We start from the raw sequence: 144179 nt of genomic DNA, 5'->3' as shown, positions 1-144179 counted from the left end.
AGTCTACTGAAAAGCTGAATACTCCAAATACATTATGGTAGACAGAACTCCATGTGGGAGATACTTCTACACCTGAGGAACAAATTCAAGGAGTCTTAAAAGTCGTGAAGGAACATCATCAAGCCTTCAGTAAACATCCTTCAGATTATAGAGAGGTCAGTGTAATCAAGCACACCATCCCTACCGGTTAACACCCTCCAACGATGTACCAATCTGTGGAAAAGATGATCCAGGAGATGAAAGATTCAAAAATCATCAAAGACAGCCATAGTCCATGGGCTGCACCTATAGTCCTTGTCCGAAAGAAAGATGGTAACATTCGGTTTTGTGTGGACTACAGGAAGATTAACAGCATAACCCACAAGGATGCCTATCCTTTACCAAGAATCGAGGAGTCCTTGACAGCATTAGGATCCTCGGCTTACTTTTCTACTCTGGATTTTAACCAGTGGGTACTGGCAGGTACCCATGGCTCGTGAAGATCGTGAAAAAACAGCATTTACTACCCCTATGGGCCTATTTGAATTTAACTATATGCCGTTTGGACTTTACAATGCATCTGGAACTTTCCAAAGACTAATGGAACGCTGTTTAGGCCACAAGAACTTTGAAACTGTTTTGTTATACCTAGATGATGTCATCATCTACTCTAAATCCTATGAAGACCACTTAAAACATCTTGCAGAAGTTTTTCAAGTCCTCATCAAACACGGACTTAAGATCAAACCCTCTCAGTGCTACCTATTGAAACCAGAAGTCAAGTACATGGTACATGTCAGTTCTGAAGGTGTCAAGCTGGATCCAGAGAAGATAGCCCCAGTCTGGAATGGCCTAATCCTACCACAGTTAAAGAGGTGAGAAGTTTTTTTTCGTTTTGCAGGATACTACAGTCGTGGCCAAAAGTTTTGAGAATGACACAAATATTAGTTTTCACAAAGTTTGCTGCTAAACTGCTTTTAGATCTTTGTTTCAGTTGTTTCTGTGATGTAGTGAAATATAATTACACGCACTTCATACGTTTCAAAGGCTTTTATCGACAATTACATGACATTTATGCAAAGAGTCAGTATTTGCAGTGTTGGCCCTTCTTTTTCAGGACCTCTGCAATCCGACTGGACATGCTCTCAATCAACTTCTGGGCCAATTCCTGACTGATAGCAACCCATTCTTTCATCATCACTTCTTGGAGTTTGTCAGAATTAGTGGGTTTTTGTTTGTCCACAAGTTCTCAATGGGATTAAGATCTGGGGAGTTTCCAGGCCATGGACCCAAAATGTCAACGTTTTGGTCCGAGCCACTTAGTTATCACTTTTGCCTTATGGCACGGTGCTCCATCGTGCTGGAAAATGCATTGTTCTTCACCAAACTGTTGTTGGATTGTTGGAAGAAGTTGCTGTTGGAGGGTGTTTTGGTACCATTCTTTATTCATGGCTCTGTTTTTGGGCAAAATTGTGAGTGAGCCCACTCCCTTGGATGAGCAGCAACCCCACACATGAATGGTCTCAGGATGCTTTACGGTTGGCATGACACAGGACTGATGGTAGCGCTCACCTTTTCTTCTCCGGACAAGCCTTTTTCCAGATGCCCCAAACAATCGGAAAGAGGCTTCATCGGAGAATATGACTTTGCCCCAGTCCTCAGCAGTCCATTCACCATACTTCTGCAGAAGATCAATCTGTCCCTGATGTTTTTTTTGGAGAGAAGTGGCTTCTTTGCTGCCCTTCTTGACACTAGGCCATCTTCCAAAAGTCTTCGCCTCACTGTGCGTGCAGATGCGCTCACACCTGCCTGCTGCCATTCCTGAGCAAGCAACTCCTAAAGATGGCCATCCTTTAAAACTTAGCCTTTATTAATATTTAAAATAAAAAAAGCACATAAGATACCCCTAATAGACCAATAAACACAAAAAAAGAAACAAAAGAAAATTACTCTTGTGAAAGAGACAATCCTCACAATGGTGGGCGAAGAAGAAGTTGACCGAACCACCTGTCTTAGGATACCCAGACTACCAACAGCCATTCCATCTCTACACTGATGCCAGTAAGAAAGGCCTGGGAGCTGTCCTGTCTCAACTGCAAGAAGGTAAGGAGAGAGTAATTTCTTATGCCAGCAGATTTCTTAGAGGTGCCGAGAGAAATGACCAGAACTACAGTTTCTTTAAACTAGAATTCCTCGCGCTTGTGTGGGCTGTCACTGAAATATTTAAAGATTACCTTGCAGCAACCCCATTTGTGGCCTATACTGATAACAACCCACTGGCGCACCTCAACACAGCCAAGTTAGGAGCCTTAGAACAAAGAGGGGCCTCACTTCTTGCCAATTACAACTTTGTGGTCAAGTACAGAACAGGCAAGTCAAATGAAAATGTAGATGTCTTATTCCGTCTGTCTATCAGAGAAGACCCTTCTGAACAGAAAGACATATGGGAAGAAGTAGAGATGCCGGCTTTCTATAAACATTTTGCTCAACAAGATGTTATCACCATCAAAGGCCAAGGTACAGAAGTCCTCAACGTCCAACAGCAGAGAAATCCAGAACCCGAAGTTGAGAAAATAAGGTGGATCAAGTTGCAAGCAGAGAGCAGAGTATTAGGTGAGCTACAATATTTCTTCACTAGTGGTGTACAAAAAACAGAAGCTACCATCCACCGAAGATTTTATTGGGTTGGAATGAGAGAAGATATTGAAAATTGGTGTCGAGAATGTTCTACTTGTGCCATTGGAAGAAGTGAGAGACATGATCAATGATCAAAGAGCACCATTACATCACATTGTAAGCCAAACACCTCTATAAATAATGGCTATTGATCACGTAAAGCTAGAACCAAGTCGCTCAGGATATACCTACGCCATGACAATAATTGATCACTGCACCAAATTTGTAGTAGCTGTACCTGTTAAAGACTTGACAGCCAAAACCACCGCAAACGTTTTCTGGAAGAATTTCCTGTTGCCCTATGGATGCCCTAAAAGATTCTCACAGATCAAGGATCTGCTTTTGAATCCCAACTCTTCTATGAACTGTGTTCACTTCACAATTGTCAGAAGATGAAAACAACAGCGTACCATCCTCAAGGTAACGGACTTTGCGAGAAAATGAACCACCTGCTAAAAGAACTGATTGGCTAATTCTACTACCTCAATTGATGTATATTTACAACAAAACAATCCATTGTTCTACTGCAGTGGTGCCCAACCATTTTTCGTCTGAGGGCCAAGCTAGACTTGGTATAAATTTTGCGGGCCGGAACCAGGTAGCTTTGCCAGAAAGAAATGCGAACGCTGTGAAAGGGCACGTGTGAGCATTACTACTGTGAAGAGGGCACATATCTGGCATAACTACTGTGAGGGGGCACATATCTGGGCAAAACTACTGTGAGGAGGGCACATATCAGGGTATAACTACTGTGAGGAGGGTACATATCAGGGCATAACTACTGTGAGGGGGCACATATCTGGCATAACTACTGTGAAGAGGGCACATATCTGGCAAAACTACTGTGAGGGGGCACATATCTGGGCAAAACTACTGTGAGGAGGGCACATATCAGGGCATAACTACTGTGAGGGGGCACGAGTGAGCATTACTACTGTGAAGAGGGCACATATCTGGCATAACTACTGTGAGGGGGCACATATCAGGGCATAACTACTGTGAGGAGGGCACATATCAGGGCATAACTACTGTGAGGAGGGCACATATCTGGGCATAACTACTGTGAGGAGGGCACATATCTGGGCATAACTACTGTGAGGAGGGCACATATCAGGGCATAACTACTGTGAAGAGGTCACATATCTGGGCATAACTACTGTGAGGGGGCATGTGTAAGCATTACATCTGTGAAGAGGGCACATATCTTGGCATTATTACTGTGAGGGGGCACATGTTACAAACTGCCATTTGCCACTGGGCATTGTAGAGGACTTATGGCTAGCCTCCTGCCCTACGACTATGGCCCCGGGACATGTTGCCCTTCAGGAACAGTGACAGAACTGTGCCGCATGTCTGGACTGTTGGTGGGACTGAACGCGATCAGCGGTGTATGCTGGGGATTCTGCGGAGCTGGAATCGGATGCGCGAATACACGAACGCCGCTGACCCTTACCTTCTGCCATACTGAACTTTCAGCTCCAGAGACTAAGTCCCGTTCGAAGTCGGTTTTCCTTTGTCCTGGGAGATAATTGAATTGCTCTTTGGGTGTCCCAGGGCAGAGAGGAGGAAGCCATGATGCATTGTGGGGACCTGCATAAATACGGGCGGGTAACCCTCAATAAAGAGTTCAGTTCATGTTTTGCTAACCCTTCAAAACGCAGCCTCGTCTCGTTATTGGAGGGAATTGCTGAATCACGCTGGGGATTGCTATGCTCTGCATATTCCCTGGAGGAGAGATCTTTCCCACACGGTCCTGAATGCTGGAGGTTCATTCAGGGTGGAAGGAAGACGGCGCGGCTCCAGTTAAGCTACGGCGGTTGTGGAGTCTGCGGTGCTTGTGGTGTCCAGTGCGGTGCTTGTGGTCCTCGGCGCAAGCTAGGAAGCGTCCATTAACGGAAGCGGATCCGTTACATTGGTGGCAAGCGGTGGGATGGCTTCCCTAGTGCGAGGAGCAGCATCCTGGGAACACCAAGCAGAGCTGGAGTATTAGTATAGTCACGTACGGTTTGACGCTATGCTGAAGAGGCGGTTGGCTATCTACGGGCCCCTCCTAACAGAGGAACCTGTACTGGAAGTGAGGAGAGAACTGGCGGAGTATCTGCAGCAGGAAGCAGAATATCGGGCAGAGATGGCAAAGTATTCCGTCCCTGCGCCCCAGCAAAAACGTGAGTTACAGGGGGCCGAAGGTGTCGTCCTTCCCCCCCAGTGGCAGTGTGTACCCCAGGGGGCCGAAGGTGTCGTCCTTCCCCCCCAGCGGCAGTGTGTACCCCAGGGGGCCGAAGGTGTCATCCTTCCCCCCCAGCGGCAGTGTGTACCCCAGGAGGCCGAAGGTGTCGTCCTTCCCCCCCAGCGGCAGTGTGTACCCCAGGGGGCCGAAGGTGTCGTCCTTCCCCCCCAGCGGCAGTGTGAACCCCAGGGAGCTGAAGGTGCCCTCCTTCCTCCCCAGCGGCAGTGTGAACTCCAGGGAGCTGAAGGTGCCCTCCTTCCTCCCCAGCGGCAGTGTATACCCCAGGGGGCCGAAGGTGTCGTCCTTTCCCCCAGCGGCAGTGTGAACCCCAGGGAGCTGAAGGTGTCCTCCTTCCCCCCCAGCGGCAGTGTGTACAACAGGGAGCTGAAGGTGTCGTCCTTCCTCCCCAGCGGCAGAGTGTACCCCAGGGGGCCAAAAGTGTCGTCCTTCCCCCCTAGCGGCAGTGTGAACCCCAGGGGGCCGAAGGTGTCGTCCTTCCCCCCCAGCGGCAGTGTGTACCCCAGGGGGCCGAAGGTGTCGTCCTTCCCCCCCAGCGGCAGTGTGAACCCCAGGGAGCTGAAGGTGTCATCCTTCCTCCCCAGCAGCAGTGTGTACCCCAGGGGGCCGAAGGTGTCGTCCTTCCCCCCCAGCGGCAGTGTGAACCCCAGGGAGCTGAAGGTGCCCTCCTTCCTCCCCAGCGGCAGTGTGTGTTACAGGGAGCTGAAGGTGCCCTCCTTCCTCCCCAGCGGCAGTGTATACCCCAGGGGGCCGAAGGTGTCGTCCTTCCCCCCAGCGGCAGTGTGAACCCCAGGGAGCTGAAGGTGTCCTCCTTCCCACCCAGCGGCAATGTGTACAACAGGGAGCTGAAGGTGTCGTCCTTCCTCCCCAGCGGCAGAGTGTACCCCAGGGGGCCGAAGGTGTTGTCCTTCCCCCCTAGCGGCAGTGTGAACCCCAGGGGGCCGAAGGTGTCGTCCTTCCCCCCCAGCGGCAGTGTGAACCCCAGGGAGCTGAAGGTGTCATCCTTCCTCCCCAGCAGCAGTGTGTACCCCAGGGGGCCGAAGGTGTCCTCCTTCCCCCCCAGCGGCAGTGTGTACCCCAGGGAGCTGAAGGTGTCGTCCTTCCTCCCCAGCGGCAGTGTGTACCCCAGGGGGCCGAAGGTGTCGTCCTTTTCCCCAGCGGCAGTGTGAACCCCAGGGAGCTGAAGGTGTCCTCCTTCCCCCCCAGCGGCAGTGTGTACCCCAGGGAGCTGAAGGTGTCGTCCTTCCTCCCCAGCGGCAGCCTGTGTTTCAGGGAGAGGAGCGAAGCACCCTCTCTCCCCAGCGGCAGCTTACCATAACAAGGGGAGATACCAATCGCCCAGACGGCGCAGATGGGACCGTGGTCTCTGCGCCTGACCTACCGGGATGCTGGACAGCCTGTCCAGATCCCCCACTACCCTCACCAGGACAACAGGAGGAGGGGGTAAGTACAAATTCCCCTCCCCAGTTAACTCCTAACGTGGCCTCAGGGTTAACAGAGGCGATGTTAACCCCTGCTGACTCCCATGTTCCTCTGGCTACTGTGCCGGACTATGGTCTCAGCACCCCAGCAGAAGAGCTGGCAGCTGGGCAGAGTGCAGTCGGCCTCTGCCCTCCCTCAAGTCCCCACAGCATGTTGCCTCATCACCACAGCAAAATACCCAGGTGCAGTAACTGTTTCTTGTGGGTGGGTCACCCTTGTACCTGTTTGTTGTGGGTGGGCTACTCGGGCATCTGGTTACTGTGGGTTGGTGGATCGACTAACGGAGGCACTGACCGACAGAAGGTCAGGTGCCTGGTTAGTCTTCCCCCCAAAGGGGAGATGTGTGACAAACTGCCATTTGCCACTGGGCATTGTAGAGGACTTATGGCTAGCCTCCTGCCCTACGACTATGGCCCCGGGACATGTTGCCCTTCAGGAACAGTGACAGAACTGTGCCGCATGTCTGGACTGTTGGTGGGACCGAACGCGGTCAGCGGTGTATGCTGGGGATTCTGTGGAGCTGGAATCGGATGCGCGGATACACGAACGCCGCTGACCCTTACCTTCTGCCATACTGAACTTTCAGCTCCAGAGACTAAGTCCCGTTCGAAGATGGGACTTAGTCATTTTTCTGCATGAAATTGACCGACCGCACAGCCCAAATCTATGGAAGTGTTTTGGGCAGGAAATTGTGCTTGCGGTCGGTCATAAAGGACTTCCACTAAACTTTTGATCCGCTGGAGGGATTTGTGTGATTTTTGGAAGTGTTTATGTTTGATGTATGCTGAGTTTAAATATGTAATTTTTATGGAGATGGGATGTATGGTTTTAAAGTTACAGTGTACGTTTAAAAACTGTTTTTTTACTGTCTGTGATAGTTATGTTAACCCATAATTATATCCCAGACAGAAGGGAGGATTTTGTGTATTTGGGTGGTAATTCCTGCCCTATTGTTCCCACATGTGTATTCGTGGTTTCCCTTTGTCCTGCGAGATAATTGAATTGCTCTTCGGGTGTCTCCAGGGCAGAGAGGAGGAAACCATGATGCATTGTGGGGACCTGCATAAATACGGGCGGGTAGCCCTCAATAAAGAGTTCAGTTCATGTTTTGCTAACCCTTCAAAACGCAGCCTCGTCTCGTTATTGGAGGGAATTGCTGCATCACGCTGGGGATTGCTATGCTCTGCATATTCCCTGTAGGAGAGATCTTTCCCACACGGTCCTGAATGCTGGAGGTTCATTCAGGGTGGAAGGAAGACGGCGCGGCTCCAGTTAAGCTACGGCGGTTGTGGAGTCTGCGGTGCTTGTGGTGTCCAGTGCGGTGCTTGTGGTCCTCGGCGCAAGCTAGGAAGCGTCCATTAACGGAAGCGGATCCGTTACAGTACATATCTGGGCATAACTACTGTGAGGGGGCACATATCTGGGCATAACTACTGTGAGGGGGCATGTGTGAGCATTACGTCTGTGAAGAGGGCACATATCTTGGCATTATTACTGTGGGGGGGCATGTGATGTATACATGTGTGTAATGTATCTGATGATCACACACTGCACTACATACATTACACACATGTATACATCACATACTGCGCTGTCACCTTCTTCTGCAGGTCTACCTTGATGTCTGGTCTTTAGGCTTCAGTCAGATCCTCCACCGATATGCTTGCGCCGTGTGCCCGACACCACCAGGAGCTGGCCCCTCCTCCTTTCATCTCCCGCCGGCTTCTCCTACAGCAGGGCGCTCTATCGCTCCAGTGCCCACCCAATCTTAACAATCAGGGGCGTAGCTAGAAATGACTGAGCCCCATAGCAAAAAAAGATTATGGGCCCCCCCTCCTGGATCTCCCACCCCCACATACCTATGGGACCTCCCACCCCTTCCAGAGCTCCCACCCACACACCCCTCCAGGATCTCCCACCCCAACATCCCCCAAAGTGTCGTCCACAGATGCCCCCCTTCAGTGTCCTCCACAGATCCCCCCTTCAGTGTCCTCCACAGATCCCCCCCTTCAGTGTCCTCCACAGATCCCCCACTTCAGCGTCCTCCACAGATCCTCCCCTTCAGCGTCCTCCAAAGATCCCCCCCTTCAGCGTCCTCCACAGATCCCCCCTTCAGTGTCCTCCACAGATCCCCCCTTCAGTGTCCTCCACAGATCCCCCCCTTCAGTATCCTCCACAGATCCCCCCCTTCAGTATCCTCCACAGATCCCCCCCTTCAGTATCCTCCACAGATCCCCCCTTCAGTGTCCTCCACAGATCCCCCCCTTCAGTGTCCTCCACAGATCCTCCCCTTCAGTGTCCTCCACAGATCCCCCCCCCCCCCTTCAGTGTCTGTAACGGATCGCCTGGCACCCCGACTGGGTACCTCCGTTGAAGGTTGCTCCTAGCGCTTCCCGAGGACTCCAAGCACTCTAGCCGACACCACAACCTCCGCAGGCTGCGGCTATCTCCCTTCAGAGTGGAGCAGGAACAAGCTCTTACAAGAGCTTATTAGTGATTACAGCACGGGAATATGCAGAGCATAGCAATCCCTTCCCCCAATAAGAGACGACACTTCAAATTGAGGGTGAAGAAGAACTGCCTGTCCTGGGACATACAGCCTCGTTTTATTTTGGTCTTACACATACAGGACCTCCCACAGGGTGTTATAAAACAACCAATAAACATTGTACAACACAGCTGACACTCCCATTCATTACATCAGAAATCCTCCCCTCTGCCTGTGATACAAGTATGGTACACAATGGTTAACATAATTATCCCAGGCAGGACCATACACAATGTCCTCCGTCCTGGAGACAACCAAGGTGTAATTCCATTATCTCTCAGGACAGAGGGAAATCGCCAATACACACGGGGAGACAATAGGACAGACATCACTTACTCAATATACAATGTCCAACCCTTTACAATACACATAGACATTTAACACATCCCAAAATGGCACGAATTAGACCAGGAGTTCAAAAGTTAGTACAAGTCTTTGTCCTGGCTATACTCATGGCTTTTCTGTCCAAAACCGGTTCTACACAGTCTTTTGTCCTGGAGAAAATTGAGAAGTGATCCACTTATCTCCCAAGGACAGAGGCAAGACTCCATTAGGCACATGGTAGCAAAAGTGTAATGACCGACGTCACGCACAGGGAGGAAAACAGGGAAAGCCCTGCCCAAGGGATATGGAAAGGTGGTGACCCCTAACTCACCTTGCGGCTGGCACCTGACTGCCCTGACGTCCCTAGACGGGTTCCTCACCCGTGCGGCGATCACGTGCCTAAACCCTGGCTTTCCCTAATATGAGCCCTGGATAGTGAACAGGCCGGTGGGATCGCTAGTCCACACCACTATCACTAAGAGGGAAACACCAGGGAGAGGACAGACAAAACATACAAACACATACACCCAGGTGGGCGACCACAATAAACCAAAAAGGTCCAACAGGGATCCGGAGGGTAGCGTTCTGGACCAACTACCAGCGAACGCAGCAACACAGCTCCAGAAGGTCAGAATAGATGTCCAGGCAGGAAGCTCTATCTCTGGCAACCAGAGAAGTGTGAGAGAGGAATATAAGGAGGTCTGGGAGTGCTGGACAAGGAACAGCTGAGGAGAAGGAGCTACGGATCCCTGAGTGAGCCAAAAGGGTTTGCTAAGCAAACCCAGAAAGCTACCATAAGGAAAACAGCCCTATCTTAAATAGAGCATGCAGCCAACCGCTGCGACTTCCTGACCCCGGGTATAACGGAGTCAGGCGTGGTCCTCGACACCCTCGTGACAGTACCCCCCTCTCTACGAGGGGCCTCCGGACACTCAGGACCAGGTCTCTCAGGATGAGAGGCATGAAAAACCCGAACTAACCTGTCGGCGTTTACCTCAGACGCAGGAACCCACATTCTTTCCTCGGGACCGTAACCTCTCCAATGCACCAGATATTGAAGAGAGCGGCGGACCCGACGAGAATTAACAATTTTGGATATCTGAAATTCTAGGTTACCATCCACGACAACAGGAGGGGGTGGCAGCGGTGATGGTTCTAGAGGTGGAACATATTTTTTGAGTAACGACTTATGAAAAACATTATGAATTTTAAAAGTCTGAGGTAACTCCAGGCGAAAAGCCACAGGGTTAATGACGGCTACAATTTTGTAAGGGCCAATAAACCTAGGACCCAGTTTCCAAGAGGGAACCTTCAATTTAATATTCCTAGTAGACAACCACACATAGTCATTCACTCCTAGGTCCGGACCTGGCGACCGTCTCTTATCAGCCATGCATTTGTATTTACCTCCCATATTTTTCAAGTTAGCTTGCACCTTCTGCCATACCGATGAAAGAGATGACGAAAACCGTTCCTCTTCGGGAACCCCAGAAGACCCCCCCTCTTTGAAAGTACAGAATTGGGGATGAAAACCATATGCACCAAGAAATGGTGACTTGCCAGTGGATTCCTGACGACGATTATTTATGGCAAACTCAGCTAACGGTAAATATGATGACCACAACTCTTGGTTTTCAGACACAAAACATCTTAGATATGTCTCAAGGTTTTGGTTGGTACGCTCAGTCTGTCCATTTGAGTGAGGATGGAAAGCTGAGGAAAAGGACAAGTGTACCCCCAAACGGGAACAAAAAGCTTTCCAAAATTTAGAAATAAACTGGGTACCCCGATCCGAAACAACATCGGAGGGGACCCCGTGAAGCTTCACAATTTCACTGACGAATACCTGAGCAAGAGTCTTAGCATTAGGAAGTGCGGGTAACGCAATGAAGTGTACCATTTTGCTAAACCTGTCCACTACTACCAAAATAACTGTTTTACCCGCAGACAAAGGTAAGTCAGTGATAAAATCCATTGACAGATGTGTCCACGGTCTATTGGGAATGACGAGTGGTAATAGAGACCCTGCAGGACGTGTATGTGAAACTTTTGCGCGCGCACAGGTAGAACAAGAAGACACAAAATCCAATACATCCTGACGCAACCTTGGCCACCAAAAACGACGAGACAATAGTTCCAAGGTTGCTTTACTACCCGGGTGCCCAGCAAGTGCCGAATTATGATGTTCCTTTAATAATTCGAAACGTAAGTTCAACGGTACAAACAATTTCTCTGAGGGGCAAGTGACCGGGGCGTCCCCCTGGGCCTCTAACACCTTCCCCTCCAGAGCAGAGTGTACCGCAGAAACAACCACTCCTCTTTGAAGAATGGGTACCGGATCACTCACATTACCCCCTCCAGGGAAACAACGAGATAGTGCATCAGCCTTGGTGTTCTTTGCCCCAGGACGATAGGTAATCACAAAGTTAAACCTGGTAAAAAATAGCGACCACCTAGCCTGTCTAGGGGTGAGACGCTTAGCTGATTCGAGGTACAGAAGATTTTTGTGGTCCGTAATCACAGTGACGGGGTGGACTGCCCCCTCTAAGAAATCACGCCACTCCTCAAACGCAAGTTTAATAGCTAATAGTTCCCTATTGCCAATATCGTAGTTCTTTTCTGCTGCAGATAGTTTTTTAGAAAAGAAAGCACAAGGACGCCATTTGCCAGGAGACGGACCCTGAGACAGCACCGCCCCCACTCCCACCTCTGACGCATCGACTTCAACAATAAAAGGCTGAGAGACATCAGGTTGGACCAGTACAGGTGCCGAGGTAAACCTCTCTTTTAGAGAGGAAAAAGCAACTTTAGCGGCGTCAGACCATTTAGAAAAATCAGTCCCCTTCCTAGTCATGTCAGTAAGCGGTTTTACAATAAGTGAATAATTTTTAATGAATTTCCTATAGAAATTCGCGAAGCCCAAGAACCGTTGTAGTGCTTTGAGGTTCTCAGGAAGATCCCAATCTAAAATTGCCTGGACCTTCCCAGGATCCATACGGAAACCTGACGCAGATAAAAAATAACCCAGGAATTGTATCTCGTGAACGGCGAAGACACATTTTTCAATTTTGGCATATAATTCATTCGTCCGTAGGACCTGCAGTACTTGTCTGACATGCACCTCATGTGTTTTCAGATCAGACGAATAAATTAAAATATCATCTAGGTATATTACCACAAACCTGCCGATTAGATGACTAAAAATGTCATTAACGAAATGTTGGAAGACAGCAGGGGCATTGGTCAGACCGAAAGGCATAACTAGATTTTCATAATGCCCCTCAGGGGTGTTAAACGCTGTCTTCCACTCATCCCCTTCCCTGATACGAATCAGATTGTAGGCCCCCCTAAGATCAAGTTTGGAGAACCACCTAGCACCCGCAATCTGATTAAACAGGTTAGGAATGAGAGGAAGAGGGTATGGGTCTCGGATGGTTATCCGGTTTAATTCGCGAAAATCTAAGCAAGGACGCAGGCCCCCATCTTTCTTTTTAACGAAGAAAAACCCTGCAGCCACGGGTGAAGAAGAGGGTCTGATGTGTCCCTTAGCCAAGCTCTCGGAGATATAATCTTTCATGGCTTGTCTCTCTGGACCCGAAAGATTATATAACCTGGTCTTGGGTAATTTTGCGCCGGGAATAAGGTTAACCGGGCAATCATAAGGACGGTGAGGTGGTAACTTCTGACAACCCTTTTCAGAAAAAACGTCCTCAAAGTCCGAAAAAAATGTAGGTAGGGTAGTTATGGAGGCGACTAAGCAATTGCTATTTAAGCAATTTTCTCTGCACTGCTCACTCCACTCCAATATCTCCCTGGCCTGCCAATCCACCACTGGATTGTGCGCTACCAACCAGGGAAGACCCAACACCACCGGAGTGGGAAGCCCCTCCAGAACATAACCTGAAAGCATCTCGTTATGGTGGTCCCCTACCCGAAGGTGTAAATTATGGACAATGTGGGTGAGGTTTCTCTGAGACAGAGGAGCAGAATCAATTGCGAATATGGGAATAGGTCTCTGTAAAGTACAGAGAGACAAACCCAAAGTGCGGGCAAAATGGGCATCTATCAAATTTACCCCTGCTCCACTGTCTAGAAAGAAAGAAATAGTCTCCGTCTTATCACCAAAAATAATAACCGCTGGCAACACAAATTGCGATGTACGTATGGAGGAAACGTATACCCCCCGGCTGACATCCTCCGCACAGCCTGGGGTTAGTAGTTTTTCCGACGGTCTTTTGTTTCTGAGGAAAGAAGGACAGACATTAATGAAATGACCCCTCTCCCCACAAAAAAAACAAACCCCACGCCTACGGCGAGCCTCAGGAGGACGGACCTGACGAGTAGTTCCTCCTAGCTGCATAGGCTCGTCTAAGTCCGTACAGACTAACTGCTGTTTGGGAGGGGTTACCAATTGCTCCGGTTTTTTCAACCTGTCCCTAAGGCGTCTATATATTCGGATAGAAAGGGACATAACCGCATCAAGGGAAAAGGGGGTCTCATATAATGCAAGCGCATCCTTAACCCTTTCGGATAACCCAGAGCAGAACTGACTCCTGAGAGCCGGGTCGTTCCATTGGGTATCCGTAGCCCACCTACGGAATTCAGAGCAATATTCCTCTACCGGCCGCTCTCCTTGTAAGAGTCTCCGTAATCTTGATTCAGCCAGTGCGACTCGGTCAGGGTCATCATATATGAGACCCAAGGCCCCAAAAAACTCATCCACTGACCGAAGAGCCTGGGAATCAGTAGGTAAAGAGAACGCCCAGGACTGCGGGTCCCCCTGCAGCAGGGAAATAACAACCCCCACCCGCTGATCTTCATTACCAGAGGAGTAAGGGCGCAGTTTAAAATATAACTTACAGGCCTCACGGAATGTCAAAAACTTGACCCTTCCCCCAGAAAATCTGTCAGGGAGAGGGACCTTGGGTTCCGCAACAACCTGGTTACCAGTAGCAACCGCTGGGCTTGCAGTCAGTTGTAATTGCTGCTGTTGCTGGAGGACCGACGCCTTCAATCCTACCACCTCCAAAGACAGGCCATGAAATTGTTTGGACAGAGCAGCAATTTGATCCATACTGGATTCTAAGTAGGTAAAAAAAATTTTTTTTTTTTACCTACACAAAATAAGGGCCAGAGATAATGTAATGACCGACGACAGGCACAGGGAGGAAAACAGGGAAAGCCCTGCCCAAGGGAGAGGGAAAGGTGGTGACCCCTAACTCACCTTGCGGCTGGCACCTGACTGCCCTGACGTCCCTAGACAGGTTCCTCACCCGTGCGGCGATCACGTGCCTAAACCCTGGCTTTCCCTAATATGAGCCCTGGATAGTGAACAGGCCGGTGGGATCGCTAGTCCACACCACTGACACTAAGAGGGAAACACCAGGGAGAGGACAGACAAAACATACAAACACATACACCCAGGTGGGCGATCACAATAAACCACAAAGGTCCAACAGGGATCCGGAGGGTAGCGTACTGGACCAACTACCAGCGAACGCAGCAACACAGCTCCAGAAGGTCAGAATAGATGTCCAGGCAGGAAGCTCTATCTCTGGCAACCAGAGAAGTGTGAGAGAGGAATATAAGGAGGTCTGGGAGTGCTGGACAAGGAACAGCTGAGGAGAAGGAGCTACGGATCCCTGAGTGAGCCAAAAGGGTTTGCTAAGCAAACCCAGAAAGCTACCATAAGGAAAACAGCCCTATCTTAAATAAAGCGTGCAGCCAACCGCTGCGACTTCCTGACCCCGGGTATAACGGAGTCAGGCGTGGTCCTCGACACCCTCGTGACAAAAAGACAGCAAAATACATGAACTTATATAACTATGCAGCTATTGCATAAAACCGGTGCATTCAACATGGGACCGTAATCACAGGGTAAGAGGCTGGCAAGTAGTCCTCTCCAAGCACTCGTGGCAACCTCAAAAGAGGGGAGTTTGTCACATATAGTATATACAGCAGTGTACTGATATATGAGGTATAATAGATGCAGTGTACAGATATATAGTATATACAGCAGTGTACTGATATGTGAGGTACGAGGTATAATAGATGCAGTGTGTACAGATATATAGAATATACAGCAGTGTACTGATATGTGAGGTATAATAGATGCAGTGTACAGATATATAGTATATACAGCAGTGTACTGATATATGAGGTATAATAGATGCAGTGTGTACAGATATATAGTATATACAGCAGTGTACTGATATGTGAGGTACGAGGTATAATAGATGCAGTGTGTACAGATATATAGTATATACAGCAGTGTACTGATATGTGAGGTATAATAGATGCAGTGTGTACAGATATATAGTATATACAGCAGTGTACTGATATGTGAGGTACGAGGTATAATAGATGCAGTGTGTACAGATATATAGTACATACAGCAGTGTACTGATATGTGAGGTATGAGGTATAATAGATGCAGTGTACAGATATATAGTATATACAGCAGTGTACTGATATGTGAGGTATGAGGTATAATAGATGCAGTGTGTACAGATATATAGTATATACAGCAGTGTACTGATATGTGAGGTATGAGGTATAATAGATGCAGTGTGTACAGATATATAGTATATACAGCAGTGTACTGATATGTGAGGTATGAGGTATAATAGATGCAGTGTGTACAGGTATATAGTATATACAGCAGTGTACTGATATGTGAGGTACGAGGTATAATAGATGCAGTGTGTACAGATATATAGTATATACAGCAGTGTACTGATATGTGAGGTATGAGGTATAATAGATGCAGTGTGTACAGATATATAGTATATACAGCAGTGTACTGATATGTGAGGTACGAGGTATAATAGATGCAGTGTGTACAGATATATAGTATATACAGCAGTGTACTGATATGTGAGGTATGAGGTATAATAGATGTAGTGTATACAGATACATAGTATATACAGCAGTGTACTGATATGTGAGGTACGAGGTATAATAGATGCAGTGTGTACAGATATATAGTGTATACAGCAGTGTACTGATATGTGAGGTATGAAACATAGAAACATAGAATGTGTCGGCAGATAAGAACCATGTGGCCCATCTAGTCTGCCCAATATATCTGAATCCTATGAATAGTCCCTGGCCCTATCTTATATGAAGGATAGCCTTATGCCTATCCCATGCATGCTTAAACCCCTTCACTGTATTTGCAGCTACCACTTCTGCAGGAAGGCTATTCCATGCATCCACTACTCTCTCAGTAAAGTAATACTTCCTTATATTACTTTTAAACCTTTGCCCCTCTAATTTAAAACTGTGTCCTCCTGTGGTAGTTTTTCTTCTTTTAAATCTTCTCTCTTCCTTTACCGAGTTGATTCCCTTTATGTATTTAAAAGTTTCTATCATATCCCCTCTGTCTCTTCTTTCTTCCAAGCTCTACATGTTAAGGTCCTTTAACCTTTCCTGGTAAGTTTTATCCTGCAATCCATGTACTAGTTTAGTAGCTCTTCTCTGAACTCTCTCTAGAGTATCTATATCCTTCTGGAGATATGGCCTCCAGTACTGCGCACAATACTCCAAGTGAGGTCTCACCAGTGTTCTGTACAGCGGCATAAGCACTTCACTCTTTCTACTGCTTATACCTCTCCCTATACATCCAAGCATTCTGCTGGCATTTCGTGCTGCTCTATTACATTGTCTTCCCACCTTTAAGTCTTCTGAAATAATTACTCCTAAATCCCTTTCCTCAGATACTGAGGTCAGGACTGTGTCAAATATTCTATATTCTGCCCTTGGGTTTTTACGCCCCAGGTGCATTATCTTGCACTTATCCACATTAAATTTCAGTTTCCAGAGTTCTGACCATTCTTCTAGTTTTCCTAAGTCCTTTTCCATTTGGCGTTTCCCTCCAGGAACATCAACCCTGTTACATATCTTTGTGTCATCAGCAAAAAGACAAACCTTACCATCGAGGCCTTTTGCAATATCACTTATGAAGATATTAAACAAAATCGGTCCCAGTACAGATCCCTGTGGAACCCCACTGGTAACATTACCTTGTTTTGAATGTTCTCCATTGACTACAACCCTCTGTTGTCTGTCACTCAGCCACTGCCTAATCCACTCAACAATATGGGAGTCCATGCTCAATGACTGCAGTTTATTGATAAGTCTTCTATGTGGGACAGTGTCAAAAGCCTTACTAAAATCTAGATATGCGATGTCTACTGCACCTCCACCGTCTATTATTTTAGTCACCCAGTCAAAAAAACTATAAGATTTGTTTGACATGATCTCCCTGAAGTAAACCCATGTTGTTTTTCATCTTGCAATCCATGGGATTTTAGATGTTCCACAATCCTATCCTTTAATAGGGTTTCCATTAATTTGCCTACTATTGATGTCAGACTCACTGGTCTATAGTTGCTCGATTCCTCCCTACTACCTTTCTTGTGAATGGGCACGACATTAGCCAATTTCCAATCTTCCGGGACGACTCCTGTTACTAATGATTGGTTAAATAAATCTGTTAACGGTTTTGCCAGCTCACCACTAAGCTCTTTAAATAATTTTGGGTGTATCTCATCAGGCCCCTGTGACTTATCTGTCTTCACCTTAGACAGCAAACTTAGAACATCTTCCTCTGTAAAGATACATGCATCAAACGATTTATTAGTCATCCTTTCTAGTGGAGGTCCTTCTCCTTTTTCTTTTGTAAAAACTGAACAGAAGTATTCATTAAGGCAGTCGGCTAGCCCTTTATTCTCTTCTACATACCTTCCGTCCTTTGTTTTTAATTTAGTTATTCCTTGTTTTAATTTCCTTTTTTCATTTATATATCTGAAGAATGTCTTATACCCTTTTTTCATAGACTGAGCTAGTTTTTCTTCTGCCTGCGCTTTAGAAGTTCTTATAACTTGTTTGGCCTCTCTCTGCCTAATCTTGTAGATATGAGGTATAATAGATGCAGTGTGTACAGATATATAGTATATACAGCAGTGTACTGATATGTGAGGTATGAGGTATAATAGATGCAGTGTGTACAGATATATAGTATATACAGCAGTGTACTGATATGTGAGGTATGAGGTATAATAGAGGAGGTGTGTACAGGTATATAGTATATACAGCAGTATACTGATATGTGAGGTATGAGGTATAATAGATGCAGTGTGTACAGATATATAGTATATACAGCAGTATACTGATATGTGAGGTATGAGGTATAATAGATGCAGTGTGTACAGATATATAGTATATACAGCAGTGTACTGATATGAGAGGTATGAGGTATAATAGATGCAGTGTGTACAGATATATAGTATATACAGCAGTGTACTGATATGTGAGGTACGAGGTATAATAGATGCAGTGTGTACAGGTATATAGTATATACAGCAGTATACTGATATGTGAGGTACGAGGTATAATAGATGCAGTGTGTACAGATATATAGTATATACAGCAGTGTACTGATATGTGAGGTATGAGGTATAATAGATGTGTACAGATATATAGTATATACAGCAGTGTACTGATATGTGAGGTATGAGGTATAATAGATGCAGTGTGTACAGATATATAGTATATACAGCAGTGTACTGATATGTGAGGTATGAGGTATAATAGATGAGGTGTGTACAGATATATAGTATATACAGCAGTGTACTGATATGTGAGGTACGAGGTATAATAGATGCAGTGTGTACAGATATATAGTATATACAGCAGTGTACTGATATGTGAGGTATAATAGATGCAGTATACAGATATATAGTATATACAGCAGTGTACTGATATGTGAGGTATGAGGTATAATAGATGCAGCGTGTACAGATATATAGTATATACAGCAGTGTACTGATATGTGAGGTACGAGGTATAATAGATGCAGTATGTACAGATATATAGTATATACAGCAGTGTACTGATATGTGAGGTATGAGGTATAATAGATGCAGTGTACAGATATATAGTATATACAGCAGTGTACTGATATGTGAGGTACGAGGTATAATAGATGCAGTATGTACAGATATATAGTATATACAGCAGTGTACTGATATGTGAGGTACGAGGTATAATAGACGCAGTGTGTACAGATATATAGTATATACAGCAGTGTACTGATATGTGAGGTACGGGGTATAATAGATGAGGTGTGTACAGATATATAGTATATACAGCAGTGTATGGGTATGTGAGGTATGAGGTATAATAGATGCTGTGTGTACAGGTATACAGTATATACAGCAGTGTACTGATATGTGAGGTACGAGGTATAATAGATGCAGTATGTACAGATATATAGTATATACAGCAGTGTACTGATATGTGAGGTAAGAGGTATAATAGATGCAGTGTGTACAGATATATAGTATATACAGCAGTGTACTGATATGTGAGGTACGAGGTATAATAGAGGAGGTGTGTACAGATATATAGTATATACAGCAGTGTACTGATATGGGAGGTACGAGGTATAATAGACGCACCGTGTACAGATATATAGTATATACAGCAGTGTACTGATATGTGAGGTATGAGGTATAATAGATGCAGTGTGTACAGGTATATAGTATATACAGCAGTGTACTGATAGGTGAGGTAATAGGTATAATATATGCAGTGTGTACAGGTATATAGTATATACAGCAGTGTACTGATATGTGAGGTACGAGGTATAATAGATGCAGTGTGTACAGATATATAGTATATACAGCAGTGTACTGATATGTGAGGTATGAGGTATAATAGATGTGTACAGGTATATAGTATATACAGCAGTGTACTGATATGTGAGGTACGAGGTATAATAGATGCAGTGTGTACAGATATATAGTATATACAGCAGTGTACTGATATGTGAGGTACAGGGTATAATAGATGCAGTGTACAGATATATAGTATATACAGCAGTGTACTGATATGGGAGGTATGAGGTATAATAGATGCAGTGTGTACAGATATATAGTATATACAGCAGTGTACTGATATGTGAGGTACGAGGTATAATAGATGCAGTGTGTACAGATATATAGTATATACAGCAGTGTACTGATATGTGAGGTACGAGGTATAATAGATGCAGTGTGTACAGATATATAGTATATACAGCAGTGTACTGATATGTGAGGTATGAGGTATAATAGATGCAGTGTGTACAGATATATAGTGTATACAGCAGTGTACTGATATGTGAGGTACGAGGTGTAATAGATGCAGTGTGTACAGATATATAGTATATACAGCAGTGTACTGATATGTGAGGTATGAGGTATAATAGATGCAGTGTGTACAGATACAGTGGGGGAAATAATTATTTGACCCCTCACTGATTTTGTAAGTTTGTCCAATGACAAAGAAATGAAAAGTCTCAGAACAGTATCATTTCAATGGTAGGTTTATTGTAACAGTGGCAGATAGCACATCAAAAGGAAAATCGAAAAAAGAACTTTAAATAAAAGATAGCAACTGATTTGCATTTCATTGAGTGAAATAAGTATTTGAACCCCTACCAACCATTAAGAGTTCTGGCTCCCACAGAGTGGTTAGACACTTCTACTCAATTAGTCACCCTCATTAAGGACACCTGTCTTAACTAGTCACCTGTATAAAAGACACCTGTCCACAGAATCAATCAATCAAGCAGACTCCAAACTCTCCAACATGGGAAAGACCAAAGAGCTGTCCAAGGATGTCAGAGACAAAATTGTAGACCTGCACAAGGCTGGAATGGGCTACAAAACCATTAGCAAGAAGCTGGGAGAGAAGGTGACAACTGTTGGTGCGATTGTTCGAAAATGGAAGGAGCACAAAATGACCATCAATCGACCTCGCTCTGGGGCTCCACGCAAGATCTCACCTCGTGGGGTGTCAATGGTTCTGAGAAAGGTGAAAAAGCATCCTAGAACTACACGGGAGGAGTTAGTTAATGACCTCAAATTAGCAGGGACCACAGTCACCAAGAAAACCATTGGAAACACATTACACCGCAATGGATTAAAATCCTGCAGGGCTCGCAAGGTCCCCCTGCTCAGGAAGGCACATGTGCAGGCCCGTCTGAAGTTTGCCAATGAACACCTGAATGATTCAGAGAGTGACTGGGAGAAGGTGCTGTGGTCTGATGAGACCAAAATAGAGCTCTTTGGCATTAACTCAACTCGCTGTGTTTGGAGGAAGAAAAATGCTGCCTATGACCCCCAAAACACCGTCCCCACCGTCAAGCATGGGGGTGGAAACATTTTGCTTTGGGGGTGTTTTTCTGCTAAGGGCACAGGACAACTTATTCGCATAAACGGGAAAATGGACGGAGCCATGTATCGTGAAATCCTGAGCGACAACCTCCTTCCCTCTGCCAGGAAACTGAAAATGGGTCGTGGATGGGTGTTCCAGCACGACAATGACCCAAAACATACAGCAAAGGCAACAAAGGAGTGGCTCAAGAAGAAGCACATTAAGGTCATGGAGTGGCCTAGTCAGTCTCCGGACCTTAATCCAATCGAAAACCTATGGAGGGAGCTCAAGCTCAGAGTTGCACAGAGACAGCCTCGAAACCTTAGGGATTTAGAGATGATCTGCAAAGAGGAGTGGACCAACATTCCTCCTAAAATGTGCGCAAACTTGGTCATCAATTACAAGAAACGTTTGACCTCTGTGCTTGCAAACAAGGGTTTTTCCACCAAGTATTAAGTCTTTTTTTGTTAGAGGGTTCAAATACTTATTTCACTCAATGAAATGCAAATCAGTTGCCATCTTTTATTTAAAGTTATTTTTTCGATTTTCCTTTTGATGTGCTATCTGCCACTGTTACAATAAACCTACCATTGAAATGATACTGTTCTGAGACTTTTCATTTCTTTGTCATTGGACAAACTTACAAAATCAGTGAGGGGTCAAATAATTATTTCCCCCACTGTATATAGTGTATACAGCAGTGTACCGATATGTGAGGTATGAGGTATAATAGATGCAGTGTGTACAGATATATAGTATATACAGCAGTGTACTGATATGTGAGGTATGAGGTATAATAGATGCAGTGTACAGATATATAGTATATACAGCAGTGTACTGATATGTGAGGTATGAGGTATAATAGATGCAGTGTGTACAGGTATATAGTATATACAGCAGTGTACTGATATGTGAGGTATGAGGTATAATAGATGCAGTGTACAGATATATAGTATATACAGCAGTGTACTGATATGTGAGGTATGAGGTATAATAGATGCAGTGTGCACAGATATATAGTATATACAGCAGTGTACTGATATGTGAGGTATGAGGTATAATAGATGCAGTGTGTACAGATATATAGTATATACAGCAGTGTACTGATATGTGAGGTATGAGGTATAATAGATGCAGTGTGTACAGATATATAGTATATACAGCAGTGTACTGATATGTGAGGTATGAGGTATAATAGATGCAGTGTGTACAGATATATAGTATATACAGCAGTGTACTGATATGTGAGGTATGAGGTATAATAGATGCAGTGTACAGATATATAGTATATACAGCAGTGTACTGATATGAGAGGTATGAGGTATAATAGATGCAGTGTGTACAGATATATAGTATATACAGCAGTGTACTGATATGTGAGGTACGAGGTATAATAGATGCAGTGTGTACAGATATAGTATATACAGCAGTGTACTGATATGTGAGGTATGAGGTATAATAGATGCAGTGTGTACAGATATATAGTATATACAGCAGTGTACTGATATGTGAGGTATGAGGTATAATAGATGCAGTGTGTACAGATATATAGTATATACAGCAGTGTACTGATATGTGAGGTACGAGGTATAATAGATGCAGTGTGTACAGATATATAGTATATACAGCAGTGTACTGATATGTGAGTTACGAGGTATAATAGATGCAGTGTGTACAGATATATAGTATATACAGCAGTGTACTGATATGTGAGGTACGAGGTATAATAGATGCAGTGTGTACAGATATATAGTATATACAGCAGTGTACTGATATGTGAGGTACGAGGTATAATAGATGCAGTGTGTACAGATATATAGTATATACAGCAGTGTACTGATATGTGAGGTATGAGGTATAATAGATACAGTGTGTACAGATATATAGTATATACAGCAGTGTACTGATATGTGAGGTATGAGGTATAATAGATGCAGTGTGTACAGATATATAGTATATACAGCAGTGTACTGATATGTGAGGTACGAGGTATAATAGATGCAGAGTACAGATATATAGTATATACAGCAGTGTACTGATATGTGAGGTACGAGGTATAATAGATGTGTACAGATATATAGTATATACAGCAGTGTACTGATATGTGAGGTATGAGGTATAATAGATGCAGTGTGTACAGATATATAGTATATACAGCAGTGTACCGATATGTGAGGTACGAGGTATAATAGATGTGTACAGATATATAGTATATACAGCAGTGTACCGATATGTGAGGTATGAGGTATAATAGATGCAGTGTGTACAGGTATATAGTATATACAGCAGTGTACTGATATGTGAGGTATGAGGGATAATAGATACAGTGTGTACAGATATATAGTATATACAGCAGTGTACTGATATGTGAGGTATGAGGTATAATAGATGCAGTGTACAGATATATAGTATATACAGCAGTGTACTGATATGTGAGGTACGAGGTATAATAGATGCAGTGTGTACAGATATATAGTATATACAGCAGTGTACTGATATGTGAGGTACGAGGTATAATAGATGCAGTGTGTACAGATATATAGTATATACAGCAGTGTACTAATATGTGAGGTACGAGGTATAATAGATGCAGTGTGTACAGATATATAGTATATACAGCAGTGTACTGATATGTGAGGTACGAGGTATAATAGATGCAGTGTACAGATATATAGTATATACAGCAGTGTACTGATATGTGAGGTATGAGGTATAATAGATGCAGCGTGTACAGATATATAGTATATACAGCAGTGTACTGATATGGGAGGTATGAGGTATAATAGATGCAGTGTGTACAGATATATAGTATATACAGCAGTGTACTGATATGTGAGGTACGAGGTATAATAGATGTAGTGTGTACAGATATATAGTATATACAGCAGTGTACTGATATGTGAGGTACGAGGTATAATAGATGCAGTGTGTACAGATATATAGTATATACAGCAGTGTACTGACATGTGAGGTACGAGGTATAATAAATGCAGGGGGTACAGATATATAGTATATACAGCAGTGTACTGATATGTGAGGTACGAGGTATAATAGATGCAGAGTGTACAGATATATAGTATATACAGCAGTGTACCGATATGTGAGGTATGAGGTATAATAGATGCAGTGTGTACAGATATATAGTATATACAGCAGTGTACTGATATGTGAGGTATGAGGGATAATAGATACAGTGTGTACAGATATATAGTATATACAGCAGTGTACTGATATGTGAGGTACGAGGTATAATAGATGCAGTGTGTACAGATATATAGTATATTTTCAGCAGTGTACTGATATGTGAGGTATGAGGTATAATAGATGCAGTGTGTACAGATATATAGTATATACAGCAGTGTACTAATATGTGAGGTACGAGGTATAATAGATGCAGTGTGTACAGATATATAGTATATACAGCAGTGTACTGATATGTGAGGTACGAGGTATAATAGATGCAGTGTACAGATATATAGTATATACAGCAGTGTACTGATATGTGAGGTACGAGGTATAATAGATGCAGTATGTACAGATATATAGTATATACAGCAGTGTACTGATATGTGAGGTATGAGGTATAATAGATGCAGTGTGTACAGATATATAGTATATACAGCAGTGTACTGATATGGGAGGTATGAGGTATAATAGATGCAGTGTGTACAGATATATAGTGTATAAAGCAGTGTACTGATATGTGAGGTGTGAGGTATAATAGATGAGGTGTGTACAGATATATAGTATATACAGCAGTGTACTGATATGTGAGGTACGAGGTATAATAGATGCAGTGTGTACAGGTATATAGTATATACAGCAGTGTACTGATATGTGAGGTATGAGGTATAATAGATGCAGTGTGTACAGATATATAGTATATACAGCAGTGTACTGATATGTGAGGTACGAGGTATAATAGATGCAGTGTGTACAGATATATAGTATATACAGCAGTGTACTGATATGTGAGGTACGAGGTATAATAGAGGAGGTGTGTACAGATATATAGTATATACAGCAGTGTACTGATATGTGAGGTACGAGGTATAATAGATGCAGTGTGTACAGATATATAGTATATACAGCAGTGTACTGATATCTGAGGTATGAGGTATAATAGATGCAGTGTGTACAGATATATAGTATATACAGCAGTGTACTGATATGTGAGGTACGAGGTATAATAGATGCAGTGTGTACAGATATATAGTATATACAGCAGTGTACTGATATGTGAGGTACGAGGTATAATAGATGCAGTGTGTACAGATATATAGTATATACAGCAGTGTACTGATATGTGAGGTATGAGGTATAATAGATGCAGTGTACAGATATATAGTATATACAGCAGTGTACTGATATGTGAGGTATGAGGTATAATAGATGCAGTATGTACAGATATATAGTATATACAGCAGTGTACTGATATGTGAGGTACGAGGTATAATAGATGAGGTGTACAGATATATAGTATATACAGCAGTGTACTGATATGTGAGGTATGAGGTATAATAGAGGAGGTGTGTACAGATATATAGTATATACAGCAGTGTACTGATATGTGAGGTACGAGGTATAATAGATGCAGTGTGTACAGATATATAGTATATACAGCAGTGTACTGATATGTGAGGTATGAGGTATAATAGATGAGGTGTACAGATATATAGTATATACAGCAGTGTACTGATATGTGAGGTATAATAGATGAGGTGTACAGATATATAGTATATACAGCAGTGTACTGATATGTGAGGTATGAGGTATAATAGAGGAGGTGTGTACAGATATATAGTATATACAGCAGTGTACTGATATGTGAGGTACGAGGTATAATAGATGCAGTGTGTACAGATATATAGTATATACAGCAGTGTACTGATATGTGAGGTACGAGGTATAATAGATGCAGAGTGTACAGATATATAGTATATACAGCAGTGTACTGATATGTGAGGTATGAGGTATAATAGATGCAGTGTGTACAGATATATAGTATATACAGCAGTGTACTGATATGTGAGGTACGAGGTATAATAGATGCAGTGTGTACAGATATATAGTATATACAGCAGTGTACTGATATGGGAGGTACGAGGTATAATAGATGCAGTGTGTACAGATATATAGTATATACAGCAGTATACTGATATGTGAGGTATGAGGTATAATAGATGAGGTGTACAGATATATAGTATATACAGCAGTGTACTGATATGTGAGGTATGAGGTATAATAGATGAGGTGTACAGATATATAGTATATACAGCAGTGTACTGATATGTGAGGTATGAGGTATAATAGATGAGGTGTGTACAGGTATATAGTATATACAGCAGTGTACTGATATGTGAGGTATGAGGTATAATAGATGAGGTGTGTACAGGTATATAGTATATACAGCAGTGTACTGATATGTGAGGTATGAGGTATAATAGATGAGGTGTACAGATATATAGTATATACAGCAGTGTACTGATATGTGAGGTATGAGGTATAATAGATGAGGTGTGTACAGGTATATAGTATATACAGCAGTGTACTGATATGTGAGGTATGAGGTATAATAGATGAGGTGTACAGATATATAGTATATACAGCAGTGTACTGATATGTGAGGTATGAGGTATAATAGATGAGGTGTACAGATATATAGTATATACAGCAGTGTACTGATATGTGAGGTATGAGGTATAATAGATGAGGTGTGTACAGGTATATAGTATATACAGCAGTGTACTGATATGTGAGGTATGAGGTATAATAGATGAGGTGTACAGATATATAGTATATACAGCAGTGTACTGATATGTGAGGTATGAGGTATAATAGATGCAGTGTGTACAGATATATAGTATATACAGCAGTGTACTGATATGTGAGGTATGAGGTATAATAGATGAGGTGTACAGATATATAGTATATACAGCAGTGTACTGATATGTGAGGTACGATGTATAATAGATGAGGTGTGTACAGATATATAGTGTATACAGCAGTGTACTGATATGTGAGGTATGAGGTATAATAGATGAGGTGTGTACAGATATATAGTATATACAGCAGTGTACTGATATGTGAGGTATGAGGTATAATAGATGCGGTGTGTACAGATATATAGTATATACAGCAGTGTACTGATATGTGAGGTATGAGGTATAATAGATGCAGTGTGTACAGATATATAGTATATACAGCAGTGTACTGATATGTGAGGTATGAGGTATAATAGATGCAGTGTGTACAGATATATAGTATATACAGCAGTGTACTGATATGTGAGGTATGAGGTATAATAGATGCAGTGTGCACAGATATATAGTATATACAGCAGTGTACTGATATGTGAGGTACGAGGTATAATAGATGAGGTGTGTACAGATATATAGTATATACAGCAGTGTACTGATATGTGAGGTATGAGGTATAATAGATGCAGTGTGTACAGATATATAGTATATACAGCAGTGTACTGATATGTGAGGTATGAGGTATAATAGATGCAGTGTGCACAGATATATAGTATATACAGCAGTGTACTGATATGTGAGGTACGAGGTATAATAGATGAGGTGTGTACAGATATATAGTATATACAGCAGTGTACTGATATGTGAGGTATGAGGTATAATAGATGCAGTGTGTACAGATATATAGTATATACAGCAGTGTACTGATATGTGAGGCATGAGGTATAATAGATGCAGTGTGCACAGATATATAGTATATACAGCAGTGTACTGATATGTGAGGTACGAGGTATAATAGATGAGGTGTGTACAGATATATAGTATATACAGCAGTGTACTGATATGTGAGGTACGAGGTATAATAGATGCGGTGTGTACAGATATATAGTATATACAGCAGTGTTCTGATATGTGAGGTATGAGGTATAATAGATGCGGTGTGTACAGATATATAGTATATACAGCAGTGTACTGATATGTGAGGTATGAGGTATAATAGATGCAGTGTGCACAGATATATAGTATATACAGCAGTGTACTGATATGTGAGGTATGAGGTATAATAGATGCAGTGTGCACAGATATATAGTATATACAGCAGTGTACTGATATGTGAGGTACGAGGTATAATAGATGCAGTGTGTACAGATATATAGTATATACAGCAGTGTACTGATATGTGAGGTATGAGGTATAATAGATGCAGTGTACAGATATATAGTATATACAGCAGTGTACTGATATGTGAGGTACGAGGTATAATAGATGCAGTGTGTACAGATATATAGTATATACAGCAGTGTACTGATATGTGAGGTATGAGGTATAATAGATGCAGTGTGTACAGATATATAGTATATACAGCAGTGTACTGATATGTGAGGTATGAGGTATAATAGATGCAGTGTGTACAGGTATATAGTATATACAGCAGTGTACTGATATGTGAGGTATGAGGTATAATAGATGCAGTGTGTACAGATATATAGTATATACAGCAGTGTACTGATATGTGAGGTATGAGGTATAATAGATGCAGTGTGTACAGGTATATAGTATATACAGCAGTGTACTGATATGTGAGGTATGAGGTATAATAGATGTAGTGTGTACAGATATATAGTATATACAGCAGTGTACTGATATGTGAGGTATGAGGTATAATAGATGCAGTGTGTACAGATATATAGTATATACAGCAGTGTACTGATATGTGAGGTATGAGGTATAATAGATGCAGTGTGTACAGGTATATAGTATATACAGCAGTGTACTGATATGTGAGGTACGAGGTATAATAGATGTAGTGTGTACAGATATATAGTATATACAGCAGTGTACTGATATGTGAGGTATGAGGTATAATAGATGCAGTGTGTACAGATATATAGTATATACCGCAGTGTACTGATATGTGAGGTACGAGGTATAATAGATGCAGTGTGTACAGATATATAGTATATACAGCAGTGTACTGATATGTGAGGTACGAGGTATAATAGATGTAGTGTGTACAGATATATAGTATATACAGCAGTGTACTGATATGTGAGGTATGAGGTATAATAGATGCAGTGTGTACAGGTATATAGTATATACAGCAGTGTACTGATATGTGAGGTATGAGGTATAATAGATGCAGTGTGTACAGATATATAGTATATACAGCAGTGTACTGATATGTGAGGTATGAGGTATAATAGATGTAGTGTGTACAGATATATAGTATATACAGCAGTGTACTGATATGTGAGGTACGAGGTATAATAGATGCAGTGTGTACAGATATATAGTATATACAGCAGTGTACTGATATGTGAGGTACGAGGTGTAATAGATGCAGTGTGTACAGATATATAGTATATACAGCAGTGTACTGATATGTGAGGTATGAGGTATAAATAGATGCAGTGTGTACAGATATATAGTATATACAGCAGTGTACTGATATGTGAGGTATAATAGATGCAGTGTGTACAGATATATAGTATATACAGCAGTGTACTGATATGTGAGGTATGAGGTATAATAGATGCAGTGTGTACAGATATATAGTATATACAGCAGTGTACTGATATGTGAGGTACGAGGTATAATAGATGCAGTGTGTACAGGTATATAGTATATACAGCAGTGTACTGATATGTGAGGTATGAGGTATAATAGATGCAGTGTGTACAGATATATAGTATATACAGCAGTGTACTGATATGTGAGGTATGAGGTATAATAGATGTAGTGTGTACAGATATATAGTATATACAGCAGTGTACTGATATGTGAGGTATGAGGTATAATAGATGCAGTGTGTACAGATATATAGTATATACAGCAGTGTACTGATATGTGAGGTATGAGGTATAATAGATGAGGTGTGTACAGATATATAGTATATACAGCAGTGTACTGATATGTGAGGTATGAGGTATAATAGATGAGGTGTGTACAGATATATAGTATATACAGCAGTGTACTGATATGTGAGGTACGATGTATAATAGATGAGGTGTGTACAGATATATAGTGTATACAGCAGTGTACTGATATGTGAGGTATGAGGTATAATAGATGAGGTGTGTACAGATATATAGTATATACAGCAGTGTACTGATATGTGAGGTATGAGGTATAATAGATGCGGTGTGTACAGATATATAGTATATACAGCAGTGTACTGATATGTGAGGTATGAGGTATAATAGATGCAGTGTGTACAGATATATAGTATATACAGCAGTGTACTGATATGTGAGGTATGAGGTATAATAGATGCAGTGTGTACAGATATATAGTATATACAGCAGTGTACTGATATGTGAGGTATGAGGTATAATAGATGCAGTGTACAGATATATAGTATATACAGCAGTGTACTGATATGTGAGGTACGAGGTATAATAGATGTAGTGTGTACAGATATATAGTATATACAGCAGTGTACTGATATGTGAGGTATGAGGTATAATAGATGCAGTGTGTACAGGTATATAGTATATACAGCAGTGTACTGATATGTGAGGTACGAGGTATAATAGATACAGTGTGTACAGATATATAGTATATACAGCAGTGTACTGATATGTGAGGTATAATAGATGCAGTGTGTACAGATATATAGTATATACAGCAGTGTACTGATATGTGAGGTATGAGGTATAATAGATGCAGTGTGTACAGATATATAGTATATACAGCAGTGTACTGATATGTGAGGTATGAGGTATAATAGATGCAGTGTGTACAGGTATATAGTATATACAGCAGTGTACTGATATGTGAGGTATGAGGTATAAATAGATACAGTGTGTACAGATATATAGAATATACAGCAGTGTACTGATATGTGAGGTACAAGGTATAATAGATGCAGTGTGTACAGATATATAGTATATACAGCAGTGTACTGATATGTGAGGTATGAGGTATAATAGATGCAGTGTGTACAGATATATAGTATATACAGCAGTGTACTGATATGTGAGGTACGAGGTATAATAGATGCAGTGTGTACAGGTATATAGTATATACAGCAGTGTACTAATATGTGAGGTACGAGGTATAATAGATGCAGTGTGTACAGATATATAGTATATACAGCAGTGTACTGATATGTGAGGTATGAGGTATAATAGATGCAGTGTGTACAGATATATAGTATATACAGCAGTGTACTGATATGTGAGGTATGAGGTATAATAGATGCAGTGTGTACAGGTATACAGTATATACAGCAGTGTACTGATATGTGAGGTACGAGGTATAATAGATGAGGTGTGTACAGATATATAGTATATACAGCAGTGTACTGATATGTGAGGTACGAGGTATAATATATGCAGTGTGTACAGATATATAGTATATACAGCAGTGTACTGATATGTGAGGTATGAGGTATAATAGATGTAGTGTGTACAGATATATAGTATATACAGCAGTGTACTGATATGTGAGGTATGAGGTATAATAGATGCAGTGTGTACAGATATATAGTATATACAGCAGTGCACTGATATGTGAGGTACAAGGTATAATAGATGCAGTGTACAGATATATAGTATATACAGCAGTGTACTGATATGTGAGGTATGAGGTATAATAGATGAGGTGTACAGATATATAGTATATACAGCAGTGTACTGATATGTGAGGTATGAGGTATAATAGATGCAGTGTGTACAGATATATAGTATATACAGCAGTGTACTGATATGTGAGGTATAATAGATGCAGTGTGTACAGATATATAGTATATACAGCAGTGTACTGATATGTGAGGTATGAGGTATAATAGATGCAGTGTGTACAGATATATAGTATATACAGCAGTGTACTGATATGTGAGGTACGAGGTATAATAGATGCAGTGTACAGATATATAGTATATACAGCAGTGTACTGATATGTGAGGTACAAGGTATAATAGATGCAGTGTGTACAGATATATAGTATATACAGCAGTGTACTGATATGTGAGGTATGAGGTATAATAGATGCAGTGTGTACAGATATATAGTATATACAGCAGTGTACTGATATGTGAGGTATGAGGTATAATAGATGCGGTGTACAGATATATAGTATATACAGCAGTGTACTGATATGTGAGGTATGAGGTATAATAGATGCAGTGTGTACAGATATATAGTATATACAGCAGTGTACTGATATGTGAGGTATGAGGTATAATAGATGCAGTGTGTACAGATATATAGTATATACAGCAGTGTACTGATATGTGAGGTATGAGGTATAATAGATGCAGTGTGTACAGATATATAGTATATACAGCAGTGTACTGATATGTGAGGTACGAGGTATAATAGATGCAGTGTGTACAGATATATAGTATATACAGCAGTGTACTGATATGTGAGGTACAAGGTATAATAGATGCAGTGTGTACAGATATATAGTATATACAGCAGTGTACTGATATGTGAGGTATGAGGTATAATAGATGCAGTGTGTACAGATATATAGTATATACAGCAGTGTACTGATATGTGAGGTATGAGGTATAATAGATGCGGTGTGTACAGATATATAGTATATACAGCAGTGTACTGATATGTGAGGTATGAGGTATAATAGATGTAGTGTGTACAGATATATAGTATATACAGCAGTGTACTGATATGTGAGGTATGAGGTATAATAGATGAGGTGTGTACAGATATATAGTATATACAGCAGTGTACTGATATGTGAGGTATGAGGTATAATAGATGCAGTGTGTACAGATATATAGTATATACAGCAGTGTACTGATATGTGAGGTATGAGGTATAATAGATGCAGTGTGTACAGATATATAGTATATACAGCAGTGTACTGATATGTGAGGTATGAGGTATAATAGATGCAGTGTACAGATATATAGTATATACAGCAGTGTACTGATATGTGAGGTATGAGGTATAATAGATGCAGTGTGTACAGATATATAGTATATACAGCAGTGTACTGATATGTGAGGTATGAGGTATAATAGATGCAGTGTGTACAGATATATAGTATATACAGCAGTGTACTGATATGTGAGGTATGAGGTATAATAGATGCAGTGTACAGATATATAGTATATACAGCAGTGTACTGATATGTGAGGTATGAGGTATAATAGATGCAGTGTGTACAGGTATACAGTATATACAGCAGTGTACTGATATGTGAGGTACGAGGTATAATAGATGAGGTGTGTACAGATATATAGTATATACAGCAGTGTACTGATATGTGAGGTACGAGGTATAATATATGCAGTGTGTACAGATATATAGTATATACAGCAGTGTACTGATATGTGAGGTATGAGGTATAATAGATGTAGTGTGTACAGATATATAGTATATACAGCAGTGTACTGATATGTGAGGTATGAGGTATAATAGATGCAGTGTGTACAGATATATAGTATATACAGCAGTGCACTGATATGTGAGGTACAAGGTATAATAGATGCAGTGTACAGATATATAGTATATACAGCAGTGTACTGATATGTGAGGTATGAGGTATAATAGATGAGGTGTACAGATATATAGTATATACAGCAGTGTACTGATATGTGAGGTATGAGGTATAATAGATGCAGTGTGTACAGATATATAGTATATACAGCAGTGTACTGATATGTGAGGTATAATAGATGCAGTGTGTACAGATATATAGTATATACAGCAGTGTACTGATATGTGAGGTATGAGGTATAATAGATGAGGTGTACAGATATATAGTATATACAGCAGTGTACTGATATGTGAGGTACGAGGTATAATAGATGCAGTGTGTACAGATATATAGTATATACAGCAGTGTACTGATATGTGAGGTACAAGGTATAATAGATGCAGTGTGTACAGATATATAGTATATACAGCAGTGTACTGATATGTGAGGTATGAGGTATAATAGATGCAGTGTGTACAGATATATAGTATATACAGCAGTGTACTGATATGTGAGGTATGAGGTATAATAGATGCGGTGTGTACAGATATATAGTATATACAGCAGTGTACTGATATGTGAGGTATGAGGTATAATAGATGTAGTGTGTACAGATATATAGTATATACAGCAGTGTACTGATATGTGAGGTATGAGGTATAATAGATGAGGTGTGTACAGATATATAGTATATACAGCAGTGTACTGATATGTGAGGTATGAGGTATAATAGATGCAGTGTGTACAGATATATAGTATATACAGCAGTGTACTGATATGTGAGGTATGAGGTATAATAGATGCAGTGTGTACAGATATATAGTATATACAGCAGTGTACTGATATGTGAGGTATGAGGTATAATAGATGCAGTGTGTACAGATATATAGTATATACAGCAGTGTACTGATATGTGAGGTATGAGGTATAATAGATGAGGTGTACAGATATATAGTATATACAGCAGTGTACTGATATGTGAGGTATGAGGTATAATAGATGCAGTGTGCACAGATATATAGTATATACAGCAGTGTACTGATATGTGAGGTACGAGGTATAATAGATGCAGTGTGTACAGATATATAGTATATACTGCAGTGTACTGATATGTGAGGTATGAGGTATAATAGATGCAGTGTGTACAGGTATATAGTATATACAGCAGTGTACTGATATGTGAGGTACGAGGTATAATAGATGCAGTGTGTACAGGTATATAGTATATACAGCAGTGTACTGATATGTGAGGTACGAGGTATAATAGATGCAGTGTGTACAGATATATAGTATATACAGCAGTGTACTGATATGTGAGGTACGAGGTATAATAGATGCAGTGTGTACAGATATATAGTATATACTGCAGTGTACTGATATGTGAGGTATGAGGTATAATAGATGCAGTGTACAGATATATAGTATATACAGCAGTGTACTGATATGTGAGGTATGAGGTATAATAGATGCAGTGTGTACAGGTATATAGTATATACAGCAGTGTACTGATATGTGAGGTATGAGGTATAATAGATGCAGTGTGTACAGATATATAGTATATACAGCAGTGTACTGATATGTGAGGTATGAGGTATAATAGATGCAGTGTGTACAGATATATAGTATATACAGCAGTGTACTGATATGTGAGGTATGAGGTATAATAGATGCAGTGTGTACAGGTATATAGTATATACAGCAGTGTACTGATATGTGAGGTATGAGGTATAATAGATGCAGTGTGTACAGATATATAGTATATACAGCAGTGTACTGATATGTGAGGTATGAGGTATAATAGATGCAGTGTGTACAGATATATAGTATATACAGCAGTGTACTGATATGTGAGGTACGAGGTATAATAGACGCAGTGTGTACAGATATATAGTATATACAGCAGTGTACTGATATGTGAGGTATGAGGTATAATAGATGAGGTGTGTACCGCTCTATAGAGCTAATCAAGGAGCCCCGCGCTGGCTGATGACCGCGGTAATAACCGAGGGCCCCGCACTAACCAAGGAGTCTGGAGCTAAACAAGGAGCAGGTACTCACAGCGGTTACTATGGAGACAAGCACATACTGTACTGCGCGCTCTCACAGCTTCCTATGGGGGAGTTATCTGGTTGCTATGCTCGGTGGACTGACTGGTTACTATGGAGACAAGCACATACTGTACTGCGCGCTCTTACAGCTTCCTATGGGGGAGTTATCTGGTTGCTATGCTCGGTGGACTGACTGGTTACTATGGAGGACGGTCGGCCTGTCACCTGCCAACAGCCTTCACTCCTCCCCTCTGGTGCGCGCCCCTCCGCTGACACCGCCTCTTTCCTCATAGTCCCGCCCTCGCCTTCATGAGCCGAGTCATCGCTTGTTCGCAATAGTAATGTAACTGCGGTGGGCGTGTCTTTATGTGTCACGTGGCCTGGCTGACCCGGAAGTTGAGTCTGCATAGCGGCGGTGACTGAACCCGGCAGACGGTGTGAGGACCGGGGAAGGTGCGCGTGGGGGAGGGGTGGTCCGGGTAACCGGAGGAGAACTGGGGGGGCAGGGGTAATGGGAAGGAGAGTAATGGAGGGGGGAGAAGAGGAGAGAGTAATGGAGGAGAACAGGGGGAGAGTAATGGAGGGGGGAGAAGAAGAGGAGAACAGGGGGAGAGTAATGGAGGGGGGGAGAAGAAGAGGAGAACAGGGGGAGAGTAATGGAGGGGGGAGAAGAGGAGAGAGTAATGGAGGAGAGGAGGGGGAGAGTAATGGAGGAGAACAGGGGGAGAGTAATGGAGGGGGGAGAAGAAGAGGAGAACAGGGGGAGAGTAATGGAGGGGGGAGAAGAAGAGGAGAACAGGGGGAGAGTAATGGAGGGGGGAGAAGAAGAGGAGAACAGGGGGAGAGTAATGGAGGGGGGAGAAGAAGAGGAGAACAGGGGGAGAGTAATGGAGGGGGGAGAAGAAGAGGAGAACAGGGGGAGAGTAATGGAGGGGGGAGAAGAAGAGGAGAACAGGGGGAGAGTAATGGAGGGGGGAGAAGAAGAGGAGAACGGGGAGAGTAATGGAGGGGGGAGAAGAAGAGGAGAACGGGGAGAGTAATGGAGGGGGGAGAAGAAGAGGAGAACAGGGGGAGAGTAATGGAGGGGGGAGGAGAACAGGGGGAGAGTAATGGAGGAGAACAGGGGGAGAGTAATGGAGGAGAACAGGGGGAGAGTAATGGAGGGGGGAGAAGAAGAGGAGAACAGGGGGAGAGTAATGGAGGGGGGAGAAGAGGAGAGAGTAATGGAGGAGAGGAGGGGGAGAGTAATGGAGGAGAACAGGGGGAGAGTAATGGAGGGGGGAGAAGAAGAGGAGAACAGGGGGAGAGTAATGGAGGGGGAGGAGAACAGGGGGAGAGTAATGGAGGGGGAGGAGAACAGGGGGAGAGTAATGGAGGGGGGAGGAGAACAGGGGGAGAGTAATGGAGGGGGGAGAAGAAGAGGAGAACGGGGAGAGTAATGGAGGGGGGAGAAGAAGAGGAGAACGGGGAGAGTAATGGAGGGGGGAGAAGAAGAGGAGAACGGGGAGAGTAATGGAGGGGGGAGAAGAAGAGGAGAACAGGGGGAGAGTAATGGAGGGGGGAGGAGAAGAGGAGAACAGGGGGAGAGTAATGGAGGGGGGAGAAGAAGAGGAGAACGGGGAGAGTAATGGAGGGGGGAGAAGAAGAGAACGGGGAGAGTAATGGAGGGGGGAGAAGAAGAGGAGAACAGGGGGAGAGTAATGGAGGGGGGAGGAGAACAGGGGGAGAGTAATGGAGGAGAACAGGGGGAGAGTAATGGAGGAGAACAGGGGGAGAGTAATGGAGGGGGGAGAAGAAGAGGAGAACAGGGGGAGAGTAATGGAGGGGGGAGGAGAACAGGGGGAGAGTAATGGAGGGGGAGGAGAACAGGGGGAGAGTAATGGAGGGAGGAGAACAGGGGGAGAACAGGGGGAGAGTAATGGAGGGGGGAGAAGAAGAGGAGAACAGGGGGAGAGTAATGGAGGGGGGAGAAGAAGAGGAGAACAGGGGGAGAGTAATGGAGGGGGGAGAAGAAGAGGAGAACAGGGGGAGAGTAATGGAGGGGGAGGAGAACAGGTTGAGAGTAATGGACGGGGGAGAAGAAGAGGAGAACAGGGGGAGAGTAATGGAGGGGGGAGAAGAAGAGGAGAACAGGGGGAGAGTAATGGAGGGGGAGGAGAACAGGGGGAGAGTAATGGAGGGGGGAGAAGAAGAGGAGAACAGGGGGAGAGTAATGGAGGGGGGAGAAGAAGAGGAGAACAGGGGGAAAGTAATGGAGAAGGGAGGAGAACAGGGGGAGAGTAATGGATGGGGGAGAAGAAGAGGAGAACAGGGGGAGAGTAATGGAGGGGGGAGAAGAAGAGGAGAACAGGGGGAGAGTAATGGAGGGGGGAGGAGAAGAGGAGAACAGGGGGAGAGTAATGGAGGGGGGAGAAGAAGAGGAGAACAGGGGGAGAGTAATGGAGGGGGGAGAAGAAGAGGAGAACAGGGGGAGAGTAATGGAGGGGGGAGAAGAAGACGAGAACAGGGGGAGAGTAATGGAGGGGGGAGAAGAAGACGAGAACAGGGGGAGAGTAATGGAGGGGGGAGAAGAAGAGGAGAACAGGGGGAGAGTAATGGAGGGGGGAGAAGAAGAGGAGAACAGGGGGAGAGTAATGGAGGGGGGAGAAGAAGAGGAGAACAGGGGGAGAGTAATGGAGGGGGGAGAAGAAGAGGAGAACAGGGGGAGAGTAATGGAGGGGGGAGAAGAAGAGGAGAACAGGGGGAGAGTAATGGAGGGGGGAGAAGAAGAGGAGAACAGGGGGAGAGTAATGGAGGGGGGAGAAGAAGAGGAGAACAGGGGGAGAGTAATGGAGGGGGGAGAAGAAGAGGAGAACAGGGGGAGAGTAATGGAGGGGGGAGAAGAAGAGGAGAACAGGGGGAGAGTAATGGAGGGGGGAGAAGAAGAGGAGAACAGGGGGAGAGTAATGGAGGGGGGAGAAGAAGAGGAGAACAGGGGGAGAGTAATGGAGGGGGGAGAAGAAGAGGAGAACAGGGGGAGAGTAATGGAGGGGGGAGAAGAAGAGGAGAACAGGGGGAGAGTAATGGAGGGGGGAGAAGAAGAGGAGAACAGGGGGAGAGTAATGGAGGGGGGAGAAGAAGAGGAGAACAGGGGGAGAGTAATGGAGGGGGGGAGAAGAAGAGGAGAACAGGGGGAGAGTAATGGAGGGGGGAGAAGAAGAGGAGAACAGGGGGAGAGTAATGGAGGGGGGAGAAGAAGAGGAGAACAGGGGGAGAGTAATGGAGGGGGGAGAAGAAGAGGAGAACAGGGGGAGAGTAATGGAGGGGGGAGAAGAAGAGGAGAACAGGGGGAGAGTAATGGAGGGGGGAGAAGAAGAGGAGAACAGGGGGAGAGTAATGGAGGGGGGAGAAGAAGAGGAGAACAGGGGGAGAGTAATGGAGGGGGGAGAAGAAGAGGAGAACAGGGGGAGAGTAATGGAGGGGGGAGAAGAAGAGGAGAACAGGGGGAGAGTAATGGAGGGGGGAGAAGAAGAGGAGAACAGGGGGAGAGTAATGGAGGGGGGAGAAGAAGAGGAGAACAGGGGGAGAGTAATGGAGGGGGGAGAAGAAGAGGAGAACAGGGGGAGAGTAATGGAGGGGGGAGAAGAAGAGGAGAACAGGGGGAGAGTAATGGAGGGGGGAGAAGAAGAGGAGAACAGGGGGAGAGTAATGGAGGGGGGAGAAGAAGAGGAGAACAGGGGGAGAGTAATGGAGGGGGGAGAAGAAGAGGAGAACAGGGGGAGAGTAATGGAGGGGGAGGAGAACAGGGGGAGAGTAATGGAGGGGGAGGAGAACAGGGGGAGAGTAATGGAGGGGGGAGAAGAAGAGGAGAACGGGGAGAGTAATGGAGGGGGGAGAAGAAGAGGAGAACGGGGAGAGTAATGGAGGGGGGAGAAGAAGAGGAGAACAGGGGGAGAGTAATGGAGGGGGGAGGAGAAGAGGAGAACAGGGGGAGAGTAATGGAGGGGGGAGAAGAAGAGGAGAACGGGGAGAGTAATGGAGGGGGGAGAAGAAGAGAACGGGGAGAGTAATGGAGGGGGGAGAAGAAGAGGAGAACAGGGGGAGAGTAATGGAGGGGGGAGGAGAACAGGGGGAGAGTAATGGAGGAGAACAGGGGGAGAGTAATGGAGGAGAACAGGGGGAGAGTAATGGAGGGGGGAGAAGAAGAGGAGAACAGGGGGAGAGTAATGGAGGGGGGAGGAGAACAGGGGGAGAGTAATGGAGGGGGAGGAGAACAGGGGGAGAGTAATGGAGGGAGGAGAACAGGGGGAGAACAGGGGGAGAGTAATGGAGGGGGGAGAAGAAGAGGAGAACAGGGGGAGAGTAATGGAGGGGGGAGAAGAAGAGGAGAACAGGGGGAGAGTAATGGAGGGGGGAGAAGAAGAGGAGAACAGGGGGAGAGTAATGGAGGGGGAGGAGAACAGGTTGAGAGTAATGGACGGGGGAGAAGAAGAGGAGAACAGGGGGAGAGTAATGGAGGGGGGAGAAGAAGAGGAGAACAGGGGGAGAGTAATGGAGGGGGAGGAGAACAGGGGGAGAGTAATGGAGGGGGGAGAAGAAGAGGAGAACAGGGGGAGAGTAATGGAGGGGGGAGAAGAAGAGGAGAACAGGGGGAAAGTAATGGAGAAGGGAGGAGAACAGGGGGAGAGTAATGGATGGGGGAGAAGAAGAGGAGAACAGGGGGAGAGTAATGGAGGGGGGAGAAGAAGAGGAGAACAGGGGGAGAGTAATGGAGGGGGGAGGAGAAGAGGAGAACAGGGGGAGAGTAATGGAGGGGGGAGAAGAAGAGGAGAACAGGGGGAGAGTAATGGAGGGGGGAGAAGAAGAGGAGAACAGGGGGAGAGTAATGGAGGGGGGAGAAGAAGACGAGAACAGGGGGAGAGTAATGGAGGGGGGAGAAGAAGACGAGAACAGGGGGAGAGTAATGGAGGGGGGAGAAGAAGAGGAGAACAGGGGGAGAGTAATGGAGGGGGGAGAAGAAGAGGAGAACAGGGGGAGAGTAATGGAGGGGGGAGAAGAAGAGGAGAACAGGGGGAGAGTAATGGAGGGGGGAGAAGAAGAGGAGAACAGGGGGAGAGTAATGGAGGGGGGAGAAGAAGAGGAGAACAGGGGGAGAGTAATGGAGGGGGGAGAAGAAGAGGAGAACAGGGGGAGAGTAATGGAGGGGGGAGAAGAAGAGGAGAACAGGGGGAGAGTAATGGAGGGGGGAGAAGAAGAGGAGAACAGGGGGAGAGTAATGGAGGGGGGAGAAGAAGAGGAGAACAGGGGGAGAGTAATGGAGGGGGGAGAAGAAGAGGAGAACAGGGGGAGAGTAATGGAGGGGGGAGAAGAAGAGGAGAACAGGGGGAGAGTAATGGAGGGGGGAGAAGAAGAGGAGAACAGGGGGAGAGTAATGGAGGGGGGAGAAGAAGAGGAGAACAGGGGGAGAGTAATGGAGGGGGGAGAAGAAGAGGAGAACAGGGGGAGAGTAATGGAGGGGGGAGAAGAAGAGGAGAACAGGGGGAGAGTAATGGAGGGGGGAGAAGAAGAGGAGAACAGGGGGAGAGTAATGGAGGGGGGAGAAGAAGAGGAGAACAGGGGGAGAGTAATGGAGGGGGGAGAAGAAGAGGAGAACAGGGGGAGAGTAATGGAGGGGGGAGAAGAAGAGGAGAACAGGGGGAGAGTAATGGAGGGGGGAGAAGAAGAGGAGAACAGGGGGAGAGTAATGGAGGGGGGAGAAGAAGAGGAGAACAGGGGGAGAGTAATGGAGGGGGGAGAAGAAGAGGAGAACAGGGGGAGAGTAATGGAGGGGGGAGAAGAAGAGGAGAACAGGGGGAGAGTAATGGAGGGGGGAGAAGAAGAGGAGAACAGGGGGAGAGTAATGGAGGGGGGAGAAGAAGAGGAGAACAGGGGGAGAGTAATGGAGGGGGGAGAAGAAGAGGAGAACAGGGGGAGAGTAATGGAGGGGGAGGAGAACAGGTTGAGAGTAATGGACGGGGGAGAAGAAGAGGAGAACAGGGGGAGAGTAATGGAGGGGGGAGAAGAAGAGGAGAACAGGGGGAGAGTAATGGAGGGGGAGGAGAACAGGGGGAGAGTAATGGAGGGGGGAGAAGAAGAGGAGAACAGGGGGAGAGTAATGGAGGGGGGAGAAGAGGAGAACAGGGGGAAAGTAATGGAGAAGGGAGGAGAACAGGGGGAGAGTAATGGATGGGGGAGAAGAAGAGGAGAACAGGGGGAGAGTAATGGAGGGGGGAGAAGAAGAGGAGAACAGGGGGAGAGTAATGGAGGGGGGAGGAGAAGAGGAGAACAGGGGGAGAGTAATGGAGGGGGGAGGAGAAGAGGAGAACAGGGGGAGAGTAATGGAGGGGGGAGAAGAAGAGGAGAACAGGGGGAGAGTAATGGAGGGGGGAGAAGAAGAGGAGAACAGGGGGAGAGTAATGGAGGGGGGAGAAGAAGAGGAGAACAGGGGGAGAGTAATGGAGGGGGGAGAAGAAGAGGAGAACAGGGGGAGAGTAATGGAGGGGGGAGAAGAAGAGGAGAACAGGGGGAGAGTAATGGAGGGGGGAGAAGAAGAGGAGAACAGGGGGAGAGTAATGGAGGGGGGAGAAGAAGAGGAGAACAGGGGGAGAGTAATGGAGGGGGGAGAAGAAGAGGAGAACAGGGGGAGAGTAATGGAGGGGGGAGAAGAAGAGGAGAACAGGGGGAGAGTAATGGAGGGGGGAGAAGAAGAGGAGAACAGGGGGAGAGTAATGGAGGGGGGAGAAGAAGAGGAGAACAGGGGGAGAGTAATGGAGGGGGGAGAAGAAGAGGAGAACAGGGGGAGAGTAATGGAGGGGGGAGAAGAAGAGGAGAACAGGGGGAGAGTAATGGAGGGGGGAGAAGAAGAGGAGAACAGGGGGAGAGTAATGGAGGGGGGAGAAGAAGAGGAGAACAGGGGGAGAGTAATGGAGGGGGGAGAAGAAGAGGAGAACAGGGGGAGAGTAATGGAGGGGGGAGAAGAAGAGGAGAACAGGGGGAGAGTAATGGAGGGGGGAGAAGAAGAGGAGAACAGGGGGAGAGTAATGGAGGGGGGAGAAGAAGAGGAGAACAGGGGGAGAGTAATGGAGGGGGGAGAAGAAGAGGAGAACAGGGGGAGAGTAATGGAGGGGGGAGAAGAAGAGGAGAACAGGGGGAGAGTAATGGAGGGGGGAGAAGAAGAGGAGAACAGGGGGAGAGTAATGGAGGGGGGAGAAGAAGAGGAGAACAGGGGGAGAGTAATGGAGGGGGGAGAAGAAGAGGAGAACAGGGGGAGAGTAATGGAGGGGGGAGGAGAAGAGGAGAACAGGGGGAGAGTAATGGAGGGGGGAGGAGAAGAGGAGAACAGGGGGAGAGTAATGGAGGGGGGAGGAGAAGAGGAGAACAGGGGGAGAGTAATGGAGGGGGGAGGAGAAGAGGAGAACAGGGGGAGAGTAATGGAGGGGGGAGGAGAAGAGGAGAACAGGGGGAGAGTAATGGAGGGGGGAGGAGAAGAGGAGAACAGGGGGAGAGTAATGGAGGGGGGAGGAGAAGAGGAGAACAGGGGGAGAGTAATGGAGGAGAAGAGGAGAACAGGGGGAGAGTAATGGAGGAGAAGAGGAGAACAGGGGGAGAGTAATGGAGGGGGGAGGAGAAGAGGAGAACAGGGGGAGAGTAATGGAGGGGGGAGGAGAAGAGGAGAACAGGGGGAGAGTAATGGAGGGGAACAGGGGGAGAGTAATGGAGGGGGGAGAAGAAGAAGAGGGGTGATAGTAATGGAGGGGGGAGAAGAAAAGGAGAGAGTAATGGAGGAGAACAGAGGGGAGAGTAATGGAGGAGAACAGGGGGAGAGTAATGGAGGGGGGAGAAGAAGAAGGGGAGAGTAATGGAGGGGGGACAACGACGAGCGCAGAGCAATGATATTTACTTAAAGGGAACCTGTCACCTCCAACAAACACCCCCAGCCGGCAGCGGTACCTGAGAGTAGCCGGCAGCGGTACCTGAGAGTAGCCGGCAGCGGTACCTGAGAGTAGCCGGCAGCGGTACCTGAGAGTAGCCGGCAGCGGTACCTGAGAGTAGCCGGCAGCGGTACCTGAGAGTAGCCGGCAGCGGTACCTGAGAGTAGCCGGCAGCGGTACCTGAGAGTAGCCGGCAGCGGTACCTGAGAGTAGCCGGCAGCGGTACCTGAGAGTAGCCGGCAGCGTGTTTGTAACAATCGTCTTCTTCCTGCAGGCAGAGAAGCTGTAAAGACGATCTTTAATCCCCGGCCGGCGCGCTTCTCTAGTCAGGCTGGAAGTCATGGGGGCAGCGGCCTCCTTGCTTCAAGTAACGGTAACCACGCCCCCTTCCCCGCCCCTTCGCTGTGACTGACAGCTGGCAGTTCGGCAAAGCCAGCCGAACTGTTGTGCATAAGCGCTGTCAATCACAGCGAAGGGGCGGGGAAGGGGGCGTGGTTACCGTTACTTGAAGCAAGGAGGCCGCTGCCCCCATGACTTCCAGCCTGACTAGAGAAGCGCGCCGGCCGGGGATTAAAGATCGTCTTTACAGCTTCTCTGCCTGCCGGCTACTCTCGGCTGCCGCTGCCGGCTACTCTCGGCTGCCGCTGCCGGCTACTCTCGGCTGCCGCTGCCGGCTACTCTCGGCTGCCGCTGCCGGCTACTCTCGGTTGCCGCTGCCGGCTGGGGGTGTTTGTTGGAGGTGACAGGTTCCCTTTAATTTTGAGTATTTGTCGGGTCTTTTCCTTTCCGCGGTTCTCGGCTGTTACGGAACCAGTGTGTCTCCCAGTCACTCTAATGGGAGTTGTGGGAAGCAGCGGCCTCTGTCTCTGTCCGCACGCCTGGCCTCCTAAGGCTATTGCTTGTTCCCATCTCGCTGGACATTGAGATGTGTGACCCCTTTAATGTTGCTTCCTCCTCCTAGTGTCGCCATGTCTGTGGGGGAGCGGAGGAACGGCAATCTGCTGGTCCAGCTGGGTCCGAAGCTGCAGGCCCAGCCCGAGGAGCTCCTGCGCCAGCGATGGAGTGCGGACGGTCATGTGGAGTATCTGATCCGCTGGGCGGTGCAGAACATGGAGGAGACAGGAGCCGGCAGCGGTGGAACCACCTCACAAGCGGAGAACAAGTCCTCCAACATCCTCATGTGGATGTCAGCTGAGGAAGTCTACAGCAACTGTCCCACCCTGCTGGGGAAGCGGAAGCCTGAGGGGCCCGGGGTCCCACAGGAGAAGACTTCCGGGGCCCCAGATGAAGGCGCTCTGCAGGAAATGACCGAGGACGTTCGGATGCTGGTACAGAGAGCGGCCCGTCAGATGTCGCCCAGCTGTGGTCCCGACTCGTCTATCCTCAACACCATCCACGTGCTGAGCGCTTACGCCAGTATCGGCTCGCTGGCCGGCGTCTTCAAGGAGACGGGAGCGCTGGACCTGCTGATGAAGATGCTCTGCAACCCAGAGAAGCAGATCCGCAAAAACGCCGGCAAGATGCTGCGCGCGCTGGCGTCACATGATGCAGGTGGGGGCGGCTGCGCAGTGCATGGTGGCACATCCGTGGGGCTCGGGCACGCCATGACGGGCAGTTGTGTGTGTTTTGCAGGAAGTCGCGCCCACGTCTTGTTGTCCCTCAGTCAGCAGGACGGCATTGAGCAACACATGGATTTCGAGTCGCGCTTTACACTGCTGCAGCTCTTTGCCGAGACCACCAGCTCGGAGGAACATTGCATCTCTTTTGATGGCATCCACCTACCACAGGTAAGTTATGGGTAGTCCTTACCATGTGATACAATGGGTCTGGAAGTGAGGAGCCCACAGCTGCCTCTACGAAGGAGAGGAGGCTGCAGATGTCCTCTACGGGGGAGGAGTGGAGGCTGTAGATGTCCTCCACGGGGGAGGAGTGGAGGCTGTAGATGTCCTCCACGGGGGAGGAGTGGAGGCTGTAGATGTCCTCCACGGGGGAGGAGTGGAGGCTGTAGATGTCCTCCACGGGGGAGGAGTGGAGGCTGTAGATGTCCTCCACGGGGGAGGAGTGGAGGCTGTAGATGTCCTCCACGGGGGAGGAGTGGAGGCTGTAGATGTCCTCCACGGGGGAGGAGTGGAGGCTGTAGATGTCCTCCACGGGGGAGGAGTGGAGGCTGTAGATGTCCTCCACGGGGGAGGAGCGGAGGCTGTAGATGTCCTCCGGGAGGTGGAGAGAGGAGGCTGTAGATGTCCTCCACGGGGGAGGAGCGGAGGCTGCAGACGTCGTCCTCCGGGAGGTGAGGAGCGGAGGCCGCAGGTGTCCTCCGGGAGGTGAGGAGCGGAGGCCGCAGGTGTCCTCCGGGAGGTGAGGAGCGGAGGCCGCAGACGTCCTCCGGGAGGTGAGGAGCGGAGGCCGCAGACGTCCTCCGGGAGGTGAGGAGCGGAGGCCGCAGACGTCCTCCGGGAGGTGAGGAGCGGAGGCCGCAGACGTCCTCCGGGAGGTGAGGAGCGGAGGCCGCAGACGTCCTCCGGGAGGTGAGGACCCCGGTGTTCCGGTAGAGATCTAGTAGAAGCCCCCCAATGTTCCTCTGGTCTTCTCTTTGTCAGATTCCGGGGAAGCAGCTGTTCTCGCTGGTGAAGCGTTACCTGTGTGTGACATCACTGCTGGACCAACTGAGCAGCGACCGGCCGGACCAGAACCAGGGCACCCGCCTCCAGCGCCAGTTTGACTTCTGCATGGCCATGGGCAGCCTCATCTGTGAGCTGGTGCGGGTCATGGGCTGGGTCAGTGAACGTCCTCAGAAGTCGGAGATGATTTTCCCAGACCTTGAGCACGGGGCGTTTCGCTCCATCTTCCAGCCGCTAGCATCGGCCGGCTCGAGCCTGCAGGTGGCCATCAGTCCTCCGGTGCGGTCTACACCTGCAAAGAAGACGTCTGTGAAAGAGTTCATGACTCCCTCCGACTTCATCTCGCGGAGCGCCTATGTGGACTATATTCAGGAAGCCTTGAAGCCGGGAATGACGGTGCGAATGCTGGAGGACTATGACGAGATCAGTGCCGGAGACGAGGGGGTGTTTCGGCAGAGCAACAATGGAATGCCCCCGGTTCAGGTAATAAATGCAGGGTCCGGGCATGTGGTCAGCCTGTCTGTCTCTGGTGGGATGCCACGGACAAAGAGGAGTCATATAGAATATATGGGTGCTCCACAAGTCTGTGCTTGCTGCTGCGCGCCCTCCAGCCGGGGTACAAGGTGCGCTTCAGTCTGTCACATGAGCCAAAGGAAAGAACAGAGTTTGAAGGGTGCAGAGTCTTCCGTAGAGGCAAACAACTTTACTGATGTCAATACTACGCGTTTCGGTGTCAGACAGACCTCTTTTCGTTTTGCTGTACTTACCTGAAGAAGGGGTCTGTCCGACACCGAAAAGCGTGGTATTGACATCAGTAAAGTTGTTTGCCTCTACGGAAGACTCTGCATCCCTCTTGCAGCGCCGCCAAACTCTGTTCTTTCATTTTGCTCATGTCAGGGACTGTAGTCCTCGCCTGTGCGACGCGTGGACTGTAGTCCTCCCTTTCACCCCCCAGGACACATGGACTGTAGTCGCACCCCCCAGGACACATGGACTGTAGTCGCACCCCCCAGGACACATGGACTGTAGTCGCACCCCCCAGGACACATGGACTGTAGTCGCACCCCCCAGGACACATGGACTGTAGTCGCACCCCCCAGGACACATGGACTGTAGTCGCACCCCCCAGGACACATGGACTGTAGTCGCACCCCCCAGGACACATGGACTGTAGTCCTCCCTTTCACCCCCCAGGACACATGGACTGTAGTCGCACCCCCCAGGACACATGGACTGTAGTTGGGCCCCCTCCCCCCAGGACAGGTGGACTGTAGTCGCAACCCCGCCCCCCAGGACACGTGGACTGTAGTCGCACCCCCCCTCCCCCCAGGACCCATGGACTGTAGTTGCCCCCCCCTCCCCCCAGGACGCGTGGACTGTAGTTCTCCCTTTCACCCCCCAGGACACATGGACTGTAGTCGCACCCCCCAGGACACATGGACTGTAGTTGGGCCCCCTCCCCCCAGGACACGTGGACTGTAGTCGCACCCCCGCCCCCCAGGACACATGGACTGTAGTCGCACCCCCGCCCCCCAGGACACATGGACTGTAGTTGCCCCCCCTCCCCCCAGGACACATGGACTGTAGTCGCACCCCCGCCCCCCGAGGACACGTGGACTGTAGTCGCACCCCCGCCCCCCCAGGACACGTGGACTGTAGTCGCACCCCCGCCACCTAGGACACATGGACTGTAGTTGCCCCCCCCTTCGCCCAGGACCCATGGACTGTAGTTGCCCCCCCCTTCCCCCAGGACCCATGGACTGTAGTTGCCCCCCCCTCCCCCCAGGACGCGTGGACTGTAGTCGCCCCCCCAGGACACGTGGACTGTAGTCGCACCCCCGCCACCTAGGACACATGGACTGTAGTTGCCCCCCCCCTCCCCCCAGGACCCATGGACTGTAGTTGCCCCCCCCCGCCCCCCAGGACACGTGGACTGTAGTCGCCCCCCCCAGGACACGTGGACTGTAGTCGCCCCCCCGCCCCCCAGGACACGTGGACTGTAGTCGCCCCCCCCCAGGACACGTGGACTGTAGTCGCACCCCCGCCACCTAGGACACATGGACTGTAGTTGCCCCCCCCCCCTCCCCCCAGGACCCATGGACTGTAGTTGCCCCCCCCTCCCCCCAGGACGCGTGGACTGTAGTACTTAGTCCTCCTTATACAACCAAGCAGTAACACGGGTCATCACCTGCAGGTTCTGTGGCATTCCACAGGAAGAACCTACTGGGTCCACTGGCATATGGTTGAGATCATCAGCGCTGGAGATCAGCCAGAAGAGGACACCAAGGAGAAGGCGCCATTGGTGGGGGACAGTCTGAAGGTGCCTCCAGGTGAGTGCTGTGGAAGGGCCCCTGAAGGTACCTCCAAGTGTAAGGGCCCCTTTGTAAGCCCATTGGTGCCCTCGGGACATGCTCATGAGGTGTTAGTGGGCCTGTAAGGTATTTACCTGGGACTGCTTGTCCGCCACCATGCAGCCACGCGTCACCAGGGCATGAGACGCACTGATGAGGGCTGGCGGTATAACTGCTGCCGTAGATTTGTAATGACCCGGGGATAAGCAGCTGCAGGCACCTCAGGAGACGCTTATCTCGTGGTGCTCTCTCCTGAGAAGCCTGTGATCCTTCTCTCCGCAGACGTCCCGGTCCTGTCCTGTAAAGCCTCCAGTGGGGGGATGTACTCCCCGCCGTACCTGGGGGCGGCGCCGGCCTGTGAGGAGCGGGGACACCTGAGGCAGGATGAGTGGTGGGAGATCCTCTTCTTCATACGGAGGCTGGAGCCGCAGGAGCAGCGGGAGCTGCAGGACCTGATGCACAACAACCTGGAGGATGAGGTGAGATGCAGGCGGACCACAGGTCCCGGGGCTTTCTGTAGAATCTCTTGTCTTTCTCCTGTGCTGATGGTTTGTCACAGTGTGTAAGGCTGGAGTCAGAGGATTGTCAGCTGTGAGCAGGATCTCCACCATATTCACCCCCCCCATGAGCCTCTGTTTTCTGTTGTCAGCAGTGTAGTCTGGACGAGCATGCCCTCCTGCTGCTGTCCGTGCCCATGGACGTGGCCCACAAGATCCTGCGCTTCCTGGGTGAGCGCTGTGCCGGCAGTGCCCTGAGCGACCTGCAGAGCTCTCACATCTATGCAAAGTACATTCTCCAGCCCGGGAGGCAGAAGTCTGGCCCCAGCCGTGAAGCCCAGGAGCCCTCGGTGTTGGGGGGCCTCCTGACCAAGAAGCCAAAGAACGAGGAACCTGCGAGTGCAGAGAAGACGGAAGCCGAGCCCTCAGACCTGCGTCTTCTCACCAGCCTGCTCTGCCAGGAGGGAGTCCCCCCAGAGGACAGATGTAAAGGTGAGGGGGGCTCAGGTACCATGGAATCCACAGGCACCCGAGTATTTGTGTGACCGTGAAATAGCACCGAGTGGGAGACAGCAGCGTCTATGGGACAGTTTAGTGGGCATGCTCTGGCACCTGTGCAGGACGGGGGAGGTGAGCTGTGACCGTTCTCCATTGCTGTCTATGGGACAGTTTAGTGGGCATGCTCTGGCACCTGTGCAGGACGGGGGAGGTGCGCTGTGACCGTTCTCCATTGCTGTCTATTGGACAGTTTAGTGGGCATGCTCTGGCACCTGTGCAGGACGGGGGAGGTGAGCTGTGACCGTTCTCCATTGCTGTCTATGGGACGGTTTAGTGGGCATGCTCTGGCACCTGTGCAGGACGGGGGGAGGTGAGCTGTGACCGTTCTCCATTGCTGTCTATGGGACAGTTTAGTGGGCATGCTCTGGCACCTGTGCAGGACGAGGGAGGTGCGCTGTGACCGTTCTCCATTGGTGTCTATGGGACAGTTTAGTGGGCATGCTCTGGCACCTGTGCAGGACGGGGGAGGTGCGCTGTGACCGTTCTCCATTGGTGTCTATTGGACAGTTTAGTGGGCATGCTCTGGCACCTGTGCAGGACGGGGAGGTGAGCTGTGACCGTTCTCCATTGCTGTCTATGGGACAGTTTAGTGGGCATGCTCTGGCACCTGTGCAGGATGGGGGAGGTGAGCTGTGACCGTTCTCCATTGCTGTCTATGGGACAGTTTAGTGGGCATGCTCTGGCACCTGTGCAGGACGGGGGAGGTGCGCTGTGACCGTTCTCCATTGCTGTCTATGGGACAGTTTAGTGGGCATGCTCTGGCACCTGTGCAGGACGGGGGAGGTGCGCTGTGACCGTTCTCCATTGCTGTCTATGGGACAGTTTAGTGGGCATGCTCTGGCACCTGTGCAGGACGGGGGAGGTGAGCTGTGACCGTTCTCCATTGCTGTCTATGGGACAGTTTAGTGGGCATGCTCTGGCACCTGTGCAGGACGAGGGAGGTGCGCTGTGACCGTTCTCCATTGGTGTCTATGGGACAGTTTAGTGGGCATGCTCTGGCACCTGTGCAGGACGGGGGAGGTGCGCTGTGACCGTTCTCCATTGGTGTCTATTGGACAGTTTAGTGGGCATGCTCTGGCACCTGTGCAGGACGGGGGAGGTGAGCTGTGACTGTTCTCCATTGCTGTCTATGAGACAGTTTAGTGGGCATGCTCTGGCACCTGTGCAGGACGGGGGAGGTGAGCTGTGACCGTTCTCCATTGCTGTCTATGGGACAGTTTAGTGGGCATGCTCTGGCACCTGTGCAGGACGGGGGAGGTGAGCTGTGACCGTTCTCCATTGGTGTCTATGGGACAGTTTAGTGGGCATGCTCTGGCACCTGTGCAGGACGGGGGAGCTGAGCTGTGACCGTTCTCCATTGCTGTCTATGGGACAGTTTAGTGGGCATGCTCTGGCACCTGTGCAGGACGGGGGAGGTGCGCTGTGACCGTTCTCCATTGGTGTCTATGGGACAGTTTAGTGGGCATGCTCTGGCACCTGTGCAGGACGGGGGAGGTCAGCTGTGACCGTTCTCCATTGGTGTCTATGGGACAGTTTAGTGGGCATGCTCTGGCACCTGTGCAGGACGGGGGAGGTGCGCTGTGGCTGTTCTCCATTGGTGTCTATGGGACAGTTTAGTGGGCATGCTCTGGCACCTGTGCAGGACGGGGGAGGTGCGCTGTGGCTGTTCTCCATTGGTGTCTATGGGACAGTTTAGTGGGCATGCTCTGGCACCTGTGCAGGACGGGGGAGGTGAGCTGTGACCGTTCTCCATTGGTGTCTATGGGACAGTTTAGTGGGCATGCTCTGGCACCTGTGCAGGACGGGGGAGGTGAGCTGTGGCTGTTCTCCATTGGTGTCTATGGGACAGTTTAGTGGGCATGCTCTGGCACTTGTGCAGGACGGGGGAGGTGAGCTGTGACCGTTCTCCATTGCTGTCTATTGGACAGTTTAGTGGGCATGCTCTGGCACCTGTGCAGGACGGGGGAGGTGCGCTGTGACCGTTCTCCATTGCTGTCTATTGGACAGTTTAGTGGGCATGCTCTGGCACTTGTGCAGGACGGGGAGGTGAGCTGTGACCGTTCTCCATTGCTGTCTATCGGACAGTTTAGTGGGCATGCTCTGGCACCTGTGCAGGACGGGGGAGGTGATTTGTGACCGTTCTCCATTGCTGTCTATGGGACAGTTTAGTGGGCATGCTCTGGCACCTGTGCAGGACGGGGGAGGTGCGCTGTGACCGTTCTCCATTGCTGTCTATGGGACAGTTTAGTGGGCATGCTCTGGCACCTGTGCAGGACGGGGGAGGTGAGCTGTGACCGTTCTCCATTGGTGTCTATGGGACAGTTTAGTGGGCATGCTCTGGCACCTGTGCAGGACGGGGGAGGTGAGCTGTGACCGTTCTCCATTGGTGTCTATGGGACAGTTTAGTGGGCATGCTCTGGCACTTGTGCAGGACGGGGAGGTGAGCTGTGACCGTTCTCCATTGCTGTCTATGGGACAGTTTAGTGGGCATGCTCTGGCACTTGTGCAGGACGGGGAGGTGAGCTGTGACCGTTCTCCATTGCTGTCTATCGGACAGTTTAGTGGGCATGCTCTGGCACCTGTGCAGGACGGGGGAGGTGATTTGTGACCGTTCTCCATTGCTGTCTATGGGACAGTTTAGTGGGCATGCTCTGGCACCTGTGCAGGACGGGGGAGGTGCGCTGTGACCGTTCTCCATTGCTGTCTATGGGACAGTTTAGTGGGCATGCTCTGGCACCTGTGCAGGACGGGGGAGGTGAGCTGTGACCGTTCTCCATTGGTGTCTATGGGACAGTTTAGTGGGCATGCTCTGGCACCTGTGCAGGACGGGGGAGGTGAGCTGTGACCGTTCTCCATTGGTGTCTATGGGACAGTTTAGTGGGCATGCTCTGGCACCTGTGCAGGACGCGGGCAATCATTTCTATGGGCCCTCAAAAGATGCGGACACCACACCGTGTGCTGTCCGCATCCGTTATTCCCTACTGCCGACCAGAATAGGCATTTTCTATTATGCTTGCGGCCATGTGCGGTCAGCAAATTGCGGAACGCACATGGCCGTTATCCGTGTTTTGCGGATCCTCAAAGCACTACGGCCGTCTGAATGGGCCCTGAGGAGAATACTGATTTCACAATTTTGAAGATGAGATTACTACTGGCCACACCTTATGATAATGAGGTGGCTGTGGAACCCACCCTCTTATGATAATGAGATGACTGCTGAGAAGTGATTATTTAATGATGTCTTCTCCTCCCACAGGTCTTGGATCCCTCAGGGGCTCGTCTAAGGGCGTCTCTCTGGAGATGTTGGTGGAGGTTATGGAGAAGGTGAACAAGACCGTGTGTGGGGAGGAGATGCTGTGCTCTGTGGTGCAGCTGATGCTCCAGCAGCCTGGAGACGAGGTCCACACTGTGAAGAGTGAGGGGCGCTCTAACAGGTACTGACCTGAGGGGGAGCTCAGAGGGCCATGGGTGGCGGTGGGGTAGAGTGTGGCCATTTTGGAAGGTCTGATCTATGCCTGTCACCAGAGAGAAGATCATTAAGACGTTGGTGGAGATTCTGAGCAGTCGGATGAAGGAGAAGCTTGTGGTGGTGACGAGTCTGCAGCTCACCTACCTGCTCATGTCCAAGTATGACTGGCGGGTGCTGTTTGCCACGGAGGGAGGGGTGCGGGCGGTGCTGGGCTGTATGCAGGAGCACCAGTCCTCGTCTGCCATCCAGCACATTGGTCTGGCGGTGAGTACCTGCCCTTCCTGCCTCCCTGGCGGTGTGCGGCCTCCACCCTGTAATCTGCGCTCCTTCCTTGGCAGGTCCTGAAGGTGCTGACCGGGGTGGGAAGCTGTGACCTGCGAGGAAGCTCCCGCCGCTACAACCTGAATCCGGGGGACGCTCAGGTGATGAAGGAAATCTTCTCCAGCATCGGATCGGCTGCCAGCGGGAGCTCCACCAGCCTCCTGAGGGCCATCCCCGAGGCCATCAGCAAGCTGCAGGGCACAGAGGGGTAAGGCTCCAGAGCAGCGGCGCCATCCGCCCTTCAGCCGCCGCTCTCACATCACCGCCTTCTACCTTTCAGGTGCTTGACCTCCATGTACAACGGGCTGCTGGTCATCCGGATGCTGACCGACAACCATGAAGCTCTGTCTGAGCAGCTGTCCGGGGGCGAGCTGTCCGACATCCTCCACAGCGTCACCGGAGACAGCAACTCCACCTTCAGCAGCCTGGATGTCTCCATGCAGAAACGGCTCCAGGACCTGATAAAGAGCAGTCAGGAGAAGAGCGGCACCGAGGCCAAAGGTACCCCACCATGACGTCCCTGCCGCACCCTGCTCTTCTGTGCCTCCTCCTGCTCTTCTGTGCCTCCTGCTCATCACCCCTCCTGTGCTTCCTTCTGCTCATCACCCCTCCTGTGCCTCCTTCTGCTCATCACCCCTCCTGTGCCTCCTTCTGCTCATCACCCCTCCTGTGCCTCCTTCTGCTCATCACCCCTCCTGTGCCTCCTTCTGCTCATCACCCCTCCTGTGCCTCCTTCTGCTCATCACCCCTCCTGTGCCTCCTTCTGCTCATCACCCCTCCTGTGCCTCCTTCTGCTCATCACCCCTCCTGTGCCTCCTTCTGCTCATCACCCCTCCTGTGCCTCCTTCTGCTCATCACCCCTCCTGTGCCTCCTTCTGCTCATCACCCCTCCTGTGCCTCCTTCTGCTCATCACCCCTCCTGTGCCTCCTTCTGCTCATCACCCCCTCCTGTGCTTCCTTCTGCTCATCACCCCTTCTGTGCCTTCTCCTGCTCATCACCCATCCTGTGCCTTCTCCTGCTCATCACCCCTCCTGTGCCTCCTCCTGCTCATCACCCCTCCTGTGCTTCCTCCTGCTCTTCACCCCTCCTGTGCTTCCTCCTGCTCGTCACCCCTCCTGTGCTTCCTCCTGCTCGTCACCCCTCCTGTGCTTCCTCCTGCTCGTCACCCCTCCTGTGCTTCCTCCTGCTCGTCACCCCTCCTGTGCTTCCTCCTGCTCGTCACCCCTCCTGTGCTTCCTCCTGCTCGTCACCCCTCCTGTGCTTCCTCCTGCTCGTCACCCCTCCTGTGCTTCCTCCTGCTCGTCACCCCTCCTGTGCTTCCTCCTGCTCGTCACCCCTCCTGTGCTTCCTCCTGCTCGTCACCCCTCCTGTGCTTCCTCCTGCTCGTCACCCCTCCTGTGCTTCCTCCTGCTCGTCACCCCTCCTGTGCTTCCTCCTGCTCGTCACCCCTCCTGTGCTTCCTCCTGCTCGTCCCCCCTCCTGTGCTTCCTCCTGCTCGTCACCCCTCCTGTGCTTCCTCCTGCTCGTCACCCCTCCTGTGCTTCCTCCTGCTCGTCACCCCTCCTGTGCTTCCTCCTGCTCGTCACCCCTCCTGTGCTTCCTCCTGCTCGTCACCCCTCCTGTGCTTCCTCCTGCTCGTCACCCCTCCTGTGCTTCCTCCTGCTCGTCACCCCTCCTGTGCTTCCTCCTGCTCGTCACCCCTCCTGTGCTTCCTCCTGCTCGTCACCCCTCCTGTGCTTCCTCCTGCTCGTCACCCCTCCTGTGCTTCCTCCTGCTCGTCACCCCTCCTGTGCTTCCTCCTGCTCGTCACCCCTCCTGTGCTTCCTCCTGCTCGTCACCCCTCCTGTGCTTCCTCCTGCTCGTCACCCCTCCTGTGCTTCCTCCTGCTCGTCACCCCTCCTGTGCTTCCTCCTGCTCGTCCCCCCTCCTGTGCCTCCTCTGGCTCGTCACCCCCTCCTGTGTCTCCTCTGGCTCGTCATCCCCTCCTGTGCCTTCTCCTGCTCATCACTCCCTCCTCATCTTCCTCCTGCTCATCACCCCCTCCTGTGCCTCCTCGCTCTGCTCCTCTCTCCCTCCTGGGCCTCCTCTCTCCCTCCTGGGCCTCCTCTCTCCCTCCTGGGCCTCCTCTCTCCCTCCTGGGCCTCCTCGCTCTGCTCCTCTCTCCCTCCTGGGCCTCCTCGCTCTGCTCCTCTCTCCCTCCTGGGCCTCCTCGCTCTGCTCCTCTCTCCCTCCTGGGCCTCCTCGCTCTGCTCCTCTCTCCCTCCTGGGCCTCCTCGCTCTGCTCCTCTCTCCCTCCTGGGCCTCCTCGCTCTGCTCCTCTCTCCCTCCTGGGCCTCCTCGCTCTGCTCCTCACTCCCTCCTGGGCCTCCTCGCTCTGCTCCTCTCTCCCTCCTGGGCCTCCTCTCTCCCTCCTGGGCCTCCTCGCTCTGCTCCTCTCTCCCTCCTGGGCCTCCTCGCTCTGCTCCTCTCTCCCTCCTCGCTCTGCTCCTCTCTCCCTCCTGGGCCTCCTCGCTCTGCTCCTCTCTCCCTCCTGGGCCTCCTCGCTCTGCTCCTCTCTCCCTCCTGGGCCTCCTCGCTCTGCTCCTCACTCCCTCCTGGGCCTCCTCGCTCTGCTCCTCACTCCCTCCTGGGCCTCCTCTCTCCCTCCTGGGCCTCCTCGCTCTGCTCCTCTCTCCCTCCTGGGCCTCCTCGCTCTGCTCCTCTCTCCCTCCTGGGCCTCCTCGCTCTGCTCCTCTCTCCCTCCTGGGCCTCCTCGCTCTGCTCCTCTCTCCCTCCTGGGCCTCCTCGCTCTGCTCCTCTCTCCCTCCTGGGCCTCCTCGCTCTGCTCCTCTCTCCCTCCTGGGCCTCCTCGCTCTGCTCCTCTCTCCCTCCTGGGCCTCCTCGCTCTGCTCCTCACTCCCTCCTGGGCCTCCTCGCTCTGCTCCTCACTCCCTCCTGGGCCTCCTCTCTCCCTCCTGGGCCTCCTCGCTCTGCTCCTCTCTCCCTCCTGGGCCTCCTCGCTCTGCTCCTCTCTCCCTCCTGGGCCTCCTCGCTCTGCTCCTCTCTCCCTCCTGGGCCTCCTCGCTCTGCTCCTCTCTCCCTCCTGGGCCTCCCTCTGGATGAGGCTCTGTTATGTTGGTGACTCTCTGATGCCTCTTTCAGAGGTGGCCCCGGCTCTGCAGGACATGGACGTGGCGTCGTTGCTCAGCGGTCTGCAGGACGTGCGGCTGTGCCGGGAGCTGCTGCCGTCTCTGGAGCGCTGTGTCTGTGGTGACACCTCTGCGCTGCCGTGTGATGTCTCCCAGCTCCTCACAGACCCCGACTTCTTCCTGCAGCTTCTCTCCAGCCTGGAGCAGCTCCGCAGCGAGAAGCATCTCCAGCTCTGTGTCTACAGGTGCGGGCCCCGAGGGTGGAGGGGAGCCAGGGGCCCGAGCCAGGGTCCTCAGCTCTGGATGTGACTGGAGAATGAGACAGCGTTCTAGTGGATGCAGCTCTGGATGTGACTGGAGAATGAGACAGCGTTCTAGTGGATGCAGCTCTGGATGTGAGTGGAGAATGAGACAGCGTTCTAGTGGATGCATCTCTGGATGTGAGTGGAGAATGAGACAGCGTTCTAGTGGATGCAGCTCTGGATGTGAGTGGAGAATGAGACAGCGTTCTAGTGGATGCAGCTCTGGATGTGAGTGGAGAATGAGACAGCGTTCTAGTGGATGCAGCTCTGGACGTGACTGGAGAATGAGACAGCGTTCTAGTGGATGCAGCTCTGGATGTGAGTGGAGAATGAGACAGCGTTCTAGTGGATGCATCTCTGGATGTGAGTGGAGAATGAGACAGCGTTCTAGTGGATGCAGCTCTGGATGTGAGTGGAGAATGAGACAGCGTTCTAGTGGATGCAGCTCTGGATGTGAGTGGAGAATGAGACAGCGTTCTAGTGGATGCATCTCTGGATGTGAGTGGAGAATGAGACAGCGTTCTAGTGGATGCAGCTCTGGATGTGAGTGGAGAATGAGACAGTGTTATAGTGGATGCATCTCTGGATGTGAGTGGAGAATGAGACAGCGTTCTAGTGGATGCAGCTCTGGATGTGAGTGGAGAATGAGACAGCGTTCTAGTAGATGCAGCTCTGGATGTGAGTGGAGAATGAGACAGCGTTATAGTGGATGCAGCTCTGGATGTGAGTGGAGAATGAGACAGCGTTCTAGTGGATGCAGCTCTGGATGTGAGTGGAGAATGAGACAGCGTTCTAGTGGATGCAGCTCTGGATGTGAGTGGAGAATGAGACAGCGTTCTAGTGGATGCAGCTCTGGATGTGAGTGGAGAATGAGACAGCGTTCTAGTGGATGCAGCTCTGGATGTGAGTGGAGAATGAGACAGTGTTATAGTGGATGCATCTCTGGATGTGAGTGGAGAATGAGACAGCGTTCTAGTGGATGCAGCTCTGGATGTGACTGGAGAATGAGACAGCGTTATAGTGGATGCAGCTCTGGATGTGACTGGAGAATGAGACAGCGTTCTAGTGGATGCAGCTCTGGATGTGAGTGGAGAATGAGACAGCGTTCTAGTGGATGCAGCTCTGGATGTGAGTGGAGAATGAGACAGCGTTACAGTGGATGGAGCTCTGGATGTGAGAGGAGAATGAGACAGCGTTCTAGTGGATGCAGCTCTGGATGTGAGTGGAGAATGAGACAGTGTTCTAGTGGATGCAGCTCTGGATGTGAGTGGAGAATGAGACAGCGTTCTAGTGGATGCAGCTCTGGATGTGACTGGAGAATGAGACAGCGTTGTAGTGGATGCAGCTCTGGATGTGAGACGAGAATGAGACAGCGTTCTAGTGGATGCAGCTCTGGATGTGACTGGAGAATGATAGAAGAGCAGTGACGCTTGTGGTGTTGCCGGCTCTCTGTAGTGACGCCGCCTCTGGCTCTTCTTCAGGATCCTGAATAAATGCCTGTCCTACTACCAGGAGGACGCCCTCCCCTGGCATCGCAGCATTGAGCCCTGCCTGACCTCCCTCGTCAGCACCACCAGCGACCATGAGGTGAGTGGAGGGGGTCGGGATGGGGGGTGATTTCTGACTCTCCAGTCACCGTCCTCTGTCTGCAGGTCGTCCAGGAGGTCGTCAGCTTCCTGCACCGCCTGGCGTCCATTAATAAAGACTGTGCCGTGGTCATGTGCCGGCTCGGGGCAAAGGAGATGCTGAGTAAAGTGTTGGAGAAGCAGAGCGCCACCGTCCTGCAGGCGGCTGAACTGCGAGACCTCCTGAGTGACTGCGAGAAGTACACCAGCCTCTACCAGAAGATGGCCACCAGCATCCTGGCAGGGTGCATCCAGGTAAGTGCCCCCACTGCCTCCACTTCTGTACTCCAGTCACATCCAGAGCTGCACTCCACATTGTATAGTGTGGGGGTCCTGGCCTCGGTGAGCTAGCTCCGAACCCTCCTCTTACCTAGAATCATCTACCGCCGCACCCCTGCGTATTCCCCTGAACGGGCCGCGCTAAACCACAAGAAACCGAATGTGATTATAGCCTTTGTGCTGGGAGACAACAGATCACGAGAGGCCACGCCCTCAGAATCCCCCCGCCACAGAATCCCCCCCGAGAAGTCTCCGCGGAGGAGGAGCGGCACTGAGCGGACGTTATCATCCGAGGTTCAGGGGACCGCGGAGGCACCGCCGGATCTCACAGAATGCGCCAAATACAGAGCGCTCCTCGCCAGCAGCCTGTGCGCAAGATCTGCCCGAGCGCTTCCAAAATGAGATGTCCTCCCGGATCTGACCGCGGTCACCGTACAGACAAATTCCTATCTACTTCCGGAGCCGTGAGAGCCAATATAGAAACCGGGAGAAGCCGATGGCGGCAAGGAATGGCGCAGCCTCTGACCGGAGACGCCATGACCTCTCCGCTGAAATGGAGGCTGCTAGCGGTGGAAGGAAAGGACGGAGCGGCGAAGATAATGTATATCCCTGGAGAGAGGGGCGGAGATGATGTATATCCCCAGATATAGGGAAGGAGAGAGGGGGGCGGAGATGATGTATATCCCCAGATATAGGGAAGGAGAGAGGGGCGGAGATGATGTATTTCCCCGGATATAGGGAAGGAGAGGGGGGCGGAGATGATGTATTTCCCCGGATATAGGGAAGGAGAGAGGGGCGGAGATGATGTATATCCCCGGATATAGGGAAGGAGAGAGGGGCGGAGATGATGTATATCTCTGGATATAGGGAAGGAGAGAAGGGCGGAGATGATGTATATCCCCGGATATAGGGAAGGAGAGAGGGGCGGAGATGATGTATATCCCCGGATATAGGGAAGGAGAGAGGGGGGCGGAGATGATGTATATCCCCGGATATAGGGAAGGAGAGAGGGGCGGAGATGATGTATATCCCCGGATATAGGGAAGGAGAGGGGGGCGGAGATGATGTATATCCCCGGATATAGGGAAGGAGAGAGGGGGGCGGAGATGATGTATATCCCCAGATATAGGGAAGGAGAGAGGGGCGGAGATGATGTATATCCCCGGATATAGGGAAGGAGAGGGGGGCGGAGATGATGTATATCCCCGGATATAGGGAAGGAGAGGGGGGCGGAGATGATGTATATCCCCAGATATAGGGAAGGAGAGAGGGGCGGAGATGATGTATATCCCCGGATATAGGGAAGGAGAGAGGGGCGGAGATGATGTATATCCCCGGATATAGGGAAGGAGAGAAGGGCGGAGATGATGTATATCCCCAGATATAGGGAAGGAGAGAGGGGCGGAGATGATGTATATCCCCGGATATAGGGAAGGAGAGGGGGGCGGAGATGATGTATATCCCCGGATATAGGGAAGGAGAGAGGGGCGGAGATGATGTATATCCCCGGATATAGGGAAGGAGAGGGGGGCGGAGATGATGTATATCCCCGGATATAGGGAAGGAGAGAGGGGGGCGGAGATGATGTATATCCCCGGATATAGGGAAGGAGAGAGGGGGGCGGAGATGATGTATATCCCCAGATATAGGGAAAGAGAGAGGGGCGGAGATGATGTATATCCCCAGATATAGGGAAGGAGAGAAGGGCGGAGATGATGTATATCCCCGGATATAGGGAAGGAGAGAGGGGCGGAGATGATGTATATCTCTGGATATAGGGAAGGAGAGAAGGGCGGAGATGATGTATATCCCCGGATATAGGGAAGGAGAGAGGGGCGGAGATGATGTATATCCCCGGATATAGGGAAGGAGAGAGAGGGGCGGAGATGATGTATATCCCCGGATATAGGGAAGGAGAGAGAGGGGCGGAGATGATGTATATCCCCGGATATAGGGAAGGAGAGAGGGGCGGAGATGATGTATATCCCCGGATATAGGGAAGGAGAGGGGGGCGGAGATGATGTATATCCCCGGATATAGGGAAGGAGAGAGGGGGGCGGAGATGATGTATATCCCCAGATATAGGGAAGGAGAGAGGGGCGGAGATGATGTATATCCCCGGATATAGGGAAGGAGAGAGGGGCGGAGATGATGTATATCCCCGGATATAGGGAAGGAGAGAAGGGCGGAGATGATGTATATCCCCAGATATAGGGAAGGAGAGAGGGGCGGAGATGATGTATATCCCCGGATATAGGGAAGGAGAGGGGGGCGGAGATGATGTATATCCCCGGATATAGGGAAGGAGAGAGGGGGGCGGAGATGATGTATATCCCCAGATATAGGGAAAGAGAGAGGGGCGGAGATGATGTATATCCCCAGATATAGGGAAGGAGAGAGGGGCGGAGATGATGTATATCCCCAGATATAGGGAAGGAGAGAAGGGCGGAGATGATGTATATCCCCGGATATAGGGAAGGAGAGAGGGGCGGAGATGATGTATATCCCCGGATATAGGGAAGGAGAGAGGGGCGGAGATGATGTATATCCCCAGATATAGGGAAGGAGAGAAGGGCGGAGATGATGTATATCCCCGGATATAGGGAAGGAGAGGGGGGCGGAGATGATGTATATCCCCGGATATAGGGAAGGAGAGGGGGGCAGAGATGATGTATATCCCCGGATATAGGGAAGGAGAGGGGGGCAGAGATGATGTATATCCCCGGAGAGCGAAGTTCAAAGGGACAAGCATTGCGGTATAAAGCGTGCACCGCAGACCGGCTCTTGGCACACCGCTGGGGAGGAGACGAGAAAAACGGATCTGGCTGAGACGTCCTGGAGTGGCAGTGTTCCCACTACCCCAGGTCTACGTACCTGTCACTTACCACTGCTCCTCCCTATGGAAGAGCTCCAAGCTGTGGCGCAGGTGAAGTGCGTATGAAGTGCGTATTCCAGCTGACGGACGACACTGGGATCGGAGCCTCCAGCCCCTCCTCCTCCTGGGGTTAGAGTTCTGCCATTTATCCCCATCACATAGTAATGAACCCCCCGGCTCCTCTGGAGGTATCGGAGCGGCTCCGGCCTCCACTTGGCTTAAACGGGGGTTCGGCATATTTTTAGGGTTCAGTCCCCTTCTCCTCACTTCAGGACTAACATTCCCAGTGGTGACCATGTCCTGTCGGAAGACGTGACCACTTTATTGTATAGCAGGAGCAGCAGTGGAGCCGAGCGTCTGGAGAGTCTTCAGATGTGACTGGAGTAGAGGAGCTGATGCAGCTCTGGAGGTGACTGGAGTGCTGGTATCTGCCTGTTATAATGCTGAGATGTTTGTCTTCTCTGTCAGATGGTTCTGGGGCAGATTGAGGAGCATCGGCGCTGCCAGCAGCAGATCAGCATCCCCTTCTTTGATGTCTTCTTGAGAAACCTCTGTCAGGGTGAGTGTGGGGGCGTGTCCCTTCCCTCTCTGTGGAGCGCTCTTTGGAGGGACCTACCCCTCTGTGGAGTGCTCTTTGGAGGGACCTACCCCTCTGTGGAGTGCTCTTTGGAGGGACCTACCCCTCTGTGGAGTGCTCTTTGGAGGGACCTACCCCTCTGTGGAGCGCTCTTTGGAGGGACCTACCCCTCTATGGAGTGCTCTTTGGAGGAACCAACCCCTCTTTGGAGCGCTCTTTGGAGGGACCTACCCCTCTTTGGAGTGCTCTTTCGTGGGAGCCACCCCTCTTTGGAGTGCTCTTTCGTGGCAGCCACCCCTCTGAAGCGCTCGTTGGCTGGGCCCACCCCTCTGTGGAGCGCTTGTTGGCTGGGCCCACCCCTCTGTGGAGCGCTTGTTGGCTGGGCCCACCCCTCTGTGGAGCGCTTGTTGGCTGGGCCCACCCCTCTGTGGAGCGCTTGTTGGCTGGGCCCACCCCTCTGTGGAGCGCTTGTTGGCTGGGCCCACCCCTCTGTGGAGCGCTTGTTGGCTGGGCCCACCCCTCTGTGGAGCGCTTGTTGGCTGGGCCCACCCCTCTGTGGAGCGCTTGTTGGCTGGGCCCACCCCTCTGTGGAGCGCTTGTTGGCTGGGCCCACCCCTCTGTGGAGCGCTTGTTGGCTGGGCCCACTCCTCTGTGGAGCGCTTGTTGGCTGGGCCCACCCCTCTGTGGAGCGCTCTTCGGCGGGACCCACCCCTCTGTGGAGCGCTCTTCGGCGGGACCCACCCCTCTGTGGAGCGCTCTTTGGCGGGACCCACCCCTCTGTGGAGCGCTCTTTGGCGGGACCCACCCCTCTGTGGAGCGCTCTTTGGCGGGACCCACCCCTCTGTGGAGCGCTCTTTGGCGGGACCCACCCCTCTGTGGAGCGCTCTTTGGCGGGACCCACCCCTCTGTGGAGCGCTCTTTGGCGGGACCCACCCCTCTGTGGAGCGCTCTTTGGCGGGACCCACCCCTCTGTGGAGCGCTCTTTGGCGGGACCCACCCGTCTGTGGAGCGCTCTTTGGCGGGACCCACCCCTCTGGGGGGCGCTCGTTGGCTGGGCCCACCCCTCTGTGGAGCGCTCGTTGGCTCGGCCCACCCCTCTGTGGAGCGCTCTTTGGAGGGACCCACCCCTCTGTGGAGCGCTCTTTGGCGGGACCCACCCCTCTGTGGAGCGCTCTTTGGCGCGACCCACCCCTCTGTGGAGCGCTTGTTGGCTGGGCCCACCCCTCTGTGGAGCGCTTGTTGGCTGGGCCCACCCCTCTGTGGAGCGCTTGTTGGCTGGGCCCACACCTCTGTGGAGCGCTCGTTGGCTGGGCCCACTCCTCTGTGGAGCGCTCGTTGGCTCGGCCCACCCCTCTGTGGAGCGCTCGTTGGCTCGGCCCACCCCTCTGTGGAGCGCTCGTTGGCTCGGCCCACCCCTCTGTGAAGCGCTCGTTGGCTCGGCCCACCCCTCTGTGGAGCGCTCTTTGGCTCGGCCCACCCCTCTGTGGAGCGCTCGTTGGCTGGGCCCACCCCTCTGTGGAGCGCTCTTTGGCTCGGCCCACTCCTCTGTGGAGCGCTCGTTGGCTCGGCCCACTCCTCTGTGGAGCGCTCGTTGGCTGGGCCCCCCCCTTCACCGTCCCCATAGTAGACAGACATGAACAGGGCCAAACACCGAGACCTCTCCTCAGTATATGGTGGTCCTCGGGGGGCACTCCTTATATCGGTGATGAGGGCGGGGCCCTCCCGCTTCTAATGGGGGCGATCCTCATGTCTCCGCAGGCTCCAGCGTGGAAGTGAAAGAAGACAAATGCTGGGAGAAGATGGAAGTTTCCTCCAACCCGCATCGCGCCAACAAACTGACTGACGGGAACGCCAAGACGTACTGGGAATCGAGCGGCAGCACCGGATCCCATTATATCAACATCTTCATGCACCTGGGCGTGGTGATCCGGTGAGGAATCTAGCGCATGGCGAGGAGGCGGAGCCCGGCAGATCTGGTGTATAATAAGTTTGTGCCCCCTGCAGGCAGCTGGTGCTGATGGTGGCCAGTGAGGACTCCAGTTACATGCCGGCCCGAGTGCTCGTAATGGGCGGAGAGAGCGCGTCCAGTGTCAGCACCGAGCTCAACGCGGTCAGTCCTGACGTCAGCAGACAAGATGGGGGGGTTATATAATGTACACTGCGGGGGGGGTTATATAATGTACACTGCGGGGGGGGTTATATAATGTACACTGCGGGGGGGACAGGGTTATATAATGTACACTGCGGGGGGGACAGGGTTATATAATGTACACTGCGGGGGGGACAGGGTTATATAATGTACACTGCGGGGGGGACAGGGTTATATAATGTACACTGCGGGGGGGTATATAATGTACACTGCGGGGGGGGTATATAATGTACACTGCGGGGGGGGTTATATAATGTACACTGCGGGGGGGGGGTTATATAATGTACACTGCGGGGGGGGTTATATAATGTACACTGCGGGGGGGGGTTATATAATGTACACTGCGGGGGGGGTTATATAATGTACACTGCGGGGGGGGTTATATAATGTACACTGCGGGGGGGGTTATATAATGTACACTGCGGGGGGGGTTATATAATGTACACTGCGGGGGGGGACAGGGTTATATAATGTACACTGCGGGGGGGGTTATATAATGTACAGTGCGGGGGGGGTTATATAATGTACACTGCGGGGGGGGTTATATAATGTACAGTGCGGGGGGCGGGGACAGGGTTATATAACGTACACTGCGGGGGGGGTTATATAATGTACAGTGCGGGGGGCGGGGACAGGGTTATATAACGTACACTGCGGGGGGGACAGGGTTATATAACGTACACTGCGGGGGGGGTTATATAACGTACACTGCGGGGGGGACAGGGTTATATAATGTACACTGCGGGGGGGGTTATATAATGTACACTGCGGGGGGGGGTTATATAACGTACACTGCGGGGGGGGTTATATAACGTACACTGCGGGGGGGGGTTATATAATGCGGGGGGTACTGTCGGCAGAGTCCATATTGCCTTATTTTGGGGGTCACTCGTCCTCAGGTGAACATCTCTGGCTCCGCCTCCCGCGTCGTGCTCCTGGAGAACGCCACCCGTTTCTGGCCGGTGGTTCAGGTGAAGATTAAGCGGTGTCAGCAGGTAATGCGCTGGTGTCAGGTGAGCGCGCTGCCCTGTCAGCCGGCCGCGGTCATGCAGCGTTGTGTCCCCGCAGGGCGGTATTGACACGCGGGTGCGCGGTCTGGAGGTCCTGGGGCCGAAGCCGACGTTGTGGCCGGTGTTTAAGGAGCAGCTGTGCCGGAGGACCTTCCTCTTCTACACCAGCCGGGCGCACAGCTGGGGGCAGGAGATCCGCCAGAAGAAGGAGCGCTTACTGCAGCTGTTCAGCAGGTAGCGGTGCGAGGGGCCACGCTCACCTCTGGGGGCCCGCTCCTCCTCCCCACTCTCTGATTGGCCGTCTTGTTGCAGGTTGAACCGCGCCTTGTCACACGAGCAGGAGTTTGCGGATCGGTTCCTGGCGGACGATGAGGCTGCTCTGGCCCTGGGCCGCACCTGTTGGGAGGCGCTGATATCCCCCCTGGTGAGGAGCATCACCACCTCAGGTACAGGACCTTCCGGGCTCCCCGGGTGCTGCCCCCCACTGGTCGGGACCCTCACCTCTCATCCTGCTTTCTTTCAGACCCCGGCGGAGTGAGCCCCTTCAGCTGGCTTCTTACCCGCTACCTGGAGAACATTCAGGGGGCTCGACGACCCAAGACCCCAACTTCAGTCTTCAACTCCCGGGTCCGCAGGCTGACCCACCTCCTGGTGCATGTGGACACCAATCCCCAGGACACCGCCGCACTGAAGGCCCCCAGTAAGACCAGTGAGTATCCCTGCGAGGTGGGTCTCTGTATGGGGTGGGGGTGGGGTCTCTGAGGTGGGGCGGGCTGTCTGGGGTTGAGGCGGGGTCTCTGAGGTGGGGCGGGGTCTCTGAGGTGGGGCTGGCTGTCTATATGGGGTGGGGGCGGGGTCTCAGAGGTGGGGCGGTCTGTCTGGGGTGGGGGCGGGGTCTCTGAGGTGGGGCAGACTGTCTGGGATTGAGGCGGGGTCTCTGAGGTGGGGCGGGGTGTCTGTATGGGGTGGGGTCTCTGAGGTGGGGCGGGCTGTATGGCGTGGGGGCGGGGTCTCTGAGGTGGGGCGGTCTGTCTGGGGTGGGGGCGGGGTCTCTGAGGTGGGGCAGACTGTCTGGGATTGAGGCGGGGTCTCTGAGGTGGGGCGGGGTGTCTGTATGGGGTGGGGTCTCTGAGGTGGGGCGGTCTGTCTGGGGTGGGTGCGGGGTCTCTGAGGTGGGGCAGACTGTCTGGGATTGAGGCGGGGTCTCTGAGGTGGGGCGGGGTGTCTGTATGGGGAGGGGTCTCTGAGGTGGGGTGGGCTGTCTGGCGTGGGGGTGGGGTCTCTGAGGTGGGGCGGTCTGTCTGGGGTTGAGGCGGGGTCTCTGAGTTGGGGCGGACTATCTGGCTAGCTAGCTGGCTGTCTATATGGGGTGGGGTCGGGGTCTCTGGGAGGGGGCAGGTCTCTGAGGTGGGGCGGGCTGTCTGTATGAGGTGGGGTCTCTGATGTGGGCCGGGGTCTCTGAGGTGGGCCAGGCTGTCTGTATCGGGCGGGGTCTCTGAGGTGGGGGTGGGGTCTCTGAGGTGGGGCGGACTGTCTGGGGTGGGGGCGGGGTCTCTGAGGTGGGGCGGTCTGTCTGGGGTGGGGGCGGGGTCTCTGAGGTGGGGCAGTCTGTCTGGGGTTGAGGCGGGGTCTCTGAGGTGGGGCGGGGTCTCTGAGGTTGGGCGGTCTGTCTGAGGTGGGAAGGGGTCTCTGAGGCGGGGCGGTCTGTCTGGGGTGGGGGCGGGGTCTCTGAGGTGGGGCAGTCTGTCTGGGGTTGAGGCGGGGTCTCTGAGGTGGGGCGGGGTCTCTGAGGTTGGGCGGTCTGTCTGAGGTGGGAAGGGGTCTCTGAGGCGGGGCGGTCTGTCTGGGGTGGGGGCGGGGTCTCTGAGGTGGGGGCGGGGTCTCTGAGGTGGGACGGTCTGTCTGGGGCGGGGCGGTCTGTCTGGGGTGGGGGCGGTCTGTCGGGTGGGGGCGGGGTCTCTGAGGTGGGGGCGGACTCTCTGAGGTGGGGGCGGACTCTCTGAGGTGGGGGCGAACTCTCTGAGGTGGGGCGGGGTGTCTGTATGGGGTGGGGTCTCTGAGGTGGGGCGGTCTGTCTGGGGTTGAGGCGGGGTCTCTGGGGTTGAGGTGGGGTCTCTGAGGTGGGGCGGGGTCTCTGAGGTGGGGCGGGGTGTCTGTCTGGGGTGGGGGCGGGGCGGTCTGTCTGGGGTGGGGGCGGTCTGTCGGGTGGGGGCGGGGTCTCTGAGGTGGGGGCGGACTCTCTGAGGTGGGGGCGGACTCTCTGAGGTGGGGGCGAACTCTCTGAGGTGGGGGCGCGGTCTCTGAGGTGGGGCGGGGTGTCTGTATGGGGTGGGGTCTCTGAGGTGGGGCGGTCTGTCTGGGGTTGAGGCGGGGTCTCTGGGGTTGAGGTGGGGTCTCTGAGGTGGGGCGGGGTCTCTGAGGTGGGGCGGGGTGTCTGTATGGGGTGGGGTCTCTGGCCTGACACTTGCTTCTCTCCTCAGATGGGAAGAGCCGGGACCCCCCCACTTCCCCCGTGAGACCCTTTGGTTCTGAGTGGAGCAGTATGGCAGGGATCGCTCAGTGCTGGCAGGGAGTGGTCCGGAACCAGGTGCAGCGCTTCCTGGAGATGTCCTGGAATGATGTGGATCTGGTCTCCCGCTTCTGCTCCATGTACCGGGCCCTCAGATGCGCCATGGATGAGATGTTTGGACGACAGACGCGGTTCTTACTGTCTCTGCGCCAGGGCTTCTGTGAGGGACTGTTACAGCTGTCATTCCTGACCGCGCTGCACGTGAGTCTGTCCCCGTGTCTGTCCCTCCTCGGATCTCCGCTCCCTGGGGCGGCTCCAGCAGTGTCTGTGGTGTGGCCCCTCTAGTGTCGGCGGCGTGGCCCCGTCTTCCTGTCTGGGGATGTTGTATCTGTGTTGTATGTTGCAGGTGACGGAGCAGTTCGCTCGCTATATAGATCGGCTGATAACTGCGATTCGTGCGGACTCCTCGGATCTCCGGTCCCTGGAGCAGCTCCAGCAGTTCCTGGACTTTGTCCTTTTCTTGTCTGATCTGGAATTGGCCAATTCTTTTGAGCATTTTTACAGGTCAGAAAATTATTTTGTTTCCCAAAATGCTTCTTTTTCCTGTGATGCTCTGTGCTGCTGTGTTCAGGCCCTGGGTTCCCATTCTGCTTTGTGTTGCAGGCATTATCTGGCGGACCGGCTCCTGTCCCTTGGACCTTGCTGGTTGGAGAACTCAGTGGTCGATCACATTGGCATTTGTTTCCCAAACCGTTTCCCCCAACAAATGCTGAAGAACCTGGAGGAGGCGAAAGATCTGCAAAGAGAGGAGCATCTGTACCGGCTGCAGGAGCGTGATAGAGCGGTCTTATCTGAGGAGGAGGAGGACAATGAGGAGGAGATGGTGAGGAGACGAGGGAGGAGGTGATGATGAGGACATGGGGAGAAGGAGGACAATGAGGAGGAGGTGATGAGGACATGGGGAGAAGGAGGACAATGAGGAGGAGGTGATGAGGACATGGGGAGAAGGAGGACAATGAGGAGGAGGAGGTGATGAGGACATGGGGAGAAGGAGGACAATGAGGAGGAGGTGATGAGGACATGGGGAGAAGCAGGACAATGAGATGGAGATGGTGAGAAGAAGAGGGAGGAGGTAATGATGAGGACATGGGGAGAAGGACGGCAATGAGATAGTGAGAAGAAGAGGAAGGAGGTGATGAGGAGTAGATGGTGAAGATAAGGAGGTGATGAAGAGGAGGTAGTGAGGAGGAGAACATGGGGCGTAGGAGGTAGTGAGGAGGAGGACATGGGGGGTAGGAGGTAGTGAGGAGAAGAACATGGGGGGTAGAAGGTAGTGAGGAGGAAACCATGGGGGTAGGAGGTAGTGAGGAGGAGGACAATGAGATGGAGAAAGGGGAGGAGCAGGTGATGAGGAGGATTAGGTAGTGAGGAGAAGGAAAACAATGAGCTGGAGATGGTGAGAATAAGAGGGAGGAGGTGGTGATGGTGAGGAGGAGGAGGTAGTGAGGAGGAAAATATGGTGTGTAGGAGTTAGTGAGGAGGAGAACAATGAGATTGAGACGGTGGGGAGAAGGAGGTGATGATGAGGAGGATGAGGTAGTGAGGAGAAGGAGAAAAATGAGATGGAGATGGTGAGGAGGAGAATATGGGGGGTAGGAGGTAGTGAGTAGGAGGGCAATGAGATAGTGAGGAGGAGGAGGTGATGAGGAGGGTTGGAGGCGATGATGAGGACATAGGGAGAAGGAGGTAGTGAGGAGAAGGAGGACAATGAGATGGTGAGAAGAAGAGGAAGGAGTTGAGGAGAAGGAGGTGATGAGGAGGAGGACATGGAGGGTAGAAGGAGGTGATGAGGAGGAGGACATGGAGGGTAGAAGGAGGTGATGAGGAGAAGGACATGGAGGGGAGGAGGAGGACATGGGGGGTAGGAGGTAGTGAGGAGGAGGACATGGGGGGTAGGAGGTAGTGAGGAGGAGGACATGGGGGGTAGGAGGTAGTGAGGAGGAGGACATGGGGGTTAGGAGGTAGTGAGGAGGAGGACAATGAGATGGAGAAAGGGGAGGAGCAGGTGAGGAGAAGGAGGTAATGAAGAGGATTAGTGAGGAGAAGGGCAACAATGAGCTGGAGATGGTGAGAATAAGAGGGAGGAGGTGATGAGGCGTAGATGGTGAGGAGAAGGAGGTGATGAGGAGGAGGAAAACATGGGGTGTAGGAGGTAGTTAGGAGGAGGAGGACAATGAGATGGAGATTGTGAGGAGGAGGTGATGAGGAGAACATTGGGAGTAGGAGGTGATGAGGAGGATGTGGAGTGTTGGAGGTGATGATGAGGACATGGAAAGGAGAAGGACAGTAAGGAAAAGGGGGAGGCAGAGGTGATGAGGAGAAGTAGGCTATGGTGAGTAGGAGGACAATGAGGAGAAGATTGTGAGGAGAAGGGAGAGAGGGGTGAAGATGATGAGGATGAGGTAAGAAGAATGGAGAAGACATGGGGAGGATGAGGTGGTGGACAATGAGGAGGAGATGTGAGGAGAAGGGAAGAAATGAGGAGGAGGTGATGAGATGGTGGGGAGGACATGGCGAGAAGGGGGAGAAGATGGTGAGGAAGAGATGGTGGTGTGCTTGGCGAATAGGAGGAGGACATGGTGAGGAGGAGATTTTGAGAAATGGGACTTGCGAGGAGGAGTTGGTAAAAGTTATGTGCAGCGAGCCGCAGTGAGGAGGGTAGGAATGATGGTTGTGGTCCTGAGAGGGGTAGTAGTACTCGCAGTTTCTGGTGTCTGTCCCCACTTTAGTGCTTCCTAGGACAGTGCAGTGACTGGAGTGCGCACCCTTTCTTCCCTCGGGGCACACCCTGGTATTGGGGCTTCTGCCTGGTGATAGTTGGGGTGCCCCTGATGGTGAGCAGTTGTCAGGGTGTCGGGGCTGACAGATGGATGGTGGTGACCATAACCAGGCCTATTGGTGGTAATGAATAAAATCTTTCTTTGCTGAACCGATGTTGGGAGTAGTAGTACATATAGCAGCAAAATGGACGTTCCAAAGTACAGTACAGACCAAAAGTTTGGACACACCTTCTCATTCAAAGAGTTTTCTTTATTTTCATGACTATGAAGGCATCAAAACTATGAATTAGCACATGTGGAATTATATACATAAACAAGTGTGAAACAACTGAAAATATGTCATATTCTAGGTTCTTCAAAGTAGCCACCTTTTGCTTTGATTACTGCTTTGCACACTCTTGGCATTCTCTTGATGAGCTTCAAGAGGTAGTCCCCTGAAATGGTCTTCCAACAGTCTTGAAGGAGTTTTCAGAGATGCTTAGCACTTGTTGGCCCTTTTGCCTTCACTCTGCGGTCCAGCTCACCCCAAACCATCTCGATTGGGTTTAGGTCCGGGGACTGTGGAGGCCAGGTCATCTGGCGCAGCACCCCATCACTCTCCTTCATGGTCAAATAGCCCTTACTTTCAAAGTTTTCCCAATTTTTCGACTGACTGACCATTTATTTCTTAAAGTAATGATGGCCACTCGTTTTTCTTTACTTAGCTGCTTTTTTCTTGCCATAATACAAATTCTAACAGTCTATTCAGTAGGACTATCAGCTGTGTATCCACCTGACTTCTCCTCAACGCCACTGATGGTCCCAACCCCATTTATAAGGCAAGAAATCCGACTTATTAAACCTGACAGGGCACACCTGTGAAGTGAAGACCATTTCAGGGGACTACCTCTTGAAGCTCATGAAGAGAATGCCAAGAGTGTGCAAAGCAGTAATCAAAGCAAAAGGTGGCTACTTTGAAGAACCTTCTTCCTCCTCACTGTATCCTCTGTGTCTCCAGGTGATGGAGGAGATCTCTGTGCTGCAGTTTGGTGTCCTCTCCTCCAGAGCTGTGCTCTATGATCAGAGGCTTCATGTATTATGGTGGCTTCTTCCTCCTCATCACTGTAATCCTCTGTGTCTCCAGGTGATGGAGGAGATCTCTGTGCTGCAGTGTGGTGTCCTCTCCTCCAGAGCTGTGCTCTATGATCAGAGGCTTCATGTATTATGGAGGCTTCTTCCCCCTCACTGTATCCTCTGTGTCTCCAGGTGATGGAGGAGATCTCAGTGCTGAGGTTTGGTTTCCTCTCCTCCAGAGCTGTGCTCTGTGATCAGAGGCTTCATGTATTATGGAGGCTTCTTCCTCCTCCTCACTGTATCCTCTGTGTCTCCAGGTGATGGAGGAGATCTCTGTGCTGCAGTGTGGTGTCCTCTCCTCCAGAGCTGTGCTCTATGATCAGAGGCTTCATGTATTATGGAGGCTTCTTCCTCCTCACTGTATCCTCTGTGTCTCCAGGTGATGGAGGAGATCTCTGTGCTGCAGTTTGGTGTCCTCTCCTCCAGAGCTGTGCTCTGTGATCAGAGGCTTCATGTTTTATGGAGGCTTCTTCCTCCTCCTCACTGTATCCTCTGTGTCTCCAGGTGATGGAGGAGATCTCTGTGCTGCAGTGTGGTGTACTCTCCTCCAGAGCTGTGCTCTATGATCAGAGGCTTCATGTATTATGGAGGCTTCTTCCTCCTCACTGTATCCTCTGTGTCTCCAGGTGATGGAGGAGATCTCTGTGCTGCAGTTTGGTGTCCTCTCCTCCAGAGCTGTGCTCTGTGATCAGAGGCTTCATGTATTATGGAGGCTTCCTCCTCCTCACTGTATCCTCTGTGTCTCCAGGTGATGGAGGAGATCTCAGTGCTGCAGTGTGGTGTCCTCTCCTCCAGAGCTGTGCTCTGTGATCAGAGGCTTCATGTATTATGGAGGCTTCTTCCTCCTCACTGTATCCTCTGTGTCTCCATGTGATGGAGGAGATCTCTGTGCTGCAGTTTGGTGTCCTCTCCTCCAGAGCTGTGCTCTGTGATCAGAGGCTTCATGTATTATGGAGGCTTCTTCCTCCTCCTCACTGTATCCTCTGTGTCTCCAGGTGATGGAGGAGATCTCTGTGCTGCAGTGTGGTGTCCTCTCCTCCAGAGCTGTGCTCTATGATCAGAGGCTTCATGTATTATGGTGGCTTCTTCCTCCTCACTGTATCCTCTGTGTCTCCAGGTGATGGAGGAGATCTCAGTGCTGCAGTGTGGTTTCCTCTCCTCCAGAGCTGTGCTCTATGATCAGAGGCTTCATGTATTATGTAGGCTTCTTCCTCCTCACTGTATCCTCTGTGTCTCCAGGTGATGGAGGAGATCTCAGTGATGCAGTTTGGTGTCCTCTCCTCCAGAGCTGTGCTCTGTGATCAGAGGCTTCATGTATTATGGAGGCTTCTTCCTCCTCCTCACTGTATCCTCTGTGTCTCCAGGTGATGGAGGAGATCTCTGTGCTGCAGTGTGGTTTCCTCTCCTCCAGAGCTGTTGCTCTGTGATCAGAGGCTTCATGTATTATGGTGGCTTCCTCCTCCTCACTGTATCCTCTGTGTCTCCAGGTGATGGAGGAGATCTCTGTGCTCCAGGACGAGGGTGTGGAGGATGCTGAGGTTCAGATCTCGGTGCTTTCTCCTCGATGCTGGTCTGTATCCCCTGTCTGCTACCTGGACGATCCATCCAAGTACCTCCCAGAGGCCCTCGGCGTCCCTCTGCAGCACTTCAGCGGCTTCTATACAAAGAGTAAGGGCCCCCGATATGTCTCCAGCTCAGAGGTGTCGTCGGTGTGTGTGCTGAACATCTTGTGTGCTCTCCTCAGGTCAGGTCGCTCTGGGCTCGGACCTCACTCAGTCTCGCCGGCTGCAGTGGACTTGGTTGGGGAGCGCTGAGGTACAATATGGAGACCTGACGCTCCGAGTCTCCACCCTCCAGATGTTCATCCTACTGCTCTTCAACCAGCACAAGGTGAGATGTACAACCACTCCCATCCGGCTTCTTTAGGACAGTGTATCTGACCTTTGCCATCTTTATTTCCTCTAGGAAGTCCTAGAAGAAACCATAGTTCAGTCTACGGGGGTGGCGGAGACTCTTGTGCGGCAGGCTCTGGCGCCTCTGACTGCTCCGGGCAGCCTCCTGATGTACAGGCGCAGCGGTAAGATGATGGCGCCCACCGCCTTTCATGTCACTGAGGGGAAGGGAGTCTGAGGGTCTGTCTTTTGCAGGGCTGCTGTGTGTCAATGAGGATGGTGCGGTGGGACCATCTCCGGTGAAGGTTCTGGCGCTGCTTCCGGCACAGACCTACCTGAATGTGGAGGAAGATGAGGGACGGACGATGGAGAAGAAGAGGAACATCATCCTGTGTCTGATCACCCAGATCATGAAAGCTGAGAAGGAGCTTCACATCGACAACCTGGTGTTCCGGGTAACGATTCTCCCCATGTTTCTCTGCGGTGGAGTACAGCCCTGCCCCCGGGGTATAGTACAGTAATACTACATGTGTGCGGTGGAGTAAAACCCTGCCCCCGGGGTATAGTACAGTAATACTACATGTGGGGTGGAGTACAGCCCTGCCCCCGGGGTATAGTACAGTAATACTACATGTGTGGGGTGGAGTACAGCCCTGCCCCCGGGGTATAGTACAGTAATACTACATGTGTGGGGTGGAGTACAGCCCTGCCCCCGGGGTATAGTACAGTAATACTACATGTGTGGGGTGGAGTACAGCCCTGCCCCCGGGGTATAGTACAGTAATACTACATGTGTGGGGTGGAGTACAGCCCTGCCCCCGGGGTATAGTACAGTAATACTACATGTGTGGGGTGGAGTACAGCCCTGTCCCCGGGGTATAGTACAGTAATACTACATGTGTGGGGTGGAGTACAGCCCTGCCCCCGGGGTATAGTACAGTAATACTACATGTGTGGGGTGGAGTACAGCCCTGCCCCCGGGGTATAGTACAGTAATACTACATGTGTGGGGTGGAGTACAGCCCTGCCCCCGGGGTATAGTACAGTAATACTACATGTGTGTGGTGGAGTAAAACTATGCCCCCGGGGTATAGTACAGTAATACTACATGTGTGGGGTGGAGTACAGCCCTGCCCCCGGGGTATAGTACAGTAATACTACATGTGTGGGGTGGAGTACAGCCCTGCCCCCGGGGTATAGTACAGTAATACTACATGTGTGGGGTGGAGTACAGCCCTGCCCCCGGGGTATAGTACAGTAATACTACATGTGTGGGGTGGAGTACAGCCCTGCCCCCGGGGTATAGTACAGTAATACTACATGTGTGGGGTGGAGTACAGCCCTGCCCCCGGGGTATAGTACAGTAATACTACATGTGTGGGGTGGAGTACAGCCCTGCCCCCGGGGTATAGTACAGTAATACTACATGTGTGGGGTGGAGTACAGCCCTGCCCCCGGGGTATAGTACAGTAATACTACATGTGTGGGGTGGAGTACAGCCCTGCCCCCGGGGTATAGTACAGTAATACTACATGTGTGGGGTGGAGTACAGCCCTGCCCCCGGGGTATAGTACAGTAATACTACATGTGTGGGGTGGAGTACAGCCCTGCCCCCGGGGTATAGTACAGTAATACTACATGTGTGTGGTGGAGTACAGCCCTGCCCCCGGCGTATAGTACAGTAATACTACATGTGTGTGGTGGAGTACAGCCCTGCCCCCGGGGTATAGTACAGTAATACTACATGTGTGTGGTGGAGTACAGCCCTGCCCCCGGGGTATAGTACAGTAATACTACATGTGTGGGGTGGAGTACAGCCCTGCCCCCGGGGTATAGTACAGTAATACTACATGTGTGGGGTGGAGTACAGCCCTGCCCCCGGGGTATAGTACAGTAATACTACATGTGTGGGGTGGAGTACAGCCCTGCCCCCGGGGTATAGTACAGTAATACTACATGTCCACTATGGGGGTACAGCTCCTTCCCCCGGTGTATACCCCGGTAATACTACATGTCCACTATGGGGGTACAGCTCCTCCTCCTCCTCCCCCGGTGTATACCCCGGTAATACTACATGTCCACTATGGGGGTACAGCTCCTCCTCCTTCCCCCGGTGTATACCCCGGTAATACTACATGTCCACTATGGGGGTACAGCTCCTCCTCCTTCCCCCGGTGTATACCCCGGTAATACTACATGTCCACTATGGGGGTACAGCTCCTCCTCCTTCCCCCGGTGTATACCCCGGTAATACTACATGTCCACTATGGGGGTACAGCTCCTCCACCTCCCCTGGTGTATACCCCGGTAATACTACATGTCCACTATGGGGGTACAGCTTCTCTTCCTTCCCCCGGTGTATTCCCCGGTAATACTACATGTCCACTATGGGGGTACAGCTCCTCCACCTCCCCTGGTGTATACCCCGGTAATACTACATGTCCACTATGGGGGTACAGCTCCTCCTCCCCCCCCCGGTGTATACCCCGGTAATACTACATGTCCACTATGGGGGTACAGCTCCTCCTCCTCCCCCGGTGTATACCCCGGTAATACTACATGTCCACTATGGGGGTACAGCTCCTCCTCCTCCCCCGGTGTATACCCCGGTAATACTACATGTCCACTATGGGGGTACAGCTCCTCCCCCTCCCCCCCCCCCCCCCCCCCCCGGTGTATACCCCGGTAATACTACATGTCCACTATGGGGGTAAAGCTCCTCCTCCTCCCCCGGTGTATACCCCGGTAATACTACATGTCCACTATGGGGGTACAGCTCCTCCTCCTCCCCCGGTGTATACCCCGGTAATACTACATGTCCACTATGGGGGTACAGCTCCTCCTCCTCCCCCGGTGTATACCCCGGTAATACTACATGTCCACTATGGGGGTACAGCTCCTCTTCCTCCCCCGGTGTATACCCCGGTAATACTACATGTCCACTATGGGGGTACAGCTCCTCCTCCTCCCCCGGTGTATACCCCGGTAATACTACATGTCCACTATGGGGGTACAGCTCCCCCCCCCCCCCCCCCCGGTGTTTACCCCGGTAATACTACATGTCCACTATGGGGGTACAGCTCCTCCTCCCCCCCCGGTGTATACCCCGGTAATACTACATGTCCACTATGGGGGTACAGCTCCTTCCCCCGGTGTATACCCCGGTAATACTACATGTCCACTATGGGGGTACAGCTCCTCCTCCTTCCCCCGGTGTATACCCCGGTAATACTACATGTCCACTATGGGGGTACAGCTCCTCCTCCTTCCCCAGGTGTATACCCCGGTAATACTACATGTCCACTATGGGGGTACAGCTCCTCCTCCTCCCCCGGTGTATACCCCGGTAATACTACATGTCCACTATGGGGGTACAGCTCCCCCCCCCCCCCCCCCCCCCCCCCCCCGGTGTTTACCCCGGTAATACTACATGTCCACTATGGGGGTACAGCTCCTCCTCCCCCCCCGGTGTATACCCCGGTAATACTACATGTCCACTATGGGGGTACAGCTCCTTCCCCCGGTGTATACCCCGGTAATACTACATGTCCACTATGGGGGTACAGCTCCTCCTCCTTCCCCCGGTGTATACCCCGGTAATACTACATGTCCACTATGGGGGTACAGCTCCTCCTCCTTCCCCCGGTGTATACCCCGGTAATACTACATGTCCACTATGGGGGTACTGGGTGGATCCGGCCGTTCCTGCCCCTCTGTGCCTAGCCTTACAGCTCCCGGTTCTCTCGCAGCCGTTCTTTATTTCCTTCTCGCTCTCCCTAGGTCGTTGAATCCTGCCAGAAGTTGGACTTTGGGAAGAGTGTGAGGTTCCTGAGCTTCAGCTGCAGCCACGCGGACGTCCTGTCCTGCATCATGTACCTCATCGGTCAGGGCTACGCCCGGCGCAGCGATGACCGTCCGCACATCATCCAGTACATGTCCCATGAGCCGTCCACCCCGCAGAGAGGAAAGGCCCATATCAGCCTCCAGGGCTCAGACAAGAAGAAACCAGGGGTGGTCACCAAGGCCCCCAGGTAGGGTCAGCGTCCCTGCGGGGGTGCTTTTCCCTTCCGGTTGGGGGTTGTGGTTTTCACGCAGGCTGTTGCTGTGTTCTTTTAGCTGCGGGGGCGCGGTGGAGCGGGCAGTTCTGGAGTCTGTCCTTCTGCCCATGGGACGCACGCTCAGCCAGGAAGAGGCCTGGACTCTCACGTGCCAGATGGTGGAGCAAGTGTCCACCACCCTGAGTGTGACCCCAGACGTGGCCCAGCATCTGCTCATTCACTGTAAGTGGAACATGGACCAGCTGCTGCAGCGCTTCACCGAGGACCATCAGGCTCTTCTCCTTGCTTCTGGACTAGAGGTTCAGGAGCCTCACAAGCCCGAGAGCCCTCAGCCCACCTGTCCGGTGTGTGTGAGCCCACTCAGCCCTGGAGACAAGCCGCCATCTCTGTGCTGCAAGCATCACTGCTGCAAGGTGAGTCTGAGCTGTGGAGATGGAGGAGCCATCATTAGGGGAGGCTGGAGGGGTCCAGGACTCTACCCCACTGACCAGCCACATGATCACTGTGTGCAGAGGGGCTCCCAACAGCATCGCCCCCCATTCTGGTTCGTATACCGAGCAGTCATGCTGACCCACCAGGGACCCCACCTCACCTCTGAGGTGTCTGGGGCGTCCTCCATGAATCCCACAGATGACAGTCGGATTTAGATCTGGGAATCTGGAGCCAAGTCACCCCCTTCATCTCTGTCACAACCCTCAGTCTGGCCGAGCATTATCCGGGTGAAAGAGGGCACTGCCATTAGGGGGTGTCTCTTCCATGATGGGGTACTTATCTGTTCAGTGGTTAGGTAGGTGGTACGTGTCACATGTATATGACACAGGAGCCAAGCTTTCCAGCAGATCATTGCCCAGAGCATCACACTCCCTCGCCTGGTCTGTCTTCTTCCCATAGTGCACCTGGTGCCATCTCTTCCCCAGGTAAGTGACATATATGCATCCCGCCGGCCGCATGATGTAACCTAATTCATCAGACCAGCCGCCTTCTTTCCATTTTCCTCAGGTAAGTGCACCCGGCCGTCCACATGATATAAAATGATTCCTCAGACCAGGCCACCTTCTCCTCATAGTGCACCTGGTGCCATCTCATCTCAGGTAAGTGACGTACACACACCCGGCCATTCACATGATGTACCCTGATTCGTCAGACCAGGCCACTTTCTTCCCCTAGTGCATCTGGTGCCATCTCTTTCTCAGGTAAGTGCACCTGGCCGTCCTCATGATGTAACCTGATTCCTCAGACCAGAACGTCTTCTTCCCATAGTGCACCTGGTGCCATCTCTTCTCCAGGTAAGTGACACACACACACACCTGACCGTCCACATGATGTAACCTAATTCATCAGACCAGGCCGCCTTCTTTTTTTCCTCTGGTAAGTGCACCCGGCCGTCCACATGATGTAACCTGATTCCTCAGACCAGGCCACCACCTTGCCTTAGTGCACCTGGTGCCATATTTTCCTCAGGTAAGTGCACCCGGCCGTCCACATGATATAGCATGATTCCTCAGACCAGGCCACCTCCTTCCCATAGTGCACCTGGTGCCATCTCTTCCCCAGTTAATGAGATGCACATGCACCCGGCCGTCCACATGATGTAACCTGATTCCTCAGACCAGGCCACCTCCTTCCCATAGTGCACCTGGTGCCATCTCTTCCCCAGTTAATGAGACGCACATGCACCCGGCCGTCCACATGATGTAACCTGATTCCTCAGACCAGGCCACCTCCTTCCCATAGTGCACCTGGTGCCATCTCTTCCCCAGTTAATGAGACGCACATGCACCCGGCCGTCCACATGATGTAACCTGATTCCTCAGACCAGGCCACCTCCTTCCCATAGTGCACCTGGTGCCATCTCTTCCCCAGTTAATGAGACGCACATGCACCCGGCCGTCCACATGATGTAACCTGATTCCTCAGACCAGGCCACCACCTTCCCATAGTGCACCTGGTGCCATATTTTCCTCAGGTAAGTGCACCCAGCCATCCACATGATGTAACCTGATTCCTCAGACCAGGCCACCACCCTCCCATAGTGCACCTGGTGCCATATTTTCCTCAGGTAAGTGCACCCGGCCGTCCACATGATGTAACCTGATTCCTCAGACCAGGCCACCTCCTTCCCATAGTGCACCTGGTGCCATCTCTTCCCCAGTTAATGAGATGCACATGCACCCGGCCGTCCACATGATGTAACCTGATTCCTCAGACCAGGCCACCTCCTTCCCATAGTGCACCTGGTGCCATCTCTTCCCCAGTTAATGAGACGCACATGCACCCGGCCGTCCACATGATGTAACCTGATTCCTCAGACCAGGCCACCTCCTTCCCATAGTGCACCTGGTGCCATCTCTTCCCCAGTTAATGAGACGCACATGCACCCGGCCGTCCACATGATGTAACCTGATTCCTCAGACCAGGCCACCTCCTTCCCATAGTGCACCTGGTGCCATCTCTTCCCCAGTTAATGAGACGCACATGCACCCGGCCGTCCACATGATGTAACCTGATTCCTCAGACCAGGCCACCACCTTCCCATAGTGCACCTGGTGCCATATTTTCCTCAGGTAAGTGCACCCAGCCATCCACATGATGTAACCTGATTCCTCAGACCAGGCCACCACCCTCCCATAGTGCACCTGGTGCCATATTTTCCTCAGGTAAGTGCACCCGGCCGTCCACATGATGTAACCTGATTCCTCAGACCAGGTCCTCGTCTTCCATTGCTCCATGCACCAGTTGTGCAGGGTTCGGCAGGAGCACTCTGCGGTCGCACAGCTCCATACTCGACAATCTTCCATGCCCCATGTGCCCTGACACCTTTCTATAATCGCCAGCAGGTTGCTCTAGGGTACGGGCACATGGAGTTTTGGGGCAGATTTTCCTGTGGATTTTTCAACCGAAGCCAGAAAGAATTTGAAAGGATTTGGAAATAGGAAATGAAACCTCCTCATTTAACCGACCCCAACTCCACTGCGAGGTTGGATCAGACGCCTCGCCTTCAAACCCCCCCCCCCGCCCCAACATATCGGGGAGCCCATGACCGGTTACTGGTTCCCCGGTTGGCCCTTTCTGGAGCACCTTTGGTAGGTTCTGACCACCACATACTGGGGACAACCTGTAGGACCAGCGGTTCTGGAGACGCTCAGTTTGGCCGCTGTTACTCAGATCCTTTCGCTCATTTTTCAGGCTTTTAACATCAACCTCAAGACCTGACTTCCCGTCTCACTGGTGCCATTGTCCCTGGGTAGTCGGTGTTGGTTGCTCGGTGGGGTGTCCCTGCTGCTGCCATCTCCGTGGTCCTCTCCAGGACTTTACATTCTCGTCCTCTGTGTCTTCTGCAGAACTGCTGGAATGAATATCTGAGCACTCGCATCGAGCAGAACCTGGTCCTGACCTGTACGTGTCCCACCACGGACTGCCTGGCACAGCCCACATCTGACTTCATCCGGAAGATCATCTCCTCCAAGGAGGTGATAGAGAAGGTACCCTGGCATGATGGCCTCCTCTCACCATGGCCCCCGCCTGCCTGCACGTGGCTGGAGATGTCTCTTTTGTGCTCTCTTCTAGTATGAGAAGGCTTTGCTCCGTGGATTCGTGGAAAGCTGTTCTAACCTGACGTGGTGCACCAACCCCCAGGGCTGTGACCGCATTCTGTGCAAGGAAGGCCTAGGAAGCGGGGCGGCCTGCGCCAAGTGCTCCTGGATGTCCTGCTTTAACTGCAGTTTCCCTGAGGTGAGACCTGTTCACAGCAGCGTTTTGTTCCAGTGGTGCATGCAGAACATCAATGCCTGTCGCTTGGCCCTCAGGCTCACTACCCAGCCAGCTGCAGCCATATGTCTCAGTGGATGGACGACGGAGGCTTCTATGAGGGAATGACCCTTGAGGCGCAGAGCAAGCACCTGACCAAGCTCATATCCAAGCATTGCCCCAGCTGCCAGGCTCCTATCGAGAAGAACGAGGGCTGCCTTCAGTAAGTGCCACCCCGCCCGCGGCCATGTACATCCCCTCCCCCACTACCATCCCGCCATGACTCTGCTCTCCTCTATACAGCATGACCTGTGCCAAGTGTAAGCACGGCTTCTGCTGGCGCTGCCTGAAGCCCTGGAAGCCTACCCACAAGGACTACTACAACTGCTCGGCCATGGTGAGTGTGTCTTCTCGGGGCGCAGCCTGCGCCCCCTCGTTCTGTGCGGCCCATGGTGAGTGTGTCTTCTCGGGGCGCAGCCTGCGCCCCCCTCGTTCTGTGCTGCCCATGGTGAGTGTGTCTTCTCGGGGCGCAGCCTGCTCCCCCTCGTTCTGTGCTGCCCATGGTGAGTGTGTCTTCTCGGGGCGCATCCTGCGCCCCCTCATTCTGTGCTGCCCATAGTGAGTGTGTCTTCTCGGGGAGCAGCCTGCGCCCCCTCATTCTGTGCGGCCCATGGTGAGTGTGTCTTCTCGGGGCGCAGCCTGCTCCCCCTCGTTCTGTGCTGCCCATGGTGAGTGTGTCTTCTCGGGGCGCATCCTGCGCCCCCTCATTCTGTGCTGCCCATAGTGAGTGTGTCTTCTCGGGGAGCAGCCCGCGCCCCCTCATTCTGTGCGGCCCATGGTGAGTGTGTCTTCTCGGGGCGCAGCCTGCTCCCCCTCATTCTGTGCGGCCCATGGTGAGTGTGTCTTCTCGGGGGGCAGCCTGCGCCCCCTCGTTCTGTGCGGCCCATGGTGAGTGTGTCTTCTCGGGGAGCAGCCTGCGCCCCCTCGTTCTGTGCGGCCCATGGTGAGTGTGTCTTCTCGGGGCGCAGCCTGCTCCCCCTCGTTCTGTGCTGCCCATGGTGAGTGTGTCTTCTCGGGGCGCATCCTGCGCCCCCTCGTTCTGTGCTGCCCATAGTGAGTGTGTCTTCTCGGGGAGCAGCCTGCGCCCCCTCATTCTGTGCGGCCCATGGTGAGTGTGTCTTCTCGGGGAGCAGCCTGCGCCCCCCTCATTCTGTGCTGCCCATGGTGAGTGTGTCTTCTCGGGGCGCAGCCTGCGCCCCCTCGTTCTGTGCGGCCCATGGTGAGTGTGTCTTCTCGGGGCGCAGCCTGCGCCCCCTCGTTCTGTGCGGCCCATGGTGAGTGTGTCTTCTCGGGGGGCAGCCTGCGCCCCCTCGTTCTGTGCGGCCCATGGTGAGTGTGTCTTCTCGGGGAGCAGCCTGCGCCCCCCTCATTCTGTGCTGCCCATGGTGAGTGTGTCTTCTCGGGGAGCAGCCTGCGCCCCCCTCATTCTGTGCTGCCCATGGTGAGTGTGTTTTCTCGGGGAGCAGCCTGCGCCCCCCTCGTTCTGTGCTGCCCATGGTGAGTGTGTCTTCTCGGGGCGCAGCCTGCGCCCCCCTCGTTCTGTGCGGCCCATGGTGAGTGTGTCTTCTCGGGGCGCAGCCTGCGCCCCCTCGTTCTGTGCGGCCCATGGTGAGTGTGTCGTCTCGGGGCGCAGCCTGCGCCCCCCTCATTCTGTGCTGCCCATGGTGAGTGTGTCTTCTCGGGGCGCAGCCTGCGCCCCCCTCGTTCTGTGCGGCCCATGGTGAGTGTGTCTTCTCGGGGCGCAGCCTGCGCCCCCTCGTTCTGTGCTGTCCATGGTGAGTGTGTCTTCTCGGGGCGCAGCCTGCGCCCCCCTCATTTTGTGCGGCCCATGGTGAGTGTGTCTTCTCGGGGCGCAGCCTGCGCCCCCCTCATTCTGTGCTGCCCATGGTGAGTGTGTCTTCTCGGGGCGCAGCCTGCGCCCCCTCATTCTGTGCTGCCCATGGTGAGTGTGTCTTCTCGGGGCGCAGCCTGCGCCCCCCTCATTCTGTGCTGCCCATGGGGAGTGTGTCTTCTCGGGGAGCAGCCTGCGCCCCCCTCATTCTGTGCGGCCCATGGTGAGTGTGTCTTCTCGGGGCGCAGCCTGCGCCCCCCTCATTCTGTGCTGCCCATGGTGAGTGTGTTTTCTCGGGGAGCAGCCTGCGCCCCCCTCGTTCTGTGCTGCCCATGGTGAGTGTGTCTTCTCGGGGCGCAGCCTGCGCCCCCCTCGTTCTGTGCGGCCCATGGTGAGTGTGTCTTCTCGGGGCGCAGCCTGCGCCCCCTCGTTCTGTGCGGCCCATGGTGAGTGTGTCTTCTCGGGGCGCAGCCTGCGCCCCCTCGTTCTGTGCGGCCCATGGTGAGTGTGTCTTCTCGGGGCGCAGCCTGCGCCCCCCTCATTCTGTGCTGCCCATGGTGAGTGTGTCTTCTCGGGGAGCAGCCTGCGCCCCCCTCATTCTGTGCTGCCCATGGTGAGTGTGTCTTCTCGGGGCGCAGCCTGCGCCCCCTCGTTCTGTGCTGCCCATGGTGAGTGTGTCTTCTCGGGGCGCAGCCTGCGCCCCCTCGTTCTGTGCTACCCATGGTGAGTGTGTCTTCTCGGGGCGCAGCCTGCGCCCCCCTCGTTCTGTGCGGCCCATGGTGAGTGTGTCTTCTCGGGGCGCAGCCTGCGCCCCCTCGTTCTGTGCTGCCCATGGTGAGTGTGTCTTCTCGGGGCGCAGCCTGCGCCCCCCTCGTTCTGTGCTGCCCATGGTCATCGTGTGCTTTGTCTTGGGACAGGTCAGCAAAGCCGCACGTCAGGAGAAGAGGTTCCAGGATTATAATGAGAGGTGCACATTCCAGCATCAGTCAAAGGTAGGTGGGGCCCCTGGGCGATAGAGCCACGGTCATGCCTCGTCCATTTAGTCTCTTTAAGAAACTCCGCTTGTACAGAATGTCAGGCCTGAGTGTGTATTTGTGTGGACTCGTCGGTGTGTCGCCTGTAATAGCTGTAACCTGCCCCATTACATCAGCATGCCGCATTATTAAATAATGTCACCATATACACTGTGATACTCGCACAATGCCCTATAATACTGCCACACAGTGCTGGAATAATACTGCCACACAGTGCTGGAATAATACTGCCATATACTGCTGCACAGTGCTGGAATAATACAGCCGTACACTGCCACACAGTGCTGGAATAATACTGCCACACAGTGCTGGAATAATACTGCCACACAGTGCTGGAATAATACTGCCATATACTGCCACACAGTGCTGGAATAATACTGCCATATACTGCCACACAGTGCTGGAATAATACTGCCGCACAGTGCTGGAATAATACTGCCATATACTGCTGCACAGTGCTGGAATAATACTGCCACACAGTGCTGGAATAATACTGCCATATACTGCCACACAGTGCTGGAATAATACTGCCATATACTGCTGCACAGTGCTGGAATAATACAGCCGTAGACTGCCACACAGTGCTGGAATAATACTGCCACACAGTGCTGGAATAATACTGCCATATACTGCCCCATAGTGCTGGAATAATACAGCCGTGCACTGCCACACAGTGCTGGAATAATACTGCTATATACTGCCACACAGTGCTGTAATAATACTGCCACATACCACCACACAGTGCTGGAATAATACTGCCATATACTGCTGCACAGTGCTGGAATAATACAGCCGTACACTGCCATACAGTGCTGGAATTATACTGCCACACAGTGCTGGAATAATACTGCTATATACTGCCACACAGTGCTGGAATAATACTGCCACATAGTGCTGGAATAATACAGCCGTGCACTGCCACACAGTGCTGGAATAATACTGCTATATACTGCCACACAGTGCTGTAATAATACTGCCATATACCACCACACAGTGCTGGAATAATACTGCCATATACTGCTGCACAGTGCTGGAATAATACAGCCGTACACTGCCATACAGTGCTGGAATTATACTGCCACACAGTGCTGGAATAATACTGCTATATACTGCCACACAGTGCTGGAATAATACTGCCATATACTGCCACATAGTGCTGGAATAATACAGCCGTGCACTGCCACACAGTGCTGGAATAATACTGCTATATACTGCCACACAGTGCTGGAATAATACTGCCGTAGACTGCCACACAGTGCTGGAATAATACTGCCGTAGACTGCCACACAGTGCTGGAATAATACTGCCGTAGACTGCCACACAGTGCTGGAATAATACTGCCACACAGTGCTGGAATAATACTGCCATATACTGCTGCACAGTGCTGGAATAATACAGCCGTACACTGCCACACAGTGCTGGAATAATACTGCCACACAGTGCTGGAATAATACTGCCACACAGTGCTGGAATAATACTGCCATATACTGCCACACAGTGCTGGAATAATACTGCCATATACTGCCACACAGTGCTGGAATAATACTGCCGCACAGTGCTGGAATAATACTGCCATATACTGCTGCACAGTGCTGGAATAATACTGCCACACAGTGCTGGAATAATACTGCCATATACTGCCACACAGTGCTGGAATAATACTGCCATATACTGCTGCACAGTGCTGGAATAATACAGCCGTAGACTGCCACACAGTGCTGGAATAATACTGCCACACAGTGCTGGAATAATACTGCCATATACTGCCCCATAGTGCTGGAATAATACAGCCGTGCACTGCCACACAGTGCTGGAATAATACTGCTATATACTGCCACACAGTGCTGTAATAATACTGCCACATACCACCACACAGTGCTGGAATAATACTGCCATATACTGCTGCACAGTGCTGGAATAATACAGCCGTACACTGCCATACAGTGCTGGAATTATACTGCCACACAGTGCTGGAATAATACTGCTATATACTGCCACACAGTGCTGGAATAATACTGCCATATACCACCACACAGTGCTGGAATAATACTGCCATATACTGCTGCACAGTGCTGGAATAATACAGCCGTACACTGCCATACAGTGCTGGAATTATACTGCCACACAGTGCTGGAATAATACTGCCACATAGTGCTGGAATAATACAGCCGTGCACTGCCACACAGTGCTGGAATAATACTGCTATATACTGCCACACAGTGCTGTAATAATACTGCCATATACCACCACACAGTGCTGGAATAATACTGCCATATACTGCTGCACAGTGCTGGAATAATACAGCCGTACACTGCCATACAGTGCTGGAATTATACTGCCACACAGTGCTGGAATAATACTGCTATATACTGCCACACAGTGCTGGAATAATACTGCCATATACTGCCACATAGTGCTGGAATAATACAGCCGTGCACTGCCACACAGTGCTGGAATAATACTGCTATATACTGCCACACAGTGCTGGAATAATACTGCCGTAGACTGCCACACAGTGCTGGAATAATACTGCCGTAGACTGCCACACAGTGCTGGAATAATACTGCCGTAGACTGCCACACAGTGCTGGAATAATACTGCCGTAGACTGCCACACAGTGCTGGAATAATACTGCCGTAGACTGCCACACAGTGCTGGAATAATACTGCCGCACAGTGCTGGAATAATACTGCCGTACACTGCTGAAACACCTTCATGCAGCAGCTAAATAATATGCAGGGATCAGATAGACCAGCCACATAGTCCCTGATGTCTAGTTCTGGCACAATGTGCACATACAGCGGGATGTTTGGGCCACCTCGTTAATGGTCATGATTTCCCTGTATAAATGGTTGGTTGTTACGATAAATCTACCATATCGGAGACGCACACGGCGATATCTGAGGAGTGAGATGACGTTTACTGGATTTACAGAAAGTGCTAGAACTGTTTATACAGAATTCGGCCGGTGCAGACATTTATTGATTCCAAAACCTTTAGAAGTAATTATTGGAGCTCCGATCGGCTTGGTAAGCTCAGCGACCCCTGACCTCCATACACAGGGGAATCCAATCATGAGAAAGAGGATTTAAGAGTATTTAGGGGAAGGATACAGATGTCTCAGAGATTTCAGCTTCTGTTTCCACAGTTAGGAACATATTGAGGAGATGGAAGACCACAGGCTCAGTTCAAGTTAAGGCTCGAAGTGGCCGACCAAGAAGAATCTCGGATAGACAGAAGCGACGAATGGTGAGAACAGTCAGAGTCAACCCACAGACCAGCACCAAAGACCTACAACATCATCTTGCTGCAGATGGAGTCACTGTGCATCGTCCAACCATTCGGAGCACTTTACACAAGGAGATGCTGGATGCGAGAGCGATGCAGAGGAAGCCTTTTCTCCGCCTGAGGTCGGCTAAAGCACATGTGGACAAGCCAGCTTCATTCTGGAATAAGGTGCTGTGGACTGATGAAACTAAAATGGAGTTATTTGGCCATAACAAGGGGCGTTATGGATGGAGGAAAAAGAACACAGCATTCCAAGAAAAACACCTGCTACCTACAGTAAAGTATGGTGGTGGTTCCATCATGCTGTGGGGCTGTGGGGCCAGTGCAGGGACTGGGAATCTGGTTGGATTCCACTCAGTATCAGCAGATTCTGGAGACCAATGTCCAGGAATCAGTGACAAAGCTGAAGCTGCGCCGGGGCTGGATCTTCCAACAAGACAACGACCCTAAATACTGGTCAAAATCCACTAAGGCATTTATGCCGAGGAACAAGTACAACGTTCTGGAATGGCCTCTCAGTCCCCAGACCTGAAGATAAAGAGCTGTCCATGCTCGGAAGCCACCAAACCTGAATGAACTAAAGAAGTTTTGTAAAGAGGAAAGGTCCAAAATACCTTCAACCAGAATCCAGACTCTCATTGGAACCTACAGGAAGTGTTTAGAGGCTGTGATTTCTGCAGAAGGAGGATCTACTAAATAGTGATGTCATTTCTTTTCTGTGGTGCCCAAATGTCTGCACCGGCCTGATTGTGTATAAACAGTTCTAACACTTTCTGTAAATCCAGTAAACGTCATCTCACTCCTCAGATATCCCTGTGTGTGTCTCCGATATGATAGATTTATCGTAACAACCAACGATTTATACAGGAAAATCATGAGGATTGACAAGGTGGCCCAAACATTTCCATCCCACTGTATACTACTGCCATACATGGCTATAATGCCGCCATACAGGACAGGAGGGGGGGTCGCCACACACTCCCCGTTGACGCTGTTCCTGTCTGTGCAGGATTTTGCAGTGTCTCTGAGGAATCGGCTGTGTGTCCTTAATGAAGAACCTCCTCTGCGGACCATGAGCCTCCTCATTACCGCCTGCAGGGTGCTGGAGATGAGCCGCAAGGTAAGAGGAAGGATCGCACCTCCCCTGCAGGGGCAGTCACCAGGTCCTCTCCGTGTGTCTGATGGGGGAGAGGTACCCCAGTGTGATCACGTGTGGCGGGGCTGCAGCTGCGTGTGGCCACGTGCTGTGTGTGGCCGGGATGGTGACCACATGCTGCGTGTGGCTATGTACCGTGTGGTGGGGGTGTGACCACGTGATGTGTGTAGTGGGGCTGTGACCACGTGATGTGTGTAGTGGGGGTGTGGCCACGTGCTGTGTGTGGCAGGGATGGTGACCACATGCTGCGTGTGGCGGGGGTGTGGCTATGTACCGTGTGGTGGGGGTGTGACCACGTGCTGTGTGTAGTGGGGGTGTGGCCACGTGCTGTGTGTAGTGGGGCTGTGGCCACGTGCTGTGTGTAGTGGGGCTGTGGCCACGTGCTGTGTGTAGCTGGGCTGTGGCCACGTGCTGTGTGTGGCCACGTGCTGTGTGTGGCGGAGCTGTGGCCACGTGCTGTGTGTAGTGGGGCTGTGGCCACGTGCTGTGTGTAGCGGGGCTGTGGCCACGTGCTGTGTGTAGCGGGGCTGTGGCCACGTGCTGTGTGTAGCGGGGCTGTGGCCACGTGCTGTGTGTAGCGGGGCTGTGGCCACGTGCTGTGTGTAGCGGGGCTGTGGCCACGTGCTGTGTGTAGCGGGGCTGTGGCCACGTGCTGTGTGTAGCGGGGCTGTGGCCACGTGCTGTGTGTAGCGGGGCTGTGGCCACGTGATGTGTGTGGCAGGGGTGTGGCCACGTGATGTGTGTGGCAGGGGTGTGGCCACGTGCTGTGTGGGGCGGGGCTGTGGCCACGTGCTGTGTGTGGCGGGGCTGTGGCCACGTGCTGTGTGTAGTGGGGCTGTGACCACGTGATGTGTGTAGTGGGGGTGTGGCCAGGATGGTGACCACATGCTGCGTGTGGCTATGTACCGTGTGGTGGGGGTGTGACCACGTGATGTGTGTAGTGGGGGTGTGACCACGTGATGTGTGTAGTGGGGCTGTGACCACGTGATGTGTGTAGTGGGGGTGTGGCCACGTGCTGTGTGTGGCAGGGATGGTGACCACATGCTGCGTGTGGCGGGGGTGTGGCTATGTACCGTGTGGTGGGGGTGTGACCACGTGCTGTGTGTAGTGGAGGTGTGGCCACGTGCTGTGTGTAGTGGAGGTGTAGCCACGTGCTGTGTGTAGTGGGGGTGTGGCCACGTGCTGTGTGTAGTGGGGGTGTGGCCACGTGCTGTGTGTAGTGGGGCTGTGGCCACGTGCTGTGTGTGGCGGGGCTGTGGCCACGTGCTGTGTGTGGTGTGACCACTTGCTGCTTGTGGTGGGGGTGTGACCACGGGCTGTGTCTCGCAGGTCCTCGGTTACTCCTGTGTGTACAGTTACTATAATCAGGACTCGGAGCGGCTCGATGTGTTGGAGTCTCAGACAGAAAACCTGGAGTTCCACGTGAACGGTCTTCAGATTCTGCTCGGTGAGAAGGTGCTCTGTGCTGTGGGACGAGGGACTCCTCGTGGTTTGGGGTTGGGACCCTAATTTGTTGTCTGTACCTGTCCCTCCTCTCCAGAGAACAGCCTTCTCCAAAGCGAGGACCTCGCCTGCTCCGTGCGGCTCCTCGGTACTGACAAGTACAACAGTGGACTAGAACTGGTCAGGAGAGTCCAGGAGAGACTGAACGGCATCCTGCAGCACTCCACCCAGGTGAGCAGATATCACACACCAGAGCTATCCTCCTGTACTGTGAATCCTCTAGACATGGACGGGGCTATCCTCCAATACTGTGTACATGGACGGGGCTATCCTTCTGTACTGTGTACATGGACGGGGCTATCCTTCTGTACTGTGTACATGGACGGGGCTATCCTTCTGTACTGTGTACATGGACGGGGCTATCCTTCTGTACTGTGTACATGGACGGGGCTATCCTTCTGTACTGCAAATCCTGTAGACATGGAGTGGGCTATCCTTCTGTACTGTGTCCTATGTACATGGGCAGGGCTATCCTTCTGTACTGTGTCCTGTAGACATGGAGTGGGCTATCCTCCAATACTGTGTACATGGACGGGGCTATCCTTCTGTACTGTGTACATGGACGGGGCTATCCTTCTGTACTGCAAATCCTGTAGACATGGAGTGGGCTATCCTTCTGTACTGTGTCCTATGTACATGGGCAGGGCTATCCTTCTGTACTGTGTCCTGTGTACATGGAGTGGGCTATCCTTCTGTACTGTGAATTCTGTAGACATGGAGTGGGCTATCCTTCTGTACTGTGTCCTATGTACATGGGCAGGGCTATCCTTCTGTACTGTGTACATGGGCAGGGCTATCCTTCTGTACTGTGTACATGGACAGGGGCTATCCTTCTGTACTGTGTCCTGTGTACATGGGCAGGGCTATCCTTCTGTACTGTGTACATGGACGGGGCTATCCTTCTGTACTGTGTCCTGTGTACATGGACGGGACTATCCTCCTGTACTGTGAATCCTGTAGATGTACACAGGGCTACCCTCATTTTACTGTGTTCTGTGTACACGGAGTGGGCTATCCTTCTGTACTGTGTCCTATGTACATGGGCAGGGCTATCCTTCTGTACTGTGTACATGGACAGGGGCTATCCTTCTGTACTGTGTACATGGACAGGGGCTATCCTTCTGTACTGTGTCCTGTGTACATGGAGTGGGCTATCCTTCTGTACTGTGAATTCTGTAGACATGGAGTGGGCTATCCTTCTGTACTGTGTCCTATGTACATGGGCAGGGCTATCCTTCTGTACTGTGTACATGGGCAGGGCTATCCTTCTGTACTGTGTACATGGACAGGGGCTATCCTTCTGTACTGTGTCCTGTGTACATGGGCAGGGCTATCCTTCTGTACTGTGTACATGGACGGGGCTATCCTTCTGTACTGTGTCCTGTGTACATGGACGGGACTATCCTCCTGTACTGTGAATCCTGTAGATGTACACAGGGCTACCCTCCTTTTACTGTGTTCTGTGTACATGGAGTGGGCTATCCTTCTGTACTGTGTCCTATGTACATGGGCAGGGCTATCCTTCTGTACTGTGTCCTATGTACATGGGCAGGGCTATCCTTCTGTACTGTGTACATGGACGGGGCTATCCTTCTGTACTGTGTCCTGTGTACATGGACGGGGCTATCCTTCTGTACTGTGTACATGGACGGGGCTATCCTTCTGTACTGTGTACATGGACGGGGCTATCCTTCTGTACTGTGTACATGGACGGGGCTATCCTTCTGTACTGTGTACATGGACGGGGCTATCCTTCTGTACTGTGTCCTGTGTACATGGACGGGGCTATCCTTCTGTACTGTGTCCTGTGTACATGGACGGGACTATCCTCCTGTACTGTGAATCCTGTAGATGTACACAGGGCTACCCTCCTTTTACTGTGTTCTGTGTACATGGACGGGGCTATCCTTCTGTACTGTGTCCTATGTACATAGACTGGGCTATCCTTCTGTACTGTGTCCTATGTACATAGACTGGGCTATCCTTCTGTAGTGTGTCCTATGTACATAGACTGGGCTATCCTTCTGTACTGTGTCCTATGTACATAGACGGGGCTATCCTTCTGTACTGTGTCCTATGTACATAACCAGGTGTCCTATGTACATAACCAGGGCTATCCTTCTGTAGTGTGTCCTATGTACATAGACTGGGCTATCCTTCTGTACGGTGTCCTATGTACATAGACGGGGCTATCCTTCTGTACGGTGTCCTATGTACATAGACGGGGCTATCCTTCTGTACTGTGTCCTATGTACATGGATGGGGCTATCCTTCTGCACTGTGTCCTATGTACATAGACGGGGCTATCCTTCTTACTGTGTCCTGTGTATATGGACGGGGCTATTCTTCTGTACTGTGTCCTATGTACATGGATGGAGCTATCCTTCTGTACTGTGTCCTATGTACATAGACGGGGCTATCCTTCTGTACTGTGTACATGGACAGAGCTATCCTCCTTGTACTGTGTACATGGACAGAGCTATCCTCCTTGTACTGTGTACATGGACAGAGCTATCCTCCTTCTACTGAGTACATAGCTATCTTTCTTGTACTGTGTACATGGACAGAGCTATCCTCCTTGTACTGTGTACATGGACAGAGCTATCCTCCTTGTACTGTGTACATGGACAGAGCTATCCTCCTTGTACTGTGTACATGGACAGAGCTATCCTCCTTGTACTGTGTACATGGACAGAGCTATCCTCCTTGTACTGTGTACATGGACAGAGCTATCCTCCTTGTACTGTGTCCTGTAAAGATAGATTGGACTATCCTCCTGTGTCCTATAGACATAGACAGGGCTATTCTTCTTTACTGTTTGTCCTATAGACTTGGAAGTGTGGGCTGTCCTCCTTTGCTTGTTAGGTGTAAGGGCAGTTGGGGCTATCCTCCTGGGGTGTGATATGTAGGAGCAGTTGAAGCTGTCCTCCTGTGGGGTGATGTGTAGAGGCATTTGGGGCTATCCTCCTGGGGTTTGAGGTGGGGCTATCCTCCTGGGGTTTGAGGTGGGGCTATCCTCCTGGGGTTTGAGGTGGGGCTATCCTCCTGGGGTGTGATGTGTAGGGGCTGTTGGAGCTATCCTTCTGGGGTGTGAGGTGTAGAGGCAGTTGGGGTTATCCTTCTGGGATGTGATGTGTAGGGCAGTTGGGATTATGCTCCTGGGGTTTCAGGTGTAGGTGCAGTTGTGGCTATCCTCCTGGGGTGTAAGGTGTAGGGGCAGTTGAGGCTATCCTCCTGGGGTGTAAGGTGCAGGGGCAGTTGAGGCTATCCTCCTGGGGTGTAAGGTGCAGGGGCAGTTGAGGCTATCCTCTTGGGGTGTGATGTGTAGGGGCAGTTGGGGATATGCTCCTAGGGTTTCAGGTGTAGGGGAAGTTGGGGCTATCCTCCTGGGATATGATGTGTAGGGGTAGTTGGGCCTGTCCTCCTTGGGTTGTTAGGTGTAGGGGCTGTTGAGGCTTTCCTCCTAGGGTTTAAGGTGTTGGGGCAGTTGGAGCTATCCTCCTGGGGTTTGAGGTGTTGGGGCTATCCACCTGGGATGTGAGGTGTAGGGGCAGTTTGGGCTATCTTCCTGGGGTGTGAGGTGTTGGGGCTATCCTCCTTGGGTGTGAGGTGTAGGGGCAGTTGGAGCTATACTTCTGGGGTGTGATGTGTAAGGCAGTTGAGGTTATGCTCCTGGGGTTTCAAGTGTAGGGACAGTTGGGGCTATCCTCCTGGGGTGAGGTGTAGGGGCAGTTGGGGATGTCCTCCTGGGTTTTGAGGTGTTGGGACTATCCTCCTGGGGCGTGAGGTGTAGGTGCAGTTGGGGCTATCCTCCTGGGGTGTGAGGTGTTGGGGCTATCCTCCTGGGGTGTGAGGTGTAGGGGCTGTTGGGGCTATCCTCCTGGGGTGTGAGGTGTAGGGGCAGTTGGGGCTATCCTCCTGGGGTGTGACATGTAGACTTTATCTTTCAGGACTTCTGTGTTGGATTCCTCTCTGACGCCAGTGAGAAGGGGATGAAGTCGTCCAGCGTGGCAGACGTGGCGCCGTTCCCTGAAGCTGCAAAGTAAGATCCCTGGCTCTTATTGGTTGCTCTCTTATACTTCTTTCCTTTTCATTGGTGGAGTTCCACTTTGGAGGCGTATCCCAGGGTCCTAGGAGGTGGGAGAACTGATCATGTGATTATGAAGACGGGCTGGACTCCACCCATAAAGCAATGTCTCCCACAAAGCATTAGGAGACCTCTCCCACCTATCGCTGATCACAAGACCGGAGTTCAGGGGCTCCTAGTGGAGCTACACTTCACCCTCTCCCTGCCCCTCCACCCTACTCCCTGCCCCTCCACCCTACTCCCTGCCCCTCCACCCTACTCCCTGCCCCTCCACCCTACTCCCTGCCCCTCCACCCTACTCCCTGCCCCTCCACCCTACTCCCTGCCCCTCCACCCTACTCCCTGCCCCTCCACCCTACTCCCATCATCCTGTCGACTGCTTCTACTCCCATCCTCCACTTTTCATCATTGACTGGTCCATTTATTGTGTGCTGTGTATATGTTCAAGCATCAGTGCGACTCCTGTCCATGCGACCCCTCGCCAAGACATAATGTATGTACACAGTGACTGCACCAGCAGAATAGTGAGTGCAGCTCTGCAGTATAATACAGGATGTATCTGAGGGTCAGTACAGGATAAGTAATGTATGTACATAGTGACTGCACCAGCAGAATAGTGAGTGCAGCTCTGGAGTATAATACAGGATGTAACTCAGGGTCAGTACAGGATAAGTAATGTATGTACACAGTGACTGCACCAGCAGAATAGTGAGTGCAGCTCTGGAGTATAATACAGGATGTAACCCAGGATCAGTACAGGATAAGTAATGTATGTACACAGTGACTGCACCAGCAGAATAGTGAGTGCAGCTCTGGAGTATAATACAGGATGTAACTCAGGATCAGTACAGGATAAGTAATGTATGTACACAGTGACTGCACCAGCAGAATAGTGAGTGCAGCTCTGGAGTATAATACAGGATGTAATTTAGGATCAGTACAGGATAAGTAATGTATGTGCACAGTGACTGCACCAGCAGAATAGTGAGTGCAGCTCTGGAGTATAATACAGAATGTAACTCAGGATCAGTACAGGATAAGTAATGTATGTACACAGTGACTGCACCAGCAGAATAGTGAGTGCAGCTCTGGAGTATAATACAGGATGTAACTCAGGATCATTACAGGATAAGTAATGTATGTACACAGTGACTGCACCAGCAGAATAGTGAGTGCAGCTCTGGAGTATAATACAGGATGTAACTCAGGGGATCAGTACAGGATAAGTAATGTATGTGCACAGTGACTGCACCAGCAGAATAGTGAGTGCAGCTCTGGAGTGTAATACAGGATGTAACTCAGGATCAGTACAGGATGAGTATTGTATGTACACAGTGACTGCACCAGCAGAATAGTGAGTGCAGCTCTGGAGTATAATACAGGATGTAACTCAGGATCAGTACAGGATAAGTAATGTATGTACACAGTGACTGCACCAGCAGAATAGTGAGTGCAGCTCTGGAGTATAATACAGGATGTAATTTAGGATCAGTACAGGATAAGTAATGTATGTGCACAGTGACTGCACCAGCAGAATAGTGAGTGCAGCTCTGGAGTATAATACAGAATGTAACTCAGGATCAGTACAGGATAAGTAATGTATGTACACAGTGACTGCACCAGCAGAATAGTGAGTGCAGCTCTGGAGTATAATACAGGATGTAACTCAGGATCATTACAGGATAAGTAATGTATGTACACAGTGACTGCACCAGCAGAATAGTGAGTGCAGCTCTGGAGTATAATACAGGATGTAACTCAGGGGATCAGTACAGGATAAGTAATGTATGTGCACAGTGACTGCACCAGCAGAATAGTGAGTGCAGCTCTGGAGTGTAATACAGCATGTAACTCAGGATCAGTACAGGATGAGTATTGTATGTACACAGTGACTGCACCAGCAGAATAGTGAGTGCAGCTCTGGGGTATAATACAGGATGTAACTCAGGATCAGTACAGGATAAGTAATGTATGTACACAGTGACTGCACCAGCAGAATAGTGAGTGCAGCTCTGGAGTATAATACAGGATGTAACTCAGGATCAGTACAGGATAAGTAATGTATGTACACGGTGACTGCACCAGCAGAATAGTGAGTGCAGCTCTGGAGTATAATACAGGATGTAACCCAGGATCAGTACAGGATAAGTAATGTATGTACACAGTGACTGCACCAGCAGAATAGTGAGTGCAGCTCTGGAGTATAATACAGGATATAACTCAGGATCAGTACAGGATAAGTAATGTATGTACACAGTGACTGCACCAGCAGAATAGTGAGTGCAGATCTGGAGTATAATACAGGATGTAACCCAGGATCAGTACAGGATAAGTAATGTATGTGCACAGTGACTGCACCAGCAGAATAGTGAGTGCAGCTCTGGAGTATAATACAGGATGTAACTCAGGATCAGTACAGGATAAGTAATGTATGTACCCAGTGACTGCACCAGCAGAATAGTGAGTGCAGCTCTGGAGTATAATACAGGATGTAACTCAGGATCAGTACAGGATAAGTAATGTATGTACACAGTGACTGCACCAGCAGAATAGTGAGTGCAGCTCTGGAGTATAATACAGGATGTAACTCAGGATCAGTACAGGATAAGTAATGTATGTACACAGTGACTGCACCAGCAGAATAGTGAGTGCAGCTCTGGAGTATAATACAGGATGTAACTCAGGATCAGTACAGGATAAGTAATGTATGTACACAGTGACTGCACCAGCAGAATAGTGAGTGCAGCTCTGGAGTATAATACAGGATATAACTCAGGATCAGTACAGGATAAGTAATGTATGTACCCAGTGACTGCACCAGCAGAATAGTGAGTGCAGCTCTGGAGTATAATACAGGATGTAACTCAGGATCAGTACAGGATAAGTAATGTATGTACACAGTGACTGCACCAGCAGAATAGTGAGTGCAGCTCTGGAGTATAATACAGGACGTAACTCAGGATCAGTACAGGATAAGTAATGTATGTACACAGTGACTGCACCAGCAGAATAGTGAGTGCAGCTCTGGAGTATAATACAGGACGTAACTCAGGATCAGTACAGGATAAGTAATGTATGTACACAGTGACTGCACCAGCAGAATAGTGAGTGCAGCTCTGGAGTATAATACAGGATGTAACTCCGGATCAGTACAGGATAAGTAATGTATGTATACAGTGACTGCACCAGCAGAATAGTGAGTGCAGCTCCGGAGTATAATACAGGATGTAACTCAGGATTAGTACAGGATAAGTAATGTATGTACACAGTGACTGCACCAGCAGAATAGTGAGTGCAGCTCTTGGGTATAATACAGGATGTAGCTCAGGATCAGTAATGTATGTACCCAGTGACTGCACCAGCAGAATAGTGAGTGCAGCTCTGGAGAATAATACAGGATGTAACTCAGGATCAGTACAGGATAAGTAATGTATGTATACAGTGACTGCACCAGCAGAATAGTGAGTGCAGCTCCGGAGTATAATACAGGATGTAATGGGATCAGTACAGGATAAGTAATGTATGTACACAGTGACTGCACCAGCAGAATAGTGAGTGCAGCTCTGGAGTATAATACAGGATGTAACTCAGGATCAGTACAGGATATGTAATGTATGTACACAGTGACTGCACCAGCAGAATAGTGAGTGCAGCTCTGGGGTATAATACAGGATGTAACTCAGGATCAGTACAGGATAAGTATTGTATGTACACAGTGACTGCACCAGCAGAATAGTGAGTGCAGCTCTGGAGTATAATACAGGATGTAACTCAGGATCAGTACAGGATAGGTAATGTATGTACACAGTGACTGCACCAGCAGAATAGTGAGTGCAGCTCTGGAGTATAATACAGGATGTAACTCAGGATCAGTACAGGATAGGTAATGTATGTACACAGTGACTGCACCAGCAGAATAGTGAGTGCAGCTCTGGAGTATAATACAGGATGTAACTCAGGATCAGTACAGGATAAGTAATGTATGTACACAGTGACTGCACCAGCAGAATAGTGAGTGCAGCTCTGGAGTATAATACAGGACGTAACTCAGGATCAGTACAGGATAAGTAATGTATGTACACAGTGACTGCACCAGCAGAATAGTGAGTGCAGCTCTGGAGTATAATACAGGATGTAACCCAGGATCAGTACAGGATAAGTAATGTATGTACACAGTGACTGCACCAGCAGAATAGTGAGTGCAGCTCTGGAGTATAATACAGGATGTAATTTAGGATCAGTACAGGATAAGTAATGTATGTACACAGTGACTGCACCAGCAGAATAGTGAGTGCAGCTCTGGAGTGTAATACAGGATGTAACTCAGGATCAGTACAGGATAAGTAATGTATGTACACAGTGACTGCACCAGCAGAATAGTGAGTGCAGCTCTGGAGTATAATACTGGATGTAACTCAGGATCAGTACAGGATAAGTAATGTATGTACACAGTGACTGCACCAGCAGAATAGTGAGTGCAGCTCTGGAGAATAATACAGGATGTAACTCAGGATTAGTACAGGATAAGTAATGTATGTACACAGTGACTGCACCAGCAGAATAGTGAGTGCAGCTCTGGGGTATAATACAGGATGTAGCTCAGGATCAGTAATGTATGTACCCAGTGACTGCACCAGCAGAATAGTGAGTGCAGCTCTGGAGAATAATACAGGATGTAACTCAGGATCAGTACAGGATAAGTAATGTATGTACACAGTGACTGCACCAGCAGAATAGTGAGTGCAGCTCTGGAGTATAATACAGGATGTAACTCAGGATCAGTACAGGATAAGTAATGTATGTACACAGTGACTGCACCAGCAGAATAGTGAGTGCAGCTTTGAAGTATAATACAGGATGTAACTTGGGATCAGTACAGGATAAGTAATGTATGTACACAGTGACTGCACCAGCAGAATAGTGAGTGCAGCTCTGGAGTATAATACAGGACGTAACTCAGGATTAGTACAGGATAAGTAATGTATGTACACAGTGACTGCACCAGCAGAATAGTGAGTGCAGCTCTGGAGTATAATACAGGATGTAACTCAGGATCAGTACAGGATAAGTAATGTATGTACACAGTGACTGCCCCAGCAGAATAGTGAGTGCAGCTCTGGAGTATAATACAGGATGTAACTCAGGATCAGTACAGGATAAGTAATGTATGTACACAGTGACTGCACCAGCAGAATAGTGAGTGCAGCTCTGGAGTATAATACAGGATATAACTCAGGATCAGTACAGGATAAGTAATGTATGTACCCAGTGACTGCACCAGCAGAATAGTGAGTGCAGCTCTGGAGTATAATACAGGATGTAACTCAGGATCAGTACAGGATAAGTAATGTATGTACACAGTGACTGCACCAGCAGAATAGTGAGTGCAGCTCTGGAGTATAATACAGGACGTAACTCAGGATCAGTACAGGATAAGTAATGTATGTACACAGTGACTGCACCAGCAGAATAGTGAGTGCAGCTCTGGAGTATAATACAGGACGTAACTCAGGATCAGTACAGGATAAGTAATGTATGTACACAGTGACTGCACCAGCAGAATAGTGAGTGCAGCTCTGGAGTATAATACAGGATGTAACTCCGGATCAGTACAGGATAAGTAATGTATGTACACAGTGACTGCACCAGCAGAATAGTGAGTGCTGCTCTGGAGTATAATACAGGATGTAGCTCAGGATCAGTAATGTATGTACCCAGTGACTGCACCAGCAGAATAGTGAGTGCAGCTCTGGAGAATAATACAGGATGTAACTCAGGATCAGTACAGGATAAGTAATGTATGTATACAGTGACTGCACCAGCAGAATAGTGAGTGCAGCTCCGGAGTATAATACAGGATGTAATGGGATCAGTACAGGATAAGTAATGTATGTACACAGTGACTGCACCAGCAGAATAGTGAGTGCAGCTCTGGAGTATAATACAGGATGTAACTCAGGATCAGTACAGGATATGTAATGTATGTACACAGTGACTGCTCCAGCAGAATAGTGAGTGCAGCTCTGGAGTATAATACAGGATGTAACTCAGGATCAGTACAGGATAAGTAATGTATGTACACAGTGACTGCACCAGCAGAATAGTGAGTGCAGCTCTGGAGTATAATACAGGATGTAACTCAGGATCAGTACAGGATAAGTAATGTATGTACACAGTGACTGCACCAGCAGAATAGTGAGTGCAGCTCTGGGGTATAATACAGGATGTAACTCAGGATCAGTACAGGATAAGTATTGTATGTACACAGTGACTGCACCAGCAGAATAGTGAGTGCAGCTCTGGAGTATAATACAGGATGTAACTCAGGATCAGTACAGGATAGGTAATGTATGTACACAGTGACTGCACCAGCAGAATAGTGAGTGCAGCTCTGGAGTATAATACAGGATGTAACTCAGGATCAGTACAGGATAAGTAATGTATGTACACAGTGACTGCACCAGCAGAATAGTGAGTGCAGCTCTGGAGAATAATACAGGATGTAACTCAGGATCAGTACAGGATAAGTAATGTATGTATACAGTGACTGCACCAGCAGAATAGTGAGTGCAGCTCCGGAGTATAATACAGGATGTAATGGGATCAGTACAGGATAAGTAATGTATGTACACAGTGACTGCACCAGCAGAATAGTGAGTGCAGCTCTGGAGTATAATACAGGATGTAACTCAGGATCAGTACAGGATATGTAATGTATGTACACAGTGACTGCTCCAGCAGAATAGTGAGTGCAGCTCTGGAGTATAATACAGGATGTAACTCAGGATCAGTACAGGATAAGTAATGTATGTACACAGTGACTGCACCAGCAGAATAGTGAGTGCAGCTCTGGAGTATAATACAGGATGTAACTCAGGATCAGTACAGGATAAGTAATGTATGTACACAGTGACTGCACCAGCAGAATAGTGAGTGCAGCTCTGGGGTATAATACAGGATGTAACTCAGGATCAGTACAGGATAAGTATTGTATGTACACAGTGACTGCACCAGCAGAATAGTGAGTGCAGCTCTGGAGTATAATACAGGATGTAACTCAGGATCAGTACAGGATAGGTAATGTATGTACACAGTGACTGCACCAGCAGAATAGTGAGTGCAGCTCTGGAGTATAATACAGGATGTAACTCAGGATCAGTACAGGATAGGTAATGTATGTACACAGTGACTGCACCAGCAGAATAGTGAGTGCAGCTCTGAAGTATAATACAGGATGTAACTCAGGATCAGTACAGGATAAGTAATGTATGTACACAGTGACTGCACCAGCAGAATAGTGAGTGCAGCTCTGGAGTATAATACAGGATGTAACTCAGGATCAGTACAGGATAAGTAATGTATGTACACAGTGACTGCACCAGCAGAATAGTGAGTGCAGCTCTGGAGTATAATACAGGATGTAACCCAGGATCAGTACAGGATAAGTAATGTATGTACACAGTGACTGCACCAGCAGAATAGTGAGTGCAGCTCTGGAGTATAATACAGGATGTAATTTAGGATCAGTACAGGATAAGTAATGTATGTACACAGTGACTGCACCAGCAGAATAGTGAGTGCAGCTCTAGTATAATACAGGATGTAACTCAGGGGATCAGTACAGGATAAGTAATGTATGTGCACAGTGACTGCACCAGCAGAATAGTGAGTGCCGCTCTGGAGTATAATACAGGATGTAACTCAGGATCAGTACAGGATAAGTAATGTGTGTACACAGTGACTGCACCAGCAGAATAGTGAGTGCAGCTCTGGAGTATAATACAGGATGAAACTCAGGATCAGTACAGGATAAGTAATGTATGTGCACAGTGACTGCACCAGCAGAATAGTGAGTGCAGCTCTGGAGTATAATACAGGATGTAACTCAGGATCAGTACAGGATAAGTAATGTATGTACACAGTGACTGCACCAGCAGAATAGTGAGTGCAGCTCTGGAGTATAATACAGGATGTAACTCAGGATCAGTACAGGATAAGTAATGTATGTACACAGTGACTCCACAGGCAGAATAGTGAGTACAGCTCTGGAGTATAATACAGGATGTAACTCAGGATCAGTATAGGATAAGTAATTTATGTACACAGTGACTGCACCAGCAGAATAGTGAGTGCAGCTCTGGAGTATAATACAGGATGTAACTCCGGATCAGTACAGGATAAGTAATGTATGTATACAGTGACTGCACCAGCAGAATAGTGAGTGCAGCTCCGGAGTATAATACAGGATGTAACTCAGGATTAGTACAGGATAAGTAATGTATGTACACAGTGACTGCACCAGCAGAATAGTGAGTGCAGCTCTGGAGTATAATACAGGATGTAATTTAGGATCAGTACAGGATAAGTAATGTATGTACACAGTGACTGCACCAGCAGAATAGTGAGTGCAGCTCTGGAGTATAATACAGGATGTAACTCAGGATCAGTACAGGATAAGTAATGTATGTACACAGTGACTGCACCAGCAGAATAGTGAGTGCAGCTCTGGAGTATAATACAGGATGTAACTCAGGATCAGTACAGGATAAGTAATGTATGTACACAGTGACTGCACCAGCAGAATAGTGAGTGCAGCTCTGGAGTATAATACAGGATGTAACTCAGGATCAGTACAGGATAAGTAATGTATGTACACAGTGACTGCACCAGCAGAATAGTGAGTGCAGCTCTGGGGTATAATACAGGATGTAGCTCAGGATCAGTAATGTATGTACCCAGTGACTGCACCAGCAGAATAGTGAGTGCAGCTCTGGAGAATAATACAGGATGATCATGTAACTCAGGATCAGTACAGGATAAGTAATGTATGTACACAGTGACTGCACCAGCAGAATAGTGAGTGCAGCTCTGGAGTATAATACAGGATGTAACTCAGGATCAGTACAGGATAAGTAATGTATGTACACAGTGACTGCACCAGCAGAATAGTGAGTGCAGCTCTGGAGTATAATACAGGCTGTAACTCAGGATCAGTACAGGATAAGTAATGTATGTACACAGTGACTGCACCAGCAGAATAGTGAGTGCAGCTTTGAAGTATAATACAGGATGTAACTTGGGATCAGTACAGGATAAGTAATGTATGTACACAGTGACTGCACCAGCAGAATAGTGAGTGCAGCTCTGGAGTATAATACAGGACGTAACTCAGGATTAGTACAGGATAAGTAATGTATGTACACAGTGACTGCACCAGCAGAATAGTGAGTGCAGCTCTGGAGTATAATACAGGATGTAACTCAGGATCAGTACAGGATAAGTAATGTATGTACACAGTGACTGCACCAGCAGAATAGTGAGTGCAGCTCTGGAGTATAATACAGGATGTAACCCAGGATCAGTACAGGATAAGTAATGTATGTACACAGTGACTGCACCAGCAGAATAGTGAGTGCAGCTCTGGAGTATAATACAGGATGTAATTTAGGATCAGTACAGGATAAGTAATGTATGTACACAGTGACTGCACCAGCAGAATAGTGAGTGCAGCTCTAGAGTATAATACAGGATGTAACTCAGGGGATCAGTACAGGATAAGTAATGTATGTGCACAGTGACTGCACCAGCAGAATAGTGAGTGCAGCTCTGGAGTATAATACAGGATGTAACTCAGGATCAGTACAGGATAAGTAATGTATGTACACAGTGACTGCACCAGCAGAATAGTGAGTGCAGCTCTGGAGTATAATACAGGATGTAACTCAGGATCAGTACAGGATAAGTAATGTATGTACACAGTGACTGCACCAGCAGAATAGTGAGTGCAGCTCTGGAGTATAATACAGGACGTAACTCAGGATCAGTACAGGATAAGTAATGTATGTACACAGTGACTGCACCAGCAGAATAGTGAGTGCAGCTCTGGAGTATAATACAGGACGTAACTCAGGATCAGTACAGGATAAGTAATGTATGTACACAGTGACTGCACCAGCAGAATAGTGAGTGCAGCTCTGGAGTATAATACAGGATGTAACTCCGGATCAGTACAGGATAAGTAATGTATGTATACAGTGACTGCACCAGCAGAATAGTGAGTGCAGCTCTGGAGTATAATACAGGATATAACTCAGGATCAGTACAGGATAAGTAATGTATGTACACAGTGACTGCACCAGCAGAATAGTGAGTGCAGCTCTGGGGTATATTACAGGATGTAGCTCAGGATCAGTAATGTATGTACCCAGTGACTGCACCAGCAGAATAGTGAGTGCAGCTCTGGAGAATAATACAGGATGTAACTCAGGATCAGTACAGGATAAGTAATGTATGTACACAGTGACTGCACCAGCAGAATAGTGAGTGCAGCTCTGGAGTATAATACAGGATGTAACTCAGGATCAGTACAGGATAAGTAATGTATGTACACAGTGACTGCACCAGCAGAATAGTGAGTGCAGCTCTGGAGTATAATACAGAATGTAACTCAGGATCAGTACAGGATAAATAATGTATGTACACAGTGACTGCACCAGCAGAATAGTGAGTGCAGCTCTGGAGTATAATACAGGATGTAACTAAGGATCAGTACAGGATAAGTAATGTATGTACACAGTTACTCCACCAGCAGAATAGTGAGTGCAGCTCTGGGGTATAATACAGGATGTAACTCAGGATCAGTACAGGATAAGTAATGTATGTACACAGTGACTGCACCAGCAGAATAGTGAGTGCAGCTCTGGAGTATAATACAGGCTGTAACTCAGGATCAGAACAGGATTAGTAATGTATGTACACAGTGACTGCACCAGCAGAATAGTGAGTGCAGCTCTGGAGTATAATACAGGATGTAACTCAGGATCAGTACAGGATAAGTAATGTATGTACACAGTGACTGCACCAGCAGAATAGTGAGTGCAGCTCTGGAGTATAATACAGGATGTAACTCAGGATCAGTACAGGATAAGTAATGTATGTACACAGTGACTGCACCAGCAGAATAGTGAGTGCAGCTCTGGAGTATAATACAGGATGTAATTTAGGATCAGTACAGGATAAGTAATGTATGTACACAGTGACTGCACCAGCAGAATAGTGAGTGCAGCTCTGGAGTATAATACAGGACGTAACTCAGGATCAGTACAGGATAAGTAATGTATGTACACAGTGACTGCACCAGCAGAATAGTGAGTGCAGCTCTGGAGTATAATACAGGATGTAACCCAGGATCAGTACAGGATAAGTAATGTATGTACACAGTGACTGCACCAGCAGAATAGTGAGTGCAGCTCTGGAGTATAATACAGGATGTAATTTAGGATCAGTACAGGATAAGTAATGTATGTACACAGTGACTGCACCAGCAGAATAGTGAGTGCAGCTCTGGAGTATAATACAGGACGTAACTCAGGATCAGTACAGGATAAGTAATGTATGTACACAGTGACTGCACCAGCAGAATAGTGAGTGCAGCTCTGGAGTATAATACAGGATGTAACTCAGGGGATCAGTACAGGATAAGTAATGTATGTGCACAGTGACTGCACCAGCAGAATAGTGAGTGCAGCTCTGGAGTGTAATACAGGATGTAACTCAGAATCAGTACAGGATAAGTAATGTATGTACACAGTGACTGCACCAGCAGAATAGTGAGTGCAGCTCTGGAGTATAATACAGGACGTAACTCAGGATCAGTACAGGATAAGTAATGTATGTACACAGTGACTGCACCAGCAGAATAGTGAGTGCAGCTCTGGAGTATAATACAGGACGTAACTCAGGATCAGTACAGGATAAGTAATGTATGTACACAGTGACTGCACCAGCAGAATAGTGAGTGCAGCTCTGGAGTATAATACAGGATGTAACTCCGGATCAGTACAGGATAAGTAATGTATGTATACAGTGACTGCACCAGCAGAATAGTGAGTGCAGCTCCGGAGTATAATACAGGATGTAACTCAGGATTAGTACAGGATAAGTAATGTATGTACACAGTGACTGCACCAGCAGAATAGTGAGTGCAGCTCTGGAGTATAATACAGGATGTAATTTAGGATCAGTACAGGATAAGTAATGTATGTACACAGTGACTGCACCAGCAGAATAGTGAGTGCAGCTCTGGAGTATAATACAGGATGTAACTCAGGATCAGTACAGGATAAGTAATGTATGTACACAGTGACTGCACCAGCAGAATAGTGAGTGCAGCTCTGGAGTATAATACAGGATGTAACTCAGGATCAGTACAGGATAAGTAATGTATGTACACAGTGACTGCACCAGCAGAATAGTGAGTGCAGCTCTGGGGTATAATACAGGATGTAGCTCAGGATCAGTCATGTATGTACCCAGTGACTGCACCAGCAGAATAGTGAGTGCAGCTCTGGAGAATAATACAGGATGTAACTCAGGATCAGTACAGGATAAGTAATGTATGTACACAGTGACTGCACCAGCAGAATAGTGAGTGCAGCTCTGGGGTATAATACAGGATGTAACTCAGGATCAGTACAGGATAAGTAATGTATGTACACAGTGACTGCACCAGCAGAATAGTGAGTGCAGCTTTGAAGTATAATACAGGATGTAACTTGGGATCAGTACAGGATAAGTAATGTATGTACACAGTGACTGTACCAGCAGAATAGTGAGTGCAGCTCTGGAGTATAATACAGGATGTAACTCAGGGTCAGTACAGGATAAGTAATGTATGTACACAGTGACTGCACCAGCAGAATAGTGAGTGCAGCTCTGGAGTATAATACAGGATGTAACCCAGGATCAGTACAGGATAAGTAATGTATGTACACAGTGACTGCACCAGCAGAATAGTGAGTGCAGCTCTGGAGTATAATACAGAATGTACCTCAGGATCAGTACAGGATAAGTAATGTATGTACACAGTGACTGCACCAGCAGAATAGTGAGTGCAGCTCTGGAGTATAATACAGGACGTAACTCAGGATTAGTACAGGATAAGTAATGTATGTACACAGTGACTGCACCAGCAGAATAGTGAGTGCAGCTCTGGAGTATAATACAGGATGTAACTCAGGATCAGTACAGGATAAGTAATGTATGTACACAGTGACTGCACCAGCAGAATAGTGAGTGCAGCTCTGGAGTATAATACAGGATGTAACTCAGGATCAGTACAGGATAAGTAATGTATGTACACAGTGACTGCACCAGCAGAATAGTGAGTGCAGCTCTGGGGTATAATACAGGATGTAACTCAGGATCAGTACAGGATAAGTATTGTATGTACACAGTGACTGCACCAGCAGAATAGTGAGTGCAGCTCTGGAGTATAATACAGGATGTAACTCAGGATCAGTACAGGATAGGTAATGTATGTACACAGTGACTGCACCAGCAGAATAGTGAGTGCAGCTCTGGAGTATAATACAGGATGTAACTCAGGATCAGTACAGGATAGGTAATGTATGTACACAGTGACTGCACCAGCAGAATAGTGAGTGCAGCTCTGAAGTATAATACAGGATGTAACTCAGGATCAGTACAGGATAAGTAATGTATGTACACAGTGACTGCACCAGCAGAATAGTGAGTGCAGCTCTGGAGTATAATACAGGATGTAACTCAGGATCAGTACAGGATAAGTAATGTATGTACACAGTGACTGCACCAGCAGAATAGTGAGTGCAGCTCTGGAGTATAATACAGGATGTAACCCAGGATCAGTACAGGATAAGTAATGTATGTACACAGTGACTGCACCAGCAGAATAGTGAGTGCAGCTCTGGAGTATAATACAGGATGTAATTTAGGATCAGTACAGGATAAGTAATGTATGTACACAGTGACTGCACCAGCAGAATAGTGAGTGCAGCTCTAGTATAATACAGGATGTAACTCAGGGGATCAGTACAGGATAAGTAATGTATGTGCACAGTGACTGCACCAGCAGAATAGTGAGTGCCGCTCTGGAGTATAATACAGGATGTAACTCAGGATCAGTACAGGATAAGTAATGTGTGTACACAGTGACTGCACCAGCAGAATAGTGAGTGCAGCTCTGGAGTATAATACAGGATGAAACTCAGGATCAGTACAGGATAAGTAATGTATGTGCACAGTGACTGCACCAGCAGAATAGTGAGTGCAGCTCTGGAGTATAATACAGGATGTAACTCAGAATCAGTACAGGATAAGTAATGTATGTACACAGTGACTGCACCAGCAGAATAGTGAGTGCAGCTCTGGAGTATAATACAGGATGTAACTCAGGATCAGTACAGGATATGTAATGTATGTACACAGTGACTGCTCCAGCAGAATAGTGAGTGCAGCTCTGGAGTATAATACAGGATGTAACTCAGGATCAGTACAGGATAAGTAATGTATGTACACAGTGACTGCACCAGCAGAATAGTGAGTGCAGCTCTGGAGTATAATACAGGATGTAACTCAGGATCAGTACAGGATAAGTAATGTATGTACACAGTGACTGCACCAGCAGAATAGTGAGTGCAGCTCTGGGGTATAATACAGGATGTAACTCAGGATCAGTACAGGATAAGTATTGTATGTACACAGTGACTGCACCAGCAGAATAGTGAGTGCAGCTCTGGAGTATAATACAGGATGTAACTCAGGATCAGTACAGGATAGGTAATGTATGTACACAGTGACTGCACCAGCAGAATAGTGAGTGCAGCTCTGGAGTATAATACAGGATGTAACTCAGGATCAGTACAGGATAGGTAATGTATGTACACAGTGACTGCACCAGCAGAATAGTGAGTGCAGCTCTGAAGTATAATACAGGATGTAACTCAGGATCAGTACAGGATAAGTAATGTATGTACACAGTGACTGCACCAGCAGAATAGTGAGTGCAGCTCTGGAGTATAATACAGGATGTAACTCAGGATCAGTACAGGATAAGTAATGTATGTACACAGTGACTGCACCAGCAGAATAGTGAGTGCAGCTCTGGAGTATAATACAGGATGTAACCCAGGATCAGTACAGGATAAGTAATGTATGTACACAGTGACTGCACCAGCAGAATAGTGAGTGCAGCTCTGGAGTATAATACAGGATGTAATTTAGGATCAGTACAGGATAAGTAATGTATGTACACAGTGACTGCACCAGCAGAATAGTGAGTGCAGCTCTAGTATAATACAGGATGTAACTCAGGGGATCAGTACAGGATAAGTAATGTATGTGCACAGTGACTGCACCAGCAGAATAGTGAGTGCCGCTCTGGAGTATAATACAGGATGTAACTCAGGATCAGTACAGGATAAGTAATGTGTGTACACAGTGACTGCACCAGCAGAATAGTGAGTGCAGCTCTGGAGTATAATACAGGATGAAACTCAGGATCAGTACAGGATAAGTAATGTATGTGCACAGTGACTGCACCAGCAGAATAGTGAGTGCAGCTCTGGAGTATAATACAGGATGTAACTCAGAATCAGTACAGGATAAGTAATGTATGTACACAGTGACTGCACCAGCAGAATAGTGAGTGCAGCTCTGGAGTATAATACAGGATGTAACTCAGGATCAGTACAGGATAAGTAATGTATGTACACAGTGACTCCACAGGCAGAATAGTGAGTACAGCTCTGGAGTATAATACAGGATGTAACTCAGGATCAGTATAGGATAAGTAATTTATGTACACAGTGACTGCACCAGCAGAATAGTGAGTGCAGCTCTGGAGTATAATACAGGATGTAACTCCGGATCAGTACAGGATAAGTAATGTATGTATACAGTGACTGCACCAGCAGAATAGTGAGTGCAGCTCCGGAGTATAATACAGGATGTAATTTAGGATCAGTACAGGATAAGTAATGTATGTACACAGTGACTGCACCAGCAGAATAGTGAGTGCAGCTCTGGAGTATAATACAGGATGTAACTCAGGATCAGTACAGGATAAGTAATGTATGTACACAGTGACTGCACCAGCAGAATAGTGAGTGCAGCTCTGGAGTATAATACAGGATGTAACTCAGGATCAGTACAGGATAAGTAATGTATGTACACAGTGACTGCACCAGCAGAATAGTGAGTGCAGCTCTGGAGTATAATACAGGATGTAACTCAGGATCAGTACAGGATAAGTAATGTATGTACACAGTGACTGCACCAGCAGAATAGTGAGTGCAGCTCTGGGGTATAATACAGGATGTAGCTCAGGATCAGTAATGTATGTACCCAGTGACTGCACCAGCAGAATAGTGAGTGCAGCTCTGGAGAATAATACAGGATGATCATGTAACTCAGGATCAGTACAGGATAAGTAATGTATGTACACAGTGACTGCACCAGCAGAATAGTGAGTGCAGCTCTGGAGTATAATACAGGATGTAACTCAGGATCAGTACAGGATAAGTAATGTATGTACACAGTGACTGCACCAGCAGAATAGTGAGTGCAGCTCTGGAGTATAATACAGGCTGTAACTCAGGATCAGTACAGGATAAGTAATGTATGTACACAGTGACTGCACCAGCAGAATAGTGAGTGCAGCTTTGAAGTATAATACAGGATGTAACTTGGGATCAGTACAGGATAAGTAATGTATGTACACAGTGACTGCACCAGCAGAATAGTGAGTGCAGCTCTGGAGTATAATACAGGACGTAACTCAGGAATAGTACAGGATAAGTAATGTATGTACACAGTGACTGCACCAGCAGAATAGTGAGTGCAGCTCTGGAGTATAATACAGGATGTAACTCAGGATCAGTACAGGATAAGTAATGTATGTACACAGTGACTGCACCAGCAGAATAGTGAGTGCAGCTCTGGAGTATAATACAGGATGTAACCCAGGATCAGTACAGGATAAGTAATGTATGTACACAGTGACTGCACCAGCAGAATAGTGAGTGCAGCTCTGGAGTATAATACAGGATGTAATTTAGGATCAGTACAGGATAAGTAATGTATGTACACAGTGACTGCACCAGCAGAATAGTGAGTGCAGCTCTAGAGTATAATACAGGATGTAACTCAGGGGATCAGTACAGGATAAGTAATGTATGTGCACAGTGACTGCACCAGCAGAATAGTGAGTGCAGCTCTGGAGTATAATACAGGATGTAACTCAGGATCAGTACAGGATAAGTAATGTATGTACACAGTGACTGCACCAGCAGAATAGTGAGTGCAGCTCTGGAGTATAATACAGGATGTAACTCAGGATCAGTACAGGATAAGTAATGTATGTACACAGTGACTGCACCAGCAGAATAGTGAGTGCAGCTCTGGAGTATAATACAGGACGTAACTCAGGATCAGTACAGGATAAGTAATGTATGTACACAGTGACTGCACCAGCAGAATAGTGAGTGCAGCTCTGGAGTATAATACAGGACGTAACTCAGGATCAGTACAGGATAAGTAATGTATGTACACAGTGACTGCACCAGCAGAATAGTGAGTGCAGCTCTGGAGTATAATACAGGATGTAACTCCGGATCAGTACAGGATAAGTAATGTATGTATACAGTGACTGCACCAGCAGAATAGTGAGTGCAGCTCTGGAGTATAATACAGGATATAACTCAGGATCAGTACAGGATAAGTAATGTATGTACACAGTGACTGCACCAGCAGAATAGTGAGTGCAGCTCTGGGGTATATTACAGGATGTAGCTCAGGATCAGTAATGTATGTACCCAGTGACTGCACCAGCAGAATAGTGAGTGCAGCTCTGGAGAATAATACAGGATGTAACTCAGGATCAGTACAGGATAAGTAATGTATGTACACAGTGACTGCACCAGCAGAATAGTGAGTGCAGCTCTGGAGTATAATACAGGATGTAACTCAGGATCAGTACAGGATAAGTAATGTATGTACACAGTGACTGCACCAGCAGAATAGTGAGTGCAGCTCTGGAGTATAATACAGAATGTAACTCAGGATCAGTACAGGATAAATAATGTATGTACACAGTGACTGCACCAGCAGAATAGTGAGTGCAGCTCTGGAGTATAATACAGGATGTAACTAAGGATCAGTACAGGATAAGTAATGTATGTACACAGTTACTCCACCAGCAGAATAGTGAGTGCAGCTCTGGAGTATAATACAGGATGTAACTCAGGATCAGTACAGGATAAGTAATGTATGTACACAGTGACTGCACCAGCAGAATAGTGAGTGCAGCTCTGGAGTATAATACAGGCTGTAACTCAGGATCAGAACAGGATTAGTAATGTATGTACACAGTGACTGCACCAGCAGAATAGTGAGTGCAGCTCTGGAGTATAATACAGGATGTAACTCAGGATCAGTACAGGATAAGTAATGTATGTACACAGTGACTGCACCAGCAGAATAGTGAGTGCAGCTCTGGAGTATAATACAGGATGTAACCCAGGATCAGTACAGGATAAGTAATGTATGTACACAGTGACTGCACCAGCAGAATAGTGAGTGCAGCTCTGGAGTATAATACAGGATGTAATTTAGGATCAGTACAGGATAAGTAATGTATGTACACAGTGACTGCACCAGCAGAATAGTGAGTGCAGCTCTGGAGTATAATACAGGACGTAACTCAGGATCAGTACAGGATAAGTAATGTATGTACACAGTGACTGCACCAGCAGAATAGTGAGTGCAGCTCTGGAGTATAATACAGGATGTAACCCAGGATCAGTACAGGATAAGTAATGTATGTACACAGTGACTGCACCAGCAGAATAGTGAGTGCAGCTCTGGAGTATAATACAGGATGTAATTTAGGATCAGTACAGGATAAGTAATGTATGTACACAGTGACTGCACCAGCAGAATAGTGAGTGCAGCTCTGGAGTATAATACAGGACGTAACTCAGGATCAGTACAGGATAAGTAATGTATGTACACAGTGACTGCACCAGCAGAATAGTGAGTGCAGCTCTGGAGTATAATACAGGATGTAACTCAGGGGATCAGTACAGGATAAGTAATGTATGTGCACAGTGACTGCACCAGCAGAATAGTGAGTGCAGCTCTGGAGTGTAATACAGGATGTAACTCAGAATCAGTACAGGATAAGTAATGTATGTACACAGTGACTGCACCAGCAGAATAGTGAGTGCAGCTCTGGAGTATAATACAGGACGTAACTCAGGATCAGTACAGGATAAGTAATGTATGTACACAGTGACTGCACCAGCAGAATAGTGAGTGCAGCTCTGGAGTATAATACAGGACGTAACTCAGGATCAGTACAGGATAAGTAATGTATGTACACAGTGACTGCACCAGCAGAATAGTGAGTGCAGCTCTGGAGTATAATACAGGATGTAACTCCGGATCAGTACAGGATAAGTAATGTATGTATACAGTGACTGCACCAGCAGAATAGTGAGTGCAGCTCCGGAGTATAATACAGGATGTAACTCAGGATTAGTACAGGATAAGTAATGTATGTACACAGTGACTGCACCAGCAGAATAGTGAGTGCAGCTCTGGAGTATAATACAGGATGTAATTTAGGATCAGTACAGGATAAGTAATGTATGTACACAGTGACTGCACCAGCAGAATAGTGAGTGCAGCTCTGGAGTATAATACAGGATGTAACTCAGGATCAGTACAGGATAAGTAATGTATGTACACAGTGACTGCACCAGCAGAATAGTGAGTGCAGCTCTGGAGTATAATACAGGATGTAACTCAGGATCAGTACAGGATAAGTAATGTATGTACACAGTGACTGCACCAGCAGAATAGTGAGTGCAGCTCTGGGGTATAATACAGGATGTAGCTCAGGATCAGTCATGTATGTACCCAGTGACTGCACCAGCAGAATAGTGAGTGCAGCTCTGGAGAATAATACAGGATGTAACTCAGGATCAGTACAGGATAAGTAATGTATGTACACAGTGACTGCACCAGCAGAATAGTGAGTGCAGCTCTGGGGTATAATACAGGATGTAACTCAGGATCAGTACAGGATAAGTAATGTATGTACACAGTGACTGCACCAGCAGAATAGTGAGTGCAGCTTTGAAGTATAATACAGGATGTAACTTGGGATCAGTACAGGATAAGTAATGTATGTACACAGTGACTGTACCAGCAGAATAGTGAGTGCAGCTCTGGAGTATAATACAGGATGTAACTCAGGGTCAGTACAGGATAAGTAATGTATGTACACAGTGACTGCACCAGCAGAATAGTGAGTGCAGCTCTGGAGTATAATACAGGATGTAACCCAGGATCAGTACAGGATAAGTAATGTATGTACACAGTGACTGCACCAGCAGAATAGTGAGTGCAGCTCTGGAGTATAATACAGAATGTACCTCAGGATCAGTACAGGATAAGTAATGTATGTACACAGTGACTGCACCAGCAGAATAGTGAGTGCAGCTCTGGAGTATAATACAGGACGTAACTCAGGATTAGTACAGGATAAGTAATGTATGTACACAGTGACTGCACCAGCAGAATAGTGAGTGCAGCTCTGGAGTATAATACAGGATGTAACTCAGGATTAGTACAGGATAAGTAATGTATGTACACAGTGACTGCACCAGCAGAATAGTGAGTGCAGCTCTGGAGTATAATACAGGATGTAACCCAGGATCAGTACAGGATAAGTAATGTATGTACACAGTGACTGCACCAGCAGAATAGTGAGTGCAGCTCTGGAGTATAATACAGGATGTAACTCAGGATCAGTACAGGATAAGTAATGTATGTACACAGTGACTGCACCAGCAGAATAGTGAGTGCAGCTCTGGAGTATAATACAGGATGTAACTCAGGATCAGTACAGGATAAGTAATGTATGTACACAGTGACTGCACCAGCAGAATAGTGAGTGCAGCTCTGGAGTATAATACAGGATGTAACCCAGGATCAGTACAGGATAAGTAATGTATGTACACAGTGACTGCACCAGCAGAATAGTGAGTGCAGCTCTGGAGTATAATACAGGATGTAATTTAGGATCAGTACAGGATAAGTAATGTATGTACACAGTGACTGCACCAGCAGAATAGTGAGTGCAGCTCTGGAGTATAATACAGGATGTAACTCAGGGGATCAGTACAGGATAAGTAATGTATGTGCACAGTGACTGCACCAGCAGAATAGTGAGTGCAGCTCTGGAGTATAATACAGGATGTAACTCAGGATCAGTACAGGATAAGTAATGTATGTACACAGTGACTGCACCAGCAGAATAGTGAGTGCAGCTCTGGAGTATAATACAGGATGTAACTCAGGATCAGTACAGGATAAGTAATGTATGTACACAGTGACTGCACCAGCAGAATAGTGAGTGCAGCTCTGGAGTATAATACAGGACGTAACTCAGGATCAGTACAGGATAAGTAATGTATGTACACAGTGACTGCACCAGCAGAATAGTGAGTGCAGCTCTGGAGTATAATACAGGACGTAACTCAGGATCAGTACAGGATAAGTAATGTATGTACACAGTGACTGCACCAGCAGAATAGTGAGTGCAGCTCTGGAGTATAATACAGGATGTAACTCCGGATCAGTACAGGATAAGTAATGTATGTATACAGTGACTGCACCAGCAGAATAGTGAGTGCAGCTCCGGAGTATAATACAGGATGTAACTCAGGATTAGTACAGGATAAGTAATGTATGTACACAGTGACTGCACCAGCAGAATAGTGAGTGCAGCTCTGGGGTATAATACAGGATGTAGCTCAGGATCAGTAATGTATGTACCCAGTGACTGCACCAGCAGAATAGTGAGTGCAGCTCTGGAGTATAATACAGGATGTAACTAAGGATCAGTACAGGATAAGTAATGTATGTACACAGTTACTCCACCAGCAGAATAGTGAGTGCAGCTCTGGGGTATAATACAGGATGTAACTCAGGATCAGTACAGGATAAGTAATGTATGTACACAGTGACTGCACCAGCAGAATAGTGAGTGCAGCTCTGGAGTATAATACAGGATGTAACTCAGGATCAGTACAGGATAAGTAATGTATGTACACAGTGACTGCACCAGCAGAATAGTGAGTGCAGCTCTGGAGTGTAATACAGGATGTAACTCAGGATCAGTACAGGATGAGTATTGTATGTACACAGTGACTGCACCAGCAGAATAGTGAGTGCAGCTCTGGAGTATAATACAGGATGTAACTCAGGATCAGTACAGGATAAGTAATGTATGTACACAGTGACTGCACCAGCAGAATAGTGAGTGCAGCTCTGGAGTATAATACAGGATGTAATTTAGGATCAGTACAGGATAAGTAATGTATGTGCACAGTGACTGCACCAGCAGAATAGTGAGTGCAGCTCTGGAGTATAATACAGAATGTAACTCAGGATCAGTACAGGATAAGTAATGTATGTACACAGTGACTGCACCAGCAGAATAGTGAGTGCAGCTCTGGAGTATAATACAGGATGTAACTCAGGATCATTACAGGATAAGTAATGTATGTACACAGTGACTGCACCAGCAGAATAGTGAGTGCAGCTCTGGAGTATAATACAGGATGTAACTCAGGGGATCAGTACAGGATAAGTAATGTATGTGCACAGTGACTGCACCAGCAGAATAGTGAGTGCAGCTCTGGAGTGTAATACAGCATGTAACTCAGGATCAGTACAGGATGAGTATTGTATGTACACAGTGACTGCACCAGCAGAATAGTGAGTGCAGCTCTGGGGTATAATACAGGATGTAACTCAGGATCAGTACAGGATAAGTAATGTATGTACACAGTGACTGCACCAGCAGAATAGTGAGTGCAGCTCTGGAGTATAATACAGGATGTAACTCAGGATCAGTACAGGATAAGTAATGTATGTACACGGTGACTGCACCAGCAGAATAGTGAGTGCAGCTCTGGAGTATAATACAGGATGTAACCCAGGATCAGTACAGGATAAGTAATGTATGTACACAGTGACTGCACCAGCAGAATAGTGAGTGCAGCTCTGGAGTATAATACAGGATATAACTCAGGATCAGTACAGGATAAGTAATGTATGTACACAGTGACTGCACCAGCAGAATAGTGAGTGCAGATCTGGAGTATAATACAGGATGTAACCCAGGATCAGTACAGGATAAGTAATGTATGTGCACAGTGACTGCACCAGCAGAATAGTGAGTGCAGCTCTGGAGTATAATACAGGATGTAACTCAGGATCAGTACAGGATAAGTAATGTATGTACCCAGTGACTGCACCAGCAGAATAGTGAGTGCAGCTCTGGAGTATAATACAGGATGTAACTCAGGATCAGTACAGGATAAGTAATGTATGTACACAGTGACTGCACCAGCAGAATAGTGAGTGCAGCTCTGGAGTATAATACAGGATGTAACTCAGGATCAGTACAGGATAAGTAATGTATGTACACAGTGACTGCACCAGCAGAATAGTGAGTGCAGCTCTGGAGTATAATACAGGATGTAACTCAGGATCAGTACAGGATAAGTAATGTATGTACACAGTGACTGCACCAGCAGAATAGTGAGTGCAGCTCTGGAGTATAATACAGGATATAACTCAGGATCAGTACAGGATAAGTAATGTATGTACCCAGTGACTGCACCAGCAGAATAGTGAGTGCAGCTCTGGAGTATAATACAGGATGTAACTCAGGATCAGTACAGGATAAGTAATGTATGTACACAGTGACTGCACCAGCAGAATAGTGAGTGCAGCTCTGGAGTATAATACAGGACGTAACTCAGGATCAGTACAGGATAAGTAATGTATGTACACAGTGACTGCACCAGCAGAATAGTGAGTGCAGCTCTGGAGTATAATACAGGACGTAACTCAGGATCAGTACAGGATAAGTAATGTATGTACACAGTGACTGCACCAGCAGAATAGTGAGTGCAGCTCTGGAGTATAATACAGGATGTAACTCCGGATCAGTACAGGATAAGTAATGTATGTATACAGTGACTGCACCAGCAGAATAGTGAGTGCAGCTCCGGAGTATAATACAGGATGTAACTCAGGATTAGTACAGGATAAGTAATGTATGTACACAGTGACTGCACCAGCAGAATAGTGAGTGCAGCTCTTGGGTATAATACAGGATGTAGCTCAGGATCAGTAATGTATGTACCCAGTGACTGCACCAGCAGAATAGTGAGTGCAGCTCTGGAGAATAATACAGGATGTAACTCAGGATCAGTACAGGATAAGTAATGTATGTATACAGTGACTGCACCAGCAGAATAGTGAGTGCAGCTCCGGAGTATAATACAGGATGTAATGGGATCAGTACAGGATAAGTAATGTATGTACACAGTGACTGCACCAGCAGAATAGTGAGTGCAGCTCTGGAGTATAATACAGGATGTAACTCAGGATCAGTACAGGATATGTAATGTATGTACACAGTGACTGCACCAGCAGAATAGTGAGTGCAGCTCTGGGGTATAATACAGGATGTAACTCAGGATCAGTACAGGATAAGTATTGTATGTACACAGTGACTGCACCAGCAGAATAGTGAGTGCAGCTCTGGAGTATAATACAGGATGTAACTCAGGATCAGTACAGGATAGGTAATGTATGTACACAGTGACTGCACCAGCAGAATAGTGAGTGCAGCTCTGGAGTATAATACAGGATGTAACTCAGGATCAGTACAGGATAGGTAATGTATGTACACAGTGACTGCACCAGCAGAATAGTGAGTGCAGCTCTGGAGTATAATACAGGATGTAACTCAGGATCAGTACAGGATAAGTAATGTATGTACACAGTGACTGCACCAGCAGAATAGTGAGTGCAGCTCTGGAGTATAATACAGGACGTAACTCAGGATCAGTACAGGATAAGTAATGTATGTACACAGTGACTGCACCAGCAGAATAGTGAGTGCAGCTCTGGAGTATAATACAGGATGTAACCCAGGATCAGTACAGGATAAGTAATGTATGTACACAGTGACTGCACCAGCAGAATAGTGAGTGCAGCTCTGGAGTATAATACAGGATGTAATTTAGGATCAGTACAGGATAAGTAATGTATGTACACAGTGACTGCACCAGCAGAATAGTGAGTGCAGCTCTGGAGTGTAATACAGGATGTAACTCAGGATCAGTACAGGATAAGTAATGTATGTACACAGTGACTGCACCAGCAGAATAGTGAGTGCAGCTCTGGAGTATAATACTGGATGTAACTCAGGATCAGTACAGGATAAGTAATGTATGTACACAGTGACTGCACCAGCAGAATAGTGAGTGCAGCTCTGGAGAATAATACAGGATGTAACTCAGGATTAGTACAGGATAAGTAATGTATGTACACAGTGACTGCACCAGCAGAATAGTGAGTGCAGCTCTGGGGTATAATACAGGATGTAGCTCAGGATCAGTAATGTATGTACCCAGTGACTGCACCAGCAGAATAGTGAGTGCAGCTCTGGAGAATAATACAGGATGTAACTCAGGATCAGTACAGGATAAGTAATGTATGTACACAGTGACTGCACCAGCAGAATAGTGAGTGCAGCTCTGGAGTATAATACAGGATGTAACTCAGGATCAGTACAGGATAAGTAATGTATGTACACAGTGACTGCACCAGCAGAATAGTGAGTGCAGCTTTGAAGTATAATACAGGATGTAACTTGGGATCAGTACAGGATAAGTAATGTATGTACACAGTGACTGCACCAGCAGAATAGTGAGTGCAGCTCTGGAGTATAATACAGGACGTAACTCAGGATTAGTACAGGATAAGTAATGTATGTACACAGTGACTGCACCAGCAGAATAGTGAGTGCAGCTCTGGAGTATAATACAGGATGTAACTCAGGATCAGTACAGGATAAGTAATGTATGTACACAGTGACTGCCCCAGCAGAATAGTGAGTGCAGCTCTGGAGTATAATACAGGATGTAACTCAGGATCAGTACAGGATAAGTAATGTATGTACACAGTGACTGCACCAGCAGAATAGTGAGTGCAGCTCTGGAGTATAATACAGGATATAACTCAGGATCAGTACAGGATAAGTAATGTATGTACCCAGTGACTGCACCAGCAGAATAGTGAGTGCAGCTCTGGAGTATAATACAGGATGTAACTCAGGATCAGTACAGGATAAGTAATGTATGTACACAGTGACTGCACCAGCAGAATAGTGAGTGCAGCTCTGGAGTATAATACAGGACGTAACTCAGGATCAGTACAGGATAAGTAATGTATGTACACAGTGACTGCACCAGCAGAATAGTGAGTGCAGCTCTGGAGTATAATACAGGACGTAACTCAGGATCAGTACAGGATAAGTAATGTATGTACACAGTGACTGCACCAGCAGAATAGTGAGTGCAGCTCTGGAGTATAATACAGGATGTAACTCCGGATCAGTACAGGATAAGTAATGTATGTACACAGTGACTGCACCAGCAGAATAGTGAGTGCTGCTCTGGAGTATAATACAGGATGTAGCTCAGGATCAGTAATGTATGTACCCAGTGACTGCACCAGCAGAATAGTGAGTGCAGCTCTGGAGAATAATACAGGATGTAACTCAGGATCAGTACAGGATAAGTAATGTATGTATACAGTGACTGCACCAGCAGAATAGTGAGTGCAGCTCCGGAGTATAATACAGGATGTAATGGGATCAGTACAGGATAAGTAATGTATGTACACAGTGACTGCACCAGCAGAATAGTGAGTGCAGCTCTGGAGTATAATACAGGATGTAACTCAGGATCAGTACAGGATATGTAATGTATGTACACAGTGACTGCTCCAGCAGAATAGTGAGTGCAGCTCTGGAGTATAATACAGGATGTAACTCAGGATCAGTACAGGATAAGTAATGTATGTACACAGTGACTGCACCAGCAGAATAGTGAGTGCAGCTCTGGAGTATAATACAGGATGTAACTCAGGATCAGTACAGGATAAGTAATGTATGTACACAGTGACTGCACCAGCAGAATAGTGAGTGCAGCTCTGGGGTATAATACAGGATGTAACTCAGGATCAGTACAGGATAAGTATTGTATGTACACAGTGACTGCACCAGCAGAATAGTGAGTGCAGCTCTGGAGTATAATACAGGATGTAACTCAGGATCAGTACAGGATAGGTAATGTATGTACACAGTGACTGCACCAGCAGAATAGTGAGTGCAGCTCTGGAGTATAATACAGGATGTAACTCAGGATCAGTACAGGATAAGTAATGTATGTACACAGTGACTGCACCAGCAGAATAGTGAGTGCAGCTCTGGAGAATAATACAGGATGTAACTCAGGATCAGTACAGGATAAGTAATGTATGTATACAGTGACTGCACCAGCAGAATAGTGAGTGCAGCTCCGGAGTATAATACAGGATGTAATGGGATCAGTACAGGATAAGTAATGTATGTACACAGTGACTGCACCAGCAGAATAGTGAGTGCAGCTCTGGAGTATAATACAGGATGTAACTCAGGATCAGTACAGGATATGTAATGTATGTACACAGTGACTGCTCCAGCAGAATAGTGAGTGCAGCTCTGGAGTATAATACAGGATGTAACTCAGGATCAGTACAGGATAAGTAATGTATGTACACAGTGACTGCACCAGCAGAATAGTGAGTGCAGCTCTGGAGTATAATACAGGATGTAACTCAGGATCAGTACAGGATAAGTAATGTATGTACACAGTGACTGCACCAGCAGAATAGTGAGTGCAGCTCTGGGGTATAATACAGGATGTAACTCAGGATCAGTACAGGATAAGTATTGTATGTACACAGTGACTGCACCAGCAGAATAGTGAGTGCAGCTCTGGAGTATAATACAGGATGTAACTCAGGATCAGTACAGGATAGGTAATGTATGTACACAGTGACTGCACCAGCAGAATAGTGAGTGCAGCTCTGGAGTATAATACAGGATGTAACTCAGGATCAGTACAGGATAGGTAATGTATGTACACAGTGACTGCACCAGCAGAATAGTGAGTGCAGCTCTGAAGTATAATACAGGATGTAACTCAGGATCAGTACAGGATAAGTAATGTATGTACACAGTGACTGCACCAGCAGAATAGTGAGTGCAGCTCTGGAGTATAATACAGGATGTAACTCAGGATCAGTACAGGATAAGTAATGTATGTACACAGTGACTGCACCAGCAGAATAGTGAGTGCAGCTCTGGAGTATAATACAGGATGTAACCCAGGATCAGTACAGGATAAGTAATGTATGTACACAGTGACTGCACCAGCAGAATAGTGAGTGCAGCTCTGGAGTATAATACAGGATGTAATTTAGGATCAGTACAGGATAAGTAATGTATGTACACAGTGACTGCACCAGCAGAATAGTGAGTGCAGCTCTAGTATAATACAGGATGTAACTCAGGGGATCAGTACAGGATAAGTAATGTATGTACACAGTGACTGCACCAGCAGAATAGTGAGTGCCGCTCTGGAGTATAATACAGGATGTAACTCAGGATCAGTACAGGATAAGTAATGTGTGTACACAGTGACTGCACCAGCAGAATAGTGAGTGCAGCTCTGGAGTATAATACAGGATGAAACTCAGGATCAGTACAGGATAAGTAATGTATGTGCACAGTGACTGCACCAGCAGAATAGTGAGTGCAGCTCTGGAGTATAATACAGGATGTAACTCAGAATCAGTACAGGATAAGTAATGTATGTACACAGTGACTGCACCAGCAGAATAGTGAGTGCAGCTCTGGAGTATAATACAGGATGTAACTCAGGATCAGTACAGGATAAGTAATGTATGTACACAGTGACTCCACAGGCAGAATAGTGAGTACAGCTCTGGAGTATAATACAGGATGTAACTCAGGATCAGTATAGGATAAGTAATTTATGTACACAGTGACTGCACCAGCAGAATAGTGAGTGCAGCTCTGGAGTATAATACAGGATGTAACTCCGGATCAGTACAGGATAAGTAATGTATGTATACAGTGACTGCACCAGCAGAATAGTGAGTGCAGCTCCGGAGTATAATACAGGATGTAACTCAGGATTAGTACAGGATAAGTAATGTATGTACACAGTGACTGCACCAGCAGAATAGTGAGTGCAGCTCTGGAGTATAATACAGGATGTAATTTAGGATCAGTACAGGATAAGTAATGTATGTACACAGTGACTGCACCAGCAGAATAGTGAGTGCAGCTCTGGAGTATAATACAGGATGTAACTCAGGATCAGTACAGGATAAGTAATGTATGTACACAGTGACTGCACCAGCAGAATAGTGAGTGCAGCTCTGGAGTATAATACAGGATGTAACTCAGGATCAGTACAGGATAAGTAATGTATGTACACAGTGACTGCACCAGCAGAATAGTGAGTGCAGCTCTGGAGTATAATACAGGATGTAACTCAGGATCAGTACAGGATAAGTAATGTATGTACACAGTGACTGCACCAGCAGAATAGTGAGTGCAGCTCTGGGGTATAATACAGGATGTAGCTCAGGATCAGTAATGTATGTACCCAGTGACTGCACCAGCAGAATAGTGAGTGCAGCTCTGGAGAATAATACAGGATGATCATGTAACTCAGGATCAGTACAGGATAAGTAATGTATGTACACAGTGACTGCACCAGCAGAATAGTGAGTGCAGCTCTGGAGTATAATACAGGATGTAACTCAGGATCAGTACAGGATAAGTAATGTATGTACACAGTGACTGCACCAGCAGAATAGTGAGTGCAGCTCTGGAGTATAATACAGGCTGTAACTCAGGATCAGTACAGGATAAGTAATGTATGTACACAGTGACTGCACCAGCAGAATAGTGAGTGCAGCTTTGAAGTATAATACAGGATGTAACTTGGGATCAGTACAGGATAAGTAATGTATGTACACAGTGACTGCACCAGCAGAATAGTGAGTGCAGCTCTGGAGTATAATACAGGATGTAACTCAGGATCAGTACAGGATAAGTAATGTATGTACACAGTGACTGCACCAGCAGAATAGTGAGTGCAGCTCTAGAGTATAATACAGGATGTAACTCAGGGGATCAGTACAGGATAAGTAATGTATGTGCACAGTGACTGCACCAGCAGAATAGTGAGTGCAGCTCTGGAGTATAATAATACAGGATGTAACTCAGGATCAGTACAGGATAAGTAATGTATGTACACAGTGACTGCACCAGCAGAATAGTGAGTGCAGCTCTGGAGTATAATACAGGATGTAACTCAGGATCAGTACAGGATAAGTAATGTATGTACACAGTGACTGCACCAGCAGAATAGTGAGTGCAGCTCTGGAGTATAATACAGGACGTAACTCAGGATCAGTACAGGATAAGTAATGTATGTACACAGTGACTGCACCAGCAGAATAGTGAGTGCAGCTCTGGAGTATAATACAGGACGTAACTCAGGATCAGTACAGGATAAGTAATGTATGTACACAGTGACTGCACCAGCAGAATAGTGAGTGCAGCTCTGGAGTATAATACAGGATGTAACTCCGGATCAGTACAGGATAAGTAATGTATGTATACAGTGACTGCACCAGCAGAATAGTGAGTGCAGCTCTGGAGTATAATACAGGATATAACTCAGGATCAGTACAGGATAAGTAATGTATGTACACAGTGACTGCACCAGCAGAATAGTGAGTGCAGCTCTGGGGTATATTACAGGATGTAGCTCAGGATCAGTAATGTATGTACCCAGTGACTGCACCAGCAGAATAGTGAGTGCAGCTCTGGAGAATAATACAGGATGTAACTCAGGATCAGTACAGGATAAGTAATGTATGTACACAGTGACTGCACCAGCAGAATAGTGAGTGCAGCTCTGGAGTATAATACAGGATGTAACTCAGGATCAGTACAGGATAAGTAATGTATGTACACAGTGACTGCACCAGCAGAATAGTGAGTGCAGCTCTGGAGTATAATACAGAATGTAACTCAGGATCAGTACAGGATAAATAATGTATGTACACAGTGACTGCACCAGCAGAATAGTGAGTGCAGCTCTGGAGTATAATACAGGATGTAACTAAGGATCAGTACAGGATAAGTAATGTATGTACACAGTTACTCCACCAGCAGAATAGTGAGTGCAGCTCTGGGGTATAATACAGGATGTAACTCAGGATCAGTACAGGATAAGTAATGTATGTACACAGTGACTGCACCAGCAGAATAGTGAGTGCAGCTCTGGAGTATAATACAGGCTGTAACTCAGGATCAGAACAGGATTAGTAATGTATGTACACAGTGACTGCACCAGCAGAATAGTGAGTGCAGCTCTGGAGTATAATACAGGATGTAACTCAGGATCAGTACAGGATAAGTAATGTATGTACACAGTGACTGCACCAGCAGAATAGTGAGTGCAGCTCTGGAGTATAATACAGGATGTAACCCAGGATCAGTACAGGATAAGTATTGTATGTACACAGTGACTGCACCAGCAGAATAGTGAGTGCAGCTCTGGAGTATAATACAGGATGTAATTTAGGATCAGTACAGGATAAGTAATGTATGTACACAGTGACTGCACCAGCAGAATAGTGAGTGCAGCTCTGGAGTATAATACAGGACGTAACTCAGGATCAGTACAGGATAAGTAATGTATGTACACAGTGACTGCACCAGCAGAATAGTGAGTGCAGCTCTGGAGTATAATACAGGATGTAACCCAGGATCAGTACAGGATAAGTAATGTATGTACACAGTGACTGCACCAGCAGAATAGTGAGTGCAGATCTGGAGTATAATACAGGATGTAATTTAGGATCAGTACAGGATAAGTAATGTATGTACACAGTGACTGCACCAGCAGAATAGTGAGTGCAGCTCTGGAGTATAATACAGGACGTAACTCAGGATCAGTACAGGATAAGTAATGTATGTACACAGTGACTGCACCAGCAGAATAGTGAGTGCAGCTCTGGAGTATAATACAGGATGTAACTCAGGGGATCAGTACAGGATAAGTAATGTATGTGCACAGTGACTGCACCAGCAGAATAGTGAGTGCAGCTCTGGAGTGTAATACAGGATGTAACTCAGAATCAGTACAGGATAAGTAATGTATGTACACAGTGACTGCACCAGCAGAATAGTGAGTGCAGCTCTGGAGTATAATACAGGACGTAACTCAGGATCAGTACAGGATAAGTAATGTATGTACACAGTGACTGCACCAGCAGAATAGTGAGTGCAGCTCTGGAGTATAATACAGGACGTAACTCAGGATCAGTACAGGATAAGTAATGTATGTACACAGTGACTGCACCAGCAGAATAGTGAGTGCAGCTCTCGAGTATAATACAGGATGTAACTCCGGATCAGTACAGGATAAGTAATGTATGTATACAGTGACTGCACCAGCAGAATAGTGAGTGCAGCTCCGGAGTATAATACAGGATGTAACTCAGGATTAGTACAGGATAAGTAATGTATGTACACAGTGACTGCACCAGCAGAATAGTGAGTGCAGCTCTGGAGTATAATACAGGATGTAATTTAGGATCAGTACAGGATAAGTAATGTATGTACACAGTGACTGCACCAGCAGAATAGTGAGTGCAGCTCTGGAGTATAATACAGGATGTAACTCAGGATCAGTACAGGATAAGTAATGTATGTACACAGTGACTGCACCAGCAGAATAGTGAGTGCAGCTCTGGAGTATAATACAGGATGTAACTCAGGATCAGTACAGGATAAGTAATGTATGTACACAGTGACTGCACCAGCAGAATAGTGAGTGCAGCTCTGGGGTATAATACAGGATGTAGCTCAGGATCAGTCATGTATGTACCCAGTGACTGCACCAGCAGAATAGTGAGTGCAGCTCTGGAGAATAATACAGGATGTAACTCAGGATCAGTACAGGATAAGTAATGTATGTACACAGTGACTGCACCAGCAGAATAGTGAGTGCAGCTCTGGGGTATAATACAGGATGTAACTCAGGATCAGTACAGGATAAGTAATGTATGTACACAGTGACTGCACCAGCAGAATAGTGAGTGCAGCTTTGAAGTATAATACAGGATGTAACTTGGGATCAGTACAGGATAAGTAATGTATGTACACAGTGACTGTACCAGCAGAATAGTGAGTGCAGCTCTGGAGTATAATACAGGATGTAACTCAGGGTCAGTACAGGATAAGTAATGTATGTACACAGTGACTGCACCAGCAGAATAGTGAGTGCAGCTCTGGAGTATAATACAGGATGTAACCCAGGATCAGTACAGGATAAGTAATGTATGTACACAGTGACTGCACCAGCAGAATAGTGAGTGCAGCTCTGGAGTATAATACAGAATGTACCTCAGGATCAGTACAGGATAAGTAATGTATGTACACAGTGACTGCACCAGCAGAATAGTGAGTGCAGCTCTGGAGTATAATACAGGACGTAACTCAGGATTAGTACAGGATAAGTAATGTATGTACACAGTGACTGCACCAGCAGAATAGTGAGTGCAGCTCTGGAGTATAATACAGGATGTAACTCAGGATCAGTACAGGATAAGTAATGTATGTACACAGTGACTGCACCAGCAGAATAGTGAGTGCAGCTCTGGAGTATAATACAGGATGTAACTCAGGATCAGTACAGGATAAGTAATGTATGTACACAGTGACTGCACCAGCAGAATAGTGAGTGCAGCTCTGGGGTATAATACAGGATGTAACTCAGGATCAGTACAGGATAAGTATTGTATGTACACAGTGACTGCACCAGCAGAATAGTGAGTGCAGCTCTGGAGTATAATACAGGATGTAACTCAGGATCAGTACAGGATAGGTAATGTATGTACACAGTGACTGCACCAGCAGAATAGTGAGTGCAGCTCTGGAGTATAATACAGGATGTAACTCAGGATCAGTACAGGATAGGTAATGTATGTACACAGTGACTGCACCAGCAGAATAGTGAGTGCAGCTCTGAAGTATAATACAGGATGTAACTCAGGATCAGTACAGGATAAGTAATGTATGTACACAGTGACTGCACCAGCAGAATAGTGAGTGCAGCTCTGGAGTATAATACAGGATGTAACTCAGGATCAGTACAGGATAAGTAATGTATGTACACAGTGACTGCACCAGCAGAATAGTGAGTGCAGCTCTGGAGTATAATACAGGATGTAACCCAGGATCAGTACAGGATAAGTAATGTATGTACACAGTGACTGCACCAGCAGAATAGTGAGTGCAGCTCTGGAGTATAATACAGGATGTAATTTAGGATCAGTACAGGATAAGTAATGTATGTACACAGTGACTGCACCAGCAGAATAGTGAGTGCAGCTCTAGTATAATACAGGATGTAACTCAGGGGATCAGTACAGGATAAGTAATGTATGTGCACAGTGACTGCACCAGCAGAATAGTGAGTGCCGCTCTGGAGTATAATACAGGATGTAACTCAGGATCAGTACAGGATAAGTAATGTGTGTACACAGTGACTGCACCAGCAGAATAGTGAGTGCAGCTCTGGAGTATAATACAGGATGAAACTCAGGATCAGTACAGGATAAGTAATGTATGTGCACAGTGACTGCACCAGCAGAATAGTGAGTGCAGCTCTGGAGTATAATACAGGATGTAACTCAGAATCAGTACAGGATAAGTAATGTATGTACACAGTGACTGCACCAGCAGAATAGTGAGTGCAGCTCTGGAGTATAATACAGGATGTAACTCAGGATCAGTACAGGATATGTAATGTATGTACACAGTGACTGCTCCAGCAGAATAGTGAGTGCAGCTCTGGAGTATAATACAGGATGTAACTCAGGATCAGTACAGGATAAGTAATGTATGTACACAGTGACTGCACCAGCAGAATAGTGAGTGCAGCTCTGGAGTATAATACAGGATGTAACTCAGGATCAGTACAGGATAAGTAATGTATGTACACAGTGACTGCACCAGCAGAATAGTGAGTGCAGCTCTGGGGTATAATACAGGATGTAACTCAGGATCAGTACAGGATAAGTATTGTATGTACACAGTGACTGCACCAGCAGAATAGTGAGTGCAGCTCTGGAGTATAATACAGGATGTAACTCAGGATCAGTACAGGATAAGTAATGTATGTACACAGTGACTGCACCAGCAGAATAGTGAGTGCAGCTCTGAAGTATAATACAGGATGTAACTCAGGATCAGTACAGGATAAGTAATGTATGTACACAGTGACTGCACCAGCAGAATAGTGAGTGCAGCTCTGGAGTATAATACAGGATGTAACTCAGGATCAGTACAGGATAAGTAATGTATGTACACAGTGACTGCACCAGCAGAATAGTGAGTGCAGCTCTGGAGTATAATACAGGATGTAACCCAGGATCAGTACAGGATAAGTAATGTATGTACACAGTGACTGCACCAGCAGAATAGTGAGTGCAGCTCTGGAGTATAATACAGGATGTAATTTAGGATCAGTACAGGATAAGTAATGTATGTACACAGTGACTGCACCAGCAGAATAGTGAGTGCAGCTCTAGTATAATACAGGATGTAACTCAGGGGATCAGTACAGGATAAGTAATGTATGTACACAGTGACTGCACCAGCAGAATAGTGAGTGCAGCTCTGGAGTATAATACAGGATGTAACTCAGGATCAGTACAGGATAAGTAATGTGTGTACACAGTGACTGCACCAGCAGAATAGTGAGTGCAGCTCTGGAGTATAATACAGGATGAAACTCAGGATCAGTACAGGATAAGTAATGTATGTGCACAGTGACTGCACCAGCAGAATAGTGAGTGCAGCTCTGGAGTATAATACAGGATGTAACTCAGAATCAGTACAGGATAAGTAATGTATGTACACAGTGACTGCACCAGCAGAATAGTGAGTGCAGCTCTGGAGTATAATACAGGATGTAACTCAGGATCAGTACAGGATAAGTAATGTATGTACACAGTGACTCCACAGGCAGAATAGTGAGTACAGCTCTGGAGTATAATACAGGATGTAACTCAGGATCAGTATAGGATAAGTAATTTATGTACACAGTGACTGCACCAGCAGAATAGTGAGTGCAGCTCTGGAGTATAATACAGGATGTAACTCCGGATCAGTACAGGATAAGTAATGTATGTATACAGTGACTGCACCAGCAGAATAGTGAGTGCAGCTCTGGAGTATAATACAGGATGTAATTTAGGATCAGTACAGGATAAGTAATGTATGTACACAGTGACTGCACCAGCAGAATAGTGAGTGCAGCTCTGGAGTATAATACAGGATGTAACTCAGGATCAGTACAGGATAAGTAATGTATGTACACAGTGACTGCACCAGCAGAATAGTGAGTGCAGCTCTGGAGTATAATACAGGATGTAACTCAGGATCAGTACAGGATAAGTAATGTATGTACACAGTGACTGCACCAGCAGAATAGTGAGTGCAGCTCTGGGGTATAATACAGGATGTAGCTCAGGATCAGTAATGTATGTACCCAGTGACTGCACCAGCAGAATAGTGAGTGCAGCTCTGGAGAATAATACAGGATGATCATGTAACTCAGGATCAGTACAGGATAAGTAATGTATGTACACAGTGACTGCACCAGCAGAATAGTGAGTGCAGCTCTGGAGTATAATACAGGATGTAACTCAGGATCAGTACAGGATAAGTAATGTATGTACACAGTGACTGCACCAGCAGAATAGTGAGTGCAGCTCTGGAGTATAATACAGGCTGTAACTCAGGATCAGTACAGGATAAGTAATGTATGTACACAGTGACTGCACCAGCAGAATAGTGAGTGCAGCTTTGAAGTATAATACAGGATGTAACTTGGGATCAGTACAGGATAAGTAATGTATGTACACAGTGACTGCACCAGCAGAATAGTGAGTGCAGCTCTGGAGTATAATACAGGACGTAACTCAGGATTAGTACAGGATAAGTAATGTATGTACACAGTGACTGCACCAGCAGAATAGTGAGTGCAGCTCTGGAGTATAATACAGGATGTAACTCAGGATCAGTACAGGATAAGTAATGTATGTACACAGTGACTGCACCAGCAGAATAGTGAGTGCAGCTCTGGAGTATAATACAGGATGTAACCCAGGATCAGTACAGGATAAGTAATGTATGTACACAGTGACTGCACCAGCAGAATAGTGAGTGCAGCTCTGGAGTATAATACAGGATGTAATTTAGGATCAGTACAGGATAAGTAATGTATGTACACAGTGACTGCACCAGCAGAATAGTGAGTGCAGCTCTAGAGTATAATACAGGATGTAACTCAGGGGATCAGTACAGGATAAGTAATGTATGTGCACAGTGACTGCACCAGCAGAATAGTGAGTGCAGCTCTGGAGTATAATACAGGATGTAACTCAGGATCAGTACAGGATAAGTAATGTATGTACACAGTGACTGCACCAGCAGAATAGTGAGTGCAGCTCTGGAGTATAATACAGGATGTAACTCAGGATCAGTACAGGATAAGTAATGTATGTACACAGTGACTGCACCAGCAGAATAGTGAGTGCAGCTCTGGAGTATAATACAGGACGTAACTCAGGATCAGTACAGGATAAGTAATGTATGTACACAGTGACTGCACCAGCAGAATAGTGAGTGCAGCTCTGGAGTATAATACAGGACGTAACTCAGGATCAGTACAGGATAAGTAATGTATGTACACAGTGACTGCACCAGCAGAATAGTGAGTGCAGCTCTGGAGTATAATACAGGATGTAACTCCGGATCAGTACAGGATAAGTAATGTATGTATACAGTGACTGCACCAGCAGAATAGTGAGTGCAGCTCTGGAGTATAATACAGGATATAACTCAGGATCAGTACAGGATAAGTAATGTATGTACACAGTGACTGCACCAGCAGAATAGTGAGTGCAGCTCTGGGGTATATTACAGGATGTAGCTCAGGATCAGTAATGTATGTACCCAGTGACTGCACCAGCAGAATAGTGAGTGCAGCTCTGGAGAATAATACAGGATGTAACTCAGGATCAGTACAGGATAAGTAATGTATGTACACAGTGACTGCACCAGCAGAATAGTGAGTGCAGCTCTGGAGTATAATACAGGATGTAACTCAGGATCAGTACAGGATAAGTAATGTATGTACACAGTGACTGCACCAGCAGAATAGTGAGTGCAGCTCTGGAGTATAATACAGAATGTAACTCAGGATCAGTACAGGATAAATAATGTATGTACACAGTGACTGCACCAGCAGAATAGTGAGTGCAGCTCTGGAGTATAATACAGGATGTAACTAAGGATCAGTACAGGATAAGTAATGTATGTACACAGTTACTCCACCAGCAGAATAGTGAGTGCAGCTCTGGGGTATAATACAGGATGTAACTCAGGATCAGTACAGGATAAGTAATGTATGTACACAGTGACTGCACCAGCAGAATAGTGAGTGCAGCTCTGGAGTATAATACAGGCTGTAACTCAGGATCAGAACAGGATTAGTAATGTATGTACACAGTGACTGCACCAGCAGAATAGTGAGTGCAGCTCTGGAGTATAATACAGGATGTAACTCAGGATCAGTACAGGATAAGTAATGTATGTACACAGTGACTGCACCAGCAGAATAGTGAGTGCAGCTCTGGAGTATAATACAGGATGTAACCCAGGATCAGTACAGGATAAGTAATGTATGTACACAGTGACTGCACCAGCAGAATAGTGAGTGCAGCTCTGGAGTATAATACAGGATGTAATTTAGGATCAGTACAGGATAAGTAATGTATGTACACAGTGACTGCACCAGCAGAATAGTGAGTGCAGCTCTGTAGTATAATACAGGACGTAACTCAGGATCAGTACAGGATAAGTAATGTATGTACACAGTGACTGCACCAGCAGAATAGTGAGTGCAGCTCTGGAGTATAATACAGGATGTAACCCAGGATCAGTACAGGATAAGTAATGTATGTACACAGTGACTGCACCAGCAGAATAGTGAGTGCAGCTCTGGAGTATAATACAGGATGTAATTTAGGATCAGTACAGGATAAGTAATGTATGTACACAGTGACTGCACCAGCAGAATAGTGAGTGCAGCTCTGGAGTATAATACAGGACGTAACTCAGGATCAGTACAGGATAAGTAATGTATGTACACAGTGACTGCACCAGCAGAATAGTGAGTGCAGCTCTGGAGTATAATACAGGATGTAACTCAGGGGATCAGTACAGGATAAGTAATGTATGTGCACAGTGACTGCACCAGCAGAATAGTGAGTGCAGCTCTGGAGTGTAATACAGGATGTAACTCAGAATCAGTACAGGATAAGTAATGTATGTACACAGTGACTGCACCAGCAGAATAGTGAGTGCAGCTCTGGAGTATAATACAGGACGTAACTCAGGATCAGTACAGGATAAGTAATGTATGTACACAGTGACTGCACCAGCAGAATAGTGAGTGCAGCTCTGGAGTATAATACAGGACGTAACTCAGGATCAGTACAGGATAAGTAATGTATGTACACAGTGACTGCACCAGCAGAATAGTGAGTGCAGCTCTGGAGTATAATACAGGATGTAACTCAGGATCAGTACAGGATAAGTAATGTATGTATACAGTGACTGCACCAGCAGAATAGTGAGTGCAGCTCCGGAGTATAATACAGGATGTAACTCAGGATTAGTACAGGATAAGTAATGTATGTACACAGTGACTGCACCAGCAGAATAGTGAGTGCAGCTCTGGAGTATAATACAGGATGTAATTTAGGATCAGTACAGGATAAGTAATGTATGTACACAGTGACTGCACCAGCAGAATAGTGAGTGCAGCTCTGGAGTATAATACAGGATGTAACTCAGGATCAGTACAGGATAAGTAATGTATGTACACAGTGACTGCACCAGCAGAATAGTGAGTGCAGCTCTGGAGTATAATACAGGATGTAACTCAGGATCAGTACAGGATAAGTAATGTATGTACACAGTGACTGCACCAGCAGAATAGTGAGTGCAGCTCTGGGGTATAATACAGGATGTAGCTCAGGATCAGTCATGTATGTACCCAGTGACTGCACCAGCAGAATAGTGAGTGCAGCTCTGGAGAATAATACAGGATGTAACTCAGGATCAGTACAGGATAAGTAATGTATGTACACAGTGACTGCACCAGCAGAATAGTGAGTGCAGCTCTGGGGTATAATACAGGATGTAACTCAGGATCAGTACAGGATAAGTAATGTATGTACACAGTGACTGCACCAGCAGAATAGTGAGTGCAGCTTTGAAGTATAATACAGGATGTAACTTGGGATCAGTACAGGATAAGTAATGTATGTACACAGTGACTGCACCAGCAGAATAGTGAGTGCAGCTCTGGAGTATAATACAGGATGTAACTCAGGGTCAGTACAGGATAAGTAATGTATGTACACAGTGACTGCACCAGCAGAATAGTGAGTGCAGCTCTGGAGTATAATACAGGATGTAACCCAGGATCAGTACAGGATAAGTAATGTATGTACACAGTGACTGCACCAGCAGAATAGTGAGTGCAGCTCTGGAGTATAATACAGAATGTACCTCAGGATCAGTACAGGATAAGTAATGTATGTACACAGTGACTGCACCAGCAGAATAGTGAGTGCAGCTCTGGAGTATAATACAGGACGTAACTCAGGATTAGTACAGGATAAGTAATGTATGTACACAGTGACTGCACCAGCAGAATAGTGAGTGCAGCTCTGGAGTATAATACAGGATGTAACTCAGGATTAGTACAGGATAAGTAATGTATGTACACAGTGACTGCACCAGCAGAATAGTGAGTGCAGCTCTGGAGTATAATACAGGATGTAACCCAGGATCAGTACAGGATAAGTAATGTATGTACACAGTGACTGCACCAGCAGAATAGTGAGTGCAGCTCTGGAGTATAATACAGGATGTAACTCAGGATCAGTACAGGATAAGTAATGTATGTACACAGTGACTGCACCAGCAGAATAGTGAGTGCAGCTCTGGAGTATAATACAGGATGTAACTCAGGATCAGTACAGGATAAGTAATGTATGTACACAGTGACTGCACCAGCAGAATAGTGAGTGCAGCTCTGGAGTATAATACAGGATGTAACCCAGGATCAGTACAGGATAAGTAATGTATGTACACAGTGACTGCACCAGCAGAATAGTGAGTGCAGCTCTGGAGTATAATACAGGATGTAATTTAGGATCAGTACAGGATAAGTAATGTATGTACACAGTGACTGCACCAGCAGAATAGTGAGTGCAGCTCTGGAGTATAATACAGGATGTAACTCAGGGGATCAGTACAGGATAAGTAATGTATGTGCACAGTGACTGCACCAGCAGAATAGTGAGTGCAGCTCTGGAGTATAATACAGGATGTAACTCAGGATCAGTACAGGATAAGTAATGTATGTACACAGTGACTGCACCAGCAGAATAGTGAGTGCAGCTCTGGAGTATAATACAGGATGTAACTCAGGATCAGTACAGGATAAGTAATGTATGTACACAGTGACTGCACCAGCAGAATAGTGAGTGCAGCTCTGGAGTATAATACAGGACGTAACTCAGGATCAGTACAGGATAAGTAATGTATGTACACAGTGACTGCACCAGCAGAATAGTGAGTGCAGCTCTGGAGTATAATACAGGACGTAACTCAGGATCAGTACAGGATAAGTAATGTATGTACACAGTGACTGCACCAGCAGAATAGTGAGTGCAGCTCTGGAGTATAATACAGGATGTAACTCCGGATCAGTACAGGATAAGTAATGTATGTATACAGTGACTGCACCAGCAGAATAGTGAGTGCAGCTCCGGAGTATAATACAGGATGTAACTCAGGATTAGTACAGGATAAGTAATGTATGTACACAGTGACTGCACCAGCAGAATAGTGAGTGCAGCTCTGGGGTATAATACAGGATGTAGCTCAGGATCAGTAATGTATGTACCCAGTGACTGCACCAGCAGAATAGTGAGTGCAGCTCTGGAGTATAATACAGGATGTAACTAAGGATCAGTACAGGATAAGTAATGTATGTACACAGTTACTCCACCAGCAGAATAGTGAGTGCAGCTCTGGGGTATAATACAGGATGTAACTCAGGATCAGTACAGGATAAGTAATGTATGTACACAGTGACTGCACCAGCAGAATAGTGAGTGCAGCTCTGGAGTATAATACAGGATGTAACTCAGGATCAGTACAGGATAAGTAATGTATGTACACAGTGACTGCACCAGCAGAATAGTGAGTGCAGCTCTGGAGTATAATACAGGCTGTAACTCAGGATCAGTACAGGATAAGTAATGTATGTACACAGTGACTGCACCAGCAGAATAGTGAGTGCAGCTCTGGAGTATAATGCAGGATGTAACTCAGGATCAGTACAGGATAAGTAATGTATGTACACAGTGACTGCACCAGCAGAATAGTGAGTGCAGCTCTGGAGTATAATGCAGGATGTAACTCAGGATCAGTACAGGATAAGTAATGTATGTACACAGTGACTGCACCAGCAGAATAGTGAGTGCAGCTCTGGAGTATAATACAGGATGTAACTCAGGATCAGTACAGGATAAGTAATGTATGTACACAGTGACTGCACCAGCAGAATAGTGAGTGCAGCTCTGGAGTATAATACAGGATGTAACTCAGGGTCAGTACAGTATTATAAGGCTCGGGCTGCACAACCACATTTGTCGCAGTAATATCGCCGGCCATTTTTTGTAATGATATTCAATGGTGTCACATTGCCCACTGCCCAATCCAAGTTGGATTTTTGTGCTACTGTCACCTTTCAACACCATTGACTATCACTACATAAAAATTTAGCGCAACACATGTCGCCGTGTAGCCCTTGTCTAACCTGTATTATTAATATTACGCTCCAGAAATACATCCAGGCCCCTCTTGAACGCTTTTAGTGAATTTACCATAACCACCTCCTCAGGCAGAGAGTCCATAGTCTCACTGCTCTTACAGTAAAGAGTCCATAGTCTCACTGCTCTTACCGTAAAGAGTCCATAGTCTCACTGCTCTTACAGTATAGAGTCCATAGTCTCACTGCTCTTACAGTATAGAGTCCATAGTCTCACTGCTCTTACAGTATAGAGTCCATAGTCTCACTGCTCTTACAGTAAAGAGTCCATAGTCTCACTGCTCTTACAGTATAGAGTCCATAGTCTCACTGCTCTTACAGTAAAGAGTCCATAGCCTCACTGCTCTTACAGTAGAGAGTCCATAGTCTCACCGCTCTCACAGTATAGAGTCCATAGTCTCACTGCTCTTACAGTGAAGAGTCCATAGTCTCACCGCTCTTACAGTAAAGAGTCCATAGTCTCACTGCTCTTACAGTAAAGAGTCCATAGTCTCACTGCTCTTACAGTATAGAGTCCATAGTCTCACTGCTCTTACAGTATAGAGTCCATAGTCTCACTGCTCTTACAGTATAGAGTCCATAGTCTCACTGCTCTTACAGTATAGAGTCCATAGTCTCACTGCTCTTACAGTATAGAGTCCATAGTCTCACTGCTCTTACAGTAAAGAGTCCATAGTCTCTCTGCTCTTACAGTAAAGAGTCCATAGTCTCACTGCTCTTACAGTATAGAGTCCATAGTCTCACTGCTCTTACAGTAAAGAGTCCATAGTCTCACTGCTCTTACAGTACAGAGTCCATAGTCTCACTGCTCTTACAGTATAGAGTCCATAGTCTCACTGCTCTTACAGTATAGAGTCCATAGTCTCACTGCTCTTACAGTATAGAGTCCATAGTCTCACTGCTCTTACAGTATAGAGTCCATAGTCTCACTGCTCTTACAGTATAGAGTCCATAGTCTCACTGCTCTTACAGTAAAGAGTCCACAGTCTCACTGCTCTTACAGTATAGAGTCCATAGTCTCACTGCTCTTACAGTATAGAGTCCATAGTCTCACTGCTCTTACAGTAAAGAGTCCATAGTCTCACTGCTCTTACAGTATAGAGTCCATAGTCTCACTGCTCTTACCGTAAAGAGTCCATAGTCTCACTGCTCTTACCGTAAAGAGTCCATAGTCTCACTGCTCTTACAGTAGAGAGTCCATAGTCTCACCGCTCTTACAGTAAAGAGTCCATAGTCTCACTGCTCTTACAGTAAAGAGTCCATAGTCTCACTGCTCTTACAGTAAAGAGTCCATAGTCTCACTGCTCTTACAGTAAAGTCCATAGTCTCACTGCTCTTACAGTAAAGAGTCCATAGTCTCACTGCTCTTACAGTAAAGAGTCCATAGTCTCACTGCTCTTACAGTATAGAGTCCATAGTCTCACTGCTCTTACAGTATAGAGTCCATAGTCTCACTGCTCTTACAGTATAGAGTCCATAGTCTCACTGCTCTTACAGTATAGAGTCCATAGTCTCACTGCTCTTACAGTAAAGAGTCCACAGTCTCACTTACTCTCATTCTCTCACACACTCACTATATCACTATCTCATACTCACACTCACATACTCACCATCTCATACTCTCACACAATCGCTCTCTCATACTCTCTCTCACACACTAACTGTCATACTCTCTCTCACTCTCATACTCACTCTCATACTCTCTCATACTCTCTCTCACACTCATACTCTCTCTCTCTCTCTCATACTCTCTCTCTCTCTCATACTCTCTCTCTCTCATACTCACTCTCTCTCTCACTCTCATACTCTCACTCTCATACTCTCTCTCTCTCTCATACTCTCTCTCTCTCACTCTCATACTCTCTCTCTCTCACTCTCATACTCTCTCTCTCACTCTCATACTCTCTCTCACTCTCATACTCTCTCTCTCTCACTCTCATACTCTCTCTCTCACTCTCATACTCTCTCTCTCACTCTCATACTCTCTCTCTCACTCTCATACTCTCTCTCTCACTCTCATACTCTCTCTCTCACTCTCATACTCTCTCTCTCACTCTCATACTCTCTCTCTCACTCTCATACTCTCTCTCTCTCACTCTCATACTCTCTCTCTCACTCTCATACTCTCTCTCTCTCACTCTCATACTCTCATATACTCACTAACTCTCTCACACTCACTCTCTCATACTCACTAACTTTCTCATACTCTCTCTCATACTCTCTCTCATACTCTCTCTCATACTCTCTCTCATACTCTCTCTCATACTCTCTCTCATACTCTCTCTCATACTCTCTCTCATACTCTCTCTCATACTCTCTCTCACACACTCTCTCTTACTCTCTCTCACACACTCTCTCTCATACATTCCCTCACCCGCTCTGCCTGTCTCACTCTGTCTCGTGGCCTCTGAGGGTTTAAGTGATGCTGTTCGCGTGATCGCCGTTCTCGGTGCGGGTGCTGACACCTGCCGTGTATGTAGCGGGCTCTCTGCAGCAGCCCGCCCCATACATTACCTCAGCTGCCGTCCTCTGCCTCACCTCCCCGTGGACGGTCGCATTACGGTCTGACAGTGTGACTAGGACGTGGGCCGATAGGGACGAGAGACCAGCTAGTTGTACTAGGAAGCAGAGGGGTGGCCTTACAGGATAGCCACACTTCTGAGGAAGCAAGGGATTGGGGACCTCACAGCCATATTACACCCAGAGGCCGATCTGCACCATTTGTGGATGATCCCCACGTCTCTAGTAATGGGAGAGGAGGAGGAGCGCCCGACTGCAGGAGGAGGGAGCAGCTTCAGTTAGCGCCGTCATTTAGTGATAGAAGGGGGGGGGCTCGGCCATAGTCAGCAGTATGAAGGACTTGAGTCTAGAAGTTACCTCCTTAGTTTGACAGGACCCATCCATCTTGAAGCAGTGCCGATACGGCATTATATATATATACACAGGAATGCGAATCGATTGAGTCCGTTCCCGAGGTGTTGGGGTCTCAATACTGTAATGATAGTGGAAAAGGGGAGTCATGTTCTGAGAGCGTCAAGGCCAGCATTGTGGGTAACTTGGGGTACCCCGCTCCTGAATGTGCTGGAGATGAGGATTCGATGATGGGTGAGGGCGGCTGTGACCAGCAGCGGGCTGGATCAGACCTCCTCAGGAGCGCCATGTGTCCGGGAAGGCCTCCGTTCAGCCTCGCCCTTTCCCGCGCTCGCCGTCACCTTGTGATCGCTGGAACGTGTGACATCACAATGTAGATGGCACCGGGCAGCCTGACCCTTGTGTCTCGGGCTGGTGGACGTGAAGTAACCCTTTAAGGTGCCGTCCTCCTGACTTGTCTTGTTTCTCCCTGTCCTCAGTAATATCGACGACACCTCGTACTCTGTGGACACCGCCAGCGAGCAGGATGATGATGAGGATGACGATTATGATCCCGAGTGGCATGAAGAATATGACGATGACCTGGACGAGGACGAATTCTCCTACGATGACGACGATGATTCCAGAAACCTGGCTCCGGACTACGTCCTCTTTGAAGATTATGACGGAGAAGCCTACAAGTGACTCCCCCGCTCTGCTTATTGCTGGGGCACTCCCATATAAGCCACTTCTGTTTCATTCTGTGCCCCTCACATGTGCCTGGGTGGGGATGACGTGGAACGGCGCGTGGCCAATTCCTGATCATTCTCTGATTGCCTCCAGTCCGGATGATGGAGCTGGAATTCTATAAACCTTTATATTTATAATTAAGAGTTATTTTTATTAATCCTGTTTACTTTCAGTCTCGTTGTGACGCCCCCTGGCATCCATAAGGAGGGGGTGGCGTCTCTGCGGGTAAAGGACTGGCGAGAGGCGGCTCAGCCGGGAATCTGTTTATTAAAGTTGCAGCCAAGCTGTTAAGTTACCGGAGTCTGTGATTCGTGGATTGTGTGCGAGCGCGGTGTCTGCTGTATGACCACATGCCAGGGGCTAAAGTATGCACGCCCTGCCACCATTTGTGGGATCTGGAGTGAGCTAGTGATGACAAGACGTGGATGTGTCCGGGATATATTTGTTGATCCGGGGCTCCGCTCCTGAGTTACCATACTGTTTCCTAATAGTCTAATTAGGACTTTGGTGCAAGGAGGTTGTCACCATTGCTCTTATTGCACCCAAGCTCCACCCCTTTCTGTAACCAGCCCCTCCCTCACTGGTTTGATTGACAGGACCAGCAAAGGCCGAACAATGGGGAAGGGGCTGGTCACAGAATGTTGAGCCTCGGATCAACAAAAGAAAAACGGCAATTTAGCCTATAGGATATCAGCGCCGTAGATGTGCCTCTAATTCCATCACTTTACAGCTACAGCGCTCTGATCGGGCACGTGCAGGAGCTACGCCCGCCTGATCAGCCGCAGGGGTTCAGTTGTTTCCATTAGCCGTGCCCCTGCTGTGTGCAACAGTGAAAACACCAATGCTGGCGCATTAACAATCCTAAGCCACGGTCAGTGCTGACCGCGGTGTGTACGATGTCTGTGGAGTGAGGGAGCTTCTTCCCCGTCCCCATCGGGTTCTCGCGCTGCGGTGACGGGGACAGCAGTCCGATGCCTCATACGGAAAAAGCCTGTGATACCCAGCCCTCTGTGACAGTCAATGCAGTACAACGCACCTTGCCTCACGAAAAGTGTAATACCAAGCAATCAAAAAGCTGTATGTACCCCAAAATGGCACCAATCAAACCGTCATCTCATCCCACAAAAAATTAGACCCTACATGAGACAATCACCGGAAAGTAAATAAAATGTGGCTCTCAGAACATGGCAACACAAGTAAAACTTAAAATAATAGACACAATGGGTATCGCCGCGTCCGTAACAACGGCTCTATAAAAATATCACATGATCCGCCCCATCAGGTGAATGCTGTAAAAATAAAATAACTTCCAGAACAGCCATTTTTTGGCACCTCTCCATACAAAATGCATAATATCGAGTGATCAAAAAGTCATATATACCCTAAATGGTACCAATGAAAACATCACCTCATAAGACAATCACTCAAAAAATAAAAACCTACCGCACCCCTAAACCAATCCATCAAAATCTGCTCTGCAAAATCCATATGGCGCCTCTTCCTTTCTGAGATGTGCCCTTGCAGCAGTTTACCACCACATATGGGGTGTTGCCATATTCAGGAGAAAATGGGTAATGAATTATGGGGGGCTTTTTCTCCTGTTACCCCTTGTGAAAATTTGAAGAAATGACTTTTCATTTTCACAGCAGTTTCCAAATTCCGTTTTACACTTAGGGGGTCAAAGTGCTCAGTACACCCCTTAATAATTATTTGAGGGGTGTAGTTTCCAAAATGGGTTAACTTTTTGAGGGTTTCCACTGTAGGGGTACGTCAGGGTCTCTTCAAATACAAAATGGTGCCTAAAAACCATTCTAGCAAAATCTGCCTCCAAAATCCATATGGCGCTCCTTCCCTTCTGACCACTGCCACGTGCCCATAGAGCAGTTTACCGCCACATATGGGGTATTTCTGTAAACTGCAGAATCAGAGTAATGTATATTAAGGTTTATTCTGCTGTTAACCCTTGCTGTGTTGCAAAAAAAAAATAATACATTAAAAATAAAAAATCTACAAAAAAAAAATTTACATTTGAAATTTCACCTCCATTTTCCTTTAATTCTTGTGAAACACATCAAGGGTTAACAAAGTTTGTAACATCAGTTTTGAATAATTTTAGGGGTGTAGCTTCTAAAACGGGGTCATTTATAGGTGGTTTCTATTATGTAAGCCCCACAAAATCACTTTATAACTGAATTGGTGCTTAAAAAATGGTTTTGGAAATTTTGTTGAAAAATTGCTTCGGAAATTCTAAGCGTCTAAAACGTCCTAATAAAACTAAATGACATTTACAAAACGATCCAAACCTAAAGAAGACATGGAAAATAGAAATTCATATTTACAAAATAGTGAATTTTTCCTAATTTTCTCTAATTTTGGGATTTTTTTAATAAATAAAGGTAAAACATGTTGACTTATTAGTTAGTGAGTTATCACTAACGTAAAGTACAGTGTGTCACGGGAAAACAATCTGAGAATGGCTTGGTTAAGAAAAAGCGTTCCATAGTGATCACCACAAAAAGTGGCATGTCAAAGACTCAAAAATCAGCCTGGAACGTGTGAAGCCCAGCTCTGCATCTATGGAGAGAGATCGGGAGGTCGCTGGGGGGAGATTCCCTTTAATTAAAAACAGCTTTGGATCAGTATTTTTATCTAAAGTGTGAATGAGGCCTCACCGCGACCACACCTCCACAAGTGTCGGACAGACGCTCACTGAGGGATAAGTGTACGTTGGGGACCGGCGTCCACTTGTGCTTACAGTCAGGGACCGGCGTGGCCACCCTGCGCAAGCAGGTGTCTGAGCTGCAAGAGTTCGGCATCACCTACCAGGAGAAATTCTCGCAAATCCAAGGCCTGGTACAGAGTCAACAGGGGGAGATCATTGAGCTCCAACGGCAACTCCTGGACATGCGCGGCTGCAGACACCCGCATGCCACTACCCTCGAAATTCAATGGAGATCGTCGCCAGTACCGGGGCTTTCT

General features: G+C 48.5%; 1 protein-coding gene across 4 annotated transcripts; it reads left to right on the top strand.

Moving 5' to 3' along the window:
- The first annotated feature begins 36286 nt into the window (after positions 1 to 36286).
- LOC120999849 (cullin-9-like) lies at positions 36287 to 141495 on the top strand. Of its 4 annotated transcripts, XM_040430874.1 has the most exons (41): positions 36287 to 36387; positions 44845 to 45434; positions 45516 to 45670; positions 46484 to 46987; positions 48699 to 48834; positions 49138 to 49334; positions 49505 to 49844; positions 53167 to 53344; positions 53436 to 53643; positions 53718 to 53908; positions 53981 to 54201; positions 56843 to 57074; positions 58613 to 58718; positions 58784 to 59011; positions 62379 to 62469; positions 64246 to 64417; positions 64492 to 64597; positions 65536 to 65631; positions 65705 to 65880; positions 65959 to 66092; positions 66170 to 66355; positions 68127 to 68416; positions 68562 to 68719; positions 68819 to 69014; positions 70556 to 70576; positions 73596 to 73776; positions 73853 to 73998; positions 74074 to 74185; positions 74256 to 74455; positions 77781 to 78031; positions 78117 to 78471; positions 81400 to 81540; positions 81626 to 81790; positions 81865 to 82028; positions 82109 to 82202; positions 84614 to 84688; positions 89028 to 89138; positions 90504 to 90621; positions 90715 to 90848; positions 94628 to 94719; positions 140951 to 141495. In XM_040430874.1, exons 2-41 carry the CDS (start codon positions 44852 to 44854, stop codon positions 141153 to 141155), a joined length of 7449 nt encoding a protein of 2482 aa, XP_040286808.1. In that variant the 5' UTR covers positions 36287 to 36387; positions 44845 to 44851; the 3' UTR covers positions 141156 to 141495. The 4 variants fall into 4 exon arrangements, with proteins under 4 accessions (XP_040286808.1, XP_040286807.1, XP_040286805.1 ...); XM_040430873.1 differs by lacking the exon at positions 70556 to 70576 and having other exon boundaries at positions 49508 to 49844; positions 68819 to 69038; XM_040430871.1 differs by lacking the exon at positions 70556 to 70576 and having other exon boundaries at positions 68819 to 69038.
- Positions 141496 to 144179: the final 2684 nt, after the last annotated feature.

Source organism: Bufo bufo, chromosome 4 (genome assembly GCF_905171765.1).
Source record: "Bufo bufo chromosome 4, aBufBuf1.1, whole genome shotgun sequence".
NCBI lineage: Eukaryota > Metazoa > Chordata > Amphibia > Anura > Bufonidae > Bufo > Bufo bufo.
This window is presented reverse-complemented; position numbering and strand designations above follow the sequence as displayed.

Coding starts and splice junctions, on each gene's coding strand:
- LOC120999849 (XM_040430871.1), top strand. CDS start 44,852: ATGTCTGTGGGGGAGCGGAGGAACGGCAATCTGCTGGTCCAGCTGGGT. Junction 62,470..64,245: donor CTTGAGAAACCTCTGTCAGG/GTGAGTGTGGGG, acceptor ATGTCTCCGCAG/GCTCCAGCGTGGAAGTGAAA. Junction 74,186..74,255: donor CCTGATGTACAGGCGCAGCG/GTAAGATGATGG, acceptor TGTCTTTTGCAG/GGCTGCTGTGTGTCAATGAG.